The 140,745-nt window shown below is 46.8% G+C and overlaps 3 protein-coding genes across 11 annotated transcripts; 1 reads left to right on the top strand and 2 right to left on the bottom strand.

Annotated features, from left to right (window-relative positions):
• Positions 1-34,165: 34,165 nt before the first annotated feature.
• LDB3 (LIM domain binding 3) lies at positions 34,166-99,377 on the bottom strand. Of its 7 annotated transcripts, XM_053922832.1 has the most exons (15): positions 99,235-99,377; positions 99,037-99,152; positions 89,571-89,722; positions 88,955-89,030; positions 83,383-83,405; positions 82,146-82,349; positions 77,301-77,470; positions 76,750-76,786; positions 64,524-64,706; positions 61,330-61,472; positions 52,260-52,701; positions 50,906-51,086; positions 50,195-50,315; positions 44,564-44,679; positions 34,166-36,921 (listed from the first exon to the last, which is right to left on the bottom strand). In XM_053922832.1, exons 2-15 carry the CDS (start codon positions 99,127-99,129, stop codon positions 36,832-36,834), a joined length of 2,031 nt encoding a protein of 676 aa, XP_053778807.1. In that variant the 5' UTR covers positions 99,130-99,152; positions 99,235-99,377; the 3' UTR covers positions 34,166-36,831. The 7 variants fall into 7 exon arrangements, with proteins under 7 accessions (XP_053778807.1, XP_053778806.1, XP_053778809.1 ...); XM_053922831.1 differs by lacking the exons at positions 82,146-82,349; positions 83,383-83,405 and adding an exon at positions 87,209-87,567; XM_053922834.1 differs by lacking the exon at positions 64,524-64,706.
• Positions 39,092-42,349, top strand: LOC112305317 (large ribosomal subunit protein eL15-like). Its single transcript, XM_053922836.2, is given in 2 exon segments — positions 39,092-39,136; positions 41,750-42,349. Coding segments are annotated over 2 exon segments (645 nt in total).
• A 2,136-nt stretch (positions 99,378-101,513) lies between the features above and the next one.
• Positions 101,514-117,373, bottom strand: OPN4 (opsin 4). 3 transcript variants are annotated; one of them, XM_045196125.2, is made up of 11 exons: positions 117,297-117,373; positions 112,397-112,715; positions 111,044-111,186; positions 109,411-109,544; positions 108,859-109,062; positions 108,047-108,218; positions 107,446-107,610; positions 106,455-106,562; positions 105,325-105,505; positions 104,161-104,208; positions 101,514-102,162 (listed from the first exon to the last, which is right to left on the bottom strand). In XM_045196125.2, the coding sequence occupies exons 2-11, from the start codon at positions 112,586-112,588 to the stop codon at positions 102,124-102,126; spliced, it is 1,386 nt and encodes a 461-aa protein (XP_045052060.2). In that variant the 5' UTR covers positions 112,589-112,715; positions 117,297-117,373; the 3' UTR covers positions 101,514-102,123. The 3 variants fall into 3 exon arrangements, with proteins under 3 accessions (XP_045052060.2, XP_071077224.1, XP_045052061.1); XM_071221123.1 differs by lacking the exon at positions 117,297-117,373 and having other exon boundaries at positions 112,397-112,724; XM_045196126.2 differs by lacking the exons at positions 112,397-112,715; positions 117,297-117,373 and adding an exon at positions 112,314-112,338.
• Positions 117,374-140,745: the final 23,372 nt, after the last annotated feature.

Raw genomic sequence — 140,745 nt, 5'->3', positions numbered from 1 at the left:
ACTGACTTCCTTTTTAGAGACTAATTGTGAGCTCATCTCTAGACTTTTTTTCGGAGTGTCCTTCCTCATTGCTGAGAAATATTCTGAGTTCTCTCATAATTTGAAATGATAGATGTGACATTTTCAATGCCAACTTCCAATCCCTGCCCACTATATACCTTGAGACTAACAAGTGACTCTTATAAATTGTCTGTATAGACCTTTATTGTCCAATACACTAGCCACTTGCTATGTGTTGTTATATAAAATTTAAATTAGTTAAAAGTAAATAAAATTAAAATTCGGTTTCTTAATCTAAGCCCATTAAGTGCTGGATAGCCACATGAAGTTAGTGGCTACTATATTGGAAAAGTAAGGATAAAGAACATTTCCATTTTCACAGAAATTTCTGCCAGGCAATGTTGGTATAGACTGTGACCTACTCAACTCAGGCCCCATAAACAGTATTTGAGCCCATTTCCTGAACTGATGTTTCTGTTCTCACCATTCAAAGCAAATGGTGGAAAGACTAGTACTTTCAGGGATTATTTCTATAGTTTGTTACTAGAGGAGTGTCTCTGAACATATAGAGCATCAAAAATGGGGGGTTGCTGTTCAACAAGTATGTAGTTATAGTATTGTAAGTGTTCCTTTTTTTTTAGAGAGAGAGGGAGAGAAACATCAATGTGTGGTTGCCTCTTGTGCGCACCCCCAACTGGGGACCTGGCCCACAACCCAGGCATGTGCCCTGACTGGGAATCAAACTGGTGACCCCCTGGTTTGCAGGCCTGTGCTCAGTCCACTCAGCCACACCAGCCAGGGCAGTATTGTAAGTGTTCCTAACTCACAAAATAAAATTTTTAAGTGGTAGAAAATTGGTCAATGTTCTAATGGTGATTGTCTCCATGTAGTGGAACTATGATTACTTTTCTATTTATGTGTGTTTTTCAGATTTTATTCAATAAGCACATGTTCTTTTTTCAATTAATAAAAGTTACATTTAAGATCCTTAAACCCATTCATTTATATTTTATCACCAATTACAGAGTAAGATGTTTTTACCAGTCCCTGTCTCTAAGGGAGAAAATAGTCATATTGATCAATGAGAGATCTGTGTTCCCTTCTATCCTAGCATGAAAAACATTAAAAGAACCTGCATTTGGGAGCCCTAGACCCCTGTTAAATAGAATCACAGAACATCCCTCTGGAAGAGATGACTCATGAGCTCCAGCAATCCTCTCACTCAGGCATTTGTCAGGCATTTTGCCAGGATTCATACATTTCTAGACTACAGTCTAGAGTCTGCAAATTAAGGCCCAACAGATTAAGCAGTTTCATGGAGCTGATGAGGGCTCCAGTTTTACCTCTGAGAAGAGAACCATAAAAGAAGTCCTCATTTCCTAAAAGTTCAGGCATGATGATACAGGTTTAATTAGGAACAATGAGCTGTTTACAGCAAATTATAAACTGTATAAAGCAGACCACAGTGGACACTCCCAAAGGATGTCCCATGAACCTCACTTCTCCAAGTCAAGATTCAGCAGATCTGGCTTGGTGAGGTAGAGTGCTGCAATGGCATCCATAAGAGTGTCCCAGAAGTCCCTTTCCAGAACTTTCCATGACCAAAGGAGATGACTAAAGAGCACATGGAAAGCCTCTGTTTTTCCTTTCCTTGCATCCTTAAAACTTGAAGCCAATCCACTCTTTTCTCGACTGGTACTGCACACACCCTATAGAGACACTTCAGAAACAGGCTAAGCAACACAATGTGGTGGGAAGAACTCCAACTTTGAAATCAGAATTCTGTCTGAACTGATTAATTTTTTTACCTTGGGCAGAGTTTGTCAACATCTCTGAATCTCAGTTTCCTCTGTAGAAAATAGGGATAAATAATATCAATATGATGTGACAAATATGAAAATGAACTGAGAACATATGGAAAACAGTATGGCATCAACACTCAATTAATTTTAATTACCTCATTTTTTCCTTCTAGAAAGTGTTGTCTATTAGGGTTTATGTTGAAGAGGAAAGAAAACAAATTGTAAAACTCATTTTTAAGTATTAATAATATTTTTATTAAAATAAAATGGCAAACAAATATGTGACTTTTTCCAAAAGGCCACTGCTTTATAGTGCTCTTATCTCTGGCTTGAGAATCTATTTTGCTTTTGAAGGTCTTTCAGTGAAACTTGAGTGCTCTTGTCAGGTGACAATAGCAAAGGTGTGTATGTGGACAAAACATTAGTAATAGCATTTAAAAGAAGATGCCCAGACCCACCAGTTCTAGGTCTGACTGGGTTAATAAGAGACACAGCTGTGGAAAAGGAATTCACATCTGTTTTTTCTGGATGTGGACCCTAGGGTAGTTTTAAGACTTGGTGACACGTTTTGAGGTTTTTTCTTTCCTGGTGAATCTAGAGCCATCATATCACAAGAGAATGTTTTGCCAATGGAAAAGCTAAGTGAGATTCTGCTTCTAGATATTTAACATAAAATTCTGAAATAGAACTGTTGCCAGGGCTGGTGTGGCTCAGTTGGTTGGAGTGTAGTCTCCTGCAGCTAAAGGTTAGGAATTCAATTCCCGGTCAGGGCACATACCTAGGTTGCTGATTTGATCCCCAGTTGGGGTGTGTATGGGAGGCAACCAGTTGATGTTTTTCTCCCTTTCTTCCTTCCTCTCTCTCTAAAAGCAACAAAAATATTTTTAAAAATTAAAAAAAAACACATAAGCATGGGCTGCTGCATTGGTCTCAGATGTGTGTTAGGAACACTTTTTAATGCAAGCCAGCCAGTCATCCATGTGGTAACACCACCTTGATCTTCACTGAACAACTCCATTTCTTCACTTTTGATATCCAAAGTGCTTTCTATTAATTGCAATTCTTCATGACGTTCATGTTTTGGTGTTTGAAAATATGCCTTAAAGAGGTTACTCATTTGGATTCTGTCAACTTTTCCTTCTGTGCTACTTAGTAAGTTTATCAATTTCTTTTGTACTTCATCCAGCACTTCCTGTTGGACATCACTTTGTTTTTTAAATTCTTCAGTTTATTATTCCTTAAGATCTAAGCCAGTGTTTGCTTTCTGCAGATGTCCCTTTAACACCATCAGTTTTCCTTCTAGACTGTCTGCCTTCTCCATATATTCAACTAGTATCAACTTCAAGTTCCTAATCTGGTTTTCTTGTTCCCAAGAAACAGAAAGCTGTAGTGTAGTTTCATCTCTCCTTAGTGACAAAGTTTGATTGTTGCTTCAGTGAATATACCTGGAAACTGACTTGATGGTTGCATTTTCCATTGCTAGAAGGTGATTTTAACGTTTCCTTCAGTACTGTGATGTTCCTTCCTAATTTAGCTACTGTATCTTCTGCAGTCCCAAGTTCTGGCAAAGGCGAATCTTTTGATTCTAAAACATGGTTAAGGACTTCTGGCCAAGATGGAGGCACAGGTAGATATACTTTGCCTCCTCATGCAACCAAAAGAAGGACAACAACAAATTTAAAAACAAAAAACAACTAGAACTGCCAGAAAATCAAACTGTATGGATGTCCAACAACCAAGGAATTAAAGAAGAAACATTCATTCAGACTGGTAGGAAGGGTGGAGACAGGCAGCCAGGGCAGAGAGGACACACAGCAAGGTGGTAGCTGGAGCACCAGGAGGGTGATGCAGTGGCCAGTAGTCCCACATTCGCGTGCAGTTAAACCAGGAGGAAAAACTGGGGAGTGAGTCATTCCTCACAACCCAGGGTTATAGCATGAAAAACTAAACCCTCAAAACCTCTGGCTGTAAAAACCTGTGGGGATTGTGATGGTCAAAGAAACTCCCAGTCTCACAGGAAAGTCTGTTGGAAGTGCCCATGGGGTCCTAGAATATACACAAACCCACTCACCTTGGAATCAGCACCAGAAAGGCCCAATTTGCCTGTGGGTAGTGGGGGAAGTGACTGAAAGTGGGGCAAGAGCCAAGCAAGCATCATTGTTCCCTCTCTGACTCTTCCCTCACATACAGTGCCAAAATGCAGCAAAGTGGGTTGGCCCACCCTGGCAAATATCTAAGGCTCTGCCCATTACAATATATCAGGTGCACCGAGACAAAGGCATATGGTTCAAATGAAAGAACAGATCAAAACTCCAGAAAAAGAGCTAAGCAACGATGAGATAGCCAACCTATCAGATGCAGAGTTCGAAACACTGGTAATCAGTATGCTCACAGAATCGGTTGAGTATGGTCGCAAAATAGAGGAAGAAGTGAAGGCTATGCAAAGTGAAATAAAGAAAAATATACAGAGAACCAACAGTGAAGTGAAGGAAACTGGAATGCAAATTAAAGATTTGGAACAGAAGGAAGAAATAAGCATCCAACCAGAACAGAATGAAGAAACAAGAATTCAAAAAAATGAGGAGAGGCTTAGGAACCTCTGGGACAACTTTAAATGTTCCAACATCCAAATCATAAGAGTGCCAGGAGAAGAGGAAGAGCAAGAAATTGAAAACTCATTTGAAAAAGTAGTGAAGGAAAACTTCCCAGTCTGGCAAAGGAAATAGACTTCCAGGAAGTCCAGGCAGCTCAGAGAGTCCCAAAGAAGCTGGACCCAAGGAGGAACACACCAAGGCACATCATAATTAAATTACCCAAGATTAAAGGTAAGGAAAGAATCTTAAAAGTAGCAAGAGAAAAGGACACAGTTACCTACAAAGGAGTTCCCATGAGACTGTCAGCTGATTTCATACCCCGGCTGGTATGGCTCAGTGTATTGAGTGCTGGCCTGCAGACCAAAGGGTCAGCAGTTTGATTCCCAGTCGGGGCACATGCCTGGGTTGTAAGCCAGGTCCCCAGTAGGGAGCATGCAAAAGGCAACCATACATTGATGTTTCTTTCCCTTTCTTTATCCCTCCCCTCCCCTCTGTCTAAAAATAAATAAATAAAATCTTTTTTAAAAAGACTATCAGCTGATTTCTTAAAAGAAACCCTACAGGCAAGAAGGAGCTGGAAAGAAGTATTCAAAGTCATGAAAGGCAAGGACCTACATCCAAGATGACTCTGTCCAGCAAAGCTATCATTTAGAATGGAAGGGCAGATAAAGTGCTTCCCAGATAAGGTCAAGTTAAAGGAGTTCATCATCACCAAGCCATTATTATATGAAATGTTACAGGGACGTATCTAAGAAAAGGATCAAAACTATAAACAGTAAAATGACAACAAACTCAGAACTACCAACAACTGACTCTAAAAAAACAAAAACAAAGCAAACAACTAGAACAGGAACAGATTCACAAAAATAGAGATCACTTAGAGGGTTACCAGTGTGAAGGGAGAGGAGGGAGAATGGGGGAAAAGGTACAGGAAATAACAAGCATAAATGGTAAGTACAAAAGAGATGGGGGGGTTAAGAATAGTATAGGAAATGGAGAATCCAAAGAACTTATATGTATGACCCATGGACATGAACTATAGAGGGGGAAATGCTGGGGGAGGGGGTGCAGGTTGAAGGGGAATAAAGGGGAGAAAAAATGGGACAACTGTAATAGCATAATCAATAAAATATACTTTAAAAAATAAAACAAGGTATCACTCTAAAAAAAAATAAAATGTAGTTAAGCCATCTCTCCAGCTGGTTTAAGCATAAGTCTTTGTAACGTAAATGTTGAACCTCCTTCTCTAGGACACAGTTTTCCATTTGTTTCTGTTTCAATGCGGACATGACTTCATTTCTCTCCTGCTGAAACATAACGGTCTTTGTGCGTTGATGTAACTGCATTTAAAAGCTCATTTAATTCCCACATCTTGCCCTGTTCTTTTTCTTTCAATAGTTGCTCTAAAACAAGAGCCTTCTTCGTCATTGCAACATATTCAAATTCTTTCTCTTTCTTCATCAAAGAAAGTCATATATTTGTCTCTTACAGTGCTTGATTTTGTTTCCTTTCCCTAGGCGTTTCTACTGTTTTTTCATTTTCCTGTTTTAGTTTACACATGTCCACTTCAAAATTCAATAATCTGCCCTGGCTGGTGTGGCTCAGTGGATTGATTGCCAACCTGCAAACTGAAGGGTCACCAGTTCAATTCCCAGTCAGGGCACATGCCTGGGTTGCGGGCCAGGTCCCCAGTGGGCGGCATGAAATAGTCAACAACACATTGATGTTTCTCTCCCTCTCTTTCTCCTTCCCCTCCCATCTCTAAAAATAAATTAATAAATATTTAAAAATTCAATAATCTCCTTCAGGCTGGTACTGCCTGCCTCAGAAGTTTATTTTTGCTCACTTCATTAGTGAAATTTTCATTTAAAAAAAATTCACCACTTTTTGCTTTAAGAGCTCTTTTTCCTCAAGTAAGTTTTGTAAATCATCTTGTTTCTCCTTTAGCTGCTAAATTTTTGAGTAAGTTTGTTCACGTTGTTTTCTTTCTAGTTTAGAGGTGGCAGCATTTGAATCAGGCAATCTCTGATTATTTTTCTCATATTCTAATTGTGTCGTCTTTTCCTTTTTTAAATTAAGTTTTATTTTGTGAAGTAATTTGCATACAGAACACACAAATCTTAAGTGTTCAGTTTATGAACTTTGACAGTTGTACATACCTGCATAACTGAAACCTATAAACAAGATATAGAATATTTTTATCACTCCAGAAAGTTTCCCTCTGCCCTTTTTCATTCATTCTCCCTGCATTCCACACAATCATCTTCTGATTTCTATCAGATTAGTTTTGCCTGTTTTTGAAACTAACATAAATGAAATAATACTGCATGTATCCTTGTGTCTTGCTTATTTTACTTAGCATAAGGCATTTGGCATATATTCATATAGTTGCAGTAGTGCTTTATTTTTTCTTTCAAAGCAATATTACATTATATGTACATACCAATATTTAAAACGAAGATGAGTTAGAACCAATTTTGGTTCATGATGGCAGGAAACTCAGGTTGGTTTTTTTTGGTTGGGTGATTGGTCTAGCTGAACAGCATTAATGATTTTCCAGTTTCTTTAATATAGTATCCCAGCCAGAGAATACTGGTGCTTTCTTTTGCCTCTTGTTAGCCAGTGACAGACCATTATGTAATTTTTTCTTTAATGCACATATATTCATTTTTGCTCTGTTTCTTCTTTTTCCTGTGTTGATTTTCTAAGCTCTTGTACCTCTTCTTGGAGCAATTTAGAAGACTCGCTGAGTTCATCAGATTTAATTATGTTAAGAGAGTCTAGGGATTCTGAAATAATTGATCTGGTGTAGGGCTGTGGTGAAATAGATCAAATTTACCTAAAAGATCATCCTTGGCGTTGCAAAGCTGCCCTATGAAGAGCAGAATTTGTGCTAATTCCTCCAAATTCTGGACTCTAGAAAGCTCCTTCTGTTTAATATGTTTCTTAAGCTCAAAGTTCTCCTTCTGGATGTTTAAATTATATTTTTTATGACTGGTTTAGCTGATTACTAAATCTTCTATTTTATCTTGAAGCTTCTGCTTGGTTAAATACAAATCATTAACAGCCAGTTCACTTTGAATTAACTTTTTTTTCTGCAGGCCTGACTGTTCAGTGATGTTCACTTTATTATCAAGGTGATGAACTCTCTTTTTTCCATCATCTAGAGCTTGTTTTAGCTTCCTGATAATGCTATCTCCTTTTTTTAATCCTCACTCAAGGATTTTTTCATTGCTTTTTTTTTTTTTCATTGCTTTTAGAGGGAGAGGAAGGGAGAAAGAGAGAAACATCAATTGGTTGCCTTCTTATACATGCCACAACCAGGGATAGAACCCAAAACCTGGCCATGTTCCCTGACCAGGAATCAAACTTGAGACCTTTCGTTCTACAGGACGACACTCCAGCCAACTGAACCACACCAACCAGGGCTCATTTTGTTGTTTTGATAGCTGATCTTTCATGAAAACCATATGCTTTGCAGGTTTTTGTTTCTGTTAAGCCGACTCTCTTAACTAAGCTACTATCTAAGTTTTGGTCCTTAGTCTTTAAGTCACATCTTAAATGATTTACTTCTGAATCTGAATTCATGTCTCTCACAGTTATGCTTTTTTTAAATCCTCACCCAAGGATATGTTTATTGATTTGTGAGAGAGAAACCACATGCCCTGATCAAGGATTGAACCCACAACCTAAGTATATGCCCTGACTGGGGATCAAACCACAATCTTTTGATGCACGAGACAATGCTCCAACCAGCTGAGCCCTACTGGCCGGAGCTTGTAACTGTACTTTTAATTCCTTCACACTGTTCAGTTTTAAAAGTGATAGTTGAGCCCTGACAGATGTGGCTCACTTGGTTGGCTGTCATCCTGCAAATTGAAAGGTAGCCGGTTTGATACTGGGTCAGGGCACATGTCTGGGTTGCTGGTTTGGTCCCCAGTTGTACACGGGCAACCAATTGATATCTCTCTCTCACATCTGTTTCTCTCCGTCTCTTTTTCCCACCCTTCCCCTCTCTCTAAAAATAAATAAACAAAATCTTTAATAAAAGTGACAGTTGAAGTTCTTCCTTTTCTTCACTTAATCATGAATTTTTTTCCCTAAAACTTGAATGTATTCAGGTTGTATCGATGAGATTATTATCCTAAGCTACTTTGTCTCACTATTTCATTTTCAGTATCAGTGAGCGCTTGTTGCACTCTGAACTCTTCTTCCACGGTGTCCTCAGTGGAAGAACTTGTCCTTTTCTGTCACTGTATCACTTTGCTTCCTAATATAAGACTTCAATTCACATTCTTCCATTGTTTCTTTCTTTTCCTCATTTATCTGAGATTGGGCTCCCTTAAAATATCTCTCTTGCCCAGGTCAGTGTGTCTCATTTGGTTGGAGCATTGTCCAGTAAACTGAAAGGTTGCATGTTTGATTCTTGTCAGGGTACATGTCTAGGTTGCAGTTTCAGTCCCAAGTCGGGGCGTGTGTGAGAGGCAACTGATGTTTCTCTCTTACATCAATGTTCTTCTCCCTCTCTCCCTCCCTTCCCTTCTCTCTAAAATCAATGAGCATGTCCTCAAGTGTAGAATACACACACACACACACACTATAGTCTGTCCAGGAAGTATCCAGCCATGTACTATAAAAAGAGACCTTTATTAAAGAAGATACAAGAAACATTATACATGGGACAATGACGCCTCAGGCCCCTTTAAAGTAGGCATCTTGGGACCTCACACAGTTCTCCCAATCGCCATCAGCTGCCCTGTTGGGTTTTTCTGAATCTCATCGAAGTTCTTATTTTAGTTTGGGGGAAGAGCTAGAAGTCACAGGGCACCAAGTCTGGCTGTAGGGAGGCTGAGTCACCTGAGTGATTTCATGTTTCACTAAAAATCTCTGCACAAGACCTGATATGTAAGTGGGCACATTGTCATGATGAAGCTGCTGTCTATTGCCTCAGCCTTCTGGATCATCCGAATAGTTTCCATGGAGGAATGTTCAAGCTTAATACAAAATTTGATGCAGATTCTTTGCTGTACTTGCTCAGTCATTTTGAATGTGATAGTCACACAGTACACATGCTCACTCAACAATGTCTACCACCCCCACTAACTAGTACAGTGAAGTTGTCATTGTTCACACATGTGCATCCCAGTCCACTCTTGTTGGCTGCCAGGTCACATCGATGTTATGCAAGCTGTTCTCATTATACTGATAATGGCTAGACTTTTTCCAGATAGACCTAATGTATCATTTTTTGCAGAAGGTAATTTTTTACCTTTTTAATTATTTAATTGTAACCTCAAGTTCTTTGATCTTCTTGGTAACTCTTTTTGAGTTTGTAGAACTTGAGTAGATTTTTGCATATCACACATGTTAGAGCCATTGGTTACTCCAAATTCCCCAGCCACTCTGCTATAACAGATTTTCCAGTTCTTCAATTCTTTCTTCATATTCACTTATTTTACCTTAATGCCTACAACTTATTTCTGCCAGTTTCTTTTGACGAACATTCTGCAATACTACCAGTTCAAGTTGATGGTCATAAATTTCCTGTTTCGCTTCTGCTGAAGTTTCTTAATGATATTTTGCAGTTTGTAGATTTCATTGTGATCAGAGCTGTTTGCTGTGGAAGTCTGAGCAAAATGCCTTCAATTGCTAACTTCAGCCTCAAGTCTTAGAACTTTATTTGATAGTGGTTTATTTCCTGGTGTGACAAAATCAGGTCAGGAAAGTCCATGTCATCTCCATTGCAAGCTGAAGCATGAAGGTTGATGTCATAACCCAATGAAGGTGATGCAGGGGTTCATGGTACAAGGCCTGCTCCAGAATTTCCTGACCAAGTGGTTGACTGCAGCTTCAGCAACTTATTCTTTAGCACTATCTGTTTTCCTCCCAGAAATTTGAATTCTAAGTCTTTCTGTTGTAGTTGATGTTAGTGAGCAGCAGTTTGCTGCTTTATTTGAAGCCATGATGTTTCATACTTCTGTTCTAGATCACTGTAAAGAGTTTTAAGTCTCTCCTCTTTTGTTAAGGTCTCCTGAGTGAGACCTCCTCTCTCTTAGAGTCAGATGACTCTCCCCCCTTTTCAGATCCCTTCATCAGCACATTTTTTCTGAATTTGGAGATGTGGCCTGTGAGGGAAGTCACATTGCCACCCACTTGCCCCAGGGAATGGCCTAAGCCAGAGCCAAAGCCCCCAAACTAGGAAGTCATCACTATCATCACATCATAGGACTGACCTGGTCCACTCCACCAAAAGTCTGTAGCACTACTGGATGACCCCACCAAGTGTCTCAGAATTGCTGTGTGAGCAGGGCTAAGAATCAAATCACAGTGACCCATTCCTAGGAACTCCAGAGTTGTGGGGCTTTCCATGTGGGGCATTTGGGAATGCAGAAGCCTGGGCTGACAAGGGGCCTTTCTTCAGTGACAGGCCCACTGTGGGCCTTCTCTGTTTCCTCTTTCTTAGTGACTGTCTCTAACAGAAAATACACATTGCCCTTGATTTTCTTGTCCCACAGTTCAAGTTATCCAAAGCTTGTGATTTCCACGCCACCATTTTTTTTTTTACACTTGCAGTCAAATGCACACAGTGGCATACATCCATCTTAACAGCACAAATGGGCGCATTTAGACAGATGTCTGTGCCTGCACATTAGCGCCTACACAAGTAATTTTTCATTTGCCATTTAAAATATCCTCTACTCCAGAGTTGTTATTAGTGAGAATTGTCTCAGTCACCCTACGTGATGGCCTGTGAGTCTTACTTTCACCACTGAAAGCACATTTGCTGTCTGTGGGTGACAACATAGTGGAAGATAGGGTGGTTAGAATTGGGGGAAATTAAGGTATCTTCAAAGATAAACAGGACACACAGTGATAGCTAAGTTAGCGGTATGTTCAGATTTTTAACTAATGAAGTCTAAGGTTAAATATAGTGTTATTTCTGGGGGGAAGATTCAATGAAACACTAGTATAAGATGATGAAGGACTGAACTGTAGTAAATTACCATGGAAATTGTCTACTAGACTATAGTTAGAATAAGGGTTGTAACATTACCTAAATATTTTCATTTAGGTAGCAGCAATAAAGTATCAAGACTTTCTTTCCTTCTCTGTCTCATTGTAAGTGTTACCAAACCCAACCAGTGGCGGGGGGGGGGGGGGGGGGGTTGGTCCTACCACTTGCCACCTACCAGGCAAAACTCCAAAGATAGAGTTCAGTGGAAAGGAAAGGAATCTTTTATTTCAGGGGTGTCCAACCTGTGGCCAACAGGGCACATGCAGCCCAGGATGGCTGTGAATGCAGCCCAACACAAAATCGTAAATTTACTTAAAAATATTATAAGTTTTTTTTGTGATTATGTGTCATAATGTATTTAATATGTGGCCCAAGACAACTCTCCTTCCAGTGTGGCACAGAGACACCAAAAGATTGGATACTCCTGTTTTAATTAACAATCATATAATTTGAAATAATGGGGAATTGTTGCCTCAAAGCCCATTTCCTCTAAGACACCCAAAGAAAATTACCCCGCCACCCTCAGCCAGCTCAGTTCAAGGTTGTGCCAGGAACTTCTTCTCCCACCAAAAAGTATATAAATGTAGGTGGCGTAGCTGGTTGCCAGTCGTTACCTGGCTTCAGGCATCTAGCTTCAGGCATCTTTTGAAGTCTGTGCATCCAGGTGTCCTACTATAATGGGGGGGACACACCCCAGAAATGAGGGTGGGATTTGAGCTGCACATGTATTACTGGAGACTTTGCCCCCTTGCTGAACATGGCAGCTAGAAGAGCAAAGGCAAATATGGTCAACTGACCCTCATTGGTTGGAAGGCTGGACACTCCTACTGGCTTTCTGTGCCCATGGGATTCTAGGAGAGGACTTTTGAAACAGAGCATGCTGGGAAGGGATAAGTCAGTTGGTTCTTTCCCCTTCCTCCAGTGCAGGGGACATGTCAACAGTGGCCAGCAGGCCTGATAACTGAGGCCTGTGCAGGCCTGTGAGCAGAGGCCTGGGGGCACAGACTCCAAAAGATGCCTGAAGCTGGACAGTGACTGGAGACCAGCTAAGCCACCTATGTCTATTATACTTTTGGGTGGGAGAAGAGGTTCCTGGCGCAAGCTTGAACTGAGCTGGCAGAGGGTGACAGGGTGATTTTTCTTTGGGTGTCCTAGAAGGAGCAAGCTTTGAGGCAGAAACTTGCCATTGTTTTCCAAAGACCTTGGTGATAATAGTCAGCACTGTGAACAGATTTTTTTTTTTATACAAAATCATAACTTTAGTGTATGGAAACATCATAAAAGTAAAGACAAACTGGATAAGCCATTTCTTTTCACAAGCTATGACCAAGATTTAGTTTCCTTTTTTTTTAATTTTTTAAAAAATTTTTATTGTTATTCAATTACAGTTGTATGCCTTTTCTCCCCATCCCTCCACCCCACCCCAGCTGAACCCACCTCCCTCCCCCACCTCCACCCTCCCCCTTGGTTTTGTCCATGTGTCCTTTATAGTAGTTCCTGTAATCCCCTCTTCCCACTGTCCCCACCCGACTGCCCCCTGGCTATTGTTAGATTGTTCTTAACTTCAATGTCTCTGGTTATATTTTGTTTGCTTTTTTCTTCTATTGCTTATGTTCCAGTTAAAGGTGAGATCATATGGTATTTGTCCCTCACCGCCTGGCTTATTTCACTTAGCATAATGCTCTGCAGTTCCATTCATGCTGTTGCAAAGGGTATAAGCTCCTTCTTTATCTCTGCTGCGTAGAATTCCATTGTGTAAATATACCATAGTTTTTGGATCCACTCGTTTGCTGATGGGCACTTAGGTTGCTTCCAGGACTTGGCTATTGCAAATTGTGCTGCTATGAACATCGGGGTGCACAGGTGTTTTTGGATTGGTGTGAACAGATTTTTATTCTTGTGTTATTTTCAGTCCTTGAACCTACGTAGTAGTTGTAATGACAAATACTTAAATAGCTATTTTTGATGTCATACTCTGACTTTCTCTTTCCCCTTACTTTTGTTACTCAGATATTTTAAGCAGAAACTTGCCATTAAATAAAATATTCCCTTCTTTTCCACTGAACTCTGTCTTTGGAGATTTGCCTGGTAGGCAACAAGGGGTAAGACACCCGCTATTGTTTGGGTTCAGTAACAATACGCACAGCACTCTCTTCCTTCAGCCACTGCTCCTAGCGTGTCTGTGTCCCTGGCCAGGCAGGACTAGGATAACATAGCTCCAGTTGCCTCTGCAGCTTCCTGTGAGGGGAAGGTAAGTTCCCCACCCGTGTGACGCATGCATGCTCAGTTCAACACCTCTCTCATTTCTGGGAGAGGTCCCCGATTACATAAGGAAGTTCAGTGATGTTTTTTTAGAGCCCACTTTCTGGAGTCATACTTTCTAGGTTTAAACCTGGGTTCTACTACTAAATTGTTACCATGGGCAGGGTATGTAACTGTGTCATAATCTATAAAAGGAATAAGTGAAAGTGCCTACCTTATGCAGTGTTCTACATATTAAGTTATAATGTATGTTAAGTACTTACTCAGGGATTGGTCCATAATAAGGTTTCATATGCTATCATCATTTATTGGGTTGGCCAAAATCTCCATATGGTTTTTTCTATAAAATAACACATTTTTCATTTTCATTAATAATTTTATTGATTTGGATATTTTCAGTATGTCAGCTATCTCCCATGTGGTATAATGTTGATTGTTCTCAATTAATGTCTTGATTGTATCGTTATCAACTTCAACTGGTCTACCCAACCTTGGAGTATCATCCAGTGAGAAATCTCCAGCATGAAACTTCCCAAACCACATTTGACACACTGAGTGTCAAATACACTGCAGTGTCTTCTCCATACACTGCACAAATCTTTTTTTGTGTTTCAGTTGCATTTTTACTTTTCTTGAAATAATAAAGCATAATATGCCAAAAATGTTGTGTATTTTCTTCCATCTTCAATATTTAAATGGGTACACAAAAATTCACCAATTTTGATAAGTTTTTTTAATGTATAATCTTTATTATATTTTTCCATTACCATTTAGTCCCCTTTTTCCCCCTTCCCCCAGCAATCACTACCCTGCTGTCCATGTCCATGAGTGCTTTTTCTTTTTTTGCTCAATTCCTCTACCCGCTAACCTCCCCACTCCCAAATGACTACCATCTGTTCTCCACCCATGAGTCTGTGTCTGTTTTGCTTGTTAGTTCAGTTTTCACATATATGTGAAATCATATGGTATTTGCCTTTCTCTGACTGGCTTATTTCACTTAGCATAATGTTCTCCAGATCCATCCATCCTGTTGCAAAGGGTAAAATTTTCTTCTTTTTTACAGCTAGGTAGAATTCCTTGTGTAAATGTCCCATAGTTATTTTATCCACTCATCTGTTGATGGACACTTGGGCTGCTTCCATATCTTGGCAATTGTAAATAACGCTACAATGAACATAGGGGTGCTAGTCTTTCTAATTAGTATTTTGGGTTCCTTCAGATATATTCCCAGAATTGGGATCACTGGGTCAAAAGGCAGTTCCATTTTTAGTTTTTTGAGGAAATTCCATACCGTTTCCCACAGTGGCTGCACCAGTCTGCATTCTCACCAAGAGTGCACAAGGGTTCCCCTTTCTCCACATCCTCTCCAGCACTTGTTTGTTGATTTACTGATGATAGCCATTCTGACGGGTGTGAGATGATATCTCACTATGATTTTAATTTGCATTTCTCTGTTGATTAGTGATGTTGAGTATCTTTTCATATGTCTATTGCCATCTCTATGTTCTCTTTGGAAAAGTGTCTATTCAGGTCCTTTGCCCATTTTTTTATTGGGTTGTTTGTTTTTTGGTGTTGAGCTTTGCCAGTACTTTATAAATTTTGGATATTAACCCCTTTTCAGATGTATTGAATATGTTCTCCCATTCTGTGGGTTGTCTTTTTATTTTGTTGATGATTTCCTTCATTGTGCAAAAACTTTTTAGTTTGATGAAGTACCATTTGTTTATTTTTTTTTCTTTTGTTTCCTTTGCCTGGGGAGATATATCAGATAAAAAATTTCTATGAGCAATTCTCAAGATTTTACTACCTATGTTTTCTTCTAGGACTTCTAGATTTCAGGTCTAACATTTAAGTCTTTGATCCATTTTGAATTTATTGTTGTGTGTGGTGTAAGAAGGTGGTCTAGTTTCACTTTTCTGCACATATCTCTCCAGTTTTCCCAACACCATGTATTGAATAAACTATCTTTAGCCCAATGTATGTACTTGCTGCCTCTCTTCAATATTAATTGACTATAAGGGTGTGGGTTTATTTCTGGGCTCTCTATTCTGTTCCATTGATCTATGTGTCTGTTTTTATGCCAGCACCAGGCTGTTTTGATTACTGTGGCCTTCTAGTACAGTTTGATATGAGGCAGCATGATTCCTCCAACTTTGTTCTTCTTTTCAGGATTGCTGTTGCTATGCAGGGCCTTTTGTTGTTCCATGTAAATTTTTGAAATATTTGTTCTACTTCTGTGAAGTACATCATTGGAATCTTAATAGGAATTGCATTGAAACTATAGATTGCTTTGAGTAGTATGGACATTTTAATGATGTTAATTCTTCCTATCCATTAACACGGTATGTGATTCCACTTATTTGTATCTTCAGTTTCTTTCTTCAATGTCTTCTAATTTTCCATGCACAGGTCTTTTACATCCTTGGTTAGGTTTATTCCTAGGTATTTTTTCTTTTTGAAGCAATTGTGAATAGGATTGTTTTCTTAATTTCCTTTCTGTTAGTTCATTATTGGCATATAAAAATGCAACTGATTTCTGGATATTAATTTTGTATCCTGCTACTGTACTGAATTCACTTATCAGTTCTAGTAGCTTCTTGGTGGAATCTTTGGGGTTCTCTATATACAGTATTATGTTGTCTGCAAATAAAGACAGTTTTACTTCTTCCTTTCCAACTTGAATGCCTTTTATTTCTTCTTCTTGTCTGATTGTTGTGGCTAGGACTTCCAGTACTATGGTGAATAAGAGAGGTGAAAGCAGACATCCCTGTTTTGTTAAGGGGAACGCTTGTTGTTTTTGCCCAGTGATGCTGGCAGTGGGTTTGTCATATATAGCCTTTATTATGTTTAGGTGTGTTCCCTCTATTCCCACTTTGCTGAGTTTTTATCATAAATGGGTGCTGAATTTTATCAAATGGCTCCTGCAGTATGGAGGATGACTCAGCACATGGATGCTAGCAGCTGTTACTCCAGTTCTCTCCCCAGAGCCATCAACTCCAGACTCTCCTCAAGTGCCTCTAGTCCACTCCGCCCTCCCTTTGCTGGCCCCCAGGGTAAGTGGCTGCAAACGAAATTTTGTGCTTTGGCTCTTTAAAAGGCTCTGTGTCTCCAGCCATCTCTCCCTGCTGCTTTTCATAGCTGGATGTTATCTGGATTCCTTTCTGTCTCTGGTGCTATAGGGAGCCTGGCTTGGGGTTTAGACCCCACACTTCTCAGGGGGAACCCCCCAGCCACTGAAATATCCCTCTGGCACATCAGGTGCCGCCCGTAGGAGCCCAGCCAACAGACACTGAGGGTAAAACTAAAGATAAGTTTTCGAATAAAATTTTCATAGTAGGAATGAAACATTCTCAAACATATTATTAGGTTTGTTAAAGACAGCTGTGAGCATTGTACTCTTTTATCAGATTATTAAATCATGCTAATATAAGCACCACAATGTCAAGGATTTTAATATGCTTTGTTCAGTGATGTTCCACCCCTCACCCCACACACCCCACAGAACTGTACCTAGAGCATAGTAGGCACTTGAATGAATGATTAGTGAAATTGTTGCTTAATTCAACATATAATATTGGCTGAAATTATTAAATTCATTTTAATAGCTTCTGGTGTACATTTCTTTGTACAAAATAAGACAAGTATTTCTTGAAAGAATTGACTTATACAAGCTACATTATATTTTTTTTAGCTAAGGAATAATATAGAATGTTATTTGTCTATGAAGATGGTAATGAAGATTAACTTATTTTTAAAGAGGGAGAGAGAATCCATTTGATAAGTAAGTTATTTCTCAGTTTTTCACTGAATCGTGTCATTTATTCAGAGCTAAGACTTTGTCTTGTTTATTTCTGGGCCATGAGAACCTGGCACATAGTAACAGCTCAGAAAGATTTTTCTTTTGAGAAAACTTTTATTGTCTATCTTTGTTATAATTGATATATTGGGAATTATTTTTGTCATCATGTTGTATTTTTTCTGTAACCCTAACCCCCCTCCATGTTTCTGTTCTCACTTCCTCTTCCACCTCACTCCATTTTTCGTACCTAATGTTTGTTGTATTGTTTATAATATAAAAGACAAAAATAAAGAAACAACTTAAAAGTCCCTCAATATGTGAATGGTTATGAAACTTCATACTGTGGAAAACGGTGCAGCTATTTAAAAGAATGAGGTAGTTTTCTAACTTGGAATGAATTAAGGATCCCCCCCCCAAAAAAAAGAAAACCTGGTAGTATTGGCATGAGGGCAGAATCCTATAAGTACTTAATAGAGTGGAATTATAAATATTTTGTTTATGTTGTAATCCTAGCAAATAGTTTTTCAAATTACTTCCCTTTGTTTTAAATTAATCAGATGATTCAGTGCATGTAATTTTAAAATTCATGCAGTTTGGACTAATTTCTCATGAAAGAATGACATTTAGAAGGAACTGAAGAAGGTTCTGTTAATTTCTTTTTTTTTACATGTTTCTTTTTAAAAATAATTTAATTTTATTTTTTTATTAAACATTTTTTATTGCTGTTCAATTACAGTTGTCTGCATTTTCTCCCCTCCCCCACACCCCACCCCAGACAAACGCACCTCCCTCCCCCACCTCCACCCTCCCCCTTGGTTTTGTCCATGTGTCCTTTAGAGTAGTTCCTGAAAACCCCTGTCCCCACCATCCCCTCCCCATTCCCCTCTGGTTATTGTTAGATTGCTCTTAACTTCAATGTCTCTGGTTATATTTTGTTTGCTTTTTTCTTTTGTTGATTATGTTCCAGTTAAAGGTGAGATCATATGGTATTTGTCCCTCACCGCCTGGCTTATTTCACTTAGCATAATGCTCTCCAGTTCCATCCATGCTGTCAGAAAGGGTAGGAGCTCCTTCTTTCTCTCTGCTGCATAGAATTCCATTGTGAAAATGTACCATAGTTTTTTGATCCACTCATTTGCTGATGGGCACTTACGTTGCTTCCAGTACTTGAGAGACGCAAATTAAAACCACAATGAGGTACCACCTCACACCGGTCAGAGTGGCCAACATAAACAAATCAACAAACAAATGTTGGAGGGGATGCAGAGAAAAGGGAACCCTAGTGCACTGTTGGTGGGAATGCAGACTGGTGCGGCCACTGTGGCAAAAAGTATGGAATTTCCTCAGAAAACTAAAAATGGAACTGCCCTTTGACCCAGCAATTCCGCTGCTGGGATTATACCCTAAGAACCCTGAATCACCAATCCAAAAGAACCTATGCACCCCAATGTTCATAGCAGCACAATTTACAATGGTCCTATTAATTTCTAAAGCAAATGAGTAATGTGATTAATTTTTAGTATATAAAATGTTGAGAAGAATGTGAAGTAAGATACAATTTGGAAATTCATATTCTCTCTCTACCCTCTTCTATCATTTCCTCTCCTTTTTCCTTTCTCTTCTTCCTCTGAGAACATTTTATCCTTGTAAATTGAATTTTTAAATTATTTGACTTTTTAAAAAAAATAAACCCAATTTTATAACTCTGCTAGAAGTAATATGTGAGGAATATTTTCTATTAGAAGAACCTCATGATCAGTTTAGATTTTTTTTTCTTGTAAAAATAATGGAATTCAATAGTTTCCAATTCTGTAATTTTTTTCTCTTATTTAAACATAACCCCTATTATCTTAATTCTTCTTCACTTTGCACTTTAGGAGACTGGAGAAACTGGTTGGTGAAAGGGTGATGTTAATGGTGAAGAAGGAGTATTTTTAGACAATTTTTCTGTTTAGATAAATAAATTGTAAAGGATTTTCTACTAAGCTTTTGCCAATATTTCTTTGATAACATGGTTTTTACATTGTTACTGAATAATTTTATGAGGGTATTTTAGATTCATATCTTTATTTAACTTACTGAAATTATAGTAAAGCAAAACAATATTTCAGTTATGTGCTTTATGCCTTGTTATCTTTACTCACTGACTATATTGGAGAGTAAACTTAGACTACATTGCTTTATTATAATTAAAAGAAAAAATGCTGGCCATACTAGTTAGACAAATACACACTTGCCTGGAAGAAATTATAGTTTTATAATTTTGTTGAAAATATTTTTTAAATTTTTTATTAAGATTTAATTTATTTATTTTCAGACAGAGGGGAAGGGAAGGAGAAGAGTGGGAGAGAAACATCAATGTGTGGTTGCCTCTCATGCACCACCCATCAGTGACCTGGCCTGCAACCCCGGCCAGTGCCCTGACTGGGAATTGAACCGCTGACCCTCTGGTTTGCAGGCTGGCACTCAATGCACTGAGCCACACCAGGCAGGACTAATTTTGTTGAATATATTTTAAGGTAATGTTCATCTTACTATTATTCTATCAACGCATTTTTGTTAGGGTAAAGGGCAATCTTTGCCTTCTTATAGGATTTCATATATTTACCTCACTTCTCACAGACAATAAAGTAAGGCTGAGTCATTCATTAGTGATTTTTCGCTTTTCTACAAGTTGATCTCATTTTTTCCCCATAGAGGGGTGGATCTACGTGAGTTTTAAAGATATGTAGAGGGAAAGAGAGTAAGCAAGCAGACACACAAAGCAAGACAGCCTCCTATATTTGATTAAAGCCAATGCAGAAATCTCTAACCTTTTCAACCTTTCATTCAGTCAAGTAAATTACCAAAGGTTACTCTGTGGAGTCTTACACTGTCTGTGCCCCTTCCTTTGCTAGATTTGCCTCACTACTGATTCAGCCTTCAGGATGCTGTATTTTTATACTTTTCTTAATGAGCACATTATGTTTTTTCCCTTTAATAGATGTCTAAACAGTATTGATTATTGGTTTTTTTAATTTGAGAAATCCAAATTCACATACTTTTAAATGTGTCTGAAATTTTTAAGGCATTAAATTAAGTCTTAAAAATAAGCAAATGCTTATAAATCTAAGAGAATTGTAATAAATTGAGGAAAAACAGACCTTTGATTTTAATCTTCTCTTTGAGAGTTCTCAAGAGTCAAGAATAAAAGCTAGATATATTTATTGGCTACTCTTTTTTTGTCTTTTAAAAACAAAGTTCCTTGCCCTGACTGGGTGGCTCAGTTGGTGGGAGCATCTTCTGGAACACCAAAAAAAAAAAAAGTATTGCAGGTTCAATTCCTGATCAGGGCACATACCTAGGTTGTGGGTTCAATCCCCCATCAGGGCGCCTATGGGAGGCAACCTATTGATGCTTCTCTCTCACAATGATGTCTGTCTGTCTGTCTCTCTCTCTCTCCCCCTCCCCCCTTCCTCTCCCTCTAAAATTAGTAAACATATCTTCAGGTAAAGATAATAAATAAATAAATAAATAAATAAATAATCTCTTTCTCTGCCTTTCTCTGCCACCCTTCCCTCCCTGCAAAACTCAGCTGTTTAAGATGAGTAAAATGGTGCATAGGAATCTTACACTAGAGGCAGCAGGACAGATATTTATTTTTGTTATTAAAAATTTGTACGTTATCTAACACTGACCATTTTTATTTTATTTATTTTTTTAAAGAGCTAGGTGGTATTTTTTAAATATTTTACTTATTTATTTTTAGACAGAGGGGAAGGGAAGGAGAAAGAGAAGGAGAGAAACATCAGTGTGTGGTTGCCTCTCGTGCACCCCCTACTGGGGACCTGGCCCACAACCCAGGTATGTGCCCTGACTGGGAATCGAACCTGTGGTTTGATTCCCAGACTCTTTGGTTTGCAGGCTGGTGCTCAATCCACTGAGCCACACCAGCCAGGGCTAACATTGACAATTTTTAAAAATCCTCACCCAAAGATGTTTTTATTGACTTCAGAGACAGAGTGAGAGAGAAAAAGAGAGAGAAAGAGAAACATTGATGTGAGAAGAGAAAAATAAGTTGCCTCCAGTGGGTACCCTGACCAGGGATTGAGCCCACAACCTAAGTATGTGCCCAGACTGTGAATCAAACCCACAACCTTTTGGGGGGCGGAAGGGGCGTGTACCAAACAACTCTCCAGCCAAGTGTGCCACCCAGCCGGGCCTAATACTGATAATTTCTGAAATATTGGAATTTTGATCAAGGTATTTGTTCCAATAGAATAAATTGTTGTCAGTGATCTTTTGTGGAATTTTTAGGAGCTTATTTTGTAAATTTTGGCAGGGATGAGATGAGGAAAGATGTTCATATAATTTTTTATTAATGATCAGAACTTAACTATATTTAATATGTAAGTGTTCAACTGTTTTCACCATTATTATTTTAATAGAAACCAGTCAAATCACCACCTCCTGCTAAGGTCCAGGTATGTAATAAAAACATTATTCAGTTCACTGTTGTTTTTCTTTTTTTACATTTTTAAGTTCCAAATGGTGAAATTGGGTCTTATGTAAAACATTTATTTTTATTAGCAAAAAAAATATATACGTGCTCTACGAAATTTTTAGAAATATAAAAATATTGAGTGTTGACCCGTGTTAATATCTGTCAATATTTTTTAAAGTACAAGCTATATAAAATAGGAATCTTGAAAATAATTTGGATACTTCAGTTCTATGCCATTTCGAGTTAAGAAAATTGACTAAGTTTAAATCTTCTGAGAAAATAACATATTGACCAAATTATTCTACCTTTCCAGATGAAATCTATTTGTTAATGGCTCAAACAAATACTGATTATTTATGTACTCTTCCTTGAGAGAGTGTGCTAGGGATTAAATAAACTAGAAGAGCTTATTTTTTTTTCCAAACAGTTGAATTAAACAACCTAGAGGAGTTTTCCAGAGTTAATATTATATAATCTGGCTCTTGGTCTATTTCTATAAGTTCCAGACTCCAATTCTGGTTTTTACAAATGCAATACATTTTTTTTCTTGAAAGATTTGCTGTTTTTTAGAATAATAGAAGTCCTTTCCTCCTCCTTGGTTTCAGCTTTGTACTTGCTGGCCAGAGCAAGAAAAGCACAAGGTAAAAGTAATTTTTTTTTTCAGGTAAAAGTGATTTTTATAGAAGATGGTATTGACACTAAAAAGAAGGCTTTTTAGACACTAGTTAAATGGAGCTTTCAAAATTAATCAAAACAAAACATTTTATTCCACAGTCGCGGTAACAGCATTTCAAGTCTCAATAGTCAATATCAGACAGCACAAAAATAGGGTATTTCCATCATCATAGTTAGTTTTACTAGACAGTGATGGTGTAGAGGACATGAACACCTTCATTTGACAGAGAAGGAACTGAGATTAGAGTTATTATTATTTTTTAAAGATTTATTTATTTATTTTTAGAGAGAGGGGAAGGGAGGGAGAAAGAAAGGGAGAACTACATAACACACATTATGTAGCTTTTTCATTTTTTCATTTTTTCATTTTTAATGTGTGGTCACCTCTTGTGCACCCCCTACTGGTGACCTGGCCCGCAACCCAGGCATGTGCCCTGACTGGGAATCGAACTGGTGATCCTTTGCTTCACAGTCCAGTGCTCAATCCACTGAGCCACACCAGCCAGGGCAAGAGTTATTATTTATTCATGGTAACAGTGACAGGTACAGCATTAGATTGAGCCTAGTGATTCTGTACATTTTTCTTCTGTTAAACCATGTTTTCGTCTGATGTTATTTTTAAATTAACCTTTACTGTTTACTTTTTTATTTTATTTTATTCTTTTTAAAGATTAGACAGAGAGGAAGAGATGGAGAGAGGGAAACATCAGTGTGTGGTTGCCTCTCGTGCGCCCCCCACTGGAAACGTGGCCCACAGCCCAGGCATGTGCCCTTACTGGGAATGGAACCAGCGACCCTTTGGTTCATAGGCCGGTGCTCAATCCACTGAGCCACACCAGCCAGGGCCAACCTTTACTTTTTAGTGGTATAATGGTCTTTGTCCTCTAAAACAATTTTTGTTAAAGTATGAAGTTTGTTTTTCTCCTTAGACCCAAAGTCTGAGCTGATATCTGCAGAGAAGTATTTTCCTCTAAAGCCTGAAGAAAAGATGAGACTAATTTTTCCACTTTCAGAAAAATAACTTTCTTTTGTTGTCATTGTAAAAAAAAAATCTCTCCATACTGAGTGAGTCATTTACACTGATTTTTAACAGGTGTTCCATATTTACTTTGCAATGCTTGGAGTTTTCTGGGAGTAGTTTGTCAAGATTGATAGGAACTTAAGATTTCACTAAAACTGATAACAATGTACATTTATTAAAATGTTAAACCATTACTTCAGTAAGGATGTAAGACTTAATATAGGTGCTTCAAATAACGTATAAGAAACTAAGCATAAACAGTTATATTTTTATTATTTTTATAGTGTCTCAATTGAAATAAATTTTTAAAATTTTCTTAGGAATGAGTGTGTTCCTACTTAAAACATGAAAGTTATTTATTATGTATCATTTAATTATCACTGCATATATTTTTCATGTAAACTTGGGAAACGTTAGTCCAAGGTACCACATGTATTTTGTCTTAAAAACTACTTGTTTTGTTTTGTTATTGTTAATTTGGAGAAATACCTCCTTTGTACAGAAAGATCTGGAATGGTTATATCTAGTAGATGAGGTTTTATATATACATACAAAAACTTGAATACCGTTTTAGAATACTTTTGTATCTACTGCCAATGTTGTTTTACTGTCTATCTTTGTCTCTTACCTAAAGTGTTCCTGTACTCTCTTAACTGGTTTCTCTTACTTTAGTTCCTTATCTGGCTTATATTTCACTGTTGCCAGACTTATTTTTTTTTAATAGACTATTTTTTAGAACAGTTTTAGATTCATGGCGAAACTGAGCAGAAAGCGCAGAGTCCCGTTCGCTCCATACCCCTCCGTGCGCACAGCCTCCTGCACCACTGGCATCCTGCACCAGAGTGGTGTGTTTGTTGCAGTCAGTGCGCCTCAGCTGACACATCATCACCAAAGTCTGTAGTTTACATTAGGGTTTATTCCTGGTGTACATTTCATGAGCTTGGACAAATGTGTAATTTGACAAATGCATACTTCTAATATCATATGGAATAGTCTCACTGCCCTAAAAATCCTCCCTTCTCTGCCTTTTCATTTCTCCCTCCAATTCCTGGCAACTGCTAATTTTTTTATTGTCTCCATAGTTTTGCCCTTTTCAGAATGTCATATAGTTGTAATCACACATTATGTAGCTTTTTCAGATTGACTTCTTTCACTTTGTAATATGTATTTAAGGTTTCTTCATGTCTTTCCAGGGTTTAATGGCTCATTTCTTTTTAGTACCGATTAATATTCTATTGTCTGCATGTACCACAATTATCCATTCACCTACTGGAAAACTATCTCAGTTGCCTCCAAGCTTTGGCACTAATAAATAAAGCTGCTATAACCTTCTCCATGCAGGTTTTTGTATGGACACGAGCTTTCAGTCCACCAGGATAAATACCAAGGAGTGCGACTGCTATATCATATGGCAAGAGCATGTCTAGCTTTATAAGAAACCACCAAATTGTCTTCCAAAGTGTCTGTGCCATTTTGCACTCCCACCAACAATGATTGATTGAGAGCACCTGTTGCTCCACATCCTGGCCAGTATTTGGTGGTGTCAGGAACTGATCCCAAATTACATTTTCGTTACTACCGTTTTCATTCACTGAATGTAGCAGCCACACTCTTGTCCCTGTGTATGTTATGCACCTTCATAGCTTTATCTTTCTCATGATCTGTGCTCAGCATGGAAGGTTTTTATATTTCTTTATGTTTTTTACACTTGATATTTTTTATTTATGATGGAAAAATAATTTATACTTGATAAAAACATTTCTTAACCTCAGATTAGCCCTTTGTGTTATTGCTATTGCTAGGTCTGGGTCTTGGATCAGTTTATTATAGTATTTGGTTATAATATCTGTTCTACATAAAGCTCATCTACAAAGATATGTAGAACCAAATGTAGAAGTTTGTTGCTGGCTTTATTATCTATATTATGATATTCCTTTTATAGTCCCCTCCATTAAGTATATAGGTACTTGTTAAAATTCAGATACTGACTTCCCATATTCCCTGAAATCAGTGAGTTGTTATAAAAAAAAAAAGGAAAGAACGAGGATGCATTTTCACTACATTTATCTCCTCAAAATCCTGGCCATGATGAAATAGCAGACACTGAATTTGCCCTTCTTAGTTAAAACTGGACAAAATATGTGACATGGTTTCAGACACTGGACAATGGGTAACAATAGGACTGTTATACCATTGAGAGAAGTTATCACTGAAACCAAGTAGGCAAGCCCTAAAATTACTCCCAGCTTATCATCCAGAAGCCTTTCATAGGCATCAGGGAAGAGGAAGCCAGACAGAGCCCAGTTTTTCCGCAGAGCCGAGGAGATTGCAGACTGGGGTGTAGGGACAAACTATAAAACTCTTAATGAGCCTTACTCCAAATACGGCCCACTGCAGTTCAGTAATTAGTATTTGAGTTCTACTTCAGCTTGGGCTGCTCTCCAGTTCTTTGTTCCAGCCTCAGCTCAGGAATTTTCTTCTTCAGAAAGCCTTCATTGCCCACTCCCAGGCTGAATTAGTGTCCTTCCTGAATAGTCCCATAGCATCCCAGCTTATTTCTCTCCTAACACTTCCCTTGCATTCTGCTTCTCAAACCATTGGGCATGGAGTACATGATATTATAAGGCATGAGTTTTATCTAATAATAAATAACTTAAAATAGAAGGCATAATTTTTTCTTAGACAAAATATTAGATTATAAAAAATATCACAATTGCAGAGAGTGCCTAGGGACCATGTGTTTATTGTCCTTTGCTTTTAGGTGTGCTTTGCAAAAAAGTTGGAGAAACATTTATTGCCAGATAATAGTGAAATTATGTGGCAACTTGTCTATTTCTTCCACCAGATCATGAGTTCTGTTAGGAGGGCAGAGGTTGTACCTCATTTACCTCTGCATTCAGAACACTTAGCCACTTCTATGTGGCCTGGCTCAAAGTAGAGGTTCCAGAATGCTTGTGAACTGAACTCAGTGCTGTCTTCTCCTGCTACTTTGGGGAGAATATAGTATTTCCACCAAGGAGAGGACTTTGAAACTGTTAAACTGACAGGACTTCACACTGAGTGCCTATTGGAGAGAATATAGTCCTAATGTACTTGTTGGGAACGGTTTGTAATTTATCTAAACTTTGGCTTCCCAACCTAGTAGGGCCATGAAGATTTCATGAGAAAAGATTCATAAATTGCCAAGCACTGTACTCGGCACATAGAAGGCGCATGAAAAAAATCTTCTTTACTTTCCTCTCAAGTCACATTCTGGTTATTAATCTACAAGTTCATCTCTATGATTTTGGTCATTTTAGTTATTCCAAGCAATTCAAAAAGGACCTGGTACCCATGGCTCAGGTCTGAACCACTATCTGGAGCTTTTTCTATATCACCCTGGTCCTTCCTCCTAAACTTCCAACCTACATGCAACAGCTTACTTACTGTCTTGGTTACCTTCATATTAAATCTGGGCTTGTAAGAGAGGGGTGATTCAACTAGAAGGTGGGGAAATATAACTACCTGTTAGAAGATGTGAGCTACAGGGACCATTTCCAGCCTTGTCTCACTCAGTAATCTGACTTACTCTCCCAACTCCAAGGCATGTCTTGATCCTGGTTATGGGGACAGTCCTGGACAAATGTTGCTAGTTCCTAACAGAGTGTGAGCCAGGGAATCAGAATCCCAAAATGACTTTGTCCTTCATTCTATTGGCCTGAGTACAGAGTAGCTTTACCAGGAAACTAATGAAGCTTAATTTAAGCTTCAGGGCTCCCGTGAATGCTGAGAGTTGCTGGAGCAGTCTAGATTGAGAGGGAAAGTCAGATTGTACCCAGGGAGCACTCCTATGTGAGCTTTTCTGAAAATTTCCCTAAAGAAATTCCAGAAGATACCTAGAGATCCATGATTCCAGTAATGTGTTGTGATTCGTTCTTCCCATTCTAAATGAATACTCAGTTTTGTAATTAATTTTGTTTGAGATTTTATATTCTTTTTCTTAAAGATGACCCCACAAAACCTGGACTCCAAGATGGCAGGTTCTTCTCCAACTGTGCCTTCTTTTCTCTAATGCCTCTCTAGCCTGCAGTTCACCAGAGAGTCATAAGTATGGGGCAGGGGGAGACTCTGCAGGGGTCTCTGTAACAATAATTACATGCAAGAGAGAGTCATCCTCACTATTTGCATTCCATCTTCTACTGCAGGCATACATTGAATGCCATGCACCAATTCCTCTTCCACAAGTGCTGGGACCCTCTAGCATTCCTAAGAATGTAACCAGAAGGACAAGACAAAACCTCTATTAACTGGCTCCGCCCCTGAATCTAAAAGCTATTTTGAAATAGTCTTTTTATACCTACTTTTATGTATCAAATAGATTTTGAATTTGAGTTAGATAAGGGAATAACTAATTTGCAAATGCAAAGGTAGCCTATAATTTACTTAATAAAATATTTTAGATGTTGAATAGAATTTGTGAAAAAACTCAGTTCCCAGCTAAGTGATGACAATAATGGCATTTTTTAATCATCAGCTTTAAATCTCTCCAGTATAATGCCTAACTGTGGGTGGAAAGACAAAAAAAAACCAGAATCCAATGCATACACTGCCATGGAAAAGTATTCAGTTATTCAATTTGGCTACTACATCAATGGGCTCCAAATAGTCATTCCTGATTGCTGCTTCTATGTTAACAGGTGAGAAAGACATACATGAACAGTCAATTATTAAATGTTGTGAAAATGTAGCAGTGTTGTGGAAATACTGAGGAGGGAATGCTGATGCATAGAGTTGCTAGGATGATATTGTGTTATGAGAAGGTGGGTCCATGACAGGTTAAGAGGCTAGAGAGGGCAATCAGGCCCAGAAAGTGGGGTCTTGTATGCAGTTAATTTGAGTTATATCAAAGGATATTAGGCAACCATTTATGAGTGTTCAGTGGGACCATTATGTGGTCAGACTTATTTTGGAAGAGATCTCTCTAGCTGCAGTGTAGGGGATGAATTGGGGGTAGGCAGGGTGAAATAGGGACAACAAGGTCAGTTCAGAAGCTGGTGAAAAAATGTAAAGGAGAGATGTCTGAGGCAAGACAGAGTCTTGAGGGTGGAGAAGAAAACAGATTCAGGAAGTAAATTTGGCAGCTTGTGGTAATTATTGGATGTCAGAAAGAGTAGTTGTAGGAGAAGCGAGAGACTTGGATGACTCCCAGATTTCTAGTTCCAGTGACTGGGTGGTGCCTGCAACTCACCAAAAGAAAGCATACAAGAGGAGAAGCTGGTTGGGTGGTAGAGTGGTCAGCTCAGCCAGAGGCAGCTCCAGAATTCCTACACAGAAGAATAGGGCAGCAGGGCTGTGGGATTTGTCTCAAAATGATGTTTACAGTAATAAGAACTCTATTTGTATGAAGGTTTAGATGGGTTGGCATGGGTAAGGTGAGCGACATTATGGGGACTTAACGTCCCGCACCATCCTGAATTCAGCATTGGGCAATTGTATTGAGATTTTTTTTTATTGCACATGTCAAAAACTCAATTTAAACAAGCTCAAGAATCAAAGGGAAATTTATCAAACCAAGGAAGAGGTAGGCATGGAGCTTCAGGAATGACTAGATCCAAGAGACCTCATTTGGCCAAACATGCCCTTTCATTTCTAATCTTTGCTTCTCGGTGCTTATGGGCTTTATTCTCTCCCATCACAGATGGACTTTCTCTACACAGGAGGGAACAGAGGGCCTTTGTACTCACATTCTTCCAGCTTAGCCACCAGTGAGAGAAGAGAATATCTCTCTCCGAGCTCCAGTTTTAACAGGATCTCAGGGAAAGGTTAATTGTTCTGATTTGGTTCACAAACCCACTTCTTAAGCTAATCAGTGTTCCTAAAGGGACAGAGTCTGTTACAGAAGGAAGGATAGAAAGAACATTCATATGGTCATTCCTCCAATATGTGAAATAAGCGGGCTTGGAGATGGCTGTGAGACATCAGGTGAGGCAGTAGAGCAAAATTTGGATATGTGAGCCTAGTACTCAAAGGCCAGCACTACACAGAGATGTATATATATCTAATGGTTCAGAAAAGTAGTTGGTTGCCTTGACAAAATTAATGGCAAGGTGAATTCTACAAATTCAAAGTAAATAGATTAACTCATGATCATTATTACTCAGATGATTCTTAATATATATGAGGTCTGCCCAGAAAAAGTCTAACCATTGTTAATATAACAAGAACGTCAATGTAACCTAGCAGCCAAGGAGAATGGACTGGAATGTGAATGTGTGAACAATGAGAACTTCACTGTACTAGGCAGTGGGGGTGGTAGACACTGCTGAGTGAGCATGTGTACTGTGTGTCCATCACATTCGAAATGACTGAGCAAGTAGAACAACGCATCTGCATCACATTTTGTTTTAAGCTTGAAAGGTCTCCACGGGAACTACTTGGATGCTTCAGAAGGCCACAGCTATGGGCAACTGGTGATCGATTGGCAGCTTCATCATGACAACACACCTGCTCATGCATCACATCTCATGCAGAGTTTTTTTTAGCAAAACATCACCCAGGCGACCCAGCCCCACTACAGCCCAGATTTGGTGCCCTTTGATTTCTGTCTTTTCCCAAAACTAAAATCACCTTTGAAAGGGAAGAGATTTCAGGCCATCAATAAAATTGAGGAAAATATGACAGGGCAGCTGATGGCAACTGGGAGAACTGTATGATGTGCTAAGGTGCCTACGTTGAAGGGGAGTGAGGCATCATTGTCTTATGTACAATGTTTCTTGTATTTGTATCTTCAATAAATGTCTCTTTCATAGTACATGACTGGATACTTTCTGGACAGACCTCGTATTTCACAGAAGTTTAAGTGGGATCAAATAGTGAAGTTCATAGTTTCAAAGTAGTTTTATTTGTTTAAAATTTTTTTCAATTACAGTTGACAGTCAATATTACATTAGTCTCAGGTGTACAGCACAGTGGTTAGACATTTATATAACTTACAAAGTGATCCCCCCAAATTAACTGTTTTTCAAAAGGAAGCAAAGCTCAGAACAGTATGTGTAGTGTGATTATAATTAAATACAATGTGTATGTGTGTATACAAGCATAGGTCTGTGTTTCCCAGATTTAGGAAATCAATTCCATGCCATACCCTCACAGAACTCAGGTATCCCAGACTTGAACAACTGCATACAACCAGGACTACTTGATGAACAGCTTTGAAATTTTTTTCAAGTGAAAGTCTCATAGGAAAAATAAATTCATTCTTTTATCAAACATGAGGTTCTTGTAGTAAAATATTCCCTCTCTCTGCAAGGGCAGGCATGTGAAGGCGTTCTCTGGCAGATCTTCCCATGGCCTGCAAGGCCCTCAGTGTTCTCCCTCTCCCCTGCTACTGCCCTCTCCTACCTGTGTTCTCAGGCCATGCGCCTTCACCATGCCAAAATTGTTCCCTTAAAGCCTTCACACTTATTTTCCCCTTTGTCTGGAACACTCTACCACAGACTTTGGTACAATTGATTTCTTCTCATCATTCAGTCTTCAGCCCAAATATTACCTCCCAAGAAAGGTCTTCCCTGACCACTCAATCAAAAGTAGCTTACTCCAGCCCCCAACACATCACTCTGTTTATTTTTCCATATGCTCACTATCTCATATTAATTATGTATCATGTGTTTATTGCTAATCTCTTCCCTTTAAAGTATAAGCTCTAGAAAGCAGGAACCTTGTCTGTATTGTCATCCTCCATCCCTACAACAAAACCTAGCCACTCACTGAATGTTTGTGGTATGAAAACATAGACTATTGGAATATTATCCAGTGCTAAAAAGAATTGAGCTCTTTTGGCATGAGAAGACATGGAGAAAAGTAAATGCATATTGTTAAATGAAAGAAGTTAATTTGAAAAAGCTACACATGGTATGATTCCTACCATATGACATTTTCAAAAAGGCCAAAGTATGGAGACAGTAAAAAGATCAGTGGTTGTCAGGGATTAAGAGGGAGACAGGGATGAGTAAGTGGAACACGGAGAATGCTTAGGGCTACTCTGTATATTATAATAGTGGATACATGTCCTAATACATTTGTTCAAACCATAAAGTATGTAACACCCAGAGTGAACCCTAATATAAACTATGAACTATGGGTGATAATGATGTGTCAGTGTAGGTTCACCGATTATTATAAATGCACCGATCTTGTAGGAGATGTTGATAACAAGGGAGGTTATACATAAGTGGGGTCAGGTGTATGGGAACTCTGTGCCTTCTGCTCAGTTTTGCTGTGAACCTAAAACTTCTCTAAAAATAAAGTCTATTATATATATACACACACCAACCTACTGCCCAAGTTGCAGAAATGGTTTAAGTGTTTAAGTGGAATATCAAGAAAGATTATTTGACATTAGGATTGTCCTGGAAAAGCCAGAGCTCAGGAAGGTCTAAACCCAAAGTTCAGACAGTGTTTTCCAAATTGGAGCTCCATATTCTGCACTCAAATAAGTGAAACAGGTGTCTCTGTTGAGGGGCTGAGTACGCATTCAGCTCCCGAATGTGTATTGTGAATACCTAGGGTAAACAGCAAATGCAGCTATTTCCTAACATTTGATCCCAAACCCATTCTTCATGCCATGTCTTTATTATTAGTGAGTCTAAGTCCAGCAGAATGCCAGTATTACCCTACAGAGAAGCTTTAAATAGTCAAAAATTTTCTCCTTAGAACTAATCCAACATAATTATTTATTTTGTTTGGCTGATTCCAAACCACTAGAATCTAAGTTTCATAAAAACAGTGTATTTTGTCTGTTTCTTCACTGTCATGTCCCCAGTGTCCAGAGCAGTGCCTGACACATAGTAGGGACTCAATAAATATTTGTTGAAACAGTGAATAGGTGAGCAAATGAATAAGCAATTTTTATTCTGTCCACAGTCCTCAGTGAAGAGATCAGAATTTTGGCACAAGGTGCAGTAGCCCCTTATTCATGGTTCCTCTGCCCCTGGTTTCAGTTCCCCACAGTCAGCTGTGGTCTAGAAGTATTAAATGGAAAATTCCAGAAATAAACAATTCATAAGTTTTAAATTGTATGAGTTGCATGAGGAAATCTCACCTGAGCCATGAATCATCCTTTTGTCTAGTGTATCCATGCTATAGGTACAGTTTAATAAGATACTGTGAGAGAGAGAGAGACCACATTCACATAACATTTATCACAGTATATTGTTATAATTGTTCCATTTTATTACTGTTGTTAATTTCTTACTGTGTCTAATTTATAAATTAAACTTTATCACATGTTTATATAGGAAAAAACATAGTATGAATAGGATTCAGTATATATTAGCATCCACTGTGGGGTCTTGGAACATACCCCCCATGGATAAGGGGACTATATTTGTAAGTATATCAAATTCTGATCCATATGGTTTATACTTATGGGCTATTTGTGTAATAGTTATTCTTGCTGCTGGTTTTCCCAATGTATTTTTTCTGGATGGAGAAGTTGGAGGAGTTAAGAAAGTGAAATGAAGGAGTGAAGGCCTTGGGTTCTGACCCACTCTGTTGGAGATAATAGTACCTAATGTTTGCATCGCAATTTTCTTCCAAAAGTTACTGTATTTGGTTCTCCATATATCACTGTGAGCTAGGTGTTATTACCTTCATTTTCAGGTAAATAGGCAGGCTTAGAGAGACTCTCCCAGTATCACTTAGGTAGTATTAGATTAGCCTTGAGAAAACCTGGGTTTGCCTTGTCCAAGTCCTTGTTTATTCCATTACACCAGCTGCCTCCCTAGCTGGTTGTGTATGCTGGAAAGCCCCCTCCCCATACTGGGCCTCAGTTCCCTCATTTGCAAAATGTCCAGATGATCTCTTAGATTCCTTCCAAATTTAAATTTATGACTCTATGAGCCTCATTTTCCTCCATCACCTATTTTAAAAATATTTTACTATAGCTTTAAAATGTACTAAAATAATGAGATTTTATTTCTACTTGTAATTGTACAGCTCTTTCAAAATCTGATTCAGATGCTCAAAGTCAAATTATTAAAATTTTCCCTTTATTTTCAAGTAATGCCTGGAAGTAGAATACTTTGAAAAAGAATTGGTTTTGTTAAGCAGAGTACCCTCAGAAGGGTCTTCACTATTTGTTTTTAAATGCCATGAAAGGATTTTTCTCTGAGCTTATTTCAAAACTAAAGATATGGTAGAAAATACAGCAACTTTTCCAGAAATGAAACCATTTAGACTGGAATAAAAATAAATATGAAATATTTAATCACCAAGTAGCTAAATAAATAAACCTTTCCAAAAAGAAAAGGCAAAGCCTGGCCTTCAGTTTATTATTTACCTGGAAAATCCCTTTGTATGCATTATATGTACTATTCACATGTAACTGCCATTGGGCCACACAGCCAACGGAGCAAGTGAGTTGTATGTGTTTCTTCTGCTCAGGATATTGTGTTTTTTCTTGACCTTTATTGGTGGCCATATAGAGAAAACCTGCTGTTGGTGTCATGTGAAAAAACTTTACACAGAAAACTCTGTAATTGCACAGTCCTTTTTGGGTTTTATTTTGCTAAAAAGTAAAACTCACATGAGCAAAAAAAGAAAAACATGCAAAATATTTTTGCACACCTCTAACACACTATATTTCACTTCTGAAATCTTAAAATTAAAAAAAAAAATCCCAAAGCAAAAGTACATGGGTTGAAAAGTTAACATTATAAAAGCTAGATTCCTAACACAAACACTACAAATACAAGTCACTCCGGTGCAAAAAGTTAATGTTTATAAAGGTTAAATAAATGTCAACAATAAGGAAACAAGAACTATAGATCCAAAGTGTACTCCCCACCATGAACTATTCAAAATTGTGTTCAGTGGTGTAGGCTCTCCATGATTTTAACTTGAACTAGATACGGCCTTAATCCTGATGCTATATCAAACTTACAAATATGGAGAGAACATATTCAGAACTACCTCTTTTCCCTGCTACCTTCAAAAAAATGTTTTTGTTTGTTTTGTGTTTTGATAAATAATAGAGTCCTTCAGAATCTACACTAGCTCTGACATGTAGAAAACCTGATTCAATAAATGACTATGAAGTTCTACTGTGAGATATTTTACTTTTCTTTTTAATAATCACATACTTTTTAATGCTCACACTTGAGAGAGTGTGTGTGTGTAAAAACCCTTTTTAAAAGATATTTTTGGAAACTTAACTCTAGGGAACTTTTTTTCCTTTCCTCATGACCAGTCCCTGATAATTTAATAGTTTGGGTTCTTTTTTTTTTTTTAAGAAAAAATCTGCCTAGAGCCTTTCTGTACAGTCAGCAACCTCCTTGTCCCTGTGTATTTGAACTTTCCAAAAATAACAGAATGCTCCAAGGTACTTGTGTGCAACTCCTGAAAAATCTCCAGGCACTTCTCACAGATTTTACCCTGCCTGGTGCTTTATATTCACTTTCTCACGGCACCAAGTTAAATAAGGGCCTGCGGCAGGAGCACATTTATGTCCCTGCTGGTGCTCCCTGGGCGATCTGGTGGCTTTACCCTTGGAAAGAAACACAGGCTTCCTGCTAGGGACACATCTAACTGCTTCCCTGTCTGTTGGAGAGAAGGGACAGATTCAGGTAGAATGGCAGTCCTCTGGAAGCTCAGTTCTCAGAAGAAAAAGTGTTCTAATGCATTCTCATAAAAGATTTCAAGTGCACAAAGAGAACCACCAAAACAGGAGTGAGAAGAGAGTAGCAGTGAGTGGGAAGAGTGCCTAAGTATTGTGCTCAAGTGAGAAACATCCACTCAAACTGCTTACTTCAACGTCATGTTCAATGAGCATTATAACAGTGTTTCCTAAAAGGGAAAGAGACTATATATCATTTCCAACCTCAGAACCAAAAGCTTCTCTCTCTATCCCCAAACACCTTCAAAATGCTTGCTTAATGCATACTATCACTAATATTTTAAAGAAGTTAGAAGACCCAATGGCTACATCAACCCAGCTCATACATTTTAAAATAGTGGTCAAAATGGCAAAGGAGTTTGTATCAGTCCATCTTTTCCCTCCAGCAGTCAACACAATGGTACATGACCAGTGTGCTGTATTTAAAGGAACATATGAGAAGAAGGGTGCTGATCTAAGGTGGGAGGTCCTGCCAACTCATGCATTTTGACTGAGGTTGGCAGAATGTAAGGTTCCTCTTCCCCACCCGGAGTTTGGGCATGTTCTCAGACTATTTTGCCATCCTGTGTCAGACACTGTCTCTCTCTTCTTTTCCACGGGTCACTAAGCCTGTTGGGGAAGGGGTGCTGAGGAAGACTTCATAAGTGAGCAGAGGACTGGGAGTAAAATACATCACTGGGCATTCATGCTCATAAAGCAAAACAAAGGCCAAACAGAAGCCAGAGTCATTCTAAAATCTCTCACACACAGCAAAGCAAAACTGGAAAAACCCAATTTTACTTTCCCGTAGCAATTCAAAAAGGAGCTAATCCTTCTGGGACACTGGATATTTCAGTATGAAAGAGGGGAGCTGTCAGCAGTGTGAGCCAGAGCCCTTCCGGAAGCCGAGTCAATCATCCATTGGCTGCCAGAAGACATCACTCTGCATGTCTGGGCTCCCTTTAGAATGTTCAACTCTGGTCAAGGTCTGAAGTCTGATGCTTGGAGGTAGCTCCATGACACTAGCAATGGAATAACACTTCCTTTTTTGGTGAGGAAGGCACCATCGATCTGAGCTAACAATCTCTCAGCTCTGGCTCTAAAAATACCCTGCAGCGAGGACTGTTTGGCACTTTATTTTGTTTGCCAGAACAGCTCTAACGAACTTCACAGAATGCTTCAGATTCCCCCTAACTGCCCTGAGCTCTGTCCCTGCTCTGCTGACCTCAGGAAATGTATCACTTTCAGAAAGTTACTTTTTGTTTCTCACTTTTGAGTTTGTGGAATTCTGTCCTAAATGTCTGACGTACAATTCCAGTCTTGGATTAATTACTAGTTTGGTTTAGGAATCTTCATTTGGCTTCTAGTCTGAACTATGCAAATATACAATCTGTGTACAGAAGAAAGGACTAAAATTATACTTCAAAAGAGCTCAGTTGCTTCCTGTCTTCCCTCTTTCCTGCAAAAAGAAACATCAGCCTTATTGAATTCGTTGTTGCCAGAGGCAGGAGCTGCTCCTGCCTGTCCACATCAGATGCCCCAGGCTCCCTACACGTTGATGGCATGCGCATGCTTCTTGCACAGGGGTTTGTCCTTCTTGGAGTAGAATGGCTGTCCCTCCAGATTCACATGGCAGACCTGGGACAGAAAACAGACTCCCATGAAACAGGGCCTTGTAGGCCATGAGGCAGGGGAACTTGAGCCAAAGATTTCAGTCACCTCTTTAAGAAAACACACTGTCACATGCAGATGGGAGGAAAAGCAACAGCCTATCTCTCCCCACTATAAATCCTTAATAACTATGACAGACTAGATGCATTAAACTATATAAAATTTAAGTTTTTCAAAGAGGGACATGGAATAAAACTCAAATTAAATCAAATTAATTAAATTTAATGGAATAGAGAAAATATACATGATGAAGACCAATTGGTGCTATCCAAAGTTCATAAGTTAATATCCACAGAGTGATTAACATCTACAGAAAAACCATTAGTAAACTAACAAACACATCAGAAAAATTATCCTTACTGATAATTAAAGGAAAACCTCCATAAATACCACTGGAGACCTATTAACTTAGTAAAATAAAAAAACAAAACAAAACAAGCCTCCAATATCCTGTCACCTTTAACATTATATAACTGTAGCTAAAAAGTGAGGAAAACAAGTAATCACAAGTCAGTAATGCCAGAAGGGAACCAGGCCCACATGTGCACTGCTAGGGACACGTGAATTAGTTCAGTCTTCTATAGGAGATGTGGCAATACTAAGAGGAGCCATAAAGATGTGCCTGCCCTACACCCCAGTAATCCTACTCTGGAGAATTCTATCTTGCAGAACTATTGCACAGACAAGAAAGCACTGTGTGCTCAACTAAAACCTGAAAACCACTAAAATTTCTTTCAATAGGGATGATTAAATAAATTTTTATGATACATTTTTCCAATGGAATGCCACCATGAAGAAGAAAAATTTAATATGGAAAATGAATGCAGGGAAATGTTACATGAAAAAAGAGGCAAACTGATATATTCCCATGGTAGCAACAGATGGAAATGTCACTGAAAGAAGGAGCTAAGTAATACTTGTTGAGGTGCCGTGGGTCAAACAACATGTTAGATACTCTATGTGCATGATCTCATTTAATTCTCACAAAAACCTTATGGGATAGGCATGACTTTTCCCTATTTCACAATTGAAAAAAGGAAGCTCAGAGAGCCCAAGTGTCTTGTTTATGTCACAGACCTAGTAAGCTGTAAAGCTGGGAACCCATGTCCAGGTCTTCAGGACTCTAATTCTAAGCTCATTTTCCTCACAGCCCATAGCAGAGAGGGGCTGTGTTTATTTTAAATTATTCTGGGTTTATAAACTTGTGTAGAAGTAGCCTACCAATAATTTTTTAGCCTACCAATGTGTGGGTTGGACCTGAGCAGGCAATAATGCCAATGTGTCAGAGTCAACTGGGAAGTTACATTGGCTGTAACTATGAGGCTGGGAAGCCCCAGCCTCAGAGAGGGCAATGAGGATCCCTAATGGGGAGCTGAATTAGGGGCCACATCCAGGACACCAACATTAGATAAAGAAGTGCAAGTAGAGTTCCCATGTATGGACAGGCATGAGGATAGAGAAATCACTCTAGCGAGATGAGGTTGGGTCAGTGAGCATGTGTCCACTCCAAGAGAGCTGGAAAGAAAAGTGGCATCATGGTGGCCCCATGTACAAGGCCCTGATGGCCAGCTAAGTATGTTATACTTGGGATCACACAGAGCTGCCAATGGACTCTGGAAGACAATGACCTAAAGGTGTCTGAAAAGATCCCAGGTGGATATAGTCATGAGTATAACCAGGCTCTTGTGGTGGCCTCAAGCTGCTGACAACTTGGAGCCAAGTCCAAGAAGGTAGCACTCAATATCCAGCTGAGGATAGGTTTCATGGGAGATAGAAAAGGCAGCTCTGGAGTCAGTTGGCAAGAATGCCTGTCTACCCTGCCTGGTCTGCAACATTGCTGTCTGCTTGGGAGAACTCTGAGTTGTCAGGCTGGGGAGCATATTAGGGGGCCAAAGACCAAGGAGTGGGAAAGGGCCAGAGCCTCAGGGGTGGCTCACTAATAAGATGGCACTGAGGGCAGGAACTGTCATAGAGAGGTTGTGCTCAGTGTCTTCAAAAGGCAGGATGCAAGGTGACTTCATGGTGGAGGAGGCCTCCAGCCTACCCAGCATAGGGGCACAGCAGGAATGGCTCACCTCCCAGGCTCCATGGACTAGTAATAGTAGCATCAGGGCCTGGCTGGGAAGGAGTGGAAGCCATGGACAGTGCTGATCACAGAGTGGAAGGCAATGAAACAGGTCAGGTGCGGCAGTTCTTATGACTGCCCACAAAAGTTACACCACCACCAGTCCCCTCCCAATACCCACACTGGTGTGGAAGGGCTAGAAACCAACTAAACTTGGAGGAAACAAGGGGCCAGTATGACATCTTTCACCCAGTGAGGTAGGACCCAAATCCTTTCCCTGGAACTCAAGTGCCAAAGGCAGACAGGAGCTGACCCACACTGGCTTTCTAAGCCTTCATTTTATGTGTTTGGGACTTTAAGATGCTGTCTTGTTCTGTTCTCTATTTGTGTGCATATGTTAGCTTTGTTTTCCTTTCAATATTCTAAATTCCATGAAGGTGGAGTGCTGGTATGCTCTTGTACCCCCAAAACTTGGTAATTTGAATTAGCCTAAAGGAGGTGCTCTCCTGAGATATGAATGATGGAAAAATCTACACAACTAGAAGAGCTAGTCTTTATCTTCCTTTCTTACTAGTTTTATTTTTTAGTTATAGAAAAATATACACTCATTAAAAATGATGTTTTTATTTTATTTTTAAATATATTTATTGATTATGCTATTACAGTTGTCCCATTTCCCCCCTTCACTCCACTCCATCCTGCACACCCCTCCCTCCCACATTCCCCCCCTATAGTTCATGTCCATGGGTCATTCTTTTTTTTTTTTTTTTTTTTTTTTTCCATGGGTCATTCTTATAAGTTCTTTGGTTTCTACATTTCCTATACTATTCTTACCCTCCCCCTGTCTATATTCTACCTATCATTTATGCTACTTATTCTCTGTACCTTCCCCCCCTCTTCCCCTCCTACTCCCCTGTTGATAACTCTGCATGTGATCTCCATGTCTGTGGTTCTGTTCCTGTTCTAGTTGTTTGCTTAGTTTGCTTTTGTTTTTGTTTTAGGTGTGGTCATTAATAACTGTAAGTTTGCTGTCATTTTTACTGTTCATATTTTTTATCTTCTTTTTCTTAGAGAAATCCCTTTAACATTTCATATAATAAGGGCTTGGTGATGATGAATTCCTTTAACTTGACCTTATCTGAAAAGCACTTTATCTGCCCTTCCATTCTAAATGAAAGCTTTGCTGGATACAGTAATCTTGGATGTAGGTCCTTGCCTTTCATGACTTGGAATACTTCTTTCCAGTCCCTTCTTGCCTGTAAGATCTCTTTTGAGAAATCAGCTGACAGTCTTATGGGAAGTCCTTTGTAGGTAACTGTCTCCTTTTCTCTTGCTGCTTCTAAGATTCTCTCCTTCTGTTTCATCTTGGCTAATGTAATTATGATGTGCCTTGGTGTGTTCCTCCTTGGGTCCAGCTTCTTTGGGACTCTCTGAGCTTCCTGGACTTCCTAGAAGTCTATTTCCTTTGCCATACTGGGGAAGTTCTCCTTCATTATTTGTTCAAATAAGTTTTCAGTTTTTTGTTCTTCCTCTTCTCCTTCTGGTACCCCTATAATTCGGATGTTGGAATGTTTAAAGATGTCCTGGAGGTTCCTAAGCCTCTCCTCATTTTTTTGAATTCTCGTTTCTTCATTCTTTTCTGGTTGGATGTTTCTTTCTTCCTTCTGGTCCACACCATTGATTTGAGTCCCAGTTTCCTTCGCATCACTATTGGTTCCCTGTACATTTTCCTTTGTTTCTCTTGGCATAGCCTTCATTTTTTCACTTAGGTTTTGAACAAATTCAACCAATTCTGTGAGCGTCTTAATAACCAGTGTTTTGAACTGTGCATCTGATAGGTTGGCTATCTCTTTATTGCTTAGTTGTATTTTTTCTGGAGCTTTGATCTGTTCTTTCATTTGGGCCATTTCTTTTGTTTTGGTGCACCCATTACATAAAGGGGCGGAGCCTTAGGTGTCCACCAGAGCTGGGTAAGGGTGGTCGTTGTGCTGTGATGCTGTATGTGGGGGAGGGGTCCAATAGGGAGCAATGGCACTTGCTCCACTCTCTGCCAGTTTTCAGTCACTCCCTCTGTGACCCACAATCAAATTGGGCCCTTTTGGTGCTGCTTCCCAGGTGGGTGGGTGTGTGTACATTCTAGGCCCCTGTGGGTCTCTCCAACGAACTGTCCTGTGAGGCTGAGAGTTTCTCCTGCTGCTGCCTCAACCCCCACAGGTGTTTTCAGTCAGAGGTTTGAGGCTTTCTTTCCCTTCGCTGGAGCCCTGGGTTGTGTGGTCTGCTTCATTCCCCCCACTTTCCTCCTGGTTTATCTATGCTCGAATGTGGGGCCACAGGGTCCACCAGCCACCACCTTGTGGGGTCTGCCAGCTGCAGCCTGGCCTGCCCTGTTCCACAATCCACCACCTCCCTGGGTCCGCCAGCTACCACCTTGCCGCGAGTGCTCTCCGCCCTGGCTGCCTGTCTCCGCCCCTCCTACCAGTGTGGATGAATGTTTCTTCTTTATCTCCTTGGTTGTTGGACTTCCATACAGTTTGATTTTCTGTCAGTTCTGGTTGTTTTTTGTTTTAAAATTGTTTTTGTCCTTCTTTTGGTTGTGTGAGGAGGCACAGTGTGTCTACCTGCGCCTCCATCTTGGCCAGAAGTCAAAAATGATTTGGAGTGGGAGAAAGCTTCTTCCTTTCTGTCTAGCCGCAGCCATAAGGTAAGCCAAGATGGGCACTTACAAACAAGTACATCCAGGAGCTACGGAGGAAGAAGCAGTCCGATGTGATGCGCTTCCTTCTCATGGTGAGCTGCTGGCAGTACCGCCAGGTCTCTGAGCTCCATAGGGCCCCCCACCCCACCAGGCCTGATAAAGAGCGTAGGCTGGGATACAAGGCCAAGCAAGGTTATGTCACATACAGGATTCGTATGTGCTGTGGTGGCCTCAAACACCCTGTTCCCAAGGGTGCGACCTATGACAAACCTATCTATCATGGTGATAACCAGCTGAAGTTTGCCTGAAGCCTTCAGTCTGTTGCTGAGGAGTGAGCTGAGCACCACTGTGGGGCTCTGAGGGTCCTGAATTCTTACTGGGTTGGTGACGATTCCACATACAAATTCTTTGAGGTTACCCTCATTGATCCATTCCATAAGGCTATCAGAAGGAGTCCTGACACCCAGTGGATCACCAAACCAGTCCACAAGCATGGGGAGATGCGAGTGCTGACATCTGCAGGTGGCAAGAGCCATGGCCTTGGAAAGGGCCATAAGTTCCACCACGCTATTGGGGGTTCTCACCGTGCAGCTTGGAGAAGACCTAATACTCCCCAGCTCTACCATTACCGCTAATATGTGTCATGTTTGTAAAATTCTTACCTAATAAACAATTTAGGATGCTAAAAAAAGTGATTTGGAAATATAAAGTGATAGAAAGAGGACCCAAAAAAGCCCTCAAAGTTTTCCAAAAATTAGAACTGTATTTCACTTTGATATATCTTAATGGGACGGTGAGTGCCACACAGGGCTAGTTCAGGGGAAGACAATAATTCTCCATTATTGATTTGCCAAAGGATGAAATCTGTATCTGCCTGGTTTCTTTAGGTGGGTCCTTTGGGCAATGCTATGGGTCTCTCACACCAGGCCAGAACTTATTTGCCATCTCATCCTAAACAACCCTAAGCTTTACTGCTTCTTCTGGTCTCCCTCTGAGAATTCTGCTCTCATGACTCAGCCAAACACAGCAGGCTTGAAGGAGCAGACCCACAGTCACCTTGGCCATGGTTCCCTCTCCACGTGACATAGAACTCTCATCACTCTGCCCTGGGAGAACAGGCCTTCTGTGCCACTATCTTCTCTGGACCTTCTCCAAGTCCCTTGGATCCTTCTAGAAGCTGGGTAATCAGACTTGCAGGCAGCATCTTAGGATCATACAAGCCATGGCTTGAATGTAAGGTTCAGAGAACCATATTCTGTGTCTTGCTCAGCTGTGGATCTGCAGGGGACAACCCCAAAGCCAGTATATATCATTGTCCCTCTTTGAAATGGAGGTCCTGATGTATTTAAATGACCGTAAAAGGTAACTAGAGAATCTGTTTAAAGATCTGGGAAATCAGTGTTAGGGATTGAATTGTGTTCCCCCAAAATCCATGTTGAAGTCCCAACCCCACTACTTCGCATTTCCTCAGCACAGGAACACAGCAGTGGTCTCATTTGGAAATAGGGTCTTTGCAGATACAATCAAGGTATAAGTTAAGATGAGGTCATATTGGAGTGGGGTGGGCCCTTAATCTGATATGACCAGTGTCCTTATAAGAGAAGCACACAGAGACAGACACACAGAGAGGAGAACACCATGTGAAGACAGACACAGACAGGGCAAACAGCCATGTAACAATGGAGCCAGATACTGGAGCCATGCAGTTATAAGTGAAGAAACACCGAGGACTGCTGGCAAACACTTGTCAGAAGCGAAAGGCTGGCCCTGCTGACACCTTGAATTTGGACTTCTAGCCCCCAGAACTGTGAAGAATACATTTCTATTGTTAAGACATTAGTTTATGGTACCTTGTCATGGCAGACCTAGCAGCCTAAGACACAGAGTGAATAGAGAGCACCCCACTAATTGGGGGGCAGTATAGAAATGAACTGCAAAACCTGAGGTATATTGCACTAAACTTTAGGACTTGGGTAGTCCTATGTCATAAGTCTATAAAAATTCTTCAAGTATAAACTATACAGATCTTTCACGCATTCCCAAAATTTACCTTGATTGGCTCTGATAAAAATAAAATAGTAGGAGTAGCACATTAATTTTCCCAAATAAAGTTTAGTCAATGACAGACTATCACTACAGGGTTTATCGGGAACGTCTATTTCCTAACTAGTGCAGAATCTAAATGTCCATAGGCTCATTGCCATGTCCTCTCCCCAACCCAAAGCCCTCAAAAGGAGAAGGCCAATCTCTCTTGGTAAAAATGGCCTGGTTGTTTACCAGAAATAAATTGCACATGGTTTTAATAGTTAGTCTAGGGCTTATCTCCTGACAACTACATATCAAGAACAAGACCATTTTGGAAAATGAAATGATATTCAGTCCTACTTCCTAAAAGGTTGTATCAAAAGAAACTTTATCTCAGTTTTTCATAGGATTAGCCAATAAGCTCCAATCTAATGTTCCTGGTGAAAATTTAAGAGGAAACCCTTGAGTCACTTCATCATATCTAAAATAACTTATAACTATAAGAAGTCACCCACCTGTCTTTAAATCCAAGCATCATTCACTGCTCCCACCTACTAAGAATAATGCTAGTGAGGCAGACCTGGGACACTCTGTTGTCCTTAATAAAATGGAAAGTAACAGAGCAAAAATGGTTTATAAAAATTATTAGTAATAAAATCCTGTTCAACAGTGACATATCAAGGCATCACAGTACTTGCCAGCCTTTAAAAATGATTAGAAATTTAGAATGCCAGAGTTGAAAGGATGTAGAGTATTCATCATCTGGCCCACTTGGTCCCTCTTGCCCCTTCTCAGAAAGCCAGAACCCCAGGCTAAAAACATACCGCACAAATGAAGCAGGTATCATGCCAGGTATGCCCCAGGGCTTCAATAAACTTGTCACCAGCCTCCACAGGGAAATCGCAGCCATGACACTTGGTGCTGAACAGATTGACGTAGTCTGAAATGAAAGGCAGAGTAAGGACCAGCACCCAGGCAGGCTGGAAGGAGTGAACATCCTGGTTGTGTCAACCCAATGCCAGGACAACCCCTCAAATCGCTGGGATGGGGGCAGTGTGTGAAACCCAATTGGTTACTTGTCATCTTGCAGACAAAATATTCAGTTACAAGATTTTTTCCCCCTTTTCCAGTAAGTTGAACTTGTATTGTGCAGATTCAGGCTTAATCACCACCTTGCACTAGTTTGATTTGCAACACTTTCTCACACTCTCATTAACTTTCTATAGGGTGGTTTTCTCCTCTGTCTCTGTCACCTCCTATAGCCCAAACAGACCAATCACAAAAAAAGGGAAAAAAATCATATTTCTCAGCAGGTATGCTTATTTTGGAAGAATGAGAACCCTTAACTTTTTTAATAGTTATTGAAGTTCTTTGGTTGGTCATTCTTCTATTAGTGGGCACTTAAAAAATATTTTTTCTTTTTATTGATTACAGAGAGAGGTGGAGGGAGGGAGAAAGAGAAGGAAAGAAACATTGATGTGAGAGAGAAACATCAATAGGTTGCCTCTTGCATGCACCCTGACTGTGCACCCTGCATGGCAACCCAGGCATGTGCCTTGACCGGGATTTGAACCCACAACCTTTGGGTTTGCAGAACGTCACCCCCAAAACTGAGCTATACCAGTCAGGGCCTTGGGTGTTTGTTTTAATAACAAATTTTCGCTACTGGAAACAATATTTGAGTACTTTGTTGGGACATGTACCCCACACCCTGCCCCAGCCAAGGAGATAATAATACCAATATTATATGTGTAATGCTTTATAGTTTACTAAGCATTTTCACATAGACAGTATTATTTATTGGTGTCTCAATGTCAAGGCCTTTGTACTCCCAGCACAGTCAGGCACACAAGTCAGTATCTAACACATACGTGTTGAATGAATGAGTGAATGGATAAATCAATGAATTGATAAATCAATTAATGAAATTAACCTTTGAAAAATCCCTCAAAGATTGAACTATCATTGTTTTTCTGTTTTGTTTTATTTTGTGGGTGAAGAAACTGGGGATCAAAGAGGTGAAGGGCCTGACCAGCGTCACAAGACTGAGACACATGGACCAGGTCCTGGGCTTCTCTACCACAGGAACTGTCCTCTCTGGTTCACGTGGGCAGCAATTCTACTGCACTCAATATAGAATTCCTCCAGGCTCTTCTAAAAAAGCTCGATGGCTTTTATAGAGCCTTCATTTCCCCATGACTGTACTGGTATCTCCACAGCTCTGCCACAGTTGGCTTTTTCTTACAATGATTTTCTGCTCAGGTCTCCTTGTGGATAACAGCCCTGTTCACTCTCTTAGGCCATTTGCTGAGAGGCAGAGTGTCATGGAGGTTACGAGTTTGGGTGCTGAAGAAAGAAAGACCTGGGTTCAAATCCCAACTCTATTATGGAATTGTTCAAACCTGAGGCAAGCTGCCTGACTTCTCCATGCCTCAACTTTCTCATTTATATAATGGGAATAACTATAGTACCTAACTCATGGAGTTGTTATACAGAATAAATAAAATAATTTACGTGAAGTACTTGGCACAAATCCTCAAAATGTTGGCTCTTATTCTGAAAGTCTTTATGAATGATGAAAGGAGGGAAGGGAACTGATTAGAGTGCCATGTGCCAATCCAATATTGCTGCTTTCCCACATTTCTTGTTTAATCTTCACAGCAGCTCTGTGAAAAAGTATTATTTCCATTTTATTTATTTTTATTTTTTAAATGTTTATTGATTTGAGAGAGAGAGAGGGAGAGAGAGAGAAACATTGATGTGAGAGAGAAACATCAATTGGTTGCCTCTCGCATGTGCCCTGACTGGGGACCCAAACTGGAACCCATGCATGAGCCCCAATCGGGAATCGAACCTGAGACCTTTTGGTCAGCAAGATGATGCCCAACCAACTGAGCCACACCAGCCAGGGTGTATTATTGCCATTTTAAAGGCAAGGAAAGTGACTGTAGAGGTTCCATCACATGAGTAGTAAGGAGCATGATAGACTCCAAATTTATCACCCTCTTTCCATGACTTCATGCTGTCTCCTGCTATCTATTTGCCATTGAGCTTTGATAAATTACATCTCTTGCATTTTTCTTATGTATGGTTTCCCTTTATGGGTTTAATTATAGTTTGACATGCAAATGCTTTTACATATATCACAGTCTATGAACTTTGTTTCTGACAGACTACTTAATTTCTTCAGTAGGCAGAAATCCATCACCTCACCAGAGCTAAGAAAACATCCTGCTTCCTTTAGGAAGTTACAGCAGGTTTATGCTTCATTTTATGTTCTGTAGGAACTTATCAGTGTGGGATAGGAAACAGAGCTATAGACCAACCCATCTTCACTGGAGGGCAAGCCCTGCACCTCACTCCTGACTTCTCTCTCCTTACTCCCAGTTGGTCTTCAGATGCCCTGGGCTCTCTCCTCTACCTCCATGCCTCTTTATAAACCACAACCTGGGCTTGGAAAACCCTCTTCACTTAGTCTGCCTGAACCTCTAGAATCCTTTGGGCCAGGCCCTCCTTTTGGGAAGTTGTCACCCCCATCCCCTCAAGAGATATTCAATGGGCTTCCAGAGCACTTCTCATGGGCTTCCCTTCCTCTTCACTCATTCATTATCTCTTAACTGTCCACTTAGGTGCTGGTACATCACATGATGATGGGTTTATTTGAGGTTTTTGTGGGTAGAGACTCCCTCCTATATGCCTAGCTTCTTGCACAGAAATTGGCACACGTTTGATAGGTAAATGATGAATTAATAAAGAAATGGCTCAAAAATCCTTATTAAATAGTAGCTCCTTCTCCTGTTGTGAAGCCTATGGTTTTTCACAGGTTAAGCTCTTACAGTGGCTTGATTTTATTTCTGGAATGTCTAGTCTTTCCTACTGATGGATTTTTCTGTTTTAAACTTGACTCTATATGACCTGGAGAATTGCCATTTTGCTTTAAAATTTGATAGCACATATCTGACACTAATGCATTAAAAGAAAGGCTGATATTTTTCCTCATTTATTCTACAGAAGAATGTAATCTGTATTGAATCAAGTTTGCATGTGGGCCTTTCCCACCAGAAGCATGATCTATTTCCTCATTTATTTATTCTTTTCTTTATTTCTCCTATTAAGTCTTTATAATTTTCATTGACTCTCTTCTGCCCTAAATTGAATTCATACCCTGTATTTAAAGGATTTTATTGCTCTTGTAAAAGGATTTCCATCCATGAAATCACAGATGCTCTCTGCTGAAAAAGGGCTTATTGCTTTACCATAGCAGTGGTTTTCAAATGCTAGAATCATCTGGAGGGTTCATAGAAATACAGATTGCCAGGCCCCACCTCTCAGAGTTTCTGATTCAACAGATCTTGGGTGATGCTGTAAGATATGCTTTCTAATAGGTTCTCAGGTGATGTTAAAGCTGCTGGTCCTGGGACCACACTTGGATTCCCAAGCCTAACTAAGTATAGGGATCACCGGGTGAGAGGGGGGAACCCCATGAAATTTCACTTATGGAGGTTTGGGAGTCTATGTTCTCTACCTCTTTAAAGTCCCCCCAGGTGATTGTGATGCCCTGCAGGGCCAGGGCACTGCTCCAATGTAGGCCAATCTGAAAGGGTCTGACCCTTTCCCGACTGTCTTATATGCAAGATATAGTATATAAAACTGTCAGCTCATCATTGAAGCCAACTGAAATACTTCTGAGCCTGGTCCTATCATTCTGTGTCTTCTTCCAAGTTGCTAATAAAAATGATGACAAAGTACCATAATGTGAGGTACTACGTCATACTCATTAGGATGATTGCTAGCCAACAGAAAAAAAAAAATCAGAAAACAACAAGTGTGGGAAAAAAGTGTAGAGAAATTAGAACTATGCACTGTTGGTAGGACATAAAATGGGAAAACAGGTTAGAGGTTCCTCAAAAAGTGAAAAATAGAACTATCATATGACCCAGCAATTCTACCTCTGGGCATATACAACAAAGATTTGAAAACAGGATCTCGAGGAGATATTTGCACACCCATGTTCACAGCAGCTCTGTTCACAATAGTCAAGAAGTGAAAGCAACCCAAATATCCATCAGTCTCTTGGGGTGGGACTTGCTATGGAGAAGGGCAGTGGCAGTGGTTGAAATCTATCATTCTTTTGCAAACCTGATACACAAATTATGGCTTATCTGAAATTATTAAAGTTATAACACTTTTAGTTGATTAATAATAGTAATTCGCATTGGAAAAATAGCACTTTTCTTAATTACCAATTATCACCACATGCTCTTCATAAGAATAGAAAAGACAGGTATATCCTCTCTCTTTTATAGATATGGAAACTGAGGCACAGAGTTATTGAGTGACTAAGTCATTCAACTAACTTCAGAGCTGAAAAGAGACTTTACCAGCATACAAGAGAATCTAAGAATCCAAGAAATTGCTTTTATAATTTATTGTCGGGGGAAATTTTTTATTCTGTTTTGCTTTTCTCCTTGAGAAACTGAAATGTTTTCTCCTTTCTGATTTTAAAGTAAACTAACTTGCTGTGTTTTTCTTTTTGCCTTCAAATGTGCTACTCAGTCACTGCAACTCTGTCTTCATAATCAGCACGCTTGCTTTTCCCTCTTCTACTTAGTACTGATTTTCTATTTCTATTATCTCAACCTCTATGTCTACGTTACCTTTTATTAGAACCTGCCTCAAGTCCTTTTCTACAAGAAGCAGGCTGTGAATAAATGAGTGAGTGAGTGAGTGAAGGGCTACTTAGCCCAGACACCCTACTCTTTAATAGAGTGCTTTGTCTTCAGAATTTATGATAATTTCCTCCAAGTTTTGAGATAACATGTAGCATTTTGGGAGGCAGAGAAACTCTGAATTCAGACAAGGAGACTACAGGACCCTAAAGGAACACTATAGGAGCAGATAAAGGGATTTCAAGTATTTGATGCTTCATACACTTTTCTGCCTTAATCCTTACCACAACTCTGTGAGGCAGGGGTTTAGTTCCCCCATTTTATAGATGGGAAAAGTGAGACTCAAAAAGGTTCAGTAACTCACTCAAGGTCACAAAGTCAGCCTTGATGTGGAGCCTGGAAGAGAACCCAAAATAAAGTCCAGAGCCAAAGCCTTTTCAGACTGGACTTTCTGGTCTCCAAATCAAAATCATCTGAAAGGTTTCCCACACCACTACAAGATGCCAGTTTGCGTTCCACATATATGGTGCAGGGAAGGGGACAGAGACTGAATATATAAAAAAAAATAAGCTCCTCCCTCGCCTCCCCAACCCTTCCAACCACCCACCCCTACCCTGCCCGTGGAAAAGCTACAACCCAGTAGACAGGGGAGATAGTTTGATGAACTTCCTCTGTGTAATACTGGCATGATTCTGCCACTTGGAGCCTAGGTTTCATGTGAATGCACCTAGGCAGAAAGTGAGGGGATGGGGTGTGGGAGGCCTCCCACCAGCTCAGCAGCCCTACCTTTCTCACAGTAGGGCTCCCCATCTTCCATGTGGAAGAGGCTGTTCCCAAAGGGCTTCTTGCAGGCTGCACAGATGAAGCAAGTGGTGTGCCACGTCTGTTTCAGGGCATGCATCACTTCCTGAGGAAAAGAGCCTTGGTTCAGGAGAAAAGGGTCCAGGGGCAAGGGAGCTGGGCTTGCCTTCCCCACTAGACCCTGGCCAATGCCAAAGCATCCCATCTGGGAGCAGGGCAGGAGAGCCCAGGTACCAGGCCTTGGATGCTCCAAGAAAAGGTTCTCAAAGGAGGGGTTCCTACTCATTCAGCACTTGCTGGGTGGCAGGTTCTGAGTGTGCTTATGTAACTGTGATACTTAACACTCCCATCAGACCTGGAAGGAAGGCACTGCTTGTTACTGCCATTTTACCAAAGGGGTATCCAGGATCAATGCTACATGCCGGTGCATGGTAAGGTCAGGCTATGAAGCCATAACTTGTTTTGCAGAAGCTCTACCACCACTTCAAGCGGTGTAGCCCAGGCATGTAATCATCTCTTGCTTCAAGTTCATTTGCTCCCTAGTTCATTGGTAGCAAACCAACTTCTTTCCAAAACAGAAATGGAGTGGCCCTCTCTGTTAGCAGCAACTTCTCAGCTTTCATGGGGGAGGGGAAAAGATTGCTTAGAGAAAAGAAAATGTTAGTCAGAGAAGAAGGATGCTGCCTGCCCACTTACCCCCATGATTTTGGTGTTGCACTTGGCACAGGTTGGGGCAAAGAACTGCTCATAACACCGCTCGCAGTAAACGTTGCTCTGCTCCTCCACAAAGCACACGTCTGCCAGGGAGGACTTGCAGTAGGCACAGTTGAACTCTTCTGGGTGCCAGGAGCGCCCCATAGCTACCAGAAAGGGGCCCCTGGGAAGCAGAGAACAGCACCTACTAAGGCAGCCCCAAGAGCTTGAGATCCCCAAGAATGCCCATACTTTGACCCAATAACTCTGACTTTTGTGATTGTTATAATGTAAAATTCAGATAAAGCTCCTCGCAGAAAGATGTTCATTGCTGCATTACTTACAATAGAGAACTGGGAAGCAACTCAAACATCTACCATAGGGGATGAGGTTAAACATATTGTGGAATATCTAGTCAGTTGACTGCTGATGATTACAACAGGAAGAGCAATGATCATGGGGCTGACAGCTAACATTTACGAAGTGCTTACTCTGTGTGAGGCACTGGTCAGGAAGAAATCTGATTTATTAACTTAATTCTCACAACAATCCTGTGAAGTAGTTATAATTATGATACCCATTTTCAGATAAGGAAACTGAAGTACAGAGAGGTTAAGTAATTTGTTTAAGGTTATATATAGGACTAGTATGGTAGACTCAGAACACAAACCTGGGGAGTCTAGCTCCACATTAGTAGTCAGAAGAGTATGATTATGAGGAAATGTTTTATATTTTAATTTTCCTTTCCAAATTTTCTAATTCCTCTCTGAGATGTGTTACTCTATTTTTGAATGAAAGTATATTTTTCATATGTATGTAAGGTTACCACCCCTATAAATACAAATACTGTAAAATACTATACTCAAACAAGCACCACCCATTATCCTGACTTCTAAGCTTGAAATGACTTATTTTCATTATAGTGGCAGATGCCCACCAAAACCCTATCTGTGGAAAGACCCAGAAGCAACCCTAAAGGAAAGCTGGGTCAAAACCAGCATTGTCGGCCAGCTTGCAACATTCCCAATAAACCTACTGACAGTAAGACCTACTATTCCCAGACCGGGCCTTAGCCCAAGGGGAAGTTCCTGACACCAGACACCACACTGGGAACTTCACCCATTTACTTCATAGAATCCTCCCAACTCCCCAGGGAAGTAGGTGTCACACAAGGATGGAAAGCAAAACTCAGAGAGGGCCAGACCCGATGTCGACCCAAAGGGTCCTCAGGCTGCCCTGCACACAGCCTTCTCCCAATACCTGCCCTCCCACTCCCCAGTCCCACCATAGGGCTCAGACAGTAGGTAAGCAGCCTGTGCTTCCAGCACCCCAGCACAGGGCCACAGCTGGACCATACCGGATGATATTGTTGCAGTGGCCACAAAGCGGAGTCCGGCTGCTGGCTGGGAAGCGCTCAGCCCTCTGGAAGGTGCCTCTAGCAAGGGGGGACACTGGGGAACCTTGGGTGTAAGCAGAGGTCCCTCCAGGCAGAATCTGCTTGCTGAGGGAGGTGGTGCTCTTGCCAGGGGCAAACTTCTGAGAAAAGCTGTCATCTGTCATCCAAGGGGGGCGGCTGGCAGATTCAGTAGGGCCCCCACTATAGGCCACCGATGAGGCAGGGTTATAGCTTGGGGCAGGTGATGGGGTATAGGCTGGTGCTGGAGAAGGGGAGTAGGTGGGGGCAGGGGAGGGGGAATAGGTGGGGACAGGGGAGGGGGTATAGGCAGGGGCAGGGGAGGGGGTGTAGGGAGTTGGACTATAATTGGCCCCCGGAGATGGGCTGTAGGTAGATGCAGGCACTGCAAACCAAAAAGATCCAAAGAAAATGTATCAGGAATTCACTCCCCCCAAGTTCCCACAACCCCACCCCAAGCCAGAGAAAAGCAACTTTAATATTGGAGCAGGATAGTTCCAATTTTTACCCTAAGAGACACAGTTTTGAGCTTCTTGATGTCCTGGATTTGAATTTGCAGCTGGAGCCAAGGGAGATAAGAGCCCCCAGAAGCTCAGAGCCTGAATGAGGCTGGGAAAGGGATAGAGCTATAAATATCTCCAGCTGCAGGGGTGTGACTTGCCAGGCCTGGGATGCCAGAGGCCTGCAGAAAGCAGGGGGTGGAGGTGGGGTGCTGGGCCAGGCCCCTGTCTGGGTCCAGAAGTGGATGGGAGTTGGTCAGCTTGGCCTTGACTGGAAGATGCTTCAGGTACACACTGACCTGTGATTTGACATCTGAAATGCCTCAGTTGCATGCATTTGCTGAATTTGGACCTAGTCCAGTCTTTGGGACAAAGTAGATGATAGGGCAGAGGGTTTTCAGGTTTGGGTTTCAGTATTAGCTACAAATATTTTCCTGAAAAACACCTTATCATGATTTGTATTGGGGGGAATTTCCATCTTGGTTTGATTAGAGTGGGTGTCTTGAAGGAGTCACTCAGAGGGTGCCTGAGACAGAGATGCTAAGGTGACACAGCTTAGGTCTAGCTGCCTTTAGGGTACCTGTGCTCTCCCATGTCACTTTGGTAGGAAGTGAGAGTGGGTCCAAGTGACCATAGAGGCTACCAAGGAAGTCAGAGTATAAGAGTACAATGCACCGCCCCACTTCTGGGACCCCCTCCTCCAGGTCCCTGAGAGCTAAAAACCTTCTTGGGAAGACAGCACAAAGGAGCATTGCAACTGCTCACCCAAAGCCCTTTCTGTGAAGCCTGGACCCTCAAAAACCCAGTTATCTTAGTGCTCTGTTGCCCCCACTGTGGAACCAGGTGCGTCCTGCATACACCATCCAGCCAGCCAGCCTCCTCTTCCAGTGAGGAAGGTTCCAGATGTCACCTCAACTCAGTTTGCTCTTATGGAAAGAGGCTTCATTCTCCCACCATGGGAAGCATGTCAGGGCAGCCTCCTCCCTATTCCTGAGCCTGGCCTGGGTGGATGGACAGTGCTGAGGGGTACTGAGGCAGTCCCCACCAGGGTCCAGCCTACAAAGTAAGGCCTTTCTCAGGGGTAAAGGCCCTGGCCTGGCTTCTGGTCTCTCCCATCTGTTTCCCCTGGACCACCTTGAGTGGCTTGTGGCCCACTGTCCCAATTCTGTACCTTCTACTCCCAGATGACTGGTTCTTCAGAACTGAGTATCATGGAAACCCCTGCATTGGGGCTGGGGAAGAACCAGACCTATGTTATAGAAAGCTGAGGGCGTAAAATCCTCCACAACCCTGCCCTGGAGCCACTTGGGAGCAATGCTGGCTTCATCCCCAAGGAATCTTGTTCCCACGTACTGAGGAAGTAGACTAGGCAAAGAACAGATCATCTTTGTTAGTCCTGTTTACAGTTGAGGTCACTGAGGCTCAGATAGAGCCAGTAAATGGCAAAGTGAATCTCCAAAACCATCCTATCACCCCAAGCTACCTCTATAAAGAACACAAGTCCAATGTCCATAAAATCTTGGTGTACCATGTGATCGAGGAGTAACTGTCAACATGGAGGAGGTCTCATGCTCTGGCATTTGGCACAGCCTTTAGGAGCACAGCTCTATTATATCCTGGCTGTGTCCTTGGGCAAGTTCCTTAACATTTCTGGGTCTGAATTTCCTCATCTAAAAATGGCAATAATAATTCTTAGTACCTTACAGTGTTCTTATGAGGATTAAGTAGCTGGTGCAGTTTGTGTGTCACTAAATGTTACTGAGGATGGTGGGGATTAATGACTGTTGGGTCTCATCAGGATGAACTATTAGCTCATCTCATAGCCTGGTGGTCACCTGAGGGAGCCCAGCCCAGGCAGACTGTGGGATGTGGGGGGTTGGAGTGGGAGATGTGACACCCTGAAGTCAGATAACCTGAGACTGAGTCTACTCACCAGTTGTGGAATGCATGACACCCCCTGCCTGCCTCACAGGGAGTAGTGGGCACCTACCAGAGTGACATACTGCATGAACTTTGTAAATTTGTAAAGTCCAAATTCAAGGTGTTGTCACTCTCCATAACAACCCTGCATAGCTCCCAAGTGCCCAGAGCAGAGAGTCTCACAGTGCTGGGGGAAAAGAGGGTAGGGAGAATGCCTTGAGGGAGTAGATGTGGAGAAAGATGATCTAGCAGAACTTCTGAACAGACTCACTGCTCTGTTATATATAATGGGGTTCTATGCAAGATTTTGTTTCCTTTTTTTGTAAAATGGGGGAATCTCTGCTAAAAGAGATTAAAACAGAAGCTCTAATCCTGTGCTGTCCCAGGTGGCTGTTGAGAGCTTGAAATGTGGCTCGTCTGAATAGAGAAGTGCTATCAGAGTAAAATAAACACCAGATTTTGAAGAGCTAGTATAAGAAAAGAAAGTAAAATATCTCATTAACAATTATTTTATATTGGTTATATATTGAAATGATATTGTGAATATACTGAGTTAAATAAAATAGAAAGGACTTCTAGTCAAGATGGTGTCATAGGTAAACTAGCTCACCTCCTCACATAACCATATCAAAATTACAACTAAACTATAGAACAACCACCACTCGGAACCATCAGAAATCAATGGAATGGAATCAATGAATGGAAGTCTCACAACTACAGAATTAAAGAAATCACATCCATCCACACTGGTAGGAGGGGCAGGAATACGGAACAGGCTAGTCCCACATGCATGTGTGGTGGGTAAAAATTCAGGAGGGCTATCTCAGGAATGAGGAGTCCCGGCCCCACATCAGGCCCTCCAGCCCAGGGTTCCAGTGCCAGGAAGATAAGTCTCCATAACTTCTGGTTGCAAAAATCAGTAGGGATTGAGTCAGTGGAAGAAAATTCTGGAGTCTCAAGCAGTTCTTCTTAAAGAACCCACATATAGACTTACTCTGACATACTCCCTCTGAGTGCCAACACTAGGGTACCGGTGGCATACAGAAAGGAAATGAAGTGTCTGGCATCAAGGCAAGAGCTAGGGGACAGCTTTCTCCCAGGCAGAAAAAGCAGGCAGAGGCCATTGTCCCTTTTCTGAACCCTCTCCCCATAAAGTTATAGTCAGCAGGTGGGTGGCAGGTGGGTGCCATATCTGAGACTCCACCAACCTAGCTAACTCTGTTTGCCCTGTCCAGGGGATCCCCTGAGGCTCCATCCCACCCAACTTATGGGCCCACCCAAGCTGTGCACAGTGACTTTTCTATGAAAATGGCTGGTCTTGGCTCATGCTTCACAACTTCCTAAATCTTCTCAAATAAGCAACAACCAGACTCAGTGAGCCCCAGCACCCATACCTCTTGCTAAGTGGCCCCAGGCCTCACACTAGCAGCAATCAGCCTAGATACACAGTTTGGCTTCTCCTGGGAACCTCCAAGCCCAGAACAAGTAGCAGCCATCTCAGTTTGCTGTATAGCTCATGCAGGGTGGTCCAGGGCAGAACACAGGTGGGGCTGACCTTGGTCTGCACCACCAGGAAAACCCCAGAGCCTGCACACCCAGTGGACAGCTACAGACCAGGTCGGAGCACCACCACCCTGCCTCTGCACAGCTGATCCTCCACAAAAGGTAGAGGTTGGTGGTCAGTGGTCATAGCCAGTCCTTGCAGATGACTGGCCTGGGTAAATCCCTCCCATTGGCCTGCTAAGAGAAATCAAGGCTTAACTACAAGAGGAGAGTGTACTCAGCCCACACGAAGGGCACACCCTGAGTACCCAGCTTGGGGGAGGCTGTAACACTGGACCCTACAGGCATCTCCCACATTAGACCACACTGCCAAGACATGGAGTCATAGCAGCTCTACCTAGTACATAGAAACAAACACAGGGAGGCTGCCAAAATAAGGAGACAAAGAAACATGGCCCAAATGAAAGAACAGATCAAAACTCCAGAAAAAGAATTAAACAAAATGGAGATAAACAATCTGTCAGATAAGGAGTTCAAAACAATGGTTATAAGGATGCTCAAGGAACTTAGAGAGGACTTCAATAGAATAAAAAAATCCAGTCAGAAATGAAGGATACACCAATTGAAATAAATAACAATTTACAGGGAAACAACAGTAGAGTGAATGAAGCCGAGAATCAAATCAATGGTTTGGAATATAAGGAAGCAACAAACAACCAAGCAGAACAAGAAGAAAATAGAATAAAAAAAAAAAAAAATGAGGATAGTGTAAGCAGCCTATGGGACAACTTCAAGCGTTTCAACATTCACATCATAGGTGTGCCAGAAGGAGAAGAGGAAGAGCAAGAAATTGGAAATCTACTTGAAAAAATAATGAAAGCAGACTTTCCTAATTTGGTGAAGGAAATAGACATGCAAGTCCAGGAAGTACAGAGAGTTCCAAACAAAGTGGATGCAAAGAGGCCCACTCCAAGACACATCATAATTAAAATGTCAAATGTTAAAGATAAAGAGAGAATCTTAAAAGCAGCAAGAGAAATTAGTTACCTACAGGGGAGTTCCCTTAAGACCATCAGCTAATTTTTCAAAAGAAACTTTGCAGGCTGGAAGGGATAGGCGAGAAATATTCAAAATCATGTAATGCAGGGAAGGACCTACAGCCAAGATTGCTCTACCGAGCAAAGTTATCATTTAGAATCAAAGGGCATATAAAGAGCTTCCCAGACAAGAAACAACTAAAGAAGTTCATCATCACCAAAGCATTATTATATGAAATATTAAAGGGACTTACAAAGAAAAAGATCAAAACTATGAACAAAGAAACGGCAATAAATACATATTTATCAACAATTGAATCTAAAAAACAAGCTAAGCAAACAAGAAGAACAGAGACAAAATCATGGATACTGGAGAGCATTTTGATGGTTGCCAGATGGGAGGAGCATGTGGGGAAATGGGTGAAGAGGTGAGGGGATTAAGAAGTACAAATAGGTAGTTATAGAATAGCCATGGGGTTGTAAAGCACAGTATAGGAAACATGTGACCCACGGACATGAACGGGGATTCCCTGAGGGAGTGCTGGGTGCTGGGTAGAGGGGGAGCAAAGGAGTTGGGACAACTGTAATAGCATAATCAATAAAATATAATTAAAAAGAAAATATAAAAGTATTTACATCTGCTTCCCTTTACTTTTCTTTAAAATGAGGTCACTAGAAAATTAACTTTTATTTGGCAATAGCTACCAAGTACTGACTGCTTCCACGTGCCAGGCCCTTTATATGCATTATCATATTACACTCACTGTACTCTAATGAGGTAGATAATATTTTCAAGTCCGCTTTACAGATGAGGAACTGAGGCTGGGAGAACTTCAGTGACTACCTCAAAGTCACTGACCTAGTCAACTACCTGGCTGAAGTGAAGCTCAGGCAGTGGAACTAAAACCAGATCCCCACCAACCCGCCACCTCCCTGCATGAACCGCCCCCGCAGGTCCCACTTCAAACACTCCCGAGGCAGCGAAACAAGCCCCTTCCAAATCTTCCCTCCTCCCTGGCTCCCAGACTCCTTAATCCAACCGTGTTTTCTAAGCTCCCACAACACGAAGGTCTCAGCAGTCAAAGGCAGGCCAAAATCTGGACCTGAGTTTGTCATCTTTCTTGAGCAGGGCTCACTCCTCCTGAGCTGGGGACCTTCCCTTCCCCAGGCACAGCCCGGAAGCTCCCCTCCCTCATCATGTCCCCTCATTCCTGGAGGGTGGGGGCTCAGGGAGCAGCTGCTTCCCAGCCCCCTTCCCTCTGCGCCCTGATGTCCCGCTGGCCACACCACCCCAGCCTGGCTGGAAAGACCCGATATCCCATCTCCAAGCCCACGGCTGTTACTATTTCTGCGTGACAGAATTCAGCCCGTCCAAATTAAAAGGTGATATTTCATCTCTAATTGGCAAGTTCAAAAGGCCTCTATCGCACTCTCAGGTTCAGGAATGTGTAATTAAACAAGGTGATTTCTGACTCACTGCAAGTCGGGCCCCGCTTCCCGGGAGTGCCTGGCCCCTGCGGGGCCCACAGGCCGATCTGGCCTCTCCTGGCCCAGGCCTCCGTGCCACCACCCAGCCCCCTCCTGGGCCCCAGGTGCTCCGGGGAGCCGCAGCCCAGCCCTGGCGTCAGCGATAAGATCTGGGCTGTGAACACCACCCTCGTCCTGGAGGAGGCCCGTGGGGAGCTTCAACCCGGGCAGAGCTGGGACGCTCTCACCCCGGGGTGGGCAGAGGAGGGGAGGAGGCTCAAGCCCACATTCCCTGCTTCTCACCCAGTCAGCCGCCCCCGGGCCACACCCAGCAGCAGGGTCTCCACTAGAGGGGGTGGAGGCAGGCTGCCTCCTTCCCTCCCAGCAGGAATGAGTTAACGTCTGCCTTCCTGGGAACACTGTGGAGGCCCCAGGCTCCTGCACGTCTCCTCTGCTTGGGCCACAGCCCATAAGGAGGGAAGAGGCGCCGCGTGGGCCAGGCGGTACTGGGCCCCGGAGCCCTGCCGCCCTCCAGCGGGCCTGTGGAGGAGACCCGGCGCCACAGCGGGCGACGAAGCCCAGGCCAGCTCTTGAAGGTGCCCAGAAAGAACCGCCTGGGACGCGAGCCCTACCGGGCTGGGAAACAAGGCCAGAACACGCGTGCCTTCCATACAGATGCCATCCCGGGCCTCACCTCCACCCACCACTGCTCCTTAAAACTTCTTTTCCCCCCTCCCTCCGGTGTTCTCCCTCTCCGCGGGCTAGCCGCTTCAGAACACTGTGTCCCTGCCTCTGAGGACACAGAGAACAGCACCTCCTGCGCACCCAACTCTGCACTTGGTGCTTCATTTCACTCCCAGAACACGAGGTGTGTACAGTATCACGCCCATTTTTCAAATGAGCAAAACCCACCAGGAGATGAAGAATTTTGCTCTAGATAGCAGAGCAGACTCTGCCAGGGGAGTCTGTCTGATGATAAGGCCCCTTCTACAGCCCACACTCGAGGCTGTTGTCACAGTGAGTTCTGTGAACAAAGGTCTGGCAGGGCTCCTGTGCCTGTGCCCCATACAAGTCAAGCTCCTGAAGTAAGGCCATTCTTGACTCAGCTCCTGTCTTGTCTTCCCTGCTCTCCAGCCACAGTGGGATCTTTCGTGTTCTCTAAGAAGACATGCTCCTGCGTCCAGACTTTGCTCTTCCTTTATTTACCCCATGGCTGCTTGGCCAACTCTCCCTCTCCTTCCTGACATGGAGAAGCCTCCTCCCTGCCCACTTAGAATCAGCTACCTCATTCTTTCCCAAACAAGACATTAACTTCCTCACTTCATGAGTTTTACCATATGTAAAAATGATATGTGTACAATAATTTAGGGAGGAAAGAACAGTTTATATCACTACTACAAGTGGAAAATTGTTAATGTTTTCCATAAATTCAAGATGGCCATAACAATAAATATGTTGGAAGTATAATGCTTTAAATGAAGAGCATGTACCCACTTAATTTCCTATCTGACCTATCCATGGAATAGGCACCAGGGTAGCACTCTGAGAACCCTTGTGATCCATTATCCCTGTGTGTTCAGCCACCAGAGCATGCAGCTCACTGCCTCTTCTCTCCCTGCTCTCCCCTCCCTATTGCAAATGGGAGGATACTTGTGATTCTTACCAGCATTCATCCATTCATTTGATCCTATTCACTACCTTCACTGAGTAGCTGTAACCCTGCCCTCCTGGAATTTAGAGTCAGAGTCCAGTGGGACTCAGGGGATAAATGGAGGTATCAGCAGCCAGGGCCTGGATGCCAGGAGCCCTCCTGTGGGCACATCCTATAGACCTGAGCATATGGAACCTTCCCCCAGCCTAGGAAAATACCTGCTAAGGAACCCTCACGTTCATTGAGCAGGAATAGGTAGGGGAAGGGAGGCAGTGCAAGACAACCTGACAATTGCCCTGGGGCTCTGGGAAACAGACCAAACTTAGGCTAGGAAATAGGGGGTCATGGTGCTGAGCCCTCATCCCTGCAAGGGGTTCTTAGGCAGTGAAGAGAATGGGAACCAGAGTGATGGAACAGAGCTCCAGTGAGCTCAGCCACTGCCAGACCCTGTGCTGGCCACTATGCTGCCTTACCCATGCTTTCCATGGCTCCAGTTATCCTGCCTCAGCTGAGGAAACCAAAGACCAGCCAAGGTGAGCAGCTTGCCCAGGGTCACACCATGACATAGTAAGGCTCTCCAAAGCCCATGTCATTTTTTTGTATAGCTGCCTGTCATCTGGTTTGAACCAGTCCCAGACTTCTGGAGGAACAAGCTCCTCTCTCTAAATCCTCTTCTTTCAGCTTGAGCCTGAAAATCCCCAGCCAGGAGCATCCTCTTCCTAAGAGGGAGGCTCCATTCCTGCCTGGCACTGCCCATCTGTCTCCCCAGAACCCAAGGCAGGCTCTATAGGATTCTGGCCCACAACTGGGGGAAGAAGGTCTGAACTGCATTAGCAGGGCCATCCGGACCACCATCCTTCTGGGGATGTGACCTTGGAACTGGCCCTTGGAACCCACGCCCAGTGTGACCATCTCCCCTCCCACTCTCCCCTCACCTGGCTGGTAGACAGAAGGCCGAATGCTGGCAGTGGTGATGACCCGAGGCTTGGGTGCAGGGGCAGCTGGGGCTTCGGTGTATGTATGTGCAGCAGGTGCTGGAGAGGTTGCCTTGGTGGTACTGTGAGTAGAGGCCTGTGGCCTGGAACCAAGGGGGGAAGAGTTAGCAGCCAGGACAGCCTGACCCAGGCCCTGGTGCTAGTAGCCACAGCAGGTTGACTCTCCAATCTTCAGAAGCCTCTGTGTAGAGGAAGCCTGACAGAGATGATCTGGAACAGCTGCCAGAGGCTGAGAGGAAAGACCATGAGGTCTTAGAGGGGAGGAAGCTGCTCCTTGGGTGTTGAATCTTGGTGAGTTTGGTTAAAGCAGCAGAGACACCTAGAGACATATAGCCTGTTGCTGGTGTTACCACCTTAGAGAGAGGGAGGAAAGCCACCAGCTGGACAGGAGGGTGCAGAGAAAATCCTTCACCCCCATGAGAAGAGACTGCAAGTGTAGGTCTGGGGCTGGAGGGGCCAGAGGCAGGACAGAGGAGAGAGATGGAGGTAGTTGGAGCTGCCCCACCCCCTCGACCTTCTGACCTTGGGGCACTTCACAGCCTTAGACTTCCTGGCCTCCTCTCCCTCCCCCTTTCCATTGTTACTGAGGGATAAGTAAAGTCTCAGTTTTCTGGGCAAGAGGGTTCCAGGGAGGGCTCATGGGAAGCCAGGAGACCCCCTCACCTCCCGACATGCTTCTCTTCCATGTACAATTCTTGCCCTCTTCCCACTGGGTTAGCCACCAAGAGGCTTAGAGCAGCCTTTTCCTGCTTGTGACCCAGGGATCATGGGACTAAAGAGATGGGGGGAAAAAAAGTGTCCCAGTTCATTGTCCTCAGAAAATGTTGTACTTGGCCTCTCTCTTGGAGACCTGAAGGCTACAAGAGCTCCTGGAGTTAAGCAGCTTGTTTTACTTTGTCTGATCCAGTGTTTTCCAATTTCATTTGTCTGTGAATCCTGCCCCCATTTTTCTTTTCCCACTTAAAACTAATGAACACTTTACAGAACACATCCCTCATCTATCCCTACATCTTTCAAATCCCAACAGGGACCATGTGACCACACCCAGGGAAAATAGGTTGCTAGAGAAGTGAGTTCTTGAAAATGTACTGCCCCTCACCAGCCAATGGCTTCTTGCCTTCCTTCTGCCTCTTTGGCACAGGCTCAGGGCCTGTGCATCATGCTGGGCAGAGTCATAGGATTGGGCAGAACCTGCCTTTCTAGGACTCTGGAAGGCGGTGGTCCTGAGTTAAGAATCCATTGCCAAACTCATGACTGGTGCTGCCCCACACAGTGTGGAGGTGGAACTAGCTTTAGACAGCCATAGACCTGGGTGGTGTGCAGACTTGCCCTGCCACATTGCCATGTTTCTGGTTGAGTGAGGCCACTGTCTCCCCTCCCTGGGCCTGCCTGCCCTTCTCTGACCAACATGTTAAGACCAGTAGGGGTCTCATGGAAGAGGAAAAGGCAGTGTCCACAGGGTACCCAGCTTCTACTGTGGTGGGAGAAGGCCAAATCAGTGGGTCTTAATCAGATATTCTCACCAGTGGAGGATGCTTTCCCAGCATCCCAGGAGCCATGGGTCCTGTGTCAGGGATTGCTGTTGTGGGAGGAAGTCATGGTTTAAGATATCCAGCAAGAATTTGAAGCCATGCTCCAGTGAAGGGCTGGCCCTTTGCCTCCCACTTGCTCCCTCTCCATCCATCCCAGCCCTTGTGCAGGAAGAGAAGGTAGCTGGGCCTAGAGTGTGGTCCCCTGATGCCTTCTGCTCCAGCCTGAAGCTAGGAGCACTCCAGGTCCCTCTGCAACCTCCACCCAGGCTCTCTTTGCAAGACAAAGTGAAGGAAGGTCTGCCCTGTTGAGGGAGTCCTGAGGACCCCAAGAGACAGAGGCCTGGAGTGCGCCGCTGAATCCTGCCCTTGAGCAGAGCCCCAGCATCGAGAGCTCCCCAATCCGAACTAGAGAGGCATCTTCCCATTCAGCAACAGGGACATTTCTTACCCTCCTCTAAGTTTCTTCTTTGTTCCCTTACCTGAAGCAATTTTAGTATGCAGAGGGGAGGCACTTGTTAAGTGTTCCTGGGAACTGGGATAGAACAAGCCCTGTAGGCTGGAGTGGGCTCAGCCTGGTGGCTTGAGTTGGGCTGGGGAAAGGCTGGGCACTGAACCACCTGGGTCACTGTACAGCCCCAGGGGAAGGGCTGGAGCCTACAAGCCTGTGGGCTACTCTGCTCACCCTTCTTCCTCCTGAGGGACCTGTGCATCCTGAGGTATGTCCTTTCCAGCCAAATCCTGGAAGAGGAGTGTGGGAGAATGAGAAGTCTGACTCTGACCATAACACCAATTTGACAGCTCCATGCAACCCAGAAAGAGCTGGTCAGCCTGGCCTGTTACACTGTCTGGCTGTTCCAGAGTGATCTGCCAGCCTGCCTCCAGCACCTCCTCACACCTGCCCACACCCCCTCAAATCCCTGCCCCCACTTTTGCTGGGTACCCAGGAAGGCAAGTCAGAAAACAATAAATTGCAATACCTGAGACCTTTTTATGTACTTTTCTATCCCAACCCTATAAAATAGATTTGCATTAAACGTCTTCAAAGGTGAGGAAATTGAGGTTCTGAGAAGTCCAGTCTTTCTGAAGATTATACACACTAAGTGGTGGAGCAGAGATTTAAAACCCACTGCACCAGCTTCCTCTGGAGTTAGCATGCTTCTCAATCAAGAGAAGAGAGCCTAAGGGAGGAGGGCAAGTTAGCTGCTAAGTATCTGACCTGCCTTCTCTGAACAGGTCAGTGCTCCTTCCTTCATGGAGCCTTCCTCAGCTTGCCCAGCCCATGGTGACAACTTTCATTCTCTCTAATTCCAGTTCCAGGAGCACAGACTTTCCACACAGTTTCTGTTTGTTATCTAATGTGTGTGTGTGTGTGACTTTTATCTCTCTCACTAGAGCATAATCTGTCCTCAGCCAGACTGCACACTCCCCTTCCCTTGTTGCAGCAAGCTGTGATAGCCTTAGCTTCCTCAGGACCTTGATCTCCTAACCACCTTGGCTAGGCCTTTCTGAGGACCAGGCACAGCTGCCTACAGATGCACCCAGGGTGAGGCCTTTCCTGCCTCCCTACCCCACGGCCAGGGCCGGCACCTGTGGGGCAGTTACCTTGGACTTCCTGCACGGCTTGAAGCAAGGGCCGTGGCAGAGGCGGTGGTAGCGTGGGCAGTGGTTGAAGCCAGGGGTGGCGAGGCTGCGCTGGGAGAGGCAGCAGCAGGCAGCTGGGCAGAAGCAGGCAGCAGCAGGGTGGTGGCCTGGCTGGTGCACACTGGAGCATGCTCAATAGGGGTGCTGATAAGGTGGGACCAAGAGAGACAACAGGTCAAGGGGGCCACTCTGCATGGCAGTGGTGGCTGCAGCAGAGGCAGGCTGGGTGGAAGGCAGCATTCACACTGCAAACAGAGCAGGATCTTCCAGAAGGCATGGCCCCAGCTTCAGAGAAAGAGCCCCACCCCCCACCAGAACCCCAAGAGGGAAGGGCTCAAACCACAAGGAGGATCACAGTAGCAAAATTATTCTCAAGCCTGATAAGAACTGCCCCCTATTTGTACTTCCTAATTTTTCTGAGTATATATCACAAAAAACACAGTGTGATGGAAAAGTATTGAATTATCAACCCTCATCCTGTTTTCCTTTTTTTTTTTTTCCATCCTTCTCCATTTAGTCAGAGGCACACATAGCCTTTGAGAAGAGATGATACGATAAGAAAAGCAAAGGTCAGATATTTGAGGGTCAAGGGCTTAGGCTCTAGAGTGGTGAGAGCCTAGGCTTTTGGACTGTGAGAGACTCAAGGCACTAACTACATTTGGAAGATGGATGGAAGCTGCTGTGCCAGGCAGATGAAGGTTATCTAGACCAGAAAGGGGGCAACATGGCTTGGGGGATTTGAGAATAGAGGCAGCTGTGCCCCTTTTCTGGCTAAACCGTAGACAGGTGGCAGGACCCCAGGGTCTCCTAGGCCCATGGTGAAGGGGCAGACAGATCTAAGTCAGCCCAAAGACCCCCAGGCTATCATGTGCACTAGCAGCCGCAGAGGATTCCCCATATACCCAAGAGTGTCATAGCCATGGCCCTCAGTGCCTGCACATCTGAAAGACCCTGAAATTGGGAACAAGAGAGGTGACTGCTGTGCCACAGTGTAGACCAGTATGACCAGACAGAATGGGGATATCCCTGCAGATGCCAGCACAGGTACACCATGATCAAGGACCACGTGCCAGATGCCCCACCCTGTCTGCCTTGCTATTCTGTAAGCATCTCTTCCTCCAAAACCACTCCAAAGCAAGAGAGGAGCATCAGAGCCTGGATTGGTGGGATTAGATTTCTGCCACCTGTGAAACAGGGCAGAGAATACAAATTAAATTATAGGAAAACAAAGAAATGCACATTATCTTATCTGAGTCATTGGATTAACCCAATGTACTTGCTACATCAGCAACAGGATACTGCAGCCCCTGCAAGTGGGGATGGTGGTCCCCATCCGATGCAATTCATTTATTACCCTGGTACTATGTGTACCCTGGTACCCAGGCATATGTCTGTAGTTCCTCACAACCACCCTCTGATGTAGATGTTAGCTACTCTGTTTAATTGATGAGGGAATGGAGATGCAGAATTCAACTGCTCAAGCTCCTAGAACATATGGGTAGTGACTGCAGGATCTGACTGAGAGACATTTGGATTTGAAGCCTTACCACCCCAAGTGTAGCCTCATGGAGGGAGAAAGGTAATTCTGCTTAGAATAAGGCAAGTAGAATCTTCCCCCACAAAAGACACTATTCTTATTGGAAAGAATTAAAATACTAATCTTCCCTCTGTAGTGCTTACCATATGCCAGGCTTTGTGCAAACAGCTGGATAAGCATTATTCCATTTGATCCTTTCAACCTTGCTGTGAGATTGGTATAAAGATCCTCATTTTTACAGGTGAGGAACCTGATTTCCAGAGAGACTGAGTCGGCTAAAACATCAACCACCTGCCAAAACCTCACTGCAACACTTCTCAGAGTTTAATGTGCAGCAGGTGAATCGCCTGGGTATCTTGTTCAAATGCAGCTTCTAGTTCAGTAGGTCTGGGCTGGGCTAAGAGTCTGTGGCTGTAACAAACTCCCAGGTGATGCTGATGCTGCTGGTCCATGTATCACACCTGGAGTGGGAAGGTGCTGCAGAGACCTTGCTACACTGGAATGCCGGAGTGCCATGAGCTGTTTACCAAAGCACCATCGAATCCATCTCCTCCATCCAGTGAGGTGTGTGGCAGAGAAAGCCATGAAATAACGTGAGTGGGTTGAGAAAGAAGAGAGCTGGAGAAGTGGCAAGGCCATGGATTGACTGACCCATGGGAGGGAGCACTATTCTTCTCTGTGACTGTGTAAGAAGCACCCGTGATGGACAAGGGCAGTAGCCACGGTCTTTCCCAGCTTAGTAGTTCAGAGAAGAGGCTTCAGAAAGCCCAGTTCTCAGGCCTGTGGCAGTGCCCAGCCCTGGCCTTTCCATGAAGCCACTCACCCATCCTCTGTGAAAAAGCCTGGCTTCTGGGAGCTATTTCTGTGAAGCAGCTGCATCAGAGAAGTAGCTGCAATTCCTGAAGCCATATTGCTGAGCTGGCTACTAGACCCTCCTGACAGCATGGACACGTATGGCCTGGGAAAGCCCAGGCTGACATAGGACACCCGGCCCCCTTTATCTGTTTCTCCCTGACCGTGTTACATGCTTCCAGTGGGCTTCTGGAAACTGAGGACACCACCCAGGACAGGAGTGATGAAAATGTCTGGGCTAGGAACAGTATTCTGCTGAACAAATAGAAAGTTGACTTTGCCTGTCCCCTTTTTTCCCAATTTCCTGTCACACCAGTTTACCTTGTGTTCTCCCTAGACATAGCTCCAAATGAACCCCAGATTCTGGGAGTGAGGTGGGCCCTAGGAAAATTCATGATCTTCAACAGGGCCAGGACAAAAAGCATGCACATGAGCCTGCTGCTTGGGGTTCTTGCTGAGTGGTATCCTATCTAGGACCACTGTCTACAGACACCAAGCAGCCAGGGCCTAAGAAAGGTAGGGGAAGCAAAGTAGAATATCCTAAAGGGTCTTGTCTAGGCTAATTGCTGCCCGAAGTTTCACGAGCCCCCAAAACCCTCAGGAGGGTGTCTCAATGAGCAAGCATGGCCCTGGCTTCAGTACCCATGAAATCACTCCAGCCTGATTTAGCATACTCTAGCTGCCTCCGGACTCGGTCATAATTCACTTTAAATATCTAAGCAAAAACCAAAGCAAACCAACTATATTCAACTGCTCATGGCTCTATGGGGAGGGTGTGGCCAGAGGAGAAACACATCCTGGCTACAGTCCCCTCTTCAGCCCATCTTGTCTCTCAACCCAGCTGGCATTAAGGTGGAGCATACCAACCCTATGCTATGTTGTGGTGGCCTTTGGATGATGCCTTTACTGATGACAATGATATTATGTATGGAAAGGATTGGCTGGTACTGGTGGTGGTGCTGGGTCTTCGAGTTTGTGGTTACTGGGCTCAGATTGGAAATATTGATGATGGAGGTGTTGTGATTGATGGTGCTAAGGGAGGGTTTTATTATTGGGGTGATGATGCTATTTGTATTAGTTAAGAGAATGTAACATGAACATCTCTGTCGATCAGATGATGACAGAACACCAGTCAGGTGGATGGTCTTTAAACTGCTCATGCTGCCACCCACCTCGTTAGTGTTGCATCTTGTAGCCTGATCACTGACTATTGTCCAGGGAAGCCCTGACCAGGTCACTTTGCAGCCAGGCTGCTGCACTACACAACTCCAGGAGCCCTGTTGACATTGTAGTCTATGTGAATGACACCCCTCGGGCACAGTGCATAGCAGTCCTCACAGGCTGCCATGTGAATGGTGGCCTGCCACCTTCACTAGTTCCACATTGCCTTCAGAATACAGTCAAAGTCCCATAGCCTGGCATTCTCACTTTGGACCACTACTAACCAAAACATCCTCTGTATTCCCTCCATTCCAGCTAAAATTATTAACTTACGTTTCACCCCTGGGACAATCCTTCTTCTCATCAGCACCCCTGCTTCCTCTGCTTAGAGTACTGTCCAGCCTTCCCTAATCACTCATACCCCAATCCTAACTGTTCTTGAGGATCAGACACACAAACACCTTCTTCCAGGAAGCCTTCTCTGACCCTTCAGTCGAAGGGGCACTCCCTGTCTCTGGACCTCACATGAGCAACCTTGCATCATGGGCAGTCACAGCCACATCAGCTCCATGGACACAGAATGCTGAATGAGGACATCTTTCCTATTTACTCTGGAGGGCTGCATGCAGAGGACTGGGGTCACTGGGAGGCACCAGGCAGGCTGGAAAGCAAATGAGAGCCTTCCAGAGCTTCAAGAGGGCTTCAGCAACCAGCCTGGGGATCAGGGACAAGGAACTGCAAGGCCACCAGTTCTGACTGATTGACTCAGGTCCTCTGTTAGCTTCAGGACACCCACTGTCTGGGACCTCTCTCTGCCTGGCAGCCCCCAGCCCCACAACCCATCATTGGGCCTTCAAATTCCTCAGTGAAAGCTCGGCTAAATATGGGTATGCTCCAGAATGACTACATGTAGACAGGAACACATACCCCCATCTCCTCTGTCAATCCCTCAGCAAGCTTGCTGTGCCTGGCCCTAGCCTAACTCTGGAGTTAGACTGCTAGAGACAGGAAGAAATGGGAGGCCAAAATGGAACAGGCTGCCAGGGGACTTTTGAGAGTATCTCAGGATGGTGGACTAGATAGAGCAGTCTCCCTAACCAGTTGTTCCAGATGGGATTGCCAAGATCCCTAGAGACAGAAAGGAAATGTGTGCCCAGGAAGCGGGAGTAGGAGCAAGCTCTGGCCCAGTCTAGCCACAGGGGTGTCAGGGGAGTCCTGGAGGATGGGCCTCAGCATCTGCCTTTATTTGCTAAGTGCAGTTGGTATCATGTTCTCAGCCAGTGGTTTCTGCAATCAGGGACCAGGCTGATGGATAGACAGGAGTGTGGGGAGGACGTGAGCCTGCCAGCCTGGCTCTTCCTAAATGCTCAGGTCAAGGAAATGGTCACAGGTGGGTGGAAGCCAGAAGCAAGACCCAGCTGGAGGTCTCCTACACCTTCCAGCCACCTGAGAAAGACTCCACCAGGCACATCTTCCACTTCTTCTCCCCTGAGCCATGGCCCTGGCACCTCGAGGATCCCCAGCAGCAACCACCACCTACTCCTTAGCACAGGTGTGCCTTCCTGAGCCCCTTCTCCAGCTGCCTGGAGCAGGGCTGAGCATGAGCAGTGCCTTTCTGGGAGGGGAGCTTGAGGCCTGCTTTCTGATGGGGAGGGATGAATGGCTCAGCCTGCTGGTTGCAGCTGGGTGTGGGAGCAGAATCAGGGGACATTTGGGTACCCACTGATACACACTGCCCCATGGGAGGCTAAGGCTTCCCACCTGGCACGGCGGAGATCCCCACACACCATTTGCCAGCCTGAGCTTATAGCCTAGACAGGGCCCTCAAGGTGGGAAATCAGTGGAGGGCAGAGCTGTACTGCCCTTCCTCTGAGGTGCCTGTCCTTTCCCCATCTCAGACATGCTCCTCTTGGATGGTATGCACACAGGCACAGCATGACTGAGGCTGGTTTAGTTCATTTCAAATCCTCTTTATTTCAGAACAAGCATGCATATATGTACAGGAGAGAGAACTAGGGAGCTAGCACACACAGCACGGAGGAGAGAGCCCATGCCCCAATCTCCACCTCCACCTCATCTACCCTAGGTCTTCCATCTCCTCCGCAGAGAGCCCTGCTCTGGGCTGCCAGACTCCAGAGAGCAGCAAGGGAGTGAGTGAGGACAGGGAGTTGGCCTCTTCCCAGGACCCTGATCTATGGGGAGACTCCTTCCATGACGGCAGTAGGCAGGGCTGCCTCTCCCAGGAGCTGAGGTTGGTAGGAAATCAACCAGCAACACATTCTGTTTCCCTTGGTTCTGGGATGTTATGCCAGCAAACCCCATCACATTCTCTCTGAACTATAGTTAGGACCCTGGGCAGGGGAGCAAAGGGTTGGGCTGTTTGGGGGGCAGTGAGGGTTGCACTGAAGGGTGGGGGTGAATGGGTGCGGTGCTGCACAGGATGGGCAGAGAGCAGAACTGCAGCACTTGACTATTAATGGTGCCCCAGCCCAGCTCTACATTCTCAAGCATCTCCATGGGGCTCACATGCCAGATCTGTGAGGGGGAAAAAGGGAGCAGGTTGAAGGGGACTCCAGATAGTCTTTTAGCTTTTAACGTTAAGGATTTGGGCTGAAAGCCCATGGTGCCAGTTGCGCAATTTGGCAAAACGTGGGCCGTTACGTTCCGTTTCAAACCTTTCCCTGTGGCACAGAGAGACAGAGAGAGAGAGAGAGAGAGAGAGACAGAGAGAGAGACAGAGAGACAGAGAGAAGAGAGAAAGAAAGAAAGAAAGAAAGGGGTTAGGGGACATGTCCGACATTCCCCTAATAGCTGGGGCAGGGGGCAGGTTTGGGAGGGGGAATTTGGCATGAAGAGGCTTTGCCCTCCATTGGGCACTTTCCAGATGGTCAGGCCTGGTTTGGGGCAAGACCAGAGTCCCAAGGACCAGTATGGAGGGCCTAAAGTCCCTGACTTGAATGATTGGGCAGCCCTGGAGAAGGGCCTGGCTAGAGGGCCTGAGGACAGGCTTGGCAAAGGGTAGCCTCTGGGGTCTCCCTGGCCTGTGTGGTTAGGGCTGGGCAGGGCTGCTTTGGCTGTGGGCTCTTGGGGATGAACGACATCGGCAGGTGGGCTTCGCATTGTCTCTGTCCCCTAGCTGGACATAAAGAAGAAGAAACCTGCTCCCGTGATAAAGCTTGGTGAGCAGGCCTGTCACCTTGCTGTGCTGCCCCAGTCTCTGCCAACCTTTTTCTGTCCTCAGAAAGAAGCCTTCCAATACCACCAACTGCCCCTGCCTGCCCTTCTAGGCCTGAGCATGGCCAGGCACATGTGTATACACACATACTCACAAGTCTGCTGGCACACATAGAGAGGGCCAGGACTTCCCGCCACTTCCCACCAGCAGGGTCTCAGGGGCTCAACCCACAGCCTGCTCTGCTGAGGGCACAAGACAAAGCAGGTGAGGAGCAGCCAGAAACAAAGAAATGGAGGAGAGAGTGTGCCTAGAGAAGGCCAGTGACACAGACACCAGACTCCTAGACACTCCCTACCTCAGGCTGGAGGGGCCTCTAATATCCTTCAGATCAGAGGTATCCATCAGTGGCCCAGGGGCCACATCAAGCCACAAATGCCAAGTATTTAACCTGGACAGTGCTTAAAACTCATTTTAAAAATTAATTGCTACATCTAGTCCATTGAATACTGCTCAGCAATAAAAACACACAAATGAACCAATGGTATGCTCAAGAATTTGGGTACATCTCCAGTGAATTCATTGGACTGAACAATCCAATCCCACAAGGTCAGAGGCTTTATAATCCTATTTATACAATATTCTTGAAACAACAAAATTATAGAAATGGAGAGAAGGTAACAGTGATTGCTGTAAGTTAGGGGGAGGGTGTGCAGTAGGGAGGTGAGTATGGCTATAAAAGGGCAACATGGAATGCTCGGGTGATGGAAATATTCTGCATTTGACTATATCAGTGTCAACACCCTAATTTTGCTATTTACTGTAGTTTTGCAAGACATTACTGTTGGGGGTAAAGGGTAGCCTCTGTATTATTTCTTATAACTGCATGCTTACCAGTCTGCAATGGTCTCAAAATGGTTTAATAAATGAATTGCCAGCATGTAAAAATTAGAAGGATCGGCTTTAAGTCTTTAAAAATCAGAGGATGGGGCAGTGCTGGTCTTACATTTCTCCACAGTAACAGTCCCGTGTCCCCACATTTACAATGTTCCCACATCTGCATTACCTGGTGGACACCCCACCTATCTTCAGTCCTGCATATCAGGTCTCTTTAAGATTCTGTCTGATAAACGGGGCCCACTGCTCACATATTTTAAAACCACTAGTTGTGTCCAAAGTTTCCTACTACGAAGAGGAAGCCAAGGCCCAGAGACATCATGAATGGGGTAAAGCCACCTGGAAACTGAGCATCAGAGCCATGATCTAAGTGCCAGCCTCTCTGAGGTCAGGGAGAAGGGTCAGAGACAGCATGAGGAGAGGCCCTGGGGCAGGGTCACACAGCCCTGCTGACAGCACTGAAGACCATCCCAGAGAGACCTCCCAGGACACAGACACAGCCACAGCCTCTTTGTTCAGCCAGGCCTGCAGCCTTTGTCATCGGTGCTCAGTGACAGGGCAGGGACAGTTCTGGGGCATCTTGAGTCTAGTGAGCCTGCTCTGCTTGGAGCTGTTTGAAAATTCACAGCCAGCCAGAGCGAAAAATGAGGAGAAGGAAGAGGAGAGAGGGGAAGAGAGGAAGAAAGGGAGAGAGATCTTGGGATGCCCACAAGGGCTGCTCAGGGGACATTTAGGACTCTCCTGATCTCTCCAATTGTGGTTTTCAAACTTGCTAGGCTTGCAGAACACCAAGGACAAATACATTCACAAAACACAGGTAACTTTTATTATGTATAGCTTCTGACTGCTCCTCATGAGGGTTCCCTTTGACAGAGGGCCCTGAGCCAGGTGGCACCGTGAGAGTCAGCCAAGTGAGCAGGGACAGAGCTGAATGTGCCAGGGAGGGGACAAAACATGGCAGAGGAGGAGGGAGGAACCAGTAAGTCCCTGCTGTGTTAGAAGGGGGCAGGTAATGAGAGGAAAAAGAACCTTGGGTGGTTGCACAGTGGAGAAGGGATATGTGGGGGTGGTGGAGTTATGTTGTTTGTGGAGGGGTGTGCAATCAACCCTCACCTTCAACTTGTCTATGAACTTGTCGCTAAAATCAACTTTGTTCCTTAACTCTTGGGGACTCAGAGAGATGAAGTTTCTTTATCTAGGTGAACATCAGGTAAACATGGAGACTGTACTTATACATAGTGGTGCCACAAGGTAGGGGCCAGGGGATGTCTGGGCTACACGTTGGGGTCCTCTGGGATGGTTACACCCAGTGGGATCCAGATGCCTCACAGGTTCAAGCCCTACCTTTGATAAAGCTAGGCTTGTTCCTACTCCCAGCCCCATCAGGGCTGCCCAACATTGACCTGACCTTCCAAGCCATCAGGACCCCAGATTGCCTTTCCAAAATCAGAGGGAAGCTATGGTGTCTTCTCTGAGACTAGAGGCTCTGCTTTTGGAGGGAGGCACTATTTGTGCTATGCTCTTTCAGAGGAGGCTGGGAGTTACAACATTACCAGCACCCACTAAGAACGGGTCCCGTGTGGAAGCTGTCATCAGGCTAGTGTTTAAGCCCACCTTCTAAGGCGCTGGGTCTTTCCTGGGATGGGAGCCAAATCCACAGGGGATATCTGGGCTCTTCAGGGGCATACCCTGCCTCACCTATAAAGATAGAGTCCTTGGAGATTAGACTCTGCCTTGGGGTGGCCAGCAGGGGAGCACTGGAGCGTCAGAAGAAAGCTACCTGCTACCAGTTACCAGAGACACTGTCAGAGTGTCAGAGAGTATAAAGCCAGGGCCCACTGAAGGGCATAGAGGGGAAGCAGGGTTGTGAGCTTCTCTGGGACTCTGTGGGGGGCAGATCCTGGAGGCCTAGGAGTGACAGGTGAAGTGAGAGTATGCAGAGTCCTTTGACATGCAGACTTACACTTGCCCAGAGCCATCAGTGCTGCTGCCTGGTACAGAACTCTTGACACCACTCATGGGCATTCCTGTCAGCTTTCCCATCACACAGGAAGTAGAAAGCACTCTGTGCATGTACAAGCCTGTGTAGGCTGCCAGGCCTCCAGCATCTGGCAAACTCGGGCTCTGCTGGAGTAAGTCACCTGGAAGTGGGAAGCCATCCTGGGGAAACTCAACCTTCAGGAGAGACTCTTAGACCCCTCGCTGTGAGCACGGCTGAATTAGGAGGAGAAAGAGGAGGCTGTGGCTGCCCTCAGCCAATAAGATAGGTCACCAGGGACTAGGGGTATAGCTTCCAACTTGGGAGTGGGGACAGATGGAAGTGCAGGGTGAGTGCAGGGCCCCACCTGTGACCAACAGCCACAGTCACTACTTCAGGCTTTAATCACACAGTTGAACCACTGCAGCCACTGCACCCCATGCCCCAGGTCCACAGGCTGCTTAGGATTTTATGAAATGAAAATGCCTACCCTCCTCCTGTGGCCATGGGGAGGATGGGCATTTTGGGGGAGGCTATGAGGACAAGCCCCTAGAAATTAAAGTCAGGATAAGAGAGAGGAGCAGAAAGCTTATGCCCCTCCAGTCCTGGGCAGAATCTCTTCTGGGCACCCCAGAACCTTCATTGCATGGCCAAAGACCCCAGAGGGAGGGGCTAATAATGGCTCAGCACCTGTGGGAAGCTGCTTTCTTGGGTGGGAGCCTGGGACTAAGGAAGAAAGCAAGCTGGAGCCTCCTCTTCTCCTTCCTTCCAGATTTCCCTAGAAAACCCTACAGTGGCCAGGGGAGAGGCTCTAAGACTTACAACAGAGTTCTCAAGATTCCAAGCCCCTCTGCTTTCTGCTGGGGACTGAACCAAGCTCATATGGGATAGGGCCTAGGGGGAAGGACTAACCTCCCCACTTATTTACAGGACCAGGCAGAACAAGCCCCAAGAGATGCACCTGGACGCCAGGAAAGGGGAGGCCAATGACGAGGCCTGGGGACCACCCTAAATACTGCCTTTTGTGTTCTCCTCACCCACTAACTTTCCAGTACCTAAAAGTACTCCAGAAGAAATATAAAAGATAGAAGTTCCCTGTTATCTACCTCCACCAGTACCCTCCTGCCTGTAGACAGTGTCCAGTTAACGAGATACAAGCTTAGAGCAACCTGCCAGAAGTACATCTAGGAGATGGCAGGGGCCAGAAAGGCAGAGTTGCCTCATGAGAGGGAGAGAAAATGCCCCTGTTGGTTTTTTTATTGGAAGGAACCTGGGACTATGAAGCTGTTTGCTATGGGGTATGTGCTGTAAAGCCCCTTTATCAAATCTTTGCTAAGGCTACATTGCTCACAGGAGCACCTATGGGGGTGGCCTCAGAAAGGAGGTGGGACAAACATGGAAACAACACACAGGGGCAGTGGAGTATAGGAGGGGGAGAGCTGACAGTTCAGTCACACTTAAATGAGCTAGATACTAACTTCTGAGTTAAGTCAAACATCTCATTTCAGGCACTTATGGACACACTGCAGCCAGTAACAGGTTGAGAACTGTTACTGAAACTGCATGCCATTGTTAGCAGGCCTGGGAGGACCACACTTTAGGCTTGAAAGCCCCAGCCAAAGAGTGGAAGCAATTTGGATTGGCAAAAATACAGGTTCAAAAAGAAAATCCACATCAACTCCAGCTGCCCCAGAGTTCTACTCTCTGAACAGTCATGGCCATGACACACAGGTTAGCAAGTACAGAAAGCCTGGCCCAGGGTGGAAGAGCGCCTCTGAGCCCCAGCCTCACACAGAGCTCACCACAGGATGCACTGACCCAAGGCAGATTCTTCCGGGAAGAACATGCAGATGACATTTGCCTCTGGAGTATAGCACAATCACACTGGACTCCATGCCTCCACATGAAAGGCCCTAATGGGTTCTGTTGGGTTCCAGGGCAGCATGCCCCCTCATGCCCTGTTCCATGAGCATTTGACAAGCCACAGGTGGTCGGTTAGTGGCTGTGGCCTCAGGCCTGCCAGTGTTTTAAACACTATACCTTGACCTTGAGATGCCTAGCCCTGCACAAACCCCTCCTCATGCCCAGGGTTTGTCCTTCCTTGCAGCAGCTGTCTTGCTCTGAGCAATTTATGGAACTAATACCTCAACAGGTAAGTCCAGGGGTCTGGCACCCATGACCATCAGAGCCCTCATGGTGCCTGCTTCCCAGTGCCTACCTTCCAGATTCACAAGGTGGGCAGGCAAGGCAGCTGGCTCGGTGCCCTCACAGGGAGAGATGCCCTCATTCTCAACAGCCCAGCGAAGGCCAAAGCAGCCCTGCCCCCTGCCCACGGACAGAGCCAGGAGAGCCCAGAGTCCTCACTCTGGCAGCCTGAGCCCGGGGTTTAGAGACTCAGTTCCAGGCACCCACCTCACTGATCCGCAACAAATGCCCCCAAACCAGCATCTGCTGGAGCCCCTTAGGGGCCAAGAGTTTCCAAATACATAAGCTTGAGGGATTCCTTCCATAAGTCATGTGACCTGGGGTTACTGGGGGAGGAATGGGATTAGGAGGGGCAAGGTCACAGAGTCTTCGTCCAGACACTTACCTTGACCTTCTCAAAGCTTCTTCATCAGGGTCTTGCACTGTGGATAGAAAGTTGCTGGTCAGGAGGAGTAACAGAGAACATAAAGAAGAAAAGCCACTAGAGCTCTGTGGGCACTGAGTCCCCACCAATGACAGCTCCTAGACTAAAGTAGGAAGGAAAAGGCTGTGTGCTGGGCAGAGGGCAGGAGGAGAAAGGGAATATGAGAGGAAATGGTGTAGCTGGGTGGGAGTGGCCAGAGGTATGGCCTGTAAGGTCCTTTTATCCCAGCTCTGGGCAGTAATTTCGCCCAGAAGCACCATGGCAAGCCTGCTGCCCACTGTTTGGTCAGGATGCAAAGCAGAACATTGATGCCATTTGCCTGCCCCAGGGCCCCAAAGGGGCTCAGCAGCCATTATTTATCTATCAAGACCAGCTCACCTTCAAAAAGTGGAAGGAGGGGATTGATTCCCTGCCCTCTGTGGGACTGTGGGGGTAGGGCCCAGGACCCTCATGACCCCTCAGCATCTCTCCTTTTTGCACCACCCCCCTGCTGCCACTGAGCCCTCACTTACTGTATTCTGTCCCTGTCATCTGGGCCAGGATGCGGAAAGAGCGAGACTGAAGGTTGGAGGAGCGGCGGGCCCACTCATCAGCCTCATCTTCTGGCTTGTTCTGGTTCTTAATAACAGCCTGATACACAGGAGATGCGCTGTCTACAGCAAGGTCTTTAACAGGAAGACTCCTGCAATGCAGAAAGATGCTGTGGGTGACAGCTAGACTAGAACCCTACTCCTAACCCCTTACACTCCCCCCACATTGCATCCCCTGGCACCCCTTACACCCATGGTGGCCCCTACTTGTCTGAACCCACCATTCCCTTTACCCACTGCCATCTGAGAGCCTGGGAAAAGGGGTTGGCTGGGTCCTCAGTGCTCAGGGTGGCCACAATTAGACAGTGATTCCTCTCACAGAGGGTCAGGAGGCTCAGATCTCTCCAGCCAACACCCCTCCCCATGCTTGCTGCAGACACTGACCTGAAGACATAACCCACCCCAGGTGCTGGATTTCCTTTAAGGAGAAAGGAGGCAGAACACATCTTCTTGGAGTAATTTCTACCCTCCTGAGCAGGCCCTGAATTTGAGGCTATGTGACAGGCAATTCAGGACCCAAAGTCTTCCTCAGGGTTGATCCCTTGTCCTCCTCACACCTTTGGATCCAAATAGGAAGCCACCAAAGCCATGACAGCCATAGTAGAGGACTGAAGGCTACCTCTTAGCTACAAACAGGCAAGTGAGGGTGAGGGGGTGAGAAACACAGCAACAAGGCCATGTGGCCAGTGTATCGTCTGCAGACGGGGGTTCTGGCCTGGGGGAGCTGGGAGTGGAGCTGCAGGAGTGTCACCAGTCTTCTGCCCCAGCCTATTGAAGGAGACCTGGTGACCTTCGCTTAGACTCCCAGGGTCTGGCACATAGTAGGTGCTCAAAACTTAGTTAAATAAACAAATCTTATTTCAGAGCCAGAAGGGCCCCCAGAGCTACTTGGGTTCAGTGCCTTCCAGCCTAGACCAGACTGCAGGGCAGGATATATCAAAAGCATTATGGGTGCCCACTCACCCTGGCCAGTCAGGGCTGGAGGACGTAGAATGCCCAGCCCACCCTGTCATGGACTCAGGTGGAGCTCACAGTAATAAGGGCCTGCCTCCCCAGCCAGCAGCCCAGGCCCAAGCACTTGCAGATGCTGAAACAGATCCAGACAGACCAGAAGACTAACTCTAGGTAACAGCATATGGGGTCCCCAATAGAGTTAGAACCCAGACTTCCCAGCTCCCAGCCCAGTGTCCTTTCCATCAGACCCTTTGCAGGGACAAGGGCTCAGAAGAGCCACTTCTGCTCACTGGGCCTGTACAGCCAGATGCTCTATGCCTAGAAACAGCCCAACTCAAACACTTGCCCTGTCCAGCATTTCCTGCCTGCCTCTATGGCTGCCTCTACCTGTACCCATGAGGGCCAGCTGGCTAGGAGGGGGTCCTCCCAAGTTCCCATGTCTTCTACCCTCTCTACAAGGAGCTATCTAGCATTGGTCTAGTCTTCCAGGATTGGTGTCCTGTATCTGGCTCAGGGTAGGCTATGACAGCAGAGGTAAAGATAGGTGACAAAAGGTAACTAAGACTAGGTGGAGCTGCCCCTACTTCCCTGATGCTGTGCCCTGGCCTGAGAGCTACAGATAGTTAGCAGCCTGTGGTTGGGATCCAGTGGGGAAGACCAGTGGATCCCTCTTGGGTCCTGGCAGGGAGGAGCCCAGAGCTGTCCAGGAGCAGAGGAGTGGATGGGGGTATCACTAGAGAAGGCCATTTCCAACTCAGAGAGGTGTCCCAAAGGCTCTCAAAGCAGAGGCTGGGCCTATTGTCTTTGGGTGAGGTGAGCAATAGGAAGGCATAATACAATCAGGACTCCCTAGTCTGCTAGGAGCAAGTGTGGACTGTGCCATAGATGAGGGAAGGTATAGACCCAAGCCCAGACCCTGTCTGTAAGCCTGCCTGCATCGAGCTTTGTGGTCCAGAAAGCAGATGGAAGGTATTTGCTGCCATTCCCCTGGAACATGCCCTTGATGTGCACCCCTGTCCTTCCAAAACTCCAGGGCTCCAGAAAGCTGCCCCAGGTGAGGCCCTTGGGCTTTACATAGTTGGCTCATTTCCTACCACACTGTACAAAGATCAGGGACTGGTGCTGCTGCAAGAGACTGGGAGTCCAAAGAAGGAACTGCTATGCCTTTTTAAGACTCTGGGGCTCAGGGAAAGAGTGGAGCAAACCCCAAAGTCCTGGGACCCTGAGTCTGAGGCTGTTCTGGGAAGCCTCTCACAACATGGTCTTCTTGCCACCAAAAATACTCCATAGTCACTGCAAATCAAGGTCACCATGGGGCATTTACTCCACTCACACTGCCCCCAAATATGACTCATCTCCCACCTCCCTTGGATGGTCTTGCAAGCACTGGCTCCTTTAGATCCATGTTTCATGAGGGTTCTGGGGAGTGACCTCTAAAAGGCCCCTTTATCACCCTCTCCCCTAAATAATAGCCCAACGTGGATACTGACATTCAGGTCTATGCTATCTCAGTATAGACAGAAAAGGCTGGGGTGAACCCCCTCAAAGAATGGCAAGGAGAACACAGAGACACACCCAGCCTTGTTGGCCAACATGAGTGTTGTTACTGTCATCTATGTCCATAGTGACATTATTTGGGGCAAACCCCAAAAGACAAGCCTATACAGGCTGCAGCGTATGGCATGTGGCTGTGAGGTAGGTGTGAGGAAGAATATCAGACAGAGGCACTGTCCTCTGACACATCCCACCAAACCCACACACCATCCCGCACCCAGATAGACGATGATGGAACAGAGTCTGTGGGGCCTACTCATGCCAGTGGTGGTGCCCTGCCAAGCAGAGGACAAACAGTGAGTGCACATCCATCAAGGGATGACAGAGGGACAGCACACACACAAGGGAGCAGGGTTGGGATCAGAAATGAGTTATGGGAGTGGGACAGATAAAGACTGAAGAGCAACACAAAGAAAACTTTCAATGAAGAAGGAACCATGGAAATTGACAGCAGAAATGGAGCACCTTGTGGCAGAGAGAGGCAGCTCTTACTCACAGTCACCACGGCAGCACTAGCCCAGCAGGGCTGAGTTAGAAGGAACAGAAAAGCACGTTGCTTCCCAGGCACGCAAGGGAAGGGACAGGGAGGGGGATAGGAGGGAGATAGGAAAGGTCCTTCCAGCAGACTAGAAAAGATCAATGGTATATCATGTTAAAAAAAAAAAATCCTGGGTTCCCTAGTGGCAAAACCAAATAATAGCATTCTTGCCCAAGGTGCAAAAAATAGAAAATCCTTGTGAAGAGCAGTTCTTCCATTATCTTCCACTGAACTTCCCTTTGGTAACTGTTACCACTTTTAGGAGCACACCAACGACACTTGCACATTCTGTGGCAAACAAATGTTAGCAGGAAATCCCTGTTATCTCTTTGGCTTAGCCAGGCCGTTTTGTTTTCTGGGTACACATGAGATAATGGTTGGTTTTTAAACTTGCATGGCCGTATTTTCTGCTTTGAAGGATGGAATGAAATCAACCTTGTCTAGAGTTCTGCCTGAGCCTGGTGAGTCTGAGACCCACAGCTCCAGGGCAAGGAACCTCTGTCCCCTGGTGGCCCAAAGGAGGTACTGCGGGCCTAAGCAGCCAGGCTTCCCTGGGAACAGGAGAGCCCCAAGTCCGCACTACCTTCCTTTGGCCTCTGGAACCTCCCCCTCTTAACCTCACTGACATCATGGCCACAAGGGCTGGGTTCTGGAAAGGTTAAACACCACTGGAGTTTCTGGGACTTTTTAACCCCTTTATTCCTCTTACGACATCTGTTTTTCAGCTTCAGAAAAAAAAAAGTACAGCATCATTTAAAGATTTCTTGCCTTGAGTTGCTGGGGCTACTGACTCAGGGATAAGATGTTGCTCAAAGAGATAATCACTCAGTTCTGAAAGTCAACACTGATGTTATTCCCAAGGAGAAAACAGTCAGAGACCATGTGTGTGGGGGGGCAGGGAGACAAGAGAAAGACACACAGAGATACACAAAGAATACAGATGAGTGAGACAGAGGCACGTACACACAGATATAGAGAAAGAGAAACTAGGAGAGACAGAAAGACAAAAAGAGGAAGAAAGAGGTCCCCATCAGTGTTTACACTATTAGCAGTTTGATCCATAAGTAATTTTCGGGCAACTCTTTCCCTATTTAGCCCTCAAGTTCCTCAACCATTGATAACAGGAAAATTCCAGGAAGCAAGGATGTCTGAGGTCCCATTGACCTGAGGTCGGTCTTCCCTGAGCAAACAGGAAGAGGCAGTACCCAGGCTCCACAGTGGGGAGACTGCCGACAGCACCCCAGATGGTTAGTTGAGAGGCCCCTTCCTAAACAAGAAACCCTGTCACATATTTGAATTGCTGTCATCTGAAGAACGCAGCCAATTCCCCCCAAAGAAAGGCTTAGTTATGAGAAGACTGGGATATCCTGAATGAGACACTGGTTAACAAGATTCCAGAGGTCTCTTTCGAAACCAGCCCCTTCACAGCGCCCAGGGAAACTGTAGAGGCTATTACAAGTACTTGGAGGCATCACCATAGTCTACATTTCTCCACCCTTTTCCTAAAGCCGACCATGAGATTAATTCTGAAGAGAGAATGCCGTGTTCTGGAAGGCCTGGCCAGAGGCTGTACCCAAGGAGAAGGAGGAGAGCTGGTCCTGAGGCCTCGAGTCTCTTACGGTGCCCCACAGCCTGGTGCCCGCAGCCCTGTGGGGATGAGGTCCCCTGCCATGGCTAAGCTGGTGAGCAGCGAGCCACCATGGAGGAAGGGCGGCGCTTACCCACTGAAGTCACTGCCCTGGGCCTGGGCCTGCCCGGCGATGGCATCCATGATGGCGTCCTGGGAGTACATGCTGATGGGGGTGTTGTACTGCGCATGGATGATGGTGGCCTTGCCGCCCAGCCCTTTCACCTCGATGGGTTTGTGGGTGGACAGGGCCGAGTCCTTCAGGGCATTGGGGTTGAAGCGTTCCTGGTAGTCAGCACTGGGGAAGGGGAGCAGGGGGAGCAAGAGGGAGGTGGAAGGAGAAAAGGGCAACAGGTGGCGTTACATGGGAGGTCCCAATGAGGGCTGGTGGTGGAGGGTGTCAAGAGAGATCTCCCAAAGTCTGATCCCAGGAAGTCGGCCCAAATCCTCCGACTGTAGGTGGGCTGGGTCTGGTCTGGAAAATCCTCCGCACCCTCCCCAAAGCCCTCTGCAGGAGGTGTTTCTTGCCCATCAGGGCTTTTCCAGATCCCTGGAGGCCTCCTGGCTCAGCCTGAGCCGTGGCCCAAGGTCAGCAGGGGGCGCCAGGCATTGGATGCTCTCTCACCACACCAGCAGGGAAGCAGAGAGGAAAAGGGGTTGAGGGCGGGGGTTAGGAAGTAGGGGACAGGAGCTGGGCCAGCGTATCAGGAAGCAGCAGCCCAAGCAGAGTTCAGGACGCACGAAAGGTGAAAAACAGCCCCACTGGGCAACCATGGAGATTCTGAGCTTGGTTCTTCTATGGAGGGCCTCATTCTGCTGGCCACTCCTGTGGTCGCTGGGGGTTCTGCTCCTCCAGATGCTTCAGTGCACATGCTTCTTCCAACTTGCTGTGTGGCCACCAGTCTCTACCCATCAGGGCTTCCTGTCCAACAGGGAGGTGTGCTTTCCAGGCAAAGGCATGGTCAGGGGCAGCCCTTCAGAGGGGTTCCACCAGGACAGAGATATCTTCAGGCTCACAAAGAACCCAGCGTCAGTGAGGCACTCCACCCACCACCCCCCAGAGCCAGCAGCAGCAGGAAATTGAAAACTGAATTTCTCAAGTCTCAGGGGGTATTGGAGGAGCCCGAGCACCCTTCCCCTTCACCTTCATTCCATACTCTCAGCTTCACACACATGCAGGCTCACTCAGGGATGAATAAACCCCCTCTCACTCATGCACACGCACATATGCATGCTGACACAAGCACGCACACGCTGTCGAGACAGACAGACACGGACGCATGCTGGGATATGCACGCAAGGCCACACACATGCTTTCCTTCGATACTAACTTGGCTGGAGAGTTGGCTACCACCTGGGGAGGAGAGAAAGAGCAAAGAAGAGAGGGCTATCAGAGTGAGGCTCCTACCAAGGTGTTTGAGCTCTGGGACCATACTCAGAATGGCCATTGTGGAGGCAGAGCCAGCCCAGACTGGCTCTGGGTAAGGAGAGTGCAGAGTAAGGAGAGGAAAAGCTCAGAGTTGGGTCATGGCCTCTTGATTTGAGTAAGAGATGCCTACAGCAGTGTTTTTTCCTCGGTAGGTCCCTAGTACCTTGCCAGGTTTTCTTGTCCACCTTTAAGGGCACTCACATACATTGGTTCCCCCCATACAACCTGGTTGCAGACCCTGGGAAAGAAGCAAGCCAGCTGTGGCTGCCAAGGGCCTAGGTACCTCCTGTCCTGACAGCAGCTCTGAACTTCCCCTTGTTTAATGGGGGCAGCTCTGGGGGTTCTGCTCCCTGAGGAAGAGTTGCAGTGGTGCTGGGGTGTATGGGTGGTGGGGTTACCCACAGCCCCAGTACCTGCTCTCCCTCTCAGAGTTAGGGGCAGGTCATGTGCACAGACAACAAGGCAGGATGGAGGAGCAAGGAGGCTCAGAATTAGGGGTCCATAGCTTATTGCAGGAAAGCCCCCAGCCATCTGCAGCCCATCTGCAACACTACAAGAGGGATCCCACCATCACTCTTCTCTGAATGAGCCTTCTGGAGCATCATGTCCTTGGTGGAGATATTGCCTGCATCACATCTCTTTAGATGCAATTCCTTGGCCCAGCAGATCCTGGCAGTATCTATGGCTCTGTCAGAAACCCGGGTGGGAGGGGGGAGGGATGAGGGTTTTGTAGAAGAGTGCAGGCAGCGTCCTTGCCTCAAACTCTGCTACCTTTCCAGATATGACCACCATGGACTCTGATGGGGAAGCCTGGGACCCAGCTAGCCAGGCCGTGGTCATCCTTTGGCCAAGACCCTGAGAAATTAGGCTAAAGCTAGGGGTATCTGAACCCAGGCAGCCTCACTGTGGCCCTGCTCAGCCCCAGGCCCCTGTCTTAGAGCTGGTAAATTTTCGTCTGTCCTTCCAGTCTCAAAATAGCTGCAAGTGGAGCTATATTAGGAAAGGGGCAGCACAGATCTTCCATTCCTTCTCCATTTTTGGCCAGTGCCGACAGCTGCAGGGTCAGCTCTTGCCCTGACCAGCCATGCCCCCTGCAAAGAGCAGTGACTGGGCAGCTAGCTCCTTCTTTGGCATTGATTGCTGCCCCCCAACCTACCCTCCCAACCCCTCTATCTCCCCGCTCCCTGCTTAGCTTCCACCTGCAGACCTGGAGGCTGCAATGCCTGTCAGATATAATTCAGAGAGGAGGCAACACCCAGGTCTTGGGAAAGATGACCCAAGCCTGTAAGGTCTGCCCAGGGGCCCTTGTAGACTCTGCTCTTCAGTCCCAGCCCCAGAGAAGATAAGGAGAAGGGGGCTACAGGGATGTCCAGGCCCTTTGTCCCTGTACCCCATTTGTTTTCCTCCATGCCTCCCAGGGTAGAAACTGCCAAGGAAATACTGCAAACTGCTCAGAGAAAGAGAGAGAGTAGGGGAACTTCCTTTTAAAGTTGGACAGGACAGAGTTAAAATCCTGACCCTGCTTCTCCCTAGTGCTGTGACTCTGGGCAGTTACCCACCTGTCACAACCTCCATCTCCTCATTCATAAAATTGAGATGGCAGTGCCTACTGCACAGATGGGTTGTGCAGACTAAACGCAATCCTAAGAGCAAAGCCCTCGGAGTAGGTTAAGTGTCTGGTGGATGGACTTCAAGCAGTTAGGCACTGAATGAAGGCAGTGCCTCAGCCCAGCAGAGGCTGCCCAGACTGGCCCAGGTCAGAGGCTCCACCCTTCCTGTGGCATTGTCTGGGGACAGCAGCACCAGTCTTCTTTTGGATGAAGCACTCCCTCCCCTAACCCATCTTTGCTTGGAGGAACCTGTTGGACCCTGATGTTCTGAGCATCAAGTAATACTATGACATTTGTCAGGTTTCTGAGAAGTGCCTGTGCCAATGGGAAGGTACCTTGGGAGTCATGGGAAGCAGGGATGTGGTAAGCCCTTCACTTCAAGGGGCAGGTAGGTGGGTCCCTGTATCCATACAGGGAGGAGTCAGGTTGACCTGGGGTTAGTCCTATCTGCTACTCATTAGCTGTGTGACCTTGGGCAAATTACTCATTCTTTCTGGGCTTCTATTTCCCAGACTTAAAATGGGGGGGAAAGATGCCAATCTCTGAAGTTGCTGAGAGAGATGTGTTATTTAAAGCACATGGACTACAAGGACTCTTAGGAGGTGCCCAGACCAGACTGAGGGCTCAGTAAGGAGGAAACAATACCCTCACCCCAGGTGAGCCTCATTGGGGGTCCCAGGGGCTAGTCCCAGGGTAGCCAGGAAGAGCTACCTACCCATCCAAGGCAGAGAGGGAGGCCATTTCTACTCTGCTATTTCCTGAGTTTTCTGGTAGAAGCTCCTTGCTGAAAAAAACTGGTGGTATATAGCTCTGCCACCGTGGTCCAAGGAAGCCAGGGTGCTCAGACTATGGAGTGCCCGAGGCCAGTTTCACTCAGGATCTGAGAAAAAGCTGGGGATCTAGAGGAGGTGGGGAGCAGTGAACTGGTGGGGCACAGGCACCTTCTGTGGCATGGCGTGGACTTGGGTCAGACTGACGCAGGGTTCGATTCTGCCTCATTAGTGTACCAGCTGTGTGACTCCAGTCAATGATGACAGGTAGCACATACTGAGTGTGCCAAAACAGCTCAGTGCTGTGCACATGTTGTCTCCTTCAGTCTTCCCAGTAATGGACAGTTTCATGCTCGTGTACCCCTTACTACTGGACCATAGTGCCTTGACTGAGATATGGACAGTTTCATGTCCACATTCCCTTAACCACTGGACCATATTGCCTTGCCTCAGCCTGTTCTGCTTCTAACACACAATTATTAGAGGTAATTATACCAATTTCAGGGGGCCATGGGAGACATTAAAATGAGACAACAAGCTTAAAGGACTTAGAAACTAATACACACTCTGCTTGGGGTCTTTTTCTCCTCAGCCCCTCCATGATGCCAAGTGGCTCTAGATGTTTTTCTTTTAACTCCTGTGCTCACAGAGTTCTATCAGCTAGCCTTCAAGGGGCAGGGGCTGGGCTGCTGCTCTGCACAGCCCCTTTCTCCTTGGGGTCCTGCTTCCTTGCTGCCCCACCTCAGCCAGGCTCAGTCCTGTAAGCCCACTCCCTTCACACAGTTGTAAAGTCTCTCTGAACTCAGCTTAAATGCTTCCTCCTCCAGACAGCCTTAGAGAAAGTGCCTTTACACCTTTTTAACTCTTCCTTGCTCCTGTCTCAAAGCTCCCAGAGGGGTGTGGACCAGACTGTCCCCTTGCCCCAGAGATCCTGCAGGCAGCAGACTTTGTCCTCTGTATGTGTGTGTTGGGGGAGGGGGGGTAGGTGGTGTCCTGGTGTAATAGTTTTAGGTATCAGAGTCTTCTGCATTCAGGCCCATTTCAGCCATTTAGTGGCCTGACAGCTGGACCTTGACTTAACTTTCTCTAAGCTTCAATTTCCCCTGTGCAAAATCTGACACATCATCCCAGTGTAGTTGTGTAAAACAATGATGCGCCAGCGCATGACAAGTGTCAGTAGGATCATTGCTTTCATGGCTCTCAGCCCACGCTATCTCATGGGGCTGGGGCTGGGGCTGGCAACTTAAGGTCAGCCCCTCACTCTGACCACCTGACCAGGCCTCTACTGAGCACCAAGGACCCAGGTGGCCCCAGACCACCAGCAGAGAGCCATGTGCCCATTACCTACCCTCCTAGGAGTCCAGCACCTGAGGCCTTCCCTCGGAGGCTCATCTGATACACCTGAGCCATCTCCCTCAGGGTCTCTGCCGAGTACAGGCCAATGGGGTTGTTATACTGCCTTGGCTGGCTCGAGCCCAGTGGCACTTTTGGGCTGAGTGAGTCCAGGGCCTGCTCCAGGCTGGTCTTGGCCCCGGGGCTGCCCTGTGGAGGGCCGGGGTCAGACGCCTCCATGTGTGAGGAGAAGATGGAGGTCTGGGAGAAGGAGGAGCTAAAGGTCTGCCTGACCTCCGGGGTGCCCGGGCCGGCCCTCGCCTCGGGGTTGGGGCTGGGCTCCACCAGGCTGCTGTTCGTGTCCAGAGCAGGGTCCTGGCACAGGGTAGCCGCCATGCAGGGGAGAGAGAAGAGAGCAGTTAGAGTCCACATGCATCCCAGTGCTTCTGTGTGGACCTGAAACAGAAGTGTTAGTGTGAGAGCCCTGCAGCTTGCAGCCTGCGCTCTGAGCTCAAGAGGGGCCAGACAGGCACCTGAAAGGGAAGAGTTTTGTCAGGAAGAGCAAAAGAGGCACACAGCTCCTGGCCCCAATGTTGGCATCCACCTGGACAAAATGCAAAGCCCCACTCAGAAAGCCAAGCCAAGCCAGCCTGCCCAAAGGGTTAGGGAAAAGGCCTGGGACAAGGGGGCTGTGGGTGTCAGGGAGTGGGGAGACCCAACTCCATTCCATGTCTGTTCCCCTTTCCCTGAGTGGGGGCCCCTGGTGGCTCAGCCAGCCTCCTGTTCTACTGACCCCACACTGAGATGCCCCCATGTGGCCAGTTAGAGGGGGCCTTCCAGCTGGTAATGGACAGACAGAATGGAGGGGAAACTGAGGAACTAGGGGGCCGACATTTTGTTCCTTTTGTTCCCCTCTGCAACTTCTCCCAAGTAGCCTTTTGCCTAATTCCCCAATTTGTCAACCACTCCAGCCCCATGTCAGCCTCTTTCCCTCCCCTCTGCCTGTCCCTTGCATACTCTGCCTCACTGAAGAGACAGGGTCAGTATAAGATCGTGCAGGGAGGGGTGGGGAATGGGCCCTTTTTGGAGTGATAGGGTGGGCCTCCAATGCATTGGGCCCACAGGGTTGAGCTGCTTAGAGGAAGCTAGAAAGGGGCCTGAGGCACAGGGGTGAGGTCTGTGGCCAGGGCTCCACCTTCTCTCCTGTGTCTGCCCCTTGGCCACCACCAGCATTTCTGATTGGGCTATATGGGTGTGCAATTGGGAGAAGGAATGGAAATCAGAGGGAGAAAGCCTAGGTCAGAGGAGAAACCCCAAGGGACAGCAGGCCCCTCCACTCCTGGGAGCTCCTCCTGGGGTGACTAGGTCAAGTTAGGGCTTCCACTTTCATGCCACAGTGCCCCCTCCCCAGTGCCTCAGGAAGATGAGGGTCAGAGTCTTCTGGACCCTTGTCTCACCTGGCTGAGAGGATGCTCCCTCTTCTGAGAACACTGCTGCCTAGACTGGTATTGTGTGAGCTTGAGGTTCTGGCAGGTAGCACCCAGGCAGGCACTTCACACTCAGTATTTCATGGGGGCTTGAACACTTCTCCCCAAGGCCTACCCAACTCCCCAGGATCAGCTACAGCAGGGCAATGCTGGGGCAGGGCTGATTCCTTGCCTTGCCCCAGGTGGGCCAGCCAAGGGTCAGGCAGGAAGACCTGGGGCTGCACCCCAAGAACTGTGCCTGAGAGTGGAGTCTGCCATCAGCCGTCAGTACCTACCTTCTGGTGGGGGATCACTGGCAGAGGGGACTGGATCGGGGGTGTTGCCATGGAGATGGGAGCAGGTCGCTTTGACCTGGAAGAACCGGAAATGAGACTAAGTGAAGACAGTCATGCCTGGGGCCAGGAGCTTAGAGCTTAGCCTGGGCAGAGCTGGCCAGGGGAGAGCAATGGAGTACTAGGGAGCGAGGTCAGAGAGCCCAGGGCCCACTGTCCACCCCGCAGGCTGGGAGTCTCCAGGAAACCACTGGGTCTAACCAGGAGGGAGAAGTCATGGACCTGGGGTACTTTGTAGCCACGGGCCTCTGCAAGGTCCCTGGGAGACTGCTTGGGCAAAGAGAAACCAGGGAAGACCCTGGCTTCTGGGCCTGACAGCCACACTGGCAGCCTTAGACCCACCCTCTCAGCCCTGTCTGTAAAGTGAAGCACAGATGTGGCAGGTGCTTAACAATGACTTGGGCCTGGTCCTTCCTCTGGTCTAGGGGCTGTCCTTACTGCAGGGCAAGGCCTTGTAGCACAGGGCTGGACCCACACAACTGCTGCTGGACAGCCCATCTCTCAGGTGCTTAGTGCCCACATCCCAGCCTCCCCCCTGCTCTGGAGAGCTCCCACCTACTTCTGCAGTGTGAGACTCAGGTTGTAGCTGGCGGACTTGATCTTGTTCTGGGCCTCTAGGTGGGTCATGGTGTCTGTGTTGACGCCGTCAATGGCTACCACGAGGTCACCCTGGCTGAGCTGGGACTGGGCCGCCTTGCTGCCTGGTGTGATCTGAGAGGATGGCAGATGGGGAGATGAGCATAAGGAGGATGGGCCAGTCCTCAAGGAAGAGTCACCCAAGATCATCCAGTAGAGGCCTGACATTTTGTCTTCTTCACTGTGGCTAGCACCCACTGCTCATCAAACCTCATTCCTCTTGCTGGCACACAGCCACCACATTTCCTAGTGCTTTGTATCCAAGTATGGCTGTAAGACTAGCTCTGGCTGGTGGGGTGTGAATGGAGGCAGTGCATACCACTTCCAGGCCTGTCTGAAGCAGCTATCCTTGCCATCCTGCACTCTCTCTCCTTGTTGGCTAACTGGATGCAGAGGACCCAGAGGAGAATGAAGCCACTAGCAGAAGGGACCTGGATCCTAGAGTTGCTACTTGGCAGAGAATGACTAAGGAGCATTGCATCGAATGTTGCATGAGTGAGAAATGAACTTTCGTTGCACTAAGCCATTGAGATTTGGGGCCTGTTTTTTACAACAGTTTGCTCACTGTAACACTTGCACCCTAAAAATCCATGAAGCACATCCCAGGCTCCAGGAGAGAGGGAATATGCAGGGGCTAAGCCTTAACACCACCACAGAGATGCTGCCAGATCAGCAGTTAGGACAAATGCCCCCTCACAAAGCATCCTAGTGTTAGCGCCTAGTGCCACCATGGCAGGGTGCAGCAGCAGGCTGGGGTGCTGCCAATCCTGCCTGGGTGAGCAAGGCTGGGACCTGGGGAGGAATAGAAGTGGGGGCCAGTTCCCAAACCCTGCACCCTAATGCCATCACAGATTGTTAGAGTCTGGGGACCCCACCCCCAGTGTGATTGATCACATAGAATGCCAGGTTTGCTCCATCCTGGAACACCCCTTGCAATGTCAGGAAGGCCACACACCCCCAGGAACATTACTTGGGATCTCATGATGATTCAGATTCCACTTCCAATAATATCATGTACAATGCCAGATTCTGCAGACCTGGCTCCCAGTAATAGCACCCTGAATGCTGTGGAGACGCCTCCTGCAGTGATATCACATGAAATGCAAAATTCTGGAAGGCCTCATGACATCACTGAAAATAGCTTGATGGCCTGTTCCTAATGACATTCCATGGAATGTGATGAAGCCCCACTTCTACAGATGTCTCGTGAAATGTCCCAGCGACTCTGCTCCATTCCTATGACATCATGAGGAATACCACATGATGGTATTCCTGACCCACATGATATCATGTGGAAGGCCCCCTGTGACACCATGCAGAATGTCATGCAGGCCCTACCCCCGATGACACCACAGGAAAGAGGAGCCTCTGGAGGAGTTCCTTGGCTTTTCCTCCTCAGCTGCCCACCAGCCAGTCCTCCTGGCTTCTCTGGGCACATCCCAGTCACCTTCCTGGCTACACCCCAGGGACAAGGCAGATCCTAATGCTGGCAGAGTTATTTTCTGGCCAAGGCCTGGGGACCATCCTAGAAGGAGCCCAGAGAGGACCTGGGGACAGTCCTATGTCTTGGGTGTCAAGCCTGAGAGGGCCTCTGGCCAGGCCCTGGGCTCCCAGACCTGATGGAAGCCTCCTGCCACACCCCTTACAGGGAGCTCTCAGCTGAACTAGAGCCCTTGCCGTCACCAGCCTGTTCTCAGATGTGCTCTACAGGGTGGATACTCTGGTTTCTCTTCAGATTGTACACATCTTTCGCCTTTTACAGGGTGGGCCCAGGAACCAAGTGTGATGACCCAGTGATAACAGCAACACAGGGAGAACCCTCTCTGATTGCCTTCGACCTGCCTCAGCCCCAGTGGCTGTGCTATGTACTTAAACCCTGGCCACCTTCGCCCAGAGCAGCCTCCCCACCCCTGAATCTGCTGCGACAGACAAGGACAGGAGAGAAACAAACCCCTAGGTTACCAGGTAGCCACTGTTTGTAGAATCCAGCATGCTGCCCCCACTCCCACAGGGGCATCTGAGAACTAACTATTCAGGCCTCCCCAAAATACACACCATTCTCCCCAAATCCAAGGCCACAGGGAACCTCTACTAATGACAGGAATGTATTGTTATTTTCAATGTAAGGCATTAAACAATGGGTGGAAAGCAACAACAAAGAGAAACCAAATGCTTTGTAGACTAAGAGGGGACTCCTAAGGGCAAGGGAACTGCTTGGCCAGGCCTGTCCTTTCCCTACACCTGGCTTCCCATGCCAGCCTGCACTCTCCCTTGCATTTTATTATAGACGTCATCAAGTGTACAAAAAGTGGAGAGAATTTTACAGTGAACACGCAAATACCCACCACTGAGGTTCTACTGTAACATTTCCCTCAACTTGCTGCATCACAAATCTGTCCCTTTCTCCATCCACCAATCCATCTTAGTTTGGAAGCACTTCAGAGAAAGTAGAGGGCACCAGTATTCTTCCTTTCAGGATGAAGTGAGCAATGCCACTGCCCTCCTAATGGACTCCCCGCCACTGACTCCCCCACACAAGGGCTCCCCAGGGACTTTTAACTGACCCCAGAGAAGGGGCCATCACCCTGCAGCAGAGAGACCCCAGGTAAGGAGGGTAGAGACTGGCAGCACAGGCCCCAGACAGAAGGGCAGGCCAGCTGCCTACAGACATGATAGCTCCCAGACAGGAGCAGAGTCATGTCCAGAAGGTCATATGTGACAGTGTAAGCAAGGACGCCAGAATGACATCCAAGAGAGGCTGGGGCCAGATCAGCTTGGGCAAAGGCGGGGGTCAGGAGGTGTCGAATCTGGAATGTCCTCTCGTTGGAGATGCTGCACTCCAAACTCTTACTGTGTCTCCCACCTTCCCCTGGCCAGGCCCTGCCTTGCTTCCCCCTCATCCTCAGGTACAGACTGGAGTGATCCCTATTCCCAGGGTAGAGCTCAGCCTCCCTGGGGCCTGGTCAGTAGCCAGACTCCTCTGAGGGAAGCTGCCCAGCTGGCTCCTGCCTGCCCCTGGCACCTCTCTCCCTGCACCTGTCTATGCCCATCAGGGCTCAGCTGGCCTGGCCTTTGGCTGCCCTGAGCAGGACCCAACAAACCTTGGGCTGTTATCCTCTTGTAGGGAGGTGTTCTTCTAGTTCTAACCAGCTTTTCTTAGAGATGGTGGCAGGGACCTCCAGCACGGCCCAGGGTCATCAGATCCCCTCCCCCCACTGCAGGAGTAGTGTGCCTCACAGATGGGTGAGGCCACCCTTGGACGCTTACCCAGAGCTCAGGGCAGTGAAGGGTGCAGTCCAAACATGATGTAACCATGGATCTGTCAGACTGTATCCCTCTCTGCTTTCTTCATCCCAGGAAGGACCCAAAGCAGCTATATCCTTGGAGATTTTCTTTTTCTTTAGCCTTTCCCCTTTTAAGCATTTGAAGGACTCTTCATAATAGTTGTTTCGTTCCCACTTCACTTTTCAGTCTTCTGCAGTCACCAGCCACCTCTCAGCTGGGAAACCAGCCCTGGGCAGAGCTCCAGGCCTGAGTCTTGTCTCCAAGGCTTCCTAGGATGGGCTCAAAATGTTTGGGGGCCAAAATTGCCACCTGGCCCCCAGCAGTCCTTTCACCTGGCTGAGCCATGGTCTTAAGGCACTCCAAAGGGGGCAGAGGGATAACAGGTGCCAGGGAGCAGCTGTGGCTCCACTCACCTGCAGGTGGCTGCAGAGGAGGCAGCAAAGGGAAGAGAGTGGACTTTGGTCTGGGCCAGACCTGAGGTTGCAGTGCCAGCCTCCGTGCCCTCTGTGTATGGAGAGAAATGCCACCTTTCTCCTAGGATTGCTGTGAGCATTACATTATTAAATAAGGTATTATATAAGAGGGGTTAGAGCTGAAAGGGTTTCAAGGAGGCTCCCAACTGAGGAGACATAGGTGCTGCCCCCCACCGCTCCTTCCCTCTGGAGGTTCCAGAGGGTCTGAGGCTGGGAGGCTGCATCCCTGGCTCCAAGAGAAACAAGACCCAGAGCTGGCAGAGCTGGGGAGCAAGAGACTGCCCTGACCAACCAGTCATGAGCCAGCATGCTGTCCCTAAAGGGGCCTGAGCATTAGCTGGAGGGGAGAGAAGTTTTGTCCAGGTTCCCAGGAAGCAAGATGCTGGCTGGGGCTCAGGGGCATCCATGCCATCGGTTCCTATTTCCCTAGTTCCCAGGCAGCTGGCAGCCAGGAGGGCAGCTGGGCTCCCTGCAGAAGTTCCCATCCTCCCAGTGCTCAAAACCAGACAGGCCCCAGCCTTCCTTACACCCTATATTTGCCAATGTAGATGTGATGGGGGATGGTGTAGCTTCCAGCATCTCCTCCCACCCTTCCAGGCTGACCAACCCCCACCCTTCCAGGCTGACCAACCCAGGGGATTTCCTGTGGAGTCCTAAGTGCATTTAACATTGTGTGATTAAATTACTGTTGTGCCATGTCCTGCTAGAGTCCCATCTGGACTCCTCTGGGTCCTTGCTCATCCTTTACTCTCTCACTGGAAACTGCTGTCTCCCCATGGCCCTGCTTCCAACCCTATCATGGCCAATAAACAAGCCAGAGTCTTATCTGTGCTCAAAACGTCTCTCCCTGCACAGAGGATCTTCAGGGCAATGAAAATACTCTAGATATACTATAATGGTGAATATATGTCATTATGTATTTGTCCAAACCAATAGAATGTGGGAGAACATGAGCAAGCCCTAATGTCAACTATGAACTCTGGGTGATAACAATGTGTCAATGTAGGTTCACTGATTGTAAGAAATGCACCCCTCTGGCAGGGGTGTTGATGATGCAGGAGGCTGTACATACAGGGGCAAGAGGTATATGGAAAATCTCTGTACCCTCCTCTCAATTTTGCTGTGAACCTAAATCTGCTCTAAGAAACCAGTTTCTAAAAATAATGATAATAAAGCCTCTCCCTCCTTTATCTTACCTGCTCCAGCGGCTCCTGTCATGTTTTGCTCCCTTTCTTCACCTCCAGGCTTCTTCAAGAACTGACCAGCAGGTCCTGCCTCTACTGTCTCCCATCCCTCTCACACCCAGCCATCTGGCTCTGGCCCCTACCACTCCACACACTCCAATGACCTCTCTGTGCCCAAAGCCAGGGCTCACTTCCTCTCTAGCTGACTATACCCATACCTTTCCCTGGCCTTCTGAGTCTTTCTCTTCTCTTCTGGTCCAATCCCACATCTTCTGCATCCGAGATGTCACCTATAGAATGCTCCAGTGGGCACATCACTCACAGTGGGCCCCAGAGAGTACTGGGACACGGCAAAGTCCCTTCATGCCTCTTAAGATGGTTCCTGGGTAGAGGTGGAACATGGTTCCAAAAAAAGCCTTTGCAATGACCTCCCCCAGATGAGAGGGGACTGTGTAGAGAGGGACAGAGACTCAGGGAACTGAGGAGACATCTCCCAGTCTCGAGGGTTGCCTCAGCAGGGCCCAGCTGACCTTCCTCAGGAAGCCTCCCCAAGATCGCTACCCGCCCCACCCCTTAGTCTGAGGAGCCTGGGGGCAGCCCATGAAGTTGCTGTGTCCTGTGTCCTGGCCCAAGGCCTTGGAGGTTCTGTTCTCTAGGACACAGACAGCCTCATGCCCACTTCCTTCAGAGCCCTCACAGGGTCAGAGACAGCTCTGAACATCAGGGAAGAGGAGCATGCCAGGAGATGGCCTGGCTGGCAGACCTCTAAGAATTCACTCTCCAGCTGTGGGTCTCTGTCAGTTCTTTCCCATTTGTTCACGTGCTGGGTGGGGCAGGGGGCAGGGGGTGGGTGGGGCCCGGCAGCTCCACCGGAGCCCTCCAGAGGCTTGCCTGACCTTAGAGGCTATAAACAGCATGAGCTGTCAGCACTTTGAGGCGCTGCCCAAGAAACAACACCAGCAGCCTCAGAATTCCAGGAATTGCGGGCACAGTTGCCCTAGAATAGTCTTGGCCTTCCCCCTCCCCAGGGACCCTCTGTCCTTAGCGTCCCCATTGTAGCTGGGATAGTCTGACGAATACTGGAAATGCAAACTGCAAAGTAACTGGTGGTCTTCAAGGCTGGTACCCAGGCATGCCTTCTAGGCTGATGGGTAGAGCAGAGAGACAGACCCCACTCCAAGCTGAGAACCCCCCCAATTCTGATAACCAGTACCTGAGGAAGAGCAGGTATAAAGTGTTTTCATGAGTGCATGTTAGAAAGCCCTCTCACAAGACACTATCCTCATTTCACAGACAGGAAAACAGGCTGAGCTGGTGAACTGACTTTTCTAAGATGATATACCTGTGAGTAACAGAACAAAACAAAAGCACCCACCTCTTCCCTAAAGCTGAGGACCATAGCATGCACCAAGGGGCAAGGCCCTGACTGTGGACCTCGGCCCCAGCCTCTGACCTAGTGGCTGGGATCGGGGTGGGGGATGGGTCTTTGTAGCTTCTCCCACCCCTCCCCCACTTCCTGGAGAACTGGCTGGGATTGGGAGAGGGTGGGGTGAGAGGTCAGCTCATGTTGCAAGCGCAGCTGCACCTGTCTGGGATAAAGAAAGGCATTTCCCCTCCACCCTCTGAGTCTCCCTCCTGAACCCTGTTCTCTGTGGGTCCTCAGTCTGAGACCCACTGAAAGGAGGGCTTGAAGGGATGCTGCTGCCCCAAGGTTGCTACTGTGGGGCCTGTGGACAGAATGAGGTGGGGACAGAGCTACCACCCAGCCTGCAGGTGGCTGGTAGCCACCTTCTTACAGGGGAAGCTACAGCCTGCACCTGCAACTGATAGGTGACAGGCCCTACTCCATGCTTTTCTACTGGTCCCTAGCTAGAGGGGTGAAGGAACAGGCTTGTGAGCTAGGAATTACCACAGGAGCTCCTGTGCAAATTTGAGACTCAGTTTGCCTGGCTCTGAAGCCCTGCCTGGTTGACCACCCTCTGAGGACTGCAGTGCCGGAGGGGTGGGGGTGGCCACTGCTGAGAATGAGCAGGCCCCGGCCTCTGTGAATGCCCCCTCTGCAATATGTTACTAGTCACCTGAACAACCACTGGCCCCTGTGGGAAGTGAATCACAACTGGAGCAGGAGTAGGGTCTCTCCAGAAAGCTCTGGCCCTGTCTCCCCTTGAGAGAGAAGTTACTGGTACAAAAAGGGCTGGGGAGCCACAGCAGGAAAAACCACAGCCCTGTGAAGATGACAGGGCTCAGGGTTTCAGGGCCTGGCCTGTACCACTGAGCCTGGGATGCCCAATGCAGAGCATCAGTGGCCCAGCAGAGCAGTTTGTAAAGGTAGACCAAGCCCTGGGGCGGTCCAGTGCCCAATCCAGCTTGCTGCATGGCCTTGGTAATTTGGAGCATGCCCCCCGTAGGAAGCAGAGGCCATTGTGTCCATCCCCAGATGCCTTGCCAGAGCTGCAGGTTCTATTTTTAAAAGTTCCTCCTAGTCATCAGCTCCAGTACATCCCAATACACGCCCTCCCTACAGTGAAGACATTCTTCCTGCTGTCTAGCTTAAAGCCTCTGTGCTGCAATTAAGCCCCGGACTGGCCAGGCCAGGTGACACATAGACCCTGGGTGAGGTAACTGGCTATCCTGGGTGCCACTGAACTGAGAGGCTAATTTCCACCCTCAGGGCTGGGGCAAGGAGCACCAGGAGGAAGCCTTGAGGATGAGGGACCTGGAGCAGAGTTGGGCCGGTGGGTGTGGGTGGCCAGTGAACTTATGAGAGTGAGAGTGGGCAGCCCCATCTCATATAGGGAGGAGACCTGCAACCATGGAGGTGGGAAGTTGTGCAGGGTCCTGGGGGTTGGATTTCCACTTGGGCTCAAATGCCCATGTGTCACCGTGTCATCAGTGCACAATTCTCTTGTCCTCTTAGTATGGGACCCTGTGGACTCCAGGGCAGTGGGTCTGGAGGGGCGCAAACTCAGGTTAGAATGAGCCAGCTCGCCAGGAGAAGGATGGAGAGCTAAGGCTTTTTCTCTGGGCTGGAGCCAGGCCAGTGCCCCACACCACAGGAAAGTGGCCTCTATGGCTGTTAGGAGCTTCCTATAGCACCCCTGAGTGGGACTCTCCTTGGGGTCCCTCCAATTGCCCACATCAGGTTCCACAACCAGGACTGCTCCTCCAGCAGGGGTATTGGCTTCCCTCCCCTTCTGCCAAGCAACTTTCAGACCTTCCCTGGCTCCCCACTCAGTGCTTCCCTACCCCACTATGTGCTCCCCCCGCCCCCCAGGGCCAAGGTAAGTCTCTGCTGCCCTGGAGGAAAAACTATCTTCCTGTCCCTAGGTGGGCAGCAACCCAAATGGATTCCTGTCCATTTATCACCCTCTGTGACAGCCTGGGGCCTCAGCCTGCCCCCTGGTGCCCACACCTAGCACTGCTGGGGACTGCCCCAGCCTTAGCCCATCAGGCAGGGCTTGTCTATGCCCTCGCACATCTCATAGTCCTCTCTGGGCCACAGGACCTCCAGACTCAGCTCTGCTGGACTTGTTGGAGAGTCCCTTTACTTGACAAATGTTGCCTGAGCATCTACTATGTTCTACGCCCTGCTATAGATTTCAGGGACATAGCAGTGGTTAAAACAAAGCCCTTTCAGGAGATCTAATTTCTCTGCTTTCTGGGTTTTAGTATCCCCAGCAGGTCAGTAGAGTCACTCAGTCTCCAATGTTCTGTAACACCCACATCAGGCAGTGACATTCCCTGATCACAGACACTGCAGGACATGGGTTGTTTTCCCAGATAAGCATGGGGAGGGGAAGAAGATGTGAGACAGGCAGATAAAGCAATGCTGGTGAGTGGGTTGCAGCTTAGGCAGGTGAGGGAGGATGGCCCAGCCTCATGAGGCTAGCCAATGCCAGGTCCCTGGCAGGACCAGCAGGTGGGAGGAGGGGACTGTTATCTTGGGTCTGGAATGGATGGAGTGGGTGTTAGAGCCCAGTAACCAACCCAATCCAGCCCCGAGTCCTGACAGCCAAGGTCAACAGTCTGCCCATCTACCTATCCACCCTCCTGTTACCTGCCCTCTCCGTGCTAGGAGTGTTCTCTCCCCAAAGCAGTTGCCCACTATCAGGGAAATGCTCCAGGCTTGCTGAGGAAGAGCTGAGGAAGGTGCTACACTCTGTTCACTCTCCTGCCTACCCTGAAAATTTAACACTTCCTTCTCTGCTGCTTGCCCATGGCATTTCACATTTACAACAGGCTGGCCAGTTCAGGGGGACAAACAGCTATGGCCAAGACCAGGACCCTATGGCCAGCAACATCCAGTTGGGTCCAATGCCAGCCCCCAGACTGGGGATACCGTGTGCTCTGGTTTTCAAGAGTGTTGAGGAAGGTGGATGGACATACGAACGCTTCTCTGAACATACCAAACCCTATGGGCACCAGGCCATGAGCAGCACACACTTACCCGGGAGATAGTAAGCGGCATGTTGAAGTCCTTGCCGCCCTGTAGACGGAAGCCCCAGGGCCCAGGCCCGGTCAGGGTCACGCTGTAAGACATGCTGGTGCTGACAGTGGCAGCCTCTGTGGACAAGAAAAGGGAGTGAGACAGCCCGCATGCGCTGTGCCTCTGCACCTGCCCTGGACCCCCGACCCCCAGCCTTGCCTGCTCTGTCCCTTGCTGTCTGGTCAGGCTGTGTGGAGCTCCTGAGAGGCTCCTAAGAATAGCTGGGAACGAATGCCATCGACACTGATATCTGCCCTCTGCTACGCCCATAAATGGACTGTAACCTTACACTGTGCCCGCCCGCTGAGGCCTCCCAGGCGGTCCACCGTGACTCACAGAGCTAATATAGCCCCTGGGGAGGGGTGTCCCACACCCAGGGGGCAGGATAAGGTACTGGCCACGTCAGTGATAATGCTCATGCCTCCCTGCTCTCCCTCCTCTCCTTGCTCTCTCTGTCCTCTGGAGAGCCAGGACACACACTCTCTCCCCAGCTGCACCCACTCCCCGGTGACTTGGGGTATTGCTGCCCTGTGCTCTCTGGCGAAAGTCTGTACCTTATCCAGTGTGGAGTCGTGATGGGTCTTAGGACCAAGCTGAGCTTCCAGCTGGTCTGAACAGAGCTTCAGCTCAGAAGACAAGTAATTGGCCCAAGGTTTTCCAGCATACAAACGATCATCATAATAGCAGCAGCTGTGAGAACAGCTAAGCTCAGCTCCAGGCCCTTCACATCATTATTCCCTCAGATCTTGGGAGGCTGTTGCCTCAGCAGGACCCAAGGCTCAGAGAGGTTAAGTGACTTTTCCAAAGTAACAAAGCAAGTGGACTCAGGCCACACTGGAGCCTGGGCTAATTCCCATGGGACTTGAGCCAGCTAATGGGCTCCCAGTGGGCACAGGTGCCTACCAATGCCCAGACTCAGGTTGGGGTCCTGCCTGTGCCCTTCAGCACAGGGTCTGAAAGCAGGTCTGAGGGAGGTCCACACCGTCCAGACCCTCTGGCGGCCCAGCAGTTACTCCTGGCTCTTGTGTCTCATTTGTGCTCTGGAAAACTTGACAGCAGTAAGGAAAGCTCCAGCTGCCAGTGCGGCACGCCAGGCTCCTGTGCCCTTTGCGCTGGAATGGCAGGGGACAGGGAGGAGGGGGGAATGCCATTTGCTCAGCTGCTGGAACATGGGGCCAGAAGGGGCAGGGAGGGGCTGTGTGTTCAGTGTGTTCAGCCCACAGCCCTGAGACAGTGTGTTCTGAGAGGGGGTCTAGGCCCCTTGAGACTCCTGCCAGTGTGGTCTTGGGGCCAGGATTCCTTTAGAAGCCTTACCACAGAAGATACCTTAGACCTTGGGTTGTCTGGAAATAGATCAAAGCTCACTGTGGCTCCTGGCTGGGGAAACTGAGGCTTGGGGAAGGCAACTGGGTTAACTCCTCTCTGGCATTCCCAGAGGCTCTGGCTTGGGCTGGGCCCCAAGGACTAAGTGCAGGCCTGGGTATGAGTAATTATCCAGCTGCCAGCATCCCACCTCATGCCTTGGGCCTGGCACATACAACGTGCAGGGTAGGAGTCCCCACATCACAGTGGCATTTGGTAACTTGCCCAAGATCACAAAACTATCAAATGGAAGAAGCCAAGGAGGGACCTGTGTTCTCTCCTCCACTTTACCACCTCCTTGCCCTGTAGCATGTAGCCTAGCCTGTTCTCCCTGCTGGTGCCTGGCCCAGGAGGCTGGCAGCTTACAGCACCCATCCCTCCCCTGTACCATTCCCTGCCCTTCCCCCATGCCCCATTCAGTCCATCCCTGACTCCTTCCTTATCCACTTTCCTACAGAGATCTGTTTTTCCAAGCTAGAGAGGGCATAGAAGCATGAACAGTGTGGGATAAGGAAGTGTAATGGGGTTCAGAACTCGGGGTGCTGAAGCCTATGCAATTCTGAAATAGAAGAAAGGGGAGGAGGGGGAGCACTGGGCTAGACTGTACCTGAAGATGCAGGCTCTTTCTCTGGGTTTGTGTACCCGCTTGATGCCTAATGCTGCGTCAGGGAAAGGGAGGGGTAGTAGAAAGGATGCTCTTAAAGGGGGAGGCCAGCAACGACCCATCTGCTTTCCCTGGGGGCCCAAGACAGCCAGAGAGCAGCTGGTACCTAGAGGCTGGGTGGGTGTTGCTTCTTAGTAACAGCAGCTCATTGGGCAGTGGGGCTAGGGGCAAGCCTGGTCTTTGTTCCTCCTCCAGTCTACCCCCCACAGTTTGAGATGGTAGGTAGCTTCAGGAAAGAGAGTCACAAGGTGGGGAAAAGAGAGAAGTGGAGGAAGAGAAACTGCTGTGGGCATCAGAGGGCAGGCCTAAGGTTTCTCTCCAATTGCAGCATCAACAGATAAGAAGAGACCATGCTTCTCTGAGACCTCTGATTATTTATTTTCCTATACTTGTCAGAGCCACACAGCCCTGGGATAAACTTAGACCACTGATTTGAAAGAAATCACAGGTGCAGTGTGTGCACACATGTGCCGAGTGTGCATGCAAATATGTACGTGCAGAGAGTGTGCTTGCAAATGTATGTGTGCACAAAAGTATGGAGCACAGTGGAAACGGCACGGCGGAGAGAAGCTACTGATAAGTAAGAGTTTCCAGTACATGAAGGTCTGTGTTCAGCTTTAACTGCTGGCTGAGGGAGATGCAGTGCTGGCTTTCCCATGCCAACAAAATGCCCAGCCCGGGTGCAGAGGCAGCTCATAAATAGCTGGAGGGCCCCATGTAGCCATCGCCATTGTCATCACTCAGACAGTCATGGCACATAGCATTTGAAGAGGGGTAGGTGTCTCCAGGAAGCAGGAGGGCTGGGGTCCACTCTTCAGGATGAGCCTGGGGTGCAGGCTGCCAAGATGAGACGTGCATGCAGAACACTTCGCATGGCAGGAGCTTTGTGTTTTGGGATATGAATCCAGCACACCACAAGTGACAGGGCCACTTCCAAAGCCCACAGGCTCAGGGGGTGATCCTGGGTCTGTGTGTGTGAGAGGGCTGGGTGTGCCCAGAAGAAAAGAAGAGCCAGTGGTGCCCTACATCCTGGAGTCCAGGCTGGGCAGTAGCACCTTGGTCTGGAAAACAAACAACACACATCTGTTTAGCCTAAGGAATGGCCCAGCAGTAGCAGTCTCCCAGTGACTCTCTGGTGAAGGGAGGCTGAATGGAGGGCCAGGTTGTGTTCTAGGTTGAGGATGGGCCTTTTCTGAGACTCTAGGCAATGTGGCCTGAAAGATGGAGCCACAAGTATCTAAGGCTGCCAGTAGGACATCTCCCTAGGACATCCTAGGCTCTTTGGCTCCTGAGGTCTCTTCACCTCACCATCCCTTTCTCCACTTCCCTTCTTTCCTCTTCCACATGCCAGTGTCTCCTCTACCCCTGCTGCCTTCAACGCCTCATTTCTGGTCTGTCCTATAGCACCTGCTTCCTCTGGTTTTCTCCCTGCAGCTCATGCCATTCAACCTGTCCTTCCCCAGCCACTGCAGAGGGGCCCAGATACCCTGCAAAGCTGACCCAGCCCTAATCAGAACCCCTGCTAAGTCCTCAAGGGGCTCCTTACACCCAGCGTCATGTCTGGAGACCCCTCTGGCCAGCAGTTGAGTGGGTCTTCTCAAGGCTCCTACCACCACCTCCTGCCTGTCTCCTTTCTCCCACATGTCCCGCCAGCTCACAGGGTCCCTTTGGCTGCCTCTGAGGTCACAGAGCAACATTCTGTTCCAGGACACTGAGCTCCCCCTGGGCTCCACTGCGTTTGCACAGGCTGTTTCCTCAGCCTGGATCTCTCAGCCCCCCTCCCTCAGCCTGGCAATCTCCACTTTACCTCCACCTTCCCTGGGGAGCCCTTGGGGGCTTGCCTCTGCTTTCAGCAGTCTGTACACTGATACCTCATTGGTAGTCCTTATCACATGTTAGGTGACTGCTTATGTGCTACCCCTCTCTGCCCAACACCTTACCCCAGCCCAGTATTCCCCCCAGGACAGGCGTTGTGCTTTTTGTCATTGCCCCACCAGCTTGGGGGGGGGCACAGCCATGCCTCTGTCCTGGCCTCTGTGGCTGTGCACAGTGCCAGGGCTCAGGGCTGGGGTGTGAGTCCTCCTGGGGCTGGAGCATCAGGGGAGTGGTGCTCCCTAGAACACTGATGCTGGGGGAAGCAGAGGCTCCAACTGTAGGGAGTAGCCCAGGGCTCTCCCTCTCTGAGACATGCAGGGGAGCAGCCTTGAAGAAGAAAAGCAGAAAAGTGCTCTGGCCTTGGGCTTGCTAGGGAAACCCAAGACAGCCCAGGAGCTGAGGGTGTTATGTAGGTAGGAGTGAAGGGCAGGGGTGGGGGAGCTGTCAGCTGAGGGGGAGGGGAAGCCTCAGCCTTGGGGCCTGAGCATGGCATTTCCAGTGTTCCAGAATATGGCCTTCTCTAATCACCATCGACATTCCGTTCCATAGGCAGTTGGGCTGACAGCTGGCTTTCTTTTAATAGCCACAAGTATTCTGGGTAACATCCTAATCTCAGGGCATTCGCAGTGAGCACATACACAGCCTGCAGCACCCCCACACAGGTATGTCCAGGCTCCAATCACACACAGAGGTACACACCATCCACCCTTGGTCATACACAGCTTAGAGCAGACATGTTAGGGGCACTCAATTCCACTCTCTGTAGTGGCACAGTGAGACAGAGCATGTGCCAGGCACATGGTCACACACACTAGCACACATGCACACATTTATCATAGTGCAGCACAGCCACCACCACCTGCTACCTACAATCACACACAGACCCTCTTAAGTGGGGTCTCAGACCACACTTTGGCCTGCTCAGAGCATCTGGGAGTCATAGACCTCCAGACTCTCCATGTGGGCAAAGGAAGCCTGGGGAGGTACAGAGAAGATGTAATTCTCAGAGGGTATTTGGGCCTACTCATGAGAACTAGTCCCCTTTTCCTGGTCACTCCCTGGGCTACTTGCCCCATGTCTCCAATCACCTTCCTGGGAGCCTCTGCTTCATGTCTCTGGGGCTTAGGAGGGGCCTTGGCTTCCATATCCTCCAGGCCCTGACTGCAGGGGAACCAGCCACTTACTTGCTGGGCAGACTCCCACATAGCTGCTGCCTCCATGTCTGTCCAGCCCTGGAGGAGGTGGAAGAGTCATTGTGAGGTGAAAGTGAGACATTTTGACATCTTGCTCCTGCCCCCCGCACCAGACCTTTCCCCACCCTCCCCACAATATCCACTAGGGAGAAGCCCATTACACTGTTTGCAGGGTTGCTGGTCACCAAATCCCTACAAATTTTAGTGCATGAGCCAGGGTGTGTGTGTGTCTGTGTGCATGTGCGTACCTTCTAGAGCATGTGGGATGGGTGTGTCTTCATGAGGGTCTACACCTCTGTTACAAAATATAGGGAAGGGACATCTGACAGCTCCTCCCTTAGCCCCTCAACTGAGACTCCTAGGAATGGAAGCAGTAGGAGGGGCTAAGTGGAGGCCCTTGGTGAGGCCCACAGAAGGCCCTATAGGCACAATATGGAGGAACCTGAGTGTGGCTGGGGACAGGAGCCCATGGTACAGGGAGCTCTCCTGGGGACATCAAGGAGCATCACAACTCCAGGTTCTAAGGAGAGGTTGGCAGGCTGAGAGCTCCAGGGACTGACAACTATGGGGTCTGTATCTACCCAAGGGCAGGCACCCTAGCCAGTCTATATGCAGCTGTTTCAGAGGAGGACATAGACAATCAGAGGGTGAGTGACCTGCCCAAGCTCACAGAGTTAAGAGACAATAGAGCTGAGGCTTGAATCCAGGGCTACTGCTCCTTCCTCTGTATCCAGAGGGCTCTTCGAGGCTCCCAGAGGAGGAGGCTTAACACTGTGAACCAGGGTCCCTGAGCTAGTTCCTGTCTGTCTCTCAGGAGGCTCATCTGGGACCAAAAATGCTAGTCTATCCAATCTGTGGCTCTAAAAATAGTGGCAGCATGGAAAAGAGATGGCCTGGAGTTGGAAGACCCATGTTCAGTCCTGGCCTTGCTACTGGGTGACCTTGGACAAACCCCTTGCTTCTCTGGCCTCAGTGCTCCTACCTGTGAGGGAGGATGATGCATGAAAAAGCTTTGGGGGAGGTGGGGAGAGGTTCTTCCTGCCTCAGTGCCCTAAGCATCCCAGTGTCATAAGGGTTCCTAAATCTCACAGCAGTCCTGCCCAGAGGCCTGGTTAAGGAAGGGATGGCCAGCCATACAGGGGCCAGCATTCTTACCACCTCACTTTCAGAGCCCAGGGACTCCTGGCGCCTCCGTCTGGAGATCCAGCTGAGGTCCGAGGCCTGGCTGCTCAGTGTGGAGCGGTGGGTGAAATGGTAGCTGGTGTATGGGCCAGCGCGCTGGACCGATACACCCAGCAGCACACCTAGGCAGGGCAGGTGCTGGGCTATGGCCATTCTGCAAGGACAGCACATCTTGTTAAGGCAAATATGATGGACAGACAGACACAAGGAGATGGGGATGAATGGACAGACTGATACAAGACCAATAGGAGTGGACAGAGAGCCACTGGGGAAATATGGAGTTTCAGACATTGGAGTTATGAGGACAGACAGACAGATGATGGGGTAACGGGAATGGACAGGAAGACACTGAAAGTCATGAAAAATGATAATGAAGGCCAGACTGATGCTGAGGTGAAGAAGACCAACAGACTGACGGTACTGGGGGTGGACAAACAGATGCTGGGGCCGCGGGCATGGAGGGAGAGCCTTAACACAGCAGGTTCAGCCAGGTACTTGGTGCTAGCTTTCAAGTGGCTGGCCCAAGCCACATCTCTGTGAATGGAGACCTCTGAGCTGGATAGGTTAAGGCATGCTGCTGGCCTCAGCAGGGGTGGTGAGTTACTGACACCACCAGGCAAAAAGAAGCACTGAAAACACTCCCGTGGGAGACGCTAGTGTGCTGGGGTTCTATTAGCAGAGAGTGCTCTGGGTCAGAACCATCCCTGGGCCTCTGCCAAGGCCCTTGAAGTGTAGCTGAGCTCTCTCTGGTGTGGTCTTTCCAGGTTGTCACTGTCTGGGGGCTTGTGCTTGTAGGGAGAAGCACTGCTGATCAGCCATCTTTGCCTCAGCTCCAAAAATCCCTAGTTAGGATTGGCCACTGCCCAGGGAGCCCTTATATCCCTCCAAGCTGAGCCTCCTGGGAAAGTGGAGCAGCAGAAGGGTCACACCACCTCTAACCCCACCCAGTGTATCTGGCTGCTCCAGCTGCTAGAGCCCGCACCCAATCATAGACAAGAAACAGGAAAGACAGTGGCCTCTGCCCCCATTTGCAGGCCTGGGTCCTCCATGCCCACGAGGGTGGAACTGGGGACCTGGGGGTAGGGCCTGAAGTAGGGCTGCACCTGTACTTGGGGTGGGTGATGGCGTAAATGATGGGGTTGTGGATAGCAGAGGCCTTGGCGATGACGGCTGGCACTGAGTTCATGTAGGGCGTCAGGACATGTGCATACCTAGGACAGAGAAGCTGTGGTCTCCCTGACAGCTGGCCCTCCTGCCCTCTTGGGAATCTTCTTCCTTTAGGCCAGGCCCTGCCAGGGGCAGAACCCAGCCTGGCCCAAATCAGCTGAGCTGTGTCAGCCCCATGGGAAGGACTGCAATGCTAGGAAGAATTCTGATCTGAGGTGAGTGGGAACCCAGAGAGCAATTGAGGCGGGGACTAGGGGAAAGATGTACCAGCTTGGAGGGTTTCACTGTCCCTTGGAGCCTGTGCTGCCAGCAATAAACCCTCATCTCCCCTGCTGACCCTGGTCCTCTGCTCAGCTTTTCCCACACCACACACAAACCCAGATGTCCACACTCCCCTGGCTCTCTCAGAGTTACTTCACAAGAGGGCCCATGAGGGAATTGTTCCTGTACAAGGAGAAGATCTCATACCCAAACACTTCCAAGGACTAATAGCTCTCTCTGCCCCAAAATGCTTCTGAAGTCTGGCTTACATCCACACTGCTGCAAATGTCAAAGTCCCCAGACTCTCACCATGAGGGCAGAAGGTGAGCAGAACCCCTGGCTGTGTTCCCAGATGAAGAGGGAACCAGAACTCAGGGGGAGCCTTGTATTCCTAAGGGGTCTAGCAAGACCTGTAGCCTTCACAGGCACTCAGGCTAAATCCAGTGTGGCTCAGAGCTCACCCCACACGTGTCCTAGTGCCTCCAGGAACCAGGTAGGCCCAGCTATGGGGGAGAATCTCATTGTAAGGAGAGAGGAAGGCTGTGTGGCCAGGCTTCGGTTTGGGCTTAGAAAGAAGAGGCGACCTCAATCCCCTGTAGCCCTCCCCTCTTCATGCCCCTCCCCCTCGCCCCCCCCCCCCCCCCCCGACCCTTAGCCATCGCTCACCCAGCAAAGGCCATCAAGGCCACAGTGGAGTAGGGGGCCCAGGAGAGAACAAAGAGAAGGATGACTAGCAAGACAATCTTGGCCGTTTTCCACTCGCTCTGCAGCCGCTGCTGTTGCCGGGGCAATTCACTGCGGCCCTCGCAGGACCCGAAAGTCTGGAGAGCCCTAGGAAAGGTGCAGAGCCTAGGTCTGACCACACTTGGGTTGCAATAAGTGCCACCCAAGTGTGGCACTGTTGGGGAGCCTCTCTGGAGTTGGCCATCCCTTCCAGTGCAGGCATCCCTCATACCCAGAAAGTTCTCCAGGACATCCAGCCAGGCCTGCCCCTTCGGTTCTTCTACCTGTGGTGTCTTTTCTGCCCCACACCCCCAAGCCTCCTGCCATGCCTAAAGGCCCCTTCTTGAGAAGACCCTGTCTCCTGAGACTTCTCTAGGCACCAGGCTGTTCTGGTTTCTAGGCACCTACCCCATAAACAGAGGTGCTCAGCTTGTCTTTGCCTATCTGGAGCTAGGAGTGCCCCAGGGGTGGGTGCAGATGTGAGGCTCTGATGGAGAGGCATGGCCCCCCTCCCATCTAGTCCTCCTCCATGCCCAGCTCTTACTGGCCTGTCTCCCGAATGGCCCTGAAGATGAAGACGTAGCAGTAGATGATGACAAGCAGGGGAAGGAAGAACACAAAGCAGAAGAGCAGCATGGTGTAGGCACGGACCGATGGCGTGAAGCTCATGTAGTCCCAGGAGCAGGAAGTCAGCAGCCCCTCAGGCACGTAGGCACCTGGGAGCCAGTAGGAGGCAGGTTCTCAGTGTTCTGGGCAGTGCTGACATGGGCTTCTCATCAAGCAGGGATTTTTGATGTGGGGTCTAGGATCCTGGAATACTGACAGCAGCCCCAGCCCAGCCCAGTATAGTGAGGAAGCCAGGGCATATGGAGGCAGAGCTTTCCAAACCTATTCCAGGAGATAGCTTGCAAAGCCCAGCGCTGCACGTTCTTGCCAGTGTGGAGCAAAGACCTCACCAGAGCCCCATGGTCCTACTCTCCCAGGCTTCAGCCAGCTTTTTGGCCCTGCCCAAGAAGAGCTGGCGCCTTGCTGTTAACCCTCTTGCCTAATGAGGCCTCATACCCCAACCCCTGCCTGTGTAGCTCACTGCAAACTCAGCATCAGATGTATGTGTCTCTTCCTGGCAACCAGGAACCATGTGGTCTTCCCCTCTGTGTTGAGGGATGGGAGCCCAGGCCATCTTCTGATGATGCAGCTTCAGTTTCCCTGCTGCTACTCATACCCACTGAGCCTTGCGGCTCAGGCAGTTTTATGCTCCCCCTCCTGCCAGGTGGCTAACCCAAGTCTACCTACTTTCCCTTGAACGTGCCCCTCCCAGACTATCCTCCCCTTTCCTGATTCCTGCAGCCCACTTACTCCAGCCAAAGAAGGGTGGAAGACTCCAGGCCAGGGCATAGAGCCAGACTCCCAGCAGGACAAGCGCTGCTCGCCTCTTGGATACCACCCCAATGGTGGCCAGTGGGCGTGTGATCACCAGGAAGCGGTCCAGGGCGATGGCCGTCAGGGTAATCATGGAGGTGATGCCAAAGAGAGCCCCACAGAAGGCATAGAACTCGCAGCCTGTGGACACAGTTCCCTGACCTCAGCCCTTAGCATAGAGCCCAACAGATACCCCAGGGGAGAGAAGGTCTGTGGATACCATGTACTTGGCTCCTGCCCTCACATCTCAAGAGATGCAGACTGAGCCCCTCTTCACCCTGCCTGCTTGCCACATCTGGCAGAGGCTGGTGGAGGCCTCAGGACTGGAACCTGAGTCCTCCCTGTTGCTCACTCATGGGATGAGGGCAGCTACCCACTCTCTGCCAGGGAAGAGGAAATCACTTCCTCATCTGGGCCACTCTGCACAGTAGGCATCCCCTGCCACAATCTTCCTCCCCCTTCCAGCAAAAAGGAGCTCTGAGTATCTACCTGCCTCCCCAAAGAGCCACCGCTTAGAGAGGCTGCTGGCAAAGACAACAGGAGCCTGGGTGAAGGACATGAGGAAGTCGCTGATCGCAAGGTTGATAATGAACATGTTGGCAGGTGTCCTGAGGCTTCTGCTCCTGTAGGGATCGGACACTGTCAGAAGGTTCTTCTGCTGGGTGCCTTCCCTCCACTATAGTGCACATATGCCCACACATGTGCACATATGCCCATGCACACATATGTGCATACATGCGCTCATACAGACAGGAACCTCTGGGCCATCCCACTGCCCAACAAATACCAGCCAAACAGTTCTGGTGCCCAGCAGTACAGTCTGAGAAATGAGACCCTTGTGTTTTGAAGGAGGTTCACTCAGAATGAAGCAGAGGGCAATGCCTCTCCTAGAGCTGCTGCTCAGTCCAGCAGAAACTGGGTTTGGGTGTCAGCCATTACTTCTTCTCACCTTGGGCATGACCCATACTCTCTCCCTGGACACACCCCTCCTTTCTCTAGCTCCTCCAGGCTAGATTATCCCAAGTGTCTTGTCCCTAGGCTCCCCTTCCCATGAGCCCAAACGGTGTCGCCTTCTTCCTCAGGCACCCTCCTCACCCCTTTTCTTCCAGAGTCATGGTCTAAACCCTGCTCAGCACACCTGTGCCTGTATTCCTCACCCTCAGGGCTGGCAAATGGTCTCAGGCCCAAGCCTCAATCTTTAAGCTCAGGGAAGGGGCCAAAAAGTAGTCCAAATAGCTCAAGTGAGTCATGCCAATTGAGCCCCAGGCACACCCTCTATGTAGGGTGGCTGTCCCTAGGACACTGGGTCTCTGCCCATTGAGGGCAATGGAGTTAATGACTATGCCCCAAAGGCAGGCCCTTTCACAAACCTTGTCTCCTGTAACCATCCCTCTTTGCGTCTACACTTCCCCCATTTTCTAGATAAAAGCACCGAGCCTCCCACTTGTGATGTGGTTTGCTCCAGATCACAAAGCTCAGTAAGTGGTACAGCCAGGATTCAGACAGATTTGCTGGGCACTGCATATACTCACACTTAATCATTACGTTGACTGTGAGATAAAGCACAGCTCCATTTTGCAGACAGACATGTGGGTTTAACTAGGATAAACAAATTGCCCATAGACATTTCAGCTAAGAGGTGATAGAGGTAGGGCTCCACTTCTCTGCCTTCCTGTCTCAGCCATTCAGCCTGAAAATAGGGCAGGTGTGGAAAGAACAGGTAGTTGCTGAGGGGCTTGAGGACTCAGGGCTTTGGTGCCTGGACTGCTCTTTTAGGCAGAAGGAGGATGCCCACTGGGGCAAGTGATGGTGGAGGAGAGCTAAAGCAAGGCAGAATGGGCAGAGATCCAGTGTCCTAAGGACAGCCACCCTACATAGAAGATATACCTGGGACCCAACTGGCATGCCTCATTTGAGCTACTTGGACTACTTTTTGGCCTCTTCCCTGGGCTTAAAGTTTGAGGCCTGAGCCTGAGACCACTGAGCTTAGCCCTGGCCTCACTGCCCAAGCTCAACAGTGACCTGGCAGAGCTAGCACCAGCATTTCTGTCCTATGTGTTGCCCTGTCTCCTCATGGCTGGTTACCCTCAGTGCCCAGGCCCCAACCTCACCAACCATGCACCTGCAAAAGGTATAGATGACTGTCAGATTGCCCAGCATTCCCGTGAGGCCCACCAGCAGGACCACTGTGCCTAGGGTGTAGTGGGCATGGTCCGGAACATCGACTGTGGGGAAGGGGACCCAGGCAGCAGCCTGAGCCCCAGTCTGTGGAAAGACAGTGAAGCAATGTTATCACATTATCCTGTCACCTTCAAATAACCCTGAGAAAAAAGGGTTAGAGTCCCCAGAAATGCAGGTGGGGAAACTGAAGCTCACAGTGCCAAGGTTCCTTGCTCACACAGCTAGCAAGTGACTGAGCTCAAATGGAAATGCAGGTCCCCTAAAGTCGAGCCCAAGCTCCTATACCATGGCACAGAGGCATAAGGCTTGTAGGATTGGGCTCAGATCACCTGCTGGAGGCTGGTAAGACAGACTGACACATGTCTGGCAAGTGGGGACATGGCTATAATGACTACCTTTCCTTGGGAAGAAGGCCCAACTCTTCGGTGGTTCCTCTCTGCTATATGGGACGTGTTCCAAGTGCCCAAGACATTTAGCAGTGATATTCCAGGCCCCCTCAACTCTGGGGTATCCAAGTGGGGCAGAGCCCCTCTCTCTGGAGTTCTTCCCCCTTCTGAGCCTCAAAGAAAAGGCTATATTCCCCCAGAGTATAACTGGGTAGACCTGGCACAAGATGGAGGAGAGAATTTCCCTTTGAAAAGAAAGCTTATGCCTCCCAGGGTCACTACAGGGAGATATAAGACAATATAAAGAGATGTAAAGACTCCTCCCTCCCCAGCTCCTCTCTGGGGCAGTGGTATAGTCTCTATCCTGCCTTGGCCTCTAAAGTAGAAGAGGCCTTCCCATCCTGTCCAGGATGTAGGCCAGCATCCCAGGGTCCTGAGAGTACCCTCAGCCCTCCCCACTTAATGGTGGGGTTGGTGGGGATGGCCTTGGGGCTCTGGCTAGAATGATGGAGACAGCAGAGCACACCTAATACCTCACTCTGGGATGGACACATCCAGAAGCACAGAATATGCCTTCTTTTCCAGAAGGCTCCATGGGGCATCCAACCACCTTCAGAAAGGTGTGGATACAGCCAAGGACAGGTCTGCGACATTCTAGCCCCTTGTCCTTCAGCATTGGCCTTTCTATTCCTTGGATGGTCTCCTCAAGGAAAACTGTTGCCCACACTCTCCTCTCATGGCCTCTTTGTGTAGGGCAGGCTCAGAGAGGTACAGTAACATGCCCAAGGTCTCAAAGCAAAGCACAGGCCTTTTCTATCTACCTACCTAAGCCTCTGTGTGGCCCCAGGATGGGGATCAGAATGGAGGAGGGAAAGCTATGCGCCTGCAGAAGCTTGCTCCAGGCTTACCGTGGGACTGATGGGCAGAGGTTGGTCCAGGCCGGAGGTGCTGCTCTGGGAGCTGTCCCACCTGCTGGGTGAGACTGGGGTGGCCACACAGCTGGGCTCCTGTGCTGGGTCCAATGAGACTCTTGGCCTCAAAGCAGAGTTCATCCTGAAGTGGGTGGTCTTTTCTTGAGCCCACAGAGAAGTCAAGAGCATGGAGTGCTCAGGATGTTAGCTGTGTCCAGCCTCCTCTCGACATTCCTCCATCCTCAACACCCCTGTGTAGTCAGCCAGCTGCCTGCTTCTGCAACTAGCGTGGACCTAGCTTGAGGGTGGTGCTGCTCTGTGTCCAGTGAAGCCCAAAGGAGAAGAGAGTGTCACAGTTATGGTGACTCACAGTCTTTAAGTAGCAGGGCAAGGAGTGCACATGCCCAGTAGCTCAGTGCATCTGCCCCTTCAGACACAGGTCCCTGATGACGGCAGCATGTGTGTGAATGTGTGTGAGAGTGTGTGTCAGTGTGAATGTATGTGTGTGTATTTCAGGGGAGATTGCCAGGCTTAGGCTTGTGGACACTGGGCAGAAGGCTTTGTCCTTCCCTGTCACTGGACTCTCTCTTTGTTCCTGGAGCTCATCAAGAATAGCTTCTGCAACCCCCCCAAACTCCAGGACTGTCCAGTGGGCAAGTGAACCTGTGGAGCCCAGCCTCATGCTTTCCACAGGGTGCCCTACACTCACATCCAGCCCACATGAGCCATCAGAATTTCACAACCACCCTGCACAGAACCAAGACTGGTCACCCATTTCACAGGTGAAAAAGCTAAGAGGATGAGCCAGGGTATATATTTAGAGAGAGAAACAGATCTTACAATCAAGGTGAGATCAGATGATGATGCATTTTTCTTCTTGTTTTTTGATAATAACTTTTTAAATGGAAATACAAATGTTAAAAAACAAACAAAAATGCAAACTTGGTAGAGACCTGGGAGCTCCCCCAGGTCTTCAGTCCTGGCCCCAAGATAGTGAATGTCAGCGTGGAGGGGACCCTGGGTCTGCATTTGTCCCCTCTGGGAGGAGGCAACAGGAGCAGAGCCCCAGAGCCGGAAAGGGTGAAAGCTGGGCACTCTTTCTAAGGGGTCTGCTGACTTTCAGAATTGTCCTGCTTGGGAGCCATGTCCTGAGGCACAGTGCTGAGATTTGTGGAGCCATGGAATGGAGAGATATGCCATCTCCTCTTCCAGGGGTCTCCCCAGTCTTCACAGTTCTCCTAGAACAGCAAATTTGGTGGGGTGGCTACACCCAACCTCAAAGAGAAGTAGCACTGTCCACAGGTGCCAACTCTCAGCTCAGATGTACTTACTCTTTCACTCCAGGTCTTTAACTTACAGAGGTTCACTTTTGGTGGTGTGTGAGGCTGAGGGACTGACTTTGCTTTCTTTCCTTTAAGCCCAATGTGGGCTTGCTTTCAAATATAGACATTTAACTATTAATCTCAGCTGGGAGCAATTCTGAACCAACACAAAGTCCCATTTCATATCCTAACCCACTTTCCAACCTGATAATTAGGAGAGAATGCAGGTGAAGTAGCTAACACCAGATCGAAGTATTTGTCAGGTAGACAAACAAGGAATGACCACACACCCAGAGTGCCATGGGCCTCAGATCCACAGCTAAAGGCCCAAAAAATTGAATTCCCTATACCTGGGGCCTTCGGAAGCCCACATCTGGTTACAGTGTCTGTTCTCCACAGCTCACACACCGCCACCCTCAGGGCTCATGCTGCCGTTCCATAAGGCCTGAGTCCACACCCTCTCCTCCTGTTCTGCATCCCCTCTTGGGGAGGGCCTGCCATGACCCTCGTATTCCTCACCTCTGCACCCCACACCTTCCCAGAGCCTGCTGTCCAGGTTAAGCAAGGAGGGCTGTGTGGGCAGCCTCAGCCTCCAAGGACAGAGTGTTAAACTGTTTTCCAGGGCCATCACTGCCCAAGCTATCCATGCTGTAAGCCACAGGTGTGAGATGAGGGAGCCTCTGGCTTTCCATTGTTCTCCTCAGATCAGGTAACTCCTGTCTTTCCAGGTGCCAAGCTGTGTCCCCACCCCTGAGCCCCACTCTGTCTCTTGAGTCTAACACCCCAAACTTGGCCCAGTCTCTCAAATTCCCCTCCTGGTTGCCCTGTCCACAGTCCCATGAGCCCCAGTGCCTCCAAGGATCTCAGTGCAGGGGTCTTCAAATCTTCATAGTCCTCCCCAGACCCCCTGGCTAGTGCCCACTGCCTCAGAGATGGGCCAGCATCTCTTCCTCTCCCAGCACCAGTAGCTGAGGGCAGGCTGACCTCAGCACTCAGAACCAGCCACTGGCTCCTGGTACATCTATGGTCCCAAGGACCCCTGAGCTGATCACAGGGCTGCCATTCCTTTGAGACCTTGCTTTGAGACCTTGGGCATGTTACTGTACCTCTCTGAGTCTGCCTTACACAAAGAGGCCATGAGAGGAGAGTGTGGGCAACAGTTTTCCTTGAGAAGACCATCCAAGGAATAGAAAGGCCAATGCTGAAGGACAAGGGGCTGGAATGTCATAGACCTGTCCTTGGCTGTATCCACACCTTTCTGAAGGTTGTTGGATGCCCCATGGAGCCTTCTGGAAAAGAAGGCATACTCTGTGCTTCTGGATGTGTCCATCCCAGAGTGAGGTATTAGGTGTGCTCTGCTGTCTCCATCATTCTAGCCAGAGCCCCAAGGCCATCCCCACCAGCCCCACACGCAGCTCCTCTTTGCATACTCTCCCTTCTTTCCCTCTCTCCTTTACAGCCTACCCATCACATAACAGCCCTAAAACTGTTTGGAAACACAAACCCCATCAGACAACCCCATGCTTAACACTTCAAAGCTTCCATTGCCCTTAAGACATAGAAAAGCCCTAATGTGGTGAGGTGGGTTAAGGAAAATACTACAATGTCACCGGTGTTTGGGGTTAAGAAGTGGCTTTTGTTGGGGAAACTGAAACACTGAAGGTCAGCAAACAGAGGCATGTTGTCCTCCTTAGTGTCTGTGTGCAGGGTAGAGGCGGGGAAGGCTGCTGCCACACCAGGGGGCTGTGTGCCAGGGCAGGAACCTGCCCCTGCTACTGCCCCTTTCTAATGCAAGAGCAGCCAAACTCGGGCGCCAGGGAGTCTGGGTGTGGCTGCCAGCTGAGCAGAGAGGAGTCTGAAAGTGCCAGCTGCCAGCACCTGCAGACCTTATTGGAAGCTGGATTCAGGACATAGGAGAAAGGGAGGCCTGATCACATGAGAAGTTGAGTTCAGGTGTAGACTCGCTTGCTGGGCATAAAGGAGCCAGCTTCGTACCTGGTGACCTGAGCTCTGGGCCCAATCACAGGAGACCTCACTGTGCTCTAGCCAGGCTGGCCTCTCTCAGACCACAGAATACACACTGTCCCTCTGCTCTGTTACCCAGCCTCTGCTTGTGCACTGCTGCTGAAACCTTCCCCAGCCCCTTGCCTGGGTCTCAGCTCAAATACCACCCCCAAAAAGTGCCAAGGAAGTTATCCTGAAGACTCTATTGTTCACATAGCCTCCTGTCTAGCCTTTGGAGTATTTGCCAATGGTGTCATTTATAGTGATTGTCATCTGATTGTGTCTGTCTCCCTCTCTGGATCATAAACAGCTCTATTTATTTTACTTTTGTGGCCCACTGCTCAGAAGAGTGCCCAGCACATTGTTCCAGGAAAATAAAATTCTCCCTGGTGTTTGCTTCTCAAAATGTGGTCCAAGGCCCAGCCACATCAGTGTCGCCTGGAGCTTGTTAGAAATGCTCCAGCCTACTGAATTAGGTGACCCAATCACACAGTAAATTGGACAGTTGCTGGTCTAGATTCTTTAGAGGACTTAGGGACTGGTAACAGGTGGTGGAAGCCAACATGAGAGGACACTAAGGCAACCCAGAGATTAGCACCAGCAGGATGCCACACCCAAGGCTGGACAGACAACAGGAGGAGGTGGGGGCTGGGCTTTCGGGGGCTGGGGCTATCCAGCACGCTGCCACAGAGATAGTGCTCGTGAATAGGAGCTGGAGCCTTGGTGGGAACGTGGCAGTCACTCTGTGACTTCCCATTGCTTTCCTCTCTGGTCTCCTGCCTTCTACAGATGCCTCCCCATGACCAATCTACCTGGAGGCCAAGGGGTCTTGAGATATGTGATTCGCTGGGACAGAGAGCAGGTCAGGGAAGGGTGATGGAGTAGACATATGTCACCGCTCCACCCACCCCCATCTGCCGCTATTGCCAGTAAATGGTGTGGGTCCCCCTCCCAGTTCACTTGGGCATTCTTTTGTTCCTGATTTCCTAACCCCACACAGGGGCTGCTCATGGAGGGATGGCCTGGGCCCTGGGTGGACAGCAGTGTCATCTCTGTGGCCAGACTCTCTGGTGCCCATGGACCAGCCTGAGCCACCCTTCTGCTCAGCCTGTCCTGGGAATATATGGCAGATCACACTCATTCCCCCTTACCACCACTATGCCCACATCCCACACACAACACCAGGGAGATCTGAAAGGGTTGAGTGTGCTTTGTGGTACCTGGAGCCCTGCCCATAGCTCTGCACTGACTAGCTGCTTGCTTTTCACACCTCGCTTGCATGGCTGAAGGTGGGAAAAGCTTTCCAGGTCCTTCACCCTTGAGGGAGTACCAGGGGCATAAGAATGGGAGGCCTAAGAGCTGCCCTGAAGTAGCATAGAGGGACTGAGTATCTGCTCAGCTAGAGAGCAGGGGCAAGAGTATGACAGTTAGATGTTTTATGTTAGATCAAGCAGGATTTATAAACAACTTAGCAGTGGACTCGGCAGACAGGTAACCCCACCTTCTTCGAGACTGGAATCAACCAGTGTCACGAACACTGTCCGAAATCCCTCAGTGCTGACTTTACTTACAGGTTTTCTGAGCCCCAGAATTCCTGTTCTTAGTAGAGAAGTCCTGAGAGCCCTTGAAAGGAAAGCTGATATAAAAGCCAGGAAGGCCTCTGGCCCTTGCATTTCTGTGTTTCTGGCTGTAGCACCCAGAGCCCAGGGAGGCAGGTCTCAGCCCTCCAACCTGGCCTAGCAGGCGGCTCTGTAATGCCACTCCCTTGCCATTGCCATCCTGTCCGCTACTGGGGATCAATTTCCTCACCCTGGGGAGGCAAGGGCTATCTGGTTACCCAGAGACTCCTGGAAAACTCCTAGGAGCTGTCACCCAGGGAATATTAAATGTCTCAACAAGCATATTCCTGTAAGCACCTGGCCAGGAGCTCACCTGGGCCCTCCCTCACCTAGAATCTGCTGGGTTTCAGGCAAACTCTGTCAGGATAGGGCTCTCCTCACGGCCTGAGGGAAGAGCCATAAATGCAGCAACTGAGAAAAATCCTTGCTTTTTTGCTGCCTTACACCACAGAGTGGCAGGTATAGCTCTGCCTTTTTACCTGCCCTGGGCCTTGAGGTGCCACCATGCCCCCCACCCCCACCGGTGCACACCTGCCCTTTGGAAGCCAGACAAGTGGCCCAGTGGTTCTACTAATGTCCCCAGAGCCATCTGAGGGTTCTTTGGTCCCCGTGGCCCACCTCTCTCTCTGTGGCTACTCCCCACTGCAAGATGCTCCCACTGAGTTCCCTCCTGTGCAGCCCACATTAGCGAAGGGGGGCAGGTAAAGGGAGAGCCCTGGGGCCATGTCTACAGAGCACTGTAGGACTGTTTCCTGTCCCTGTAGGAGCACCTATGGTGCCTCCTGGGCTTGGCACCTCCTAGTGCCCATATTCCTGGCCTGGGGTCCTGAACAAGGGCATTTCAGACCCATCTCCTATGCTGCTCCTGCCTGATCCATGTATGTTTTCTCAGTGACTTCAGCCTGGGGTTTCCAGCATCATACCCATCCAAGTGCCATGCACTCTCCAAACTACAGCATCATGCCATGCCTTGGGCAGGCATCAGTCACAGCAGCTGCCCTGGGTGAGCTGGCTCTGTAATCAGGAGGGAAATTACAGTCATCCCCAGACAGTGGTTTCTTTCTCCCCTTAGCTGGAGGCTTCTGCTGAGGAGGTTAGGGCCAGTCGACAGGTGTGGATGAGGAATTAGGAAACAGAAAGTCAAAGAAAACATGAGTAAGGCCAAAAGGATAAACTTTTAATTTCAAAATTGATTATGCACGTTAGAGGGACACGTGGGTATAAAAACAGCTGTCACATGGGAAGCCCTGTATTTCACCTACCTTGGGCACATGCAGCAGCCCATGGAAAGCAAGAACTTACTACTGGATTTACAAAGTAGAATTCAGGGTGGGCAAAAGGGGTAAAGGTAGTCTAAAGGTATGAACTTCCAGTTACAAAATAAGTAAGTTCGGGAATGTAATGTATAGCATGGTGACTTTAGTTAATAATACTATATTGTATATTTGAAAATCACTAAAAGAATAGATCTTAAAAGGTCTTATCACAAGAAAAAAAATTGTAATTATGTGTGGTGATACATGTTAACTAATTCCAATGATCATTTTGCAACATACACAAAGGTCAAACTATTACATTGTATACCTGGGGGGGGGGGTCCACCCGCAGTGTCTCTCCCCCCACCCCCCCACCCCCCACCTGCCATGGATGAGAATAAGTCTACCAAGATACGATCTGCTTGGGGAGAAAAGGTGGCCAATCTCTCAAAGGAGAAGGGCCAAAGGCCTTTTCCTCAATGGGCTTTTATTGGGTTCATTTTGCACAGGAATATAGGTAAAGCTCATCAATCATAGGCAGTAAGGATCAAACAATAGATAACAAACAAAGAACTCTGAGGGCTTATTCTGAGTTAAGGTCAGTTAGTTAAAGGGTTATAAGACTTTGGAAAACAAACTCATTTCAGGCTTGGACCCTTATCATTAAAATTGAGGGTATTAGCAAAGCAGGTTTCACAGGGTTTTATTTATTCTTTCTTAGGCCTGATTGCCTGGGGAATCTGCCCTTTCCAGCACAGGACTGCACCTCCTTTTGTCATTGTTTCAGGCTTAAATCAGGCAGGGGAAGTAAGGTAGCCAAGAGATTAAGAGCCTTCTTGCAGACAGAATGAGGACTCAGGCTATGTCAAAGCCAAGGGGCGAGGGCCCATCACCCCCTTTTTCTATAGCCCCCCAAGTCCTTCCCTGTGGGCCTTTTTCATGACCATGCCTGTCTTAGGTCGTTCCTCCCTTGAGGAATCTTACCCGTCATTGGCTAAGTGGTCAGGCTCAGGGCCAAGCAGGGTAAAGTAAAGTGGGCAGGGGTGGCACCCCTGCCAGGGAGATAAGCTTTGTCTCCTTAGTGGCTTATGATCCCAAGGTCTCTGACTCAGCCTTAACTATGGGGGTTTACAGCTTCTGAAACTAGGCTGGGCAGTTCCCAACATATACCTGAAACTAATATAATGTTATATGTGAATTATATCTCAATTTTTAAAAATGCACAAAATTCATTCCTTAGACCTTTGACATTTCCTAGCTAACATATGGAGCCCTCTAATTAGGGCACACAGAGAGGCTCCATCTACCCCAGGAATTATGTTATTTCCTAATAAAATTATTTTTTTTTTACCTTTGGTAAAATGCTGAAACAGCAAAAGAAGCAATTTTCTTCTTTAAAATGATTTAGTTGATCTCAACCACGTTCCTGAGCAGTTCCCTGCAAAGCAGGGCATTTGTCTAAGGGAGGGGAAGGGAGGAAGGGACGCACTGTGATTTATAGCAGCCCAGAGCAATTTCTGACTACTCAGAGAGGGCAGGCATGGAAGACGAATGGGGTGAGATGGAAATCTACATGAAACACAGAGATGTTCTTTGTGAAGAGTGATGCTGGTACATAACGTGTGTCTGGGCCTATTTTCTGACAAGGTCTGAAGCCCTCATTTGTCTGAGCATTGCATGAGTGGCACTGGAAGATTTCTGAATGAAAACCTTGTATTTGAATTTAGCTCTGTCTTTTGATGAGACTGTAGACTATCAGCTTTGCATGCAAAATTCCAAAGCTGTAAATGTCGTATATTCCTTCTCATTTTCATCTAGCAGGTCAAGAGACCTCGGCTGGCTTTCTGGCTTTGCCCCATCTGCTGTAAGAATCTGGGAAGTGACAGGAACCATGCTTCTCTGAGACTCACCTGTGGAATGAGGGCATTAACCTGCTTCATCCATGAGAAAATATGTAGAGTACTCTAGCATGCCTCCTCCAGAGATGGAGCCATAAGCCTGCAGATGCTGCTGAAACAGGAGAGGGGACATCCTGGCCTCACCTGGAGCTGCAGTGTTTGTACAGCACAAAGCCAAAGACACTGGGGTCAACCAGGCCTGCACCATGTTGCAGAGCTGTGTGACCTTGGGCAACTCCATTTTGCCCTCTGAGCCACCATCCTTCCTTATCTATAAAATGGAGATAGCAATGCCAAACTCATTGGATACAATGCTTTAATTTAACCAGAGAGTCACCCCACATGGGCCTAGAACACAACAGGCTTCAGCACTGTCAACTCCCTTCTCCTTTACCTGGTTGCTGAGGCCCTGAGATAGACAATGGGGCTTTCCTTCTCCCTCTGGAGCCAAGGCACTTCTTATCAGGCTCATGGCATACTTTGTGGCAGAATGGGCCTCCTCCCCAAGCCCTCTCAGGTGGGGATAGAAGGACAGCGAGAGGCAAGACAGATACATAGATTATAGCTCCTTTCCCAGAGAAGGGAGGTGAGCTCCCTGCCCAAGTACAGACAGTACCCCAGCTTTCCTGCCTTCAGGACATGTGGGGGTTGGTTACTTGCAGGGCAGCAGGTTGGTAGGGAAGGTGCTCATCTATCCTCTTGGAAGACCAGCTATCTCCAGGAGCTGTGATAAGTTTCAGGCAGCCAAAATCAGGGACTGGTGATGGCTGAGCCCTCCAGAGTGAGTTTTCAAACATAGCAGAACACTTCAGGGACCCCAGTCCTCTCTCCTGTCTTTCTTTTCCCACTCAGACCAGTTGAGACTCGACTGAGCTCCCAGTCAGCATACAGTGTACCTCCGTGAGCCTCTGAGACCTCTTGCCTCTCTCCTCTCTTCCTGCCCACCAACCTGTCCACCTAATTTCACATCAAGTCCCCAAGGAACATTGGAATCACCTGGGACTTTAACAAATTATGGTACATAGAGCCCACCCCCAGAGACTCTGGATTTAGCTGGCCTGGGATATGGCCTACACATTGGGATTTTTAAAAATGCTTCCTGACATAAAATCATAGGCATCCAATTGCATCTTTATGCCAATACTGTCCATGTACACACCAAACCTCACAGGTGAGCCTGCCCCTCCCCTCCCACTTGCTTTAGGTCCCCTTGGCTCTAAACTCTCTGTTCTGCATATTGCTGCTGCTTTGCAGCTTAGGCCTGAAAGCAAACTCTCCTACTTTCTCTGACCTGTAGCTGCTAGGGGCTGGATTCACGCCCTATCAGGCCTATCTAAGCCTCTGAAAAAGGTGGTGATGGCGGGGCGGGGGTTTCAGATACTTGTTGCTTATGGGCAGAGGGACACAACAGAGACCGGGTGGCAAGGGCTGTGATAAGCAGAAGCTATGTGGCCAGGCAGACTGGGCAGGGTTCCTAGGCTGGCATCTGCAGGTAGAATTCAGGGCATCCATGAACTCAGGTGAGAAAATGATATCATTGCTTACACTAATCTCTAGCTAAAATTTAGCATTTCCCTTCATTAGGAACTCAGGCAAAACTCCACAGTAGTCTTACCTACAAATTTGTCACCCAGAGAAATCACTGCTACTTTTATATGACAGCTGAATTGTTGCAGATAATGGCACAACATTGATTTTGTTCATCACTACTTCAAAATTGCGGCCCTGCTTAGACCTGTCACCAGATCTTGTTGTTGATTCTTTAATGAAACATCATGTTACTCCATCACAACTGTGTTATCTAATATTTTAGTAACACTATTTCACCATAATTGGGTTCATTTGTAGTCCTCTGTATTTTATTTTATGCATTGAAAACATTCCAGAAGCTGCACTGGAATTCAAAGAGATCCCTGGCACAGAAAAGGTCAGAACTGTGGAGTAGAAGTTGAAGCAGGGTGTGTTCAGATACCAGGAGGTGGGAGAGCTGCTGTTTTGCTAGAAGACTCCTGTCTTCGCCAACTTCAGTTGTTCAGCTGTGCCTGGGTCCCCCAGCCAGCTGGTTTGACCAGGACTCTCCAGCCTTGAGGCCCCACCACACATACCAACCTCTGAGCCGAGGCACCTGGCTGCGAGTTCTGCCTTCACTTTTCCTCAGATAAGCTGTTATTACTTGCAGCCAGCATTGCTGACCAACACTGTAAGGGTGAAGAGTTTTTGGGAAGCCTGGGCCACCCAGAGACCAGAGGACCACAAAGTGTGACAGCTGCCCCCAACATAGACTCTTAGCAGGTGAGCCATGCTTGGGGCCTTTCTGTGGAAAGACAGGAGCGGCCTTCGCTGCAGGCCAGGGGCCTCCAGGGAGAGCTGGAGAGACCAAGAAGTGAGAGGCAGGTGGAGGGCTGACTGTCATTTCCTGGGCTTCCCATCTGTCACAGAAGGAATGGAGGCCCAATGCCCCACAGCATGGGCCCTCCAGCTGGCCTGCTGCTCTGCACTTTTCACTTCGAGAGACTGTCATCTCCACTAGGAATTTCAGCCTTTTCCTAATCATCTAAAAGCTTCTTGGAATCCTAATTCTGACAGCAAAACCTTCACAGTTCTCCCCTAGAGCTGCAGACCAGGAAGCCTGCAATTTCACACCCCTTCCCCATGCTCCCCTCTGGACTCTGGACTATATCTGCAGTGGTGGGCAGGGGTGAGTAACTGTGTGATGAAATTGAAGAGTGAGTGCTCCCTGCTGCCCCACAAATCCCTGAAGATGGGCCCAGGCAAGGGAACTCTTGGATTTGTTTTGTAGTTTTTATGTGTGATCTAATTGATACCAGCATATACTTTCAAAATGAAATTACACAAAAAGTTTCTTATTAAAAATAGTGCCACCCTGGCCAGTGTGACTCGGTTGGGCATTGTCCTCCAAACTGAAAGGTAGCTGGTTCTATTCCCTGTCAGGGCACATGCCTCGGTATCAGGTTTGGTCTCTGGTCTGGACACGTAAGGAAGGGTCGATGTTCCTCTCTCATATCCATGCTTCTCTCCCTCTCTTTCTCTCTCCCTTCCTACCTCTCTCTCTCTCTAAAAAAAAAAGAAAAAAAAACTGTGCCCTGTCCTATTCCTTCTACTCCCCAGTTTCACTTCCTGGAATCAACAGTTTTTAACTCTTCAGTATTTCTTCTGCTGAAATACTGAAGAGTTGAAGAGTTGATATTTATCTTCATATTTATAAATAAAAGGCCTACACTACTGAATCTTGTTTAGAAAGATATGGAAAGAGACTTTTCCTGTTATTGGTTAAAACCCCAAAGCAAAGGTCAAGAGGCTTACAGGTCCCCACATTCTAGAAATAACAGCACAGAACTGCTTGACAGCCTTCTAAGGGCACATCAAAGGAGCCCAAACTGGCCCTTGGAACTCCTCTTCCCCACCACTCCTCAGCATTTTTGAGAAGTGCACTGGTGTTTTTCCTCCCATAGAGCTGGAGGCTTTGTAAGTCCCCATCCCCACTTCTTCACAGGGAAGTTTGACTAGGCCATTTGTTGGGGGGACCCCTGGTAACAGTTTCCCCAGAGAGGAGCTGAGTGAAGAGGGACGGTGAAGGAGAGGAGCATCTCAGCATTCCCTTAACCTCCTGTTTTCAATCCCCCCACACTCACTTTTGCCTGATGTCCCAGTGATGAGACCCTGTGATTTACCCACTCCAGAAGAGACCCCGTAGTCTACTATGATGGGGAGATGTCTGTGCAGAGATGGGAGGACACCAAGGGCTCTGAACAGTGTCCTACAATCGATTCCCTTTGTAAGCTTCTCTCCTCCCCTTCACCTCTTCCCAAGGTACCAGGTGCTGCTCACAGGGAAGCCTTTAGCAAATCCTTTGGTGGGTGGTTTATGGTTGTTCCATTGCTAGTTTAGGACTTGACTTTTGGAGGGCTACTAAGCAGGGGTATCAGTGTCTACTCATCCACCTGTTTCTAGATTCCAGAATTCTTTTGTTGTTTCCTCTTCAGTTTTCCTTATCTTTTGAGGTTTATGCCTTTATTATATCCATTTACTGGGATTTTAATGGAAGTTTGGGAGAGAGCAAAATTAGATGCATGTGTTCCATCTTCCATCTTTATCTGGAAGTCCCCAGTTTTGTTTTTGCTCTGAGATATATGAGGCTGCGCGTTTTATGTTTTCCCCCTTCCCTGTAGGCTGCGAGGATGGGGGCAGGGACAGGAGTGGAAAGAAAGCACCGGAACGCAGGGCTGACGCTCTGCTGGTCTTTGTTAGGATAACTGTATTCAGCTGTCTTCTAAAAATGGTTAATTAATCAATAGGCTATATTTTTTTTTTAGCTCACTTGGTTAGTTACTGGGAGAGAGAATATCTGTGTGGAACTTTTATTGACTATTGGAATCCATGACTTGGAAGATTCTCCTTAATTATCTTTGTGCATCAATGTGGTCCTTCTTGAGGCTTATTTACCCAAAGTGCCTGAAGGGGGACAATGAGATGTTGGTCAGGGATCTGGACCAACATCTCTGCTCTTCTCTGAGGGTTGGCGTCTGCCACCCTCCCAGCTCTTCCTTCATGCAGCACAGTTGGCCCTGCGTGACACAGCATCCTGGACTGTGCTGAATAGGAAAGCTCAAATTAGAACAAACTGCTTTAATTTGGGGTCTTAAAACATTATTTGCTTTTAAAGAACCCTGAGCCTAAAAAACTAAAAGTTTTTAAAGCTCCTCCTTCCCTGAATCCCAGGTCTAGTTGAAAAACACAACCAGAGTTCCACAGTCCTCTCCCCAGCCCTGAACTGGAGTTCCCTGGATTTGGGTTTCTGATCTTTAAACTTGTTACACAGAAGTGATGTCTCTCCATGAGAAAGAAGCCAGGCCTGGCATCCCTGACGATTTTGTTTTCAGCCTCATGGAGGAAATGAGATGCATTTGCCTCCATCACAATGTTTGCTGTCCCTGCCTCTGGTTAGGGAACATGGAGAGGTTGAAACCTAGCGGGACTAGGTGCGAAGCCTCAGGCACCTCTAAGTCCTACTATGGACAGGGCTCCCTCCTGGGTCCAGAACCTGCTGAGGACACAAAGACAGAAGTCTGCAGGAGCCAGGGACAAGGCTAGGCTTTAAAGAGGAAACTGGCATCAGGAGTGACAGAGCCTTTCCTCAGAGCCAGGCTCAGGTACATTGAGAAGGGTGGACGTGCTCTTTGGACACATGTGTGCCTCACTAAGGGCCACTAAGCAAGAACTTGTCCCAGCCCTGGCCAATGTGGCTCAGTTGGAGTGTCATCCCATAACTGTAGGGTTGTGGGTTTGATTCCCAGTCAGGGCACATACCTGGATTGCGGGTTCAGTCCCAGGTCTGGGTGTGAAGGGAAGGCAACTGTCATATCAATGTTTCTCTCTCTCCCTACCCTGTTCCCTTCCTTTCTCTCTAAAAGCAATGAAAAAATGTCCTAGGGTGAGGATTTTTAAAAAAACAGAACTGGTCCCATTGAGGAACTACCCTGCTCCCTCCCTTCTGCCTCTCCCTCAGCCCCGGCCCTGTGCTAGAGTTGGCTCTCCCAGAACACCCACTGGTTTCTTTGAGTGGGGCTGACAAGGGTGGGGCCCAGGAAAGGCTCCCTATGGGCTTCCTGCCTGTGCTCTTCAGCTTTACAAGGGGAGGGACTATGACTGGTGTTGTGTAGGTCCTCAACCCACCCTCGCTGCCACTAGGTCCTGCCTCCTGCCCATGTGTATAGAGAGCTCCAGGAACAGGGGCACTCTTGGCCAGCTCAGGGCCCACCCAGATGACATTCTTGCCACTTTCAATTCAGAATACCTGGAAGTTCAATTTTAAAAACACTGAAATCAGTGTGGGAAGGACTGAGCCAGACCCAGGAGTGGGGAGAGCAGATTAGGGAACAGGAAAAGTAGCCAAAGGTGACATTTCAGGCAAAGTCCTAGCCTCTACCTGATACTGAGAACTCTGGAGTATAAATTACCCTTGGGAGTTGATTCAGCCTCAAAGCAGGGAGTTGGGCCTTTCTTCACTAGCAATAAAGCAGTGGCTACAGGCTACTCTGGAGGAACATAAACACCCAAGCACTTGCAGTTCACACAAGGGGTGAGGAACTCTCAGGTGCCAGCCCTGAGAAGGGGCTGGATGCACAGGCCTGATGAATGGGTGCTACAGGACCTGGGCAGAACACCAAAAATGCCTCCTGCATTTAGCAAGTAATTGGAATGAAATTCCCCCAAAAGACCACCAGTGCTCAGTGAGGCACAGATTTCAAGAGTAGGAAGGAAGGTCAGTGGTCATTATTGGTAGACTCCCAATGGTGGAGCTTCTGCTCCACCCTCTCTGGAGATAAGGAGGCTCCCCTCCCCTACAAAGATTTAACATTCCAATTTAGTCATCCTCTCCATAGCCCACCAGAGCATCCTGTCTGACCAATCAGCTAACTGTCAAGCTGTTAGAAGAGCCTTTGGCCAACATCTTCTCAGATAACTGCTATGACCCTAGTACTCACTTCGCCAGCCCCCTCCATATTCACTCTTAGGAGACTTTCAGTAAAAAAATTATCTGGCATGAGAAATTTCTGGTGAATCTGTCCACTTCTCCCTTTTTCCAGGTTTTAGAATCAACCAGTGTAGGGGTTCAGAACAAACCACCCAAAATGTACCTCAGCAGTATACAGTGAGTTAAAAGCAATGGAATCCCTGTAGGCTCAAGATAAATTTCTGCCATTGCCACCCAACCATCTAAAACAATTTAAATTAAGGGTCTGGTGCGTGATAGGAGTAATCACTAGAAATGACTTTTTACCTTTTACTTATCTATATGACAAGGCAAACTGATTCCTGAACATGTGCTCTCCCTGAAATTACCTTCTGAGCCTTCAAGGTGCTTTACTTACCTCATCCCTAGCTCAGAATGTCATTTCTGTCTCTGAACCTCTCTTGTTGGTGGGGTCTCTGACTCTCTCATGTATGTTGGGTTCCCATACACATATGTATGTAAATGAATTTAGTTATTTTCTCTTACTAATCTGTCTCATGTCTATTTGATTATTAGGTCAGCTGAGAGAACCTTGAAGGGAGAAGAAAGTTTCTTCCTCCCTCACACCAGCAATGGATGTAAAATCCTGAGGCTTCCAGAATTTGCCTTTCCTGCTTTCTATGTAGAGTGTCATTTGTCCTCCTTTAGTGTGTCCTCCATCCCTGAGGGCTCTGGGTGCAAGGCCCACACCTGCTGTGTTCACCACTGTGTCCCAAGGTCACTCCTACTACCCAGAAACATAGGGAGGTGCAAAGTGACTGCATTGAACAGAACTGATGTCACAGTGATTTTTATAAAACAAAGTGTGAAGAATAATCTTTGTTAGTCTAGATTCCCTGGAAAATAGTCTGAGGCAAAAGCTTAGGTGCTAACACTTTTGGGGGGAGTAGGTCCTAGGGAAGCAGGAGTGAGATAGGCAGAGAGGCAGGGAAGCAAAGGGGGGACATGACTGTGATGGCCACAGCACTGTAATAAGGTCAGTGATTATTTAGCCATGTATGATATATTCAGAGGGGCCATATGAACCGTCATGATGCCAAGAAGTCTGCCTTGGAGAAGGAAGGAAGAAGAACTGATCCAACTCTCATCTCTGCATTGCTGTGTTTACTGAGTGGCCTGGATAGGGGCCTCTCCACCCTGCACTTGTGTGTGGTACCTTCCAATGTCCAGCTAGCACTGAAAGAACTGAATCCCAAGGCCATGGTGGCACATCTTTGGCATTGGCCATTGCCTGTGGGTTAAGCTAGACAGTAGGCAGAAGCCAGTGGCACAACTCACCTGCCCTCCTACAGCCCATAGCTCTTCAGACTGGCCTTGTATGTCAGTAAGCATGCTGACAGCTATGGGCTTTTGGCTTCTCGGTGTCTCTGCTTCTGGAGCTCTGGGTGCCTCACCTTGGGACCAGCCTTGGGACTGTCCTGAGGACTCAACTGACCATGCCTCCCAGCCCCTGTTAAGTGAGTGCCATTTGGCAGGGCTGGAATCCTCACCACCCAGCCCTCAGAGATCCCACCTTGGCACTAACAGCCTTTAAGCTGCCTGGAAGCCCCCAGGGCAGGACCTTCCTGACTGAGCAGTTCCCTGGGAAGCAGAGAGTGCTCATTTCACAGCTGAGGCACTGGTACAGACCAGAAGCCAGCCTCCGCATCCCCAAGGGCACCCTGAAAGCAAGGACACCCTGGAGTCCCAATCTGGTCCATCCTCCTACCCTCCCTCTCTGCAGTTGTAGAGCAGCCCTGAAGGGAGGCCTCAGACCACCCTATGGGCCTCATCCCAACCACAAGGCACAGCAGAGATAAGACAGCCCTGCATCTGTCAGACCTCAACACCCCAGGGCTCAGAGTCTTCAGCTGCAGGTAAACCAGGCAGGCAGGTGCTTTATAGCAGTGACAATCCGATTTCAGAGACTTTGCTACCTCAACCACTGCAGAGGAGGCACGAGTTATCTCCTCCACAACCTTTCTGGGTCCCCTGCTCTTCTGGAGAGTACCAAAGCACCTCACTGCATCCCCAACCTAAAATTCAAACCTGTCATAGCTTTGATTCTCCCCCAGAAAGTCCATACATTGAATGCTGGAGAAACAAACTCAAATGTAGTTCTTATAACCTGAGAGATTAATTGTAAAGTGACATCTACAGGAAGAAATACATGCAAACAGTGGAAAATTTTTGAAAAAAGAAAAGAACAAAGAGAGGCCCATGTCTTGTCATATATAAACAAAGTATGCACCAGAAAATTACTGTAATAAACACTGTGGGACTAACAGAGATAAGTAAACAGATCGACGGAACAGAAAGTACAGAGACGGGAGACCCACACTCCTACGTATTTGTATGTCACAGCCCACACTTTCAAAACTCTGGATAAAGGATAGATAAAGGATCATTTATTCAATAAATGATGTTGTTAAACATTTACACAGGTCATTTTAATCCATTTTAAAAAGAAATACCTTTTCACAGCAAAGATTTAATAGTTTTTAAAAATCAGTCATAATAACAGAGCAAAACAATACAAACCAAACCAACTAAACAAGAAATTGTAGGGATATATTTTCATAATCTTATAGATCTTTCCCAAACATTTCAGAAAAAACAAAGCCACATAGAAATATATTGACAGGTTTGTCTACTCAAAAATACAAGTTTTATTTACAAAAAAAATTGCAACAAACACAGGCAAGTTAAAAGCCTGGAAGGAGAAATGATGATATGTGTAATAGACAAGAAGCTAATATGTAAGTTTAATTAAAACAAATGGAGATCCCAATAGATATCTAGAATCTGGGAAAAATACATAAAATAGCCATTCACAAAAGAAGCACAAATGGCCAATAAGGATACAAAAGACACTAAGGCTCATTAATATACAAAGAAGTGCACATTTAGGAAGATGGCGGCAAGATAGGTGGGAGCGGAGTCCACATCCCCTCGGCACCAGTGAAACGCCTAGCTGATCTGAGGAACAGAGCTAACAGCCAACGGTATTCCAGCATATATGAAGATCAGAGACCAAAGATAGAGGACATTGAAAAATCAGATGGTAAGAAGAGTGCTTAAGGACAATAAGGTCCCTGGGACCAGCGTGGGGACCAGGGCGGCTGAAGCCCCCGGCAGGGGCGCAGAGTCTGCTGCAGGATTCTTGGGAGAGAGCCAGGCTGGGCTGTGTGAGAGGCCGGGTGCTTGTTTGGACCAGGGGGGCTTGAATAGGAAGAATTTCTCGAAAAGAGAAAATAGAGGCACTCAGTGGCTAGATAGAGAACTCTCCACAGCAGCCGTGGATTCTTGCGCCCCTACCCACTCAGCCCCTGGACTGAGAATGCGGGATGAGCAGCCCCGGCACACACCTGAAGCCTGGTTGGCGCACACCCAGATCAGCGGACTGGGCGCCCACAACTGAAACCCCAGGTGGGCGTACAACCTGATCAGCAGCCCGGCTGCCATGGTGCACAGGCCCAAAGCCAGGTATCAGTGTGCATGCAGATCAGTGCTTGGATGCCTGGGCGCTCAGACCCAAAGCGCCTGGTTGGGCGTGCACCTCAATCAGCAGCCTGGGAGCCCATACCTGAAACCTCCAGTGGATGTGCACCTGGATCAGCGCTGGCTGTCCCGGTGCACAGGCCCAAAGCCAGGGATACGTGCACAACCCAATCAACGCCCTGGCTGCTCGCAGGCGACCACACCTGAAGCACCGGTGCTGAACAACTCCCACCTAGCTCCTGCGCCCAGAGCCCTGCAGTGCCTACTCGCTCTCTAGGAAAAAGGCAGAATGCCAAGCAGAGAGGAGCTGCAGGGCTAGGGGAGACTGCAGTCCCCGGAAAGACTTGACCCAGTAAGGGGCTGAACTACCCCAAAGGAGCACTGAGAGCCTCTAGCATCTAAGACAGCAAAGAGCAAGAAAGTGGAGTGTGAGTTGCCCCTAATTGGTGTACCTCAAGGACAGCACAACTGGTGAACTAAAGGCCTAAGGGAGAGCAGAAGGACCCTGAGGGACTGGACTGGAGGCTGGACAACAGCGAAGAGTGTGGCTCAGGAAGGGACAAAAGAGAAACCAATTCCCCCAACCACTCCCTCACGTTTCACACACAGGAAGACCAGAAAAACTAACCTGACTGGTTTAAAGCCAGAAGAAGGCTATTTTTTTTTCTTTTCTCTTTTTTTCTCTCCTTTCCCCCTATATTCCTTCTTCCTTCCACCCTTTACCTTTTTTATTCCTTCTTCCTGCCTTCTTTTATTTTTTATTTTAATTTTTGTTGTAATTCCTTCTTCTTATATTTCCTCTCATCTTTTTTTATCCTTCCTTCCTTCCTTCCTTCCTTCCTTCCTTCCTTCCTTCCTTCCTTCCTTCCATTCCTTTTCTATTCCCTTTTTCCTTCCTTCCCTTCTCCTTTTTTGTCCTTCTTTCTCCTTTTCCCACAGGTGAGACAATAAAACCTGGAGCTCTGAAAAGACAAGAGTTAGACCCTGTTAGAACCATAAATGTCAGCTCAAGACCAGGGAGCACAGGAGATTAAGGAGACAGCACCACTGAATCCCATTGGCATTCTACAATAGAAGTTCATACCATAAACCCAGGGAGTCAGAACAGATCAATTTAAGAAGCAGAGGCTAACAAGAGGAGTCTCACAAACAATGGGAAGACAAAGAAACAACCCCCAAATGAAAGGAAAGGAGGAAGCCTCAGAAAGAATGCTAACTGAAAAAGAGGCAACTCAACTGTCACATACTGAGTTCAAAGCAATGGTTATCAGGATGCTCACTGAGCTCACTGAGCTCACAGAGAACTACCAGAAACTACAGGGAAACTACAATGAACTCACTGCAAACTATATCAACATGAAAAAGGAAATAGAAACTATCAACAAGGGCCAAGAGGAAATGAATAATACAATTTCTGAATTGAAGAACACAGTAGAAGGAATGAAAAGCAGACTTGATGAAGCAGAGGATCAGATCAGCGAGCTGGAGGACAAAGTAGAAAAAAACACCCAGAAAAAACAAGAAAAGGAAAAGAGGCTCAGAAAGAATGAAGAAGGATTAAGGGAAATGCAGGACAACATGAAACATAATAATACCCGTATAACAGGAATACCAGAAGGAGAAGAAGAAGAGCAAGGGATAGAAAACCTGTTTGAAAAAGTAATGTTGGAAAATTTCCCTAATCTGATGAGAGAAAAAGTCACCCAAATCCAGGAAACACAGAGAGACCCAAGCAAGAGGAACCCAAAGAGGCCTACTGCAAGACAAATCATAATTAAAATGGCAAATTTCCAAGACAAAGAGAGGATCTTACAGGCAGCAAGGGAGAAACAGGAAATAACGTACAAGGGAGCTCCAATAAGGTTAGCAACTGAATTCTCTCTCTTTTTTTTTAATATATTTATTGATTATGCTATTACAGTTGTCCCATTCCCCCCCCCACTCCACTCCATCCTGCCCACCCCCCTCCCTCCCACATTCCCCCCCTATAGTTCATGTCCATGGGTCATACTTATAAGTTCTTTGGCTTCTACATTTCCTACACTATTTTTACCCTCCCCCTGTCTATTTTCCACCTATCATCTATGCTACTTATTCTCTGTACCTTTACCCCCCTCCCCCTCCCACTCCCTTAATGACAACCCTCATGGTCTAGTTGTTTGCCTAGTTTGCTCTTGTTTTTGTTTTATGTGTGGCCGTTAATAACTGTGAGTTTGCTGTCATTTTTACTGTTCCTATTTTTGATCTTCTTTTTCTTAGGTAACTCTTTTTAACATTTCATATAATAAGGGCTTGGTGATGATGAACTCCTTTAACTTGACCTTATCTGAGAAGCACTTTATCTTCCCTTCCATTCTAAGTGATAGCTTTGCTGGATACAGTAATCTTGGATGTAGGTCCTTGCATTTAATCTTGGGTAATGTAATTATGATGTGCCTTGGCGTGTTCCTCCTTGGGTCCAGCTTCTTTGGGACTCTCTGAGCTTCCTGGACTTCCCGCAAGTCTATTTCCTTTGCCAGATTAGGGAAGTTCTCCTTCATTATTTGTTCAAATAAGTTTTCAATTTTTTGTTCTTCCTCTTCTCCTTCTGGCACCCCTATAATTCGGATGTTGGAACGTTTCAAGATGTCCTGGAGGTTCCTCAGCCTCTCCTCATTTTTCGGAATTCTTGTTTCTTCATTCTTTTCTGGTTGGATGTTTCTTTCTTCCTTCTGGTCCACACCATTGATTTGAGTCCCAGTTTCCTTCCCATCACTATTGGTTCCCTGTACATTTTCCTTTGTTTCTCTTAGCATAGGCTTCATTTTTTCATCTGTTTTTCGAATAGATTCCACCAAGTCTGTGAGCATATTGATAACCAGTCCTTTGAACTGTGCATCTGATAGGTTGGCTATATCTTCGTCACTTAGTTGTATTTTTTCAGGAGCTTTGAAGTGTTCTGTCATTTGGGCCATTTTTTTTTCTTTTTTTGTCTTGGCGCGTCTGTTACTGTAAGGGGCGGAGCCTTAGGTGTTCACCGGGGCTGGGTTGCGCTGGTCGCTACTCTCTGACACTGTACGTGGGGGAGGGGCCGAGTGGGAGCAATGGCGCCCGCCTCACTCTCCTCCGGCTTTCAATCTTTCACTCCGCTACCCACAATCAAACTGGGCCCCTCTGGTGCTGGTTCCCGAGTGGGTGGGCTTGTGCACACTCTAGGCACCTGTGGGTCTCTCCAATGACCTCTCCTGTGAGGCTGGGAGTCTCTCCTGCTGCCGCCCCAACCCCCACGGGCGTTTTCAATCAGAGGTTTGAGGCTTTATTTCCCGGAGCTGGAGCCCTGGGTTGCGAGGTCTGCTTCGCTCCCCGCCGTTCGTCCGGTTTATCTGTGGGCGAATGTGGTGCCGCAGGGTGCTACCCGCTGCTCTGCCTACCCCGCTCTCCGCCACTCTGAGTCCGGCCACCTGGGTTTATCTGTGCAAATGTAGGGCCGCAGGGTCTGCTAGTGCTCGGACTGCCTGCGCCATTTGTCCCACACTCCGCCAGTCTCAGTCCCACCGCAACCACGCGAGTCCTCTCCACCCCGGTGCCCATCTCCGCCCCTCCTACCAGTCTGGATGACTGTTTATTTTCTATTTCCTTGGTGTTGATCCCCCTTGCTGTTCGATTCTCTGTCAGTTCTGGTCGTGCGAGGAGGCGCGGTGTGTCTACCTATGCCGCCATCTTGGTTCTCAGCAACTGACTTCTCAAAGGAAACGCTCCAAGTCAGAAGAGAATGGCAAAAAATATTCCACATAATGAGAACCAGAGGCCTGCAACCAAGACTACTTTACCCAGCAAGGCTCTCAATCAAGATAGAAGGCCAAATAAAGAGTTTCCCAGACAAAAGAAGTCTAAAAGAATACACTTCCACCAAACCAGCTCTGCAAGAGATGCTGAAGGGACTGCTTTAAGGAAAGGAAGGAAAAGAGAAAGAGAGAGGAACACAGGTAGGAAAAAATGGCAGTGAATAACTACCTATCAATAATAACCTTAAACGTAAATGGATTAAATGCTCCAATCAAAAGACATAGAATAGCTGAATGGATAGGAAAACATGACCCACACATATGCTGCCTACAAGAGACCCATCTCAGGACAAAAGACCTACACAGACTGAAAGTGAAGGGCTGGAAACAAATTTTCCAGGGAAACAGACAGGGAAAAAAAGCAGGGGTAGCAATACTCATATCAGACAAAATAGACTTCCAAAGAAGGGCCATAAAGAGAGACCCAGAAGGTCACTTCATAATACTCAAAGGAAGAATCCACCAAGAAGACATAAACATTGTAAATATATATGCACCCAACATAGGAGCACCCAAATACATAAAGAAAATCTTGGAGAACTTCAAGAAAGATATTGACAGCAACACAATTATAGTAGGGGACTTTAACACCCCAATGTCAAAAGTGGACAGGTCTTCCAAACAAAATATCAACAAGGATATTGTGTCACTTAACAATACCCTAGATGAAATGAACTTAACTGATATATAGAGAGCTTTTCATCCCAAAGAAGCAAAATACACATTCTTTTCAAGTGTCCATGGAACTTTTTCAAAGATAGACCACATGATAGGACACAAAGCAAGCCTCAACAAATTCAAGAAAATTGAAATTATATCAAGCATTTTCTCTGACCACAAGGGGCTGAAACTAGAAACCAACCCCAAAGGACAAAACCCCAAACACTCAAAATCATGGAGACTGAATAGCATGCTATTAAACAATGAATGGGTAAAGAACGAGATTAGGGAAGAAATCAAAAACTTTCTGGAAACAAATGAAAATGAACTCACAACAACCCAAAACCTATGGGACACAGCACAGGCAGTCCTGAGAGGGAAGTTCATAGCAATACAGGCCTACCTTAAGAAGATAGAAACATTTCAAACAAACAACCTAACCCTACCCCTACAAGAACTGGAGGAACAACAACAAAGACAGCCCAGAGCAAGCAGAAGGAAGGAAATAACCAAGATCAGAGCAGAGTTAAATGACAAAGAGACTAAAAGCACAATTCTAAGGATCAATGAATCCAGAAGCTGGTTCTTTGAAAAGATAAACAAAATCGACAAGCCTTAAAGTAGGCTCATCAAGAAGAAAAGAGAGAGGATCCAAATAAACACAATTAGAAATGAAAGAGGAGAGATTACAACTGATACCACAGAAATACAAAGGATTGTAAGAAATTACTACAAAGAACTGTATGCAAAGAATTTTGAAAACGTAGGTGAAATGGACACATTTCTAGAAAAATATAATCTTCCAAAACTGAATAAAGAAGAAGCAGAAAACCTGAACAGACCAATAACAGCAGATGAAATTGAAACGGTCATCAAAAAACTGCCAACACACAAAAGCCCTGGACCAGATGGTTTCACAGGAGAATTCTACAAAGCATTTAAGGAAGAGCTAACCCCTATCCTTCACAGACTATTCGAAAAAATCCAAACTGATGGAAGACTCCCAAACTCTTTTTATGAAGCCAGCATCATCCTGATCCCAAAACCAGAGAAAGACAGAATGAAGAAAGAAAACTTCAGGCCAATATCGTTGATGAACATAGATGCTAAAATTCTCAACCAAATATTGGCAAACCGCATCCAGCAATACATTAAAAAGATCATCCACCATGACCAAGTGGGATTCATGCCAGGGATGCAAGGAAGGTACAATATTCTCAAATCAATAAACAAAATACATCACATCAACAACAGCAAAGACAAAAATCACATGATCATATCAATAAATTCAGAAAAAGCTGTTGATAAGATATAGCACCCATTTCTGATAAAAATACTCAGCAAAGTGGGAATAGAGGGAGCATTCCTCAACATAATAAAGGTCATATATGAGAGACCTACAGCCAACATCATACTCAATGGACAAAAACTTAGAGCTTTCCCACTAAGATCAGGAACAAGACAAGGATACCCTCTCTCACCACTCCTATTCAACATAGTATTGGAAGTCCTAGCCACAGCAATCATACAAGAAAAAGCAATAAAAGGCATCCAAATGGGACAGGAGGAAATGAAACTGTCACTGTTTGCAGATGACATGATAGTGTACATGGAAAATCCTATAGACTCCACCAAAAAAACTACTCGACCTAATAAATGAATTTGGCAAAACAGCTGGATACAAAGTCAATACTCAGGAATCAAAGGCATTCCTGTATACTAACAATGAAACTGCTGAAACAGAAATCAGGAAAAAAAATCCCATTTGATATAGTAACAAGAAAAATAAAGCACCTAGGAATAAACCTAACCAAGGAGGTAAAAGACCTGTACTCAGAAAACTACACAACACTGAAGAAAGAAATTAAGGAAGACACAAACAAATGGAAGCATGTACCATGCTCATGGATTGGAAGAATTAACATCATCGAAATGGCCATACTACCCAAAGCAATTTATAGATTCAATGCAATCCCTATTAGAGTACCCATGACATATTTCACAGATATAGAACAAACATTTCAGAAATTTATATGGAACCATAAACGACCCCGAATAGCTGCAGCAATTTTGAGAAAGAAGAACAAAGCAGGAGGGACAATACCTGATATCAGCACAATACCTGATATCAAACTGTATTACAAGGCCACTGTAATCAAAGCAGCCTGGTACTGGCATAAAAACAGGCACATAGACCAATGGAACCAAACAGAGAGCCCAGAAATAAACTCAAGTCTATATGGTGAATTAATATTTGACAAAGGAGGCAGGAGCATAAAATGGAGCAAAAACAGCCTCGTCAGGAAATGGTGTTGGGAGATCTGGACAGCTACATGCAAAAAAATGAAACTTGATCGCCAACTTACGCCATACACAAAAATAAACTAAAGATGGATAAAAGACTTAAATATAAGTCGTAACACCATAAAAGTCCTAGAGGAAAATATTGGCAGGAAAATCTCAGACATTCCACGCAGCATCATCCTCAGAGACACGTCCCCTAAAGCAAGGGACATAAAGGAAAGAATAAACAAATGGGACCTCATCAAAATAATAAGCTTCTGCATGGCTAAAGGAAACAGCATTAAAATAAAAAGAGAAACCAACAGTATGGGAAAACATATTTGCCAATGATACCTCAGAGAAAAGCCCGATCTCCAAAACATGTAAAGAACTCACAGGACTGCACTCCAGGAAGACAAACAACCCAATTAAAAAATGGGCAAAGGACTTGAACAGACACTTCTCCAAGGAAGACATACAGAGGGCCCAGAGACATATGAAAAGATGCTCAGCATCACTAGCCATCAGAGACATGCAAATTAAAACCACAATGAGGTACCATCTCACACCAGTCAGAGTGGCCAGCATAAACGAATCCACAAACAAATGTTGGAGAGGATGCGGAGAAAGGGGAACCCTAGAGCACTGTTGATGGGAATGCAGACTGGTGAGGCCACTGTGGAAAACAGTATGGAATTTCCTCGGAAAACTAAAAATGGTACTGCCCTTTGACCCAGCAATTCCGCTGCTGGGATTATACCCTAAGAACCCTGAAATACCAATCCAAAAGAACCTATGCACCCCAATGTTCATAGCAGCACAATTTACAATAGCCAAGTACTGGAAGCAACCTAAGTGCCCATCAGCAAACGAATGGATCCAACAACTATGGTATATTTACACAATGGAATTCTGTGCAGCAGAGAGAAAGAAGGAGCTTATACCCTTTGCAACAGCATGGATGAAACTGGAGAGCATTATGCTAAGTGAAATAAGCCAGGCAGTGAGGGCAAATACCATATGATCTCACCTTTAACTGGAACATAATCAACAGAAGAAAAAAGCAAACAAATATAACCAGAGACATTGAAGTTAAGAACAATGTAACAATAGCCAGGGGCGGAGTGGGGAGGGGACAGTGAGAAGAGGGGATTACAGGGACTATTATAAAGGACACATGGACAAAATCAAGGGGGAGGGTGGAGGTGGGGGAGGGAGGTGGGTTCGGCTGGGGTGGGGTTGAGGGTTGAGGGGAAAAGGCATACAACTGTAATTGAATAACAATAAAAATTTTTTAAAAAGAAGTGCACATTTAAAAAAACAATGAACAGACCAAACTCCTCAACAGTTTTCTTTTTTAAGTATTTTAAAATTATTATGCTTTTACAGTTTTCCCAGTTTTCCCAATTTTCCCCCTTTATCCCCACTCCACTCTGCACCCCCAACCCTCCAGCATTCCCCCCCTTAGTTCATGTCCATGGGTTCTACATATAAGTTCTTTGAGTTCTCTGTTTCCTGTACCATTTTTTTAATCTCTCCCCGTCTATTTTATGTCTACTAATTATGCTTCTTCTTCCCAGTACCTTCCCCCCATTCCTCCCTTCCCCCTCCCCACTGCAATCTCTCCGTGTGAAGTCTGATTCTGTTCCTGTTCTAGTTGTTTGCTTAGTTTTTGTTTTCGTTGTTTTTCTTTTCTTTTAGGTTCATTTGTTCATAGTTGTGAATTTGTTGTCATTTTATTGTTCATAGTTTTGATCTTCTTTTTCTTAGATAAGTCCCTTTAACATTTCATATAATAAGGGCTTGGTGGTGATGAACTCCTTTAACTTGACCTTATCTGAGAAGCATTTTATTTGCCCTTCCATTCTAAATGAAAGCTTTGCTGGATAGAGTCATCTTGGATGTAAGTCCTTGCCTTTCATGACTTCAAATACTTCTTTCCAGTCCCTTCTTGTCTGCAAGGTTTGTTTTGAGAAATCAACTAATAGCCTTATGGACACTCCTTTGTAGGTAATTCTCTCCTTTCCTCTTGCTTCTTTTAGGATTCTCTCTTTATCTTTAACCTTGGGTAACTTAATGCTGATGTGCCTTGGTGTGTTCCTCTTTAGGTCCAACTTCTTTGGGACTCTCTGAGCTTCCTGGAAGTCTATTTCCTTCACCAGAGTGGGAAGTTTTCCTTCATTATTTATTCAAATAAGTTTTCAATTTCTTGCTGTTGTTCTTCTCCTTCTGGCACCCCTATGATTTGGATGTTGTAACATTTCAGGTTGCCCCAGAGGTTTATAAGACTCTTTTCACTTTTTTGAATTCTTCATTTTGTTCCAGATGGATGTTTATTTTTTCCTTTTGTTCCAAATCGTTGCTTTGAATCCTGGTTTCCTTCTGTCACTGTTGGTTCCCTGAATATTTTGCTTTATATTACTTTGGGTATTCTTCATTTGTTTTTTCATTTTTTGACCAAGCTCAATCAGTTCTGTGAGCATTTTGATTACCAGGGCTTTAAATTTTCCAGCAGATTGGTTTGCTATCTCCTCATCCCTTATTCTCTGAGCTTTTGCTCTGTTCTTTCATTTGGTCCATATTTCTTTGTCTTGGCGCATTTGATAAGTTGTAAGGAGGTGGGGCCCTAGGTATTTACCCGGCAGGGCAACCCTCTTTGCTGCACTGCAGTGCTGCCTGTGGGGGAAGGGCCCGAAAGTGAATGGTGCAGCTCCCCTGCTCGTCTCTAGTGCACTTTCCAATGGACTCTGGTGTGAGGCTGGGAGTTTCTCTCACTACGGCAACTGCAGTAGCCCACAGACACCTCTGAGTCTCGTTTCGCCTTCAGCCAGCCCCACCTGCACAGCCTGCTGCCTCGCTGCAGCTGTCCTGCCCAGCTGGTCCACCGCCTTACTGCTGTTTTTCTGAGTCGGACAGCATGGACTGCTGCCTTACTGGTCTGGTTGTTCTGGTGGATGGTGGATTTTTTCTTTAATTCTTTGGTTGTCGGAGTTCCATGCAGTTTGATTTTCTGGCATGTCTAGTTGTTTATTGATTTTAGATTGGTTGTTATCCTCCTTTTGGTTGTTCAAGTAAGTGAAGGGTTTCTACCTACTCCTCCATCTTGGCCTGAACTCCTCTTCAGCAGTTTTCATTTCTAGTAATAGTGGCTTGTATTAAACTAACCATCCTGCTGATAACAGTTATAAATTCTACACAAAATATCTTTTCTCTCTCTCTCTTATTTTTACTTTACTTTTATTTTGATGCCATTACAGTTGTCCCCATTTCCCCTGTCCCACCTTTGCTCTCCTCTACCCACCCTCACTCTCCCTTACCTCAGGCCACCACCACACTGTTATCTATGTGTACAGGTCATGCATATATGTTCTTTGGCTAATCCTTTCACCTTTTTTCATCCAGTCCCTCCCTTCTCTTCCCCTCTGACAGTTGTCAGCCTGTTATTGTTACATGTGTCAATGCCTC

The sequence above is a fragment of the Desmodus rotundus genome, chromosome 4 (assembly GCF_022682495.2).
Source record: "Desmodus rotundus isolate HL8 chromosome 4, HLdesRot8A.1, whole genome shotgun sequence".
In the NCBI taxonomy this organism is placed as follows: domain Eukaryota; kingdom Metazoa; phylum Chordata; class Mammalia; order Chiroptera; family Phyllostomidae; genus Desmodus; species Desmodus rotundus.
Note: the sequence above shows the minus strand (reverse complement) of the source record. Positions and strands in the feature narration are given on the sequence as shown.

Bases quoted from the DNA above. Each gene is read 5' to 3' on its own strand.
- LDB3 (XM_053922831.1), bottom strand. From the start codon at position 99,129: ATGTCTTACAGCGTGACCCTGACCGGGCCTGGGCCCTGGGGCTTCCGT. The intron at 76,787-77,300 runs GTAAGTGAGGGC...TTCTATCCACAG, and splicing joins GATGACAGGGACAGAATACA to TGCAAGACCCTGATGAAGAA. The intron at 51,087-52,259 runs GTATGGTCCAGC...TCTGCTTCCCAG, and splicing joins CACTGCAACAATATCATCCG to GGGCCCCTTTCTGGTAGCTA.
- OPN4 (XM_045196125.2), bottom strand. From the start codon at position 112,588: ATGCTCTTGACTTCTCTGTGGGCTCAAGAAAAGACCACCCACTTCAGG. The intron at 111,187-112,396 runs GTAAGCCTGGAG...GTCTTTCCACAG, and splicing joins CTCTGCCCATCAGTCCCACG to ACTGGGGCTCAGGCTGCTGC. The intron at 102,163-104,160 runs GTAAGTGGCTGG...TTTGTTTTCCAG, and splicing joins TGTGGGAGTCTGCCCAGCAA to ACCAAGGTGCTACTGCCCAG.